General features: G+C 31.3%; 11 protein-coding genes, 1 long non-coding RNA gene, 3 other non-coding genes and 1 pseudogene across 18 annotated transcripts; 6 read left to right on the top strand and 10 right to left on the bottom strand.

The window, feature by feature from the left end:
* Positions 1 to 13115: 13115 nt before the first annotated feature.
* Positions 13116 to 13187, bottom strand: TRNAD-GUC (transfer RNA aspartic acid (anticodon GUC)). The gene has a single exon. It is a non-coding gene; the product is annotated as a tRNA-Asp (tRNA).
* A 426-nt stretch (positions 13188 to 13613) lies between these two features.
* Positions 13614 to 18512, bottom strand: LOC133783274 (dnaJ protein ERDJ2A-like). Its single transcript, XM_062222840.1, has 11 exons — positions 18350 to 18512; positions 17998 to 18243; positions 17794 to 17889; positions 17454 to 17574; positions 17250 to 17356; positions 16895 to 17112; positions 16627 to 16804; positions 16426 to 16545; positions 15867 to 15953; positions 15515 to 15625; positions 13614 to 14756 (listed from the first exon to the last, which is right to left on the bottom strand). Exons 2-11 carry the CDS (start codon positions 18181 to 18183, stop codon positions 13914 to 13916), a joined length of 2067 nt encoding a protein of 688 aa, XP_062078824.1. The 5' UTR covers positions 18184 to 18243; positions 18350 to 18512; the 3' UTR covers positions 13614 to 13913.
* An 8570-nt stretch (positions 18513 to 27082) lies between these two features.
* On the bottom strand, positions 27083 to 27154 carry TRNAD-GUC (transfer RNA aspartic acid (anticodon GUC)). Its single transcript has one exon. It is a non-coding gene; the product is annotated as a tRNA-Asp (tRNA).
* A 527-nt stretch (positions 27155 to 27681) lies between these two features.
* On the bottom strand, positions 27682 to 30910 carry LOC133783275 (two-pore potassium channel 1-like; annotated as a pseudogene).
* A 3415-nt stretch (positions 30911 to 34325) lies between these two features.
* On the bottom strand, positions 34326 to 36227 carry LOC133783276 (zinc transporter 11-like). The gene is made up of 2 exons (XM_062222841.1): positions 35683 to 36227; positions 34326 to 35020 (listed from the first exon to the last, which is right to left on the bottom strand). Exons 1-2 carry the CDS (start codon positions 36164 to 36166, stop codon positions 34482 to 34484), a joined length of 1023 nt encoding a protein of 340 aa, XP_062078825.1. The 5' UTR covers positions 36167 to 36227; the 3' UTR covers positions 34326 to 34481.
* A 4052-nt stretch (positions 36228 to 40279) lies between these two features.
* LOC133783278 (zinc transporter 11-like) lies at positions 40280 to 42108 on the bottom strand. The gene is made up of 2 exons (XM_062222843.1): positions 41560 to 42108; positions 40280 to 41103 (listed from the first exon to the last, which is right to left on the bottom strand). The coding sequence occupies exons 1-2, from the start codon at positions 42050 to 42052 to the stop codon at positions 40562 to 40564; spliced, it is 1035 nt and encodes a 344-aa protein (XP_062078827.1). The 5' UTR covers positions 42053 to 42108; the 3' UTR covers positions 40280 to 40561.
* A 4352-nt stretch (positions 42109 to 46460) lies between these two features.
* On the bottom strand, positions 46461 to 50454 carry LOC133783277 (mitochondrial import inner membrane translocase subunit TIM50). Its single transcript, XM_062222842.1, has 10 exons — positions 50057 to 50454; positions 49383 to 49474; positions 49021 to 49057; positions 48655 to 48716; positions 48452 to 48565; positions 48071 to 48175; positions 47876 to 47974; positions 47477 to 47633; positions 47268 to 47370; positions 46461 to 46872 (listed from the first exon to the last, which is right to left on the bottom strand). Exons 1-10 carry the CDS (start codon positions 50310 to 50312, stop codon positions 46827 to 46829), a joined length of 1071 nt encoding a protein of 356 aa, XP_062078826.1. The 5' UTR covers positions 50313 to 50454; the 3' UTR covers positions 46461 to 46826.
* Positions 50455 to 63424: 12970 nt separating this feature from the next.
* On the top strand, positions 63425 to 68416 carry LOC133783279 (dnaJ protein ERDJ2A-like). The gene is made up of 11 exons (XM_062222844.1): positions 63425 to 63579; positions 63728 to 63973; positions 64081 to 64176; positions 64415 to 64535; positions 64631 to 64737; positions 64875 to 65092; positions 65183 to 65360; positions 65442 to 65561; positions 66069 to 66155; positions 66398 to 66508; positions 67353 to 68416. The coding sequence occupies exons 2-11, from the start codon at positions 63788 to 63790 to the stop codon at positions 68193 to 68195; spliced, it is 2067 nt and encodes a 688-aa protein (XP_062078828.1). The 5' UTR covers positions 63425 to 63579; positions 63728 to 63787; the 3' UTR covers positions 68196 to 68416.
* A 530-nt stretch (positions 68417 to 68946) lies between these two features.
* TRNAD-GUC (transfer RNA aspartic acid (anticodon GUC)) lies at positions 68947 to 69018 on the top strand. The gene has a single exon. It is a non-coding gene; the product is annotated as a tRNA-Asp (tRNA).
* A 1649-nt stretch (positions 69019 to 70667) lies between these two features.
* Positions 70668 to 78607, bottom strand: LOC133783280 (uncharacterized). 2 transcript variants are annotated; one of them, XR_009870850.1, is made up of 5 exons: positions 78411 to 78607; positions 78108 to 78244; positions 77883 to 77962; positions 77548 to 77647; positions 70668 to 71147 (listed from the first exon to the last, which is right to left on the bottom strand). It is a non-coding gene; the product is annotated as an uncharacterized LOC133783280 (long non-coding RNA). The 2 variants fall into 2 exon arrangements; XR_009870849.1 differs by lacking the exon at positions 78108 to 78244 and having other exon boundaries at positions 70672 to 71147.
* Positions 78608 to 84776: 6169 nt separating this feature from the next.
* LOC133786061 (uncharacterized) lies at positions 84777 to 85124 on the top strand. The gene has a single exon (XM_062225276.1). The coding sequence runs from the start codon at positions 84777 to 84779 to the stop codon at positions 85122 to 85124; it is 348 nt and encodes a 115-aa protein (XP_062081260.1).
* A 10952-nt stretch (positions 85125 to 96076) lies between these two features.
* LOC133784501 (uncharacterized) lies at positions 96077 to 97115 on the top strand. The gene has a single exon (XM_062223821.1). It carries the CDS (start codon positions 96200 to 96202, stop codon positions 96926 to 96928), a length of 729 nt encoding a protein of 242 aa, XP_062079805.1. The 5' UTR covers positions 96077 to 96199; the 3' UTR covers positions 96929 to 97115.
* A 6273-nt stretch (positions 97116 to 103388) lies between these two features.
* LOC133786062 (meiotic recombination protein SPO11-1-like) lies at positions 103389 to 106811 on the bottom strand. The gene is made up of 15 exons (XM_062225277.1): positions 106727 to 106811; positions 106519 to 106618; positions 106304 to 106377; positions 106100 to 106201; positions 105835 to 105908; positions 105499 to 105515; positions 105073 to 105142; positions 104932 to 104968; positions 104720 to 104767; positions 104580 to 104638; positions 104475 to 104506; positions 104274 to 104379; positions 104047 to 104167; positions 103908 to 103971; positions 103389 to 103817 (listed from the first exon to the last, which is right to left on the bottom strand). The coding sequence occupies exons 1-15, from the start codon at positions 106809 to 106811 to the stop codon at positions 103691 to 103693; spliced, it is 1116 nt and encodes a 371-aa protein (XP_062081261.1). The 3' UTR covers positions 103389 to 103690.
* A 12840-nt stretch (positions 106812 to 119651) lies between these two features.
* LOC133783281 (two-pore potassium channel 1-like) lies at positions 119652 to 123408 on the top strand. Of its 3 annotated transcripts, none has more exons than XM_062222848.1 (3): positions 119652 to 119951; positions 120907 to 121864; positions 122730 to 122784. In XM_062222848.1, the coding sequence occupies exons 2-3, from the start codon at positions 120939 to 120941 to the stop codon at positions 122767 to 122769; spliced, it is 966 nt and encodes a 321-aa protein (XP_062078832.1). In that variant the 5' UTR covers positions 119652 to 119951; positions 120907 to 120938; the 3' UTR covers positions 122770 to 122784. The 3 variants fall into 3 exon arrangements, with proteins under 3 accessions (XP_062078832.1, XP_062078831.1, XP_062078830.1); XM_062222847.1 differs by lacking the exon at positions 122730 to 122784 and adding an exon at positions 123069 to 123408 and having other exon boundaries at positions 119658 to 119947; XM_062222846.1 differs by lacking the exon at positions 122730 to 122784 and adding an exon at positions 123069 to 123408 and having other exon boundaries at positions 119659 to 119951.
* A 1923-nt stretch (positions 123409 to 125331) lies between these two features.
* Positions 125332 to 127885, top strand: LOC133783282 (two-pore potassium channel 1-like). The gene is made up of 3 exons (XM_062222849.1): positions 125332 to 125518; positions 126104 to 127080; positions 127512 to 127885. The coding sequence occupies exons 2-3, from the start codon at positions 126176 to 126178 to the stop codon at positions 127684 to 127686; spliced, it is 1080 nt and encodes a 359-aa protein (XP_062078833.1). The 5' UTR covers positions 125332 to 125518; positions 126104 to 126175; the 3' UTR covers positions 127687 to 127885.
* A 9391-nt stretch (positions 127886 to 137276) lies between these two features.
* Positions 137277 to 137914, bottom strand: LOC133783283 (probable pectinesterase 15). The gene has a single exon (XM_062222850.1). It carries the CDS (start codon positions 137771 to 137773, stop codon positions 137411 to 137413), a length of 363 nt encoding a protein of 120 aa, XP_062078834.1. The 5' UTR covers positions 137774 to 137914; the 3' UTR covers positions 137277 to 137410.
* Positions 137915 to 144179: the final 6265 nt, after the last annotated feature.

Consider the following 144179-nt stretch of genomic DNA (forward strand, 5'->3'; position numbering starts at 1 on the left):
CCTTCGATTCTAACTCGATTCCCAAGCTTCCAAAGCCTATTCTTGATGCCAAATGAACCCAAAAACCATCCCAACACATCCCAAACATCACAAGCATGGGAACCCTAGCCAAAACTCCCAACAAAACCCATGAATTCACCCTAAACATTTCAGCTGCAAAACAAAACTAAAACAGAGCAAACCAGAGAAACTATGGTTAGAAACTTACCCAAAGCTTGGCTTACGAAGCTCTTCAATAGTGGAACACACTCCCAAACTCCCAGGGCTTGCTTCCCAAGCTAGAATCCTCAAAGTTGGCTCAAAAACCACAAAGAACAGAGAGAAAAAGAAGGTACGGGAGAACTCTCAAAGATACTCTGTTTTTCCATCACCTTTTTCAGCTAAATAAGATTATATCTATCCTAGGGGTGAAATGACCATTTTACCCCTAGGTCAATTAATACTTTCTAAAGGCTCCTAAGGGCATTTTTGGTACTTTCCTCCTAACTCGTTAATCATAATTAACGCTCTCCAATTCCCGTTATTCTCAATAATCTCAAACACCAATAATTCACATCCCGTTACCCCTTTACCTCCCGGTAACGCTCTAACCATCAAAATCACCCCGAGACTCAAACCAAGTCCCGACACTTAAACCCGCTATGATTAAACCGCTAATCAATAATCTACGATCGTCTCATGTCGAACAGCTCGAACAAACCCACATCATAATGTGGCCTCAACATATATCACCGACATGCATACAATTAGCATTATATTATAATATAATTCTCATAAACGTACATAAACACGTTTAACAGTATAATTAAGCAATTATGGCCCTCTCGGCCTACTAATCCAGCCGTTAACCACATTAGGGAATCCGGGGCATTACATTAAGTAAAATCTTAAATCCTCCATATTTATGAAAAGAAAATAAACAAAAAAAGTTCATATTCTACATTATTTTCTCAAGACATAATAACAAGACCGGTCTTGGGCTAAAACCAGCGAGTTAGGCTCATTCTTAGAATTTCAAATTAAAGTAAAAATTAGACCAAGTACCTATTTTAAATTGGTTGTTTAAATTTTATCCACTTTTTGCAACTCTTAATTTCATACCAAATATTTAATTTAATTTATCTATCATATCATTTTATAATGTTTTTTCTCAAGAGTTATTCACGCACCCAATTTGCTCCACATCACAACCCAACCCAATTGTTTATATATATATATATATATATTTGTTACTTCCTTATATATGTACACATAATTTTTATAGAACATGATATATATAGAACATTATCATAGATCATCTTAGCACTTTCTAGGTACATTTATATATATATATAATATCTCAAAACATAATTACTTACCGACAAATCAATACTTCATTAAACCCAAAAAAATTGAGTACTTTGAAGTTTTACAATGCACATGTTCCATTATATAAGAATTGAGAATTTGTTTAGGTAAGTAGTGGAATTTAGTGAGAGAAAGAGCTGAAAGAAGAAAATCCACCTATGGAGTTTGACAGAAGTAGATAACTATTGCTCCTTTAGTAAAGGACACCGAGTCATGACTTAGAATAAAGAGTGAGAGTGTTTTTCAGTAAGGGCAGTATGGGAAAGATAATTATAAAAATGGGTAGTATTAAACTAAATTATTTTAATGACTAATTTTAGTTAATTACTCTTAAAAATTGTTATTTTTCAAATTATCCCCAAATTAAAAGGGTGCATTTTTTAAAATATAATTATTTTTCAATACAGAAAGGCCTTCAATTTTTTAAATATACTATTTTGCATGTAATATTTTATAACAATATCACATTTTTTATTGGGCCCTACAAATAGTTTAATACATAGATTTATCCTTATATTTTGTACAATTTATATTGCCAACATTATTCTTGATGATTTGTTTATGTTTTATAATTGGTTGGTACAATATATTAAAATTCTGCATGCACTATTCTGTGATCCATGCACATATGGTGATTTATTTAGGGAAATTTGATAAATCATGCTTACATTAGCTTAATAATTAAAATTTGAACCAAAGTTAACCACCATATGATACAAATGCTTATCTTTCATTTAATACCAAAAATACCCCTCTCATAACAAAATCCCATACCTTTCCTCTCTAAAATCTTGCAAAAAAGATACACATGGGTAAGTAATTTTCTTTGATTCTTGTTGTTGTTGGTTGTTTTTATGATTTAGATTGCTGTTTAGATGTTGGATCTGTAGTTTGTTGGTATTTTTTGCTGTTTTTTGGGTGAAAATCGTGGTCTGTGAAAATCTGCGTTTTTTTGGGTTCCTTGAATTTTTTTCTAAATGCCCGATAGTGTCCGATATAGGCCCGATGCAGGGACGATAGTTGTTGGGTTTCAAGGTTAGTGATGAGGTCCGATGGCCACCCGATGCTTGCCCGATATGTTTTGGTTACCCGATGGTCATTAAGGTTCGATGGCTACCCGATGGTTGCCCGATATTTATTTCATTCTACAAACCCTTTAAGTACGATAATGGATCGATACTAGTCCGATGCATGCCCGATAGTTGTTATTAAGTTAATACAGACCTATTAGTACGATTGTACACGATGGTACCCGATAAGTGCCCGATGCTTGCCCAATAGTACGATGGTACACGATTTTACCCGATGGTACACGATAGTGATAAAAAAACTTAATAAAAACCGTACCTTTCGGCTTTTCCCCTGCCCATTTCCCGTTCCCTCCCAAATCCCAACTCTTCACTCCCACAAAACCATCGAGCAACATAAGTACTCACACCCGACGCTTCTCTCTCCCTCACCCACCATCACCCGACGCTGCTCTCTCCCTCACCCGACGGTCGGAAAAACCCCCACCGGAGACGTAGAAAAACCAAGCCCCAACCCCCACTGGAGACGAAGAAAAACCAAGCCCCAACCCCCACCGGAGACGAAGAAAAACCAAGCTCCAACCCCTCACCGGAGAAGAAAAACCGACACCCCATTGCGCAAAAATGTCTAGGGTATGTGTTTTTTTTAATCTCTTCTCCATTAAAAAATGTTATAGTATGTATTGTTGAATTTGACTGTGTTAAATCTGACTGTGTGACATCTGATAAACCGTAAAATTTTGAAAAAAATTTCTGGGTTTTTTTAGAGGTACGATAAGGTACGATAGTGGGTCGATATGGGTACGATAGTATTTGTGTTTCTCATAACTTCAGGTTGAAGATGAGTGTACGATAGGGGTACGATAGTGGTTCGATGGTGGTACGATAGGTTGTGTTTTCTGATAACTTGAGGTTGAAGATGGAGGTACGATAGAGTACGATGTTGGGTACGATGTGTGCCCGATAGTGGGAACAAATTGTTGTGTATGTTATAATACGATGGTGTACGATGTGAGGTACGATTGTGCACGATAATGTTATAGTTCCAGTTTTCCATTGGTGTCCGATATGGTGCGATAGATTCCGATAGTTGCTCGATAGTATATTGCAGAATATAAAATTTGATGTTTTTTTTTTGTTATTCTATTTAATTGGGTATTTATTTTTTTTATGCAGAACTTAAGACCTCCACAACTGATAGTTCCAGTAGAGGAACATTTTACGGGACGTATCACTTGGCGCGGCAGTTGGTACTTTCCAAAGATTAAAGCAAAATTTATACAGTGTGGTTTATTGGATAGGGTGAAGGAATCCCCTTTCAAACAGTTCTTCATGGCGTAACCATTAAATTTTTCTGGTGCCTTAGTCCATCAATTGTTGTTGCACAAATTCAGAGGGAAGAAGACTGACGAAGTCCAGTTTTATATTGGGAAAAAAAGATGTAGATTTAGCCAATTGGAGTTCGCTTTAGTTACTGGTTTAAATTTTGAGGCCGGACCGTCTGAAGCTGAGATTAAAGCGAAGACCACTTCGGATCGGTTGATTCTTGAGTACTTCAATGGTCATTCCCCAGTGAGCATAGGGCAACTGCGCAGAACTTTTGAGAGTTGTCAAATAGTTGATGATGTGTACAAGATGGGTTTGTGCTTATTAGTTGAGGGTGTTTTGAAAGGTCGTGAGGAGAAGTTGATGGTTTGGACTGACATGCTGAAGATGGTAGACGACGTTGACTTCTTTTTCCAGTACCCGTGGGGGAAGATATCATACCAGAAGTTGTTACAAACTTGTCAAAAAGACTTTGTTGAAATGAAGAAGCATTTACAGAAGAAGATTGAGAAAGGAAAGACTCAAAAGGAGGCCAAGTACTCTATTTATGGGTATGCTGCAGCATTGCAGTATTGGGCTTTTGAGTCCATCATTGAGTTGGGTCAGGATCATGCTGTGAGATTGGGCCAAGGCATACCAAGAATGATCAACTGGCAGAGCAAGGAGAAAGTAGAGATACACAAAGAGCAACTTATTAAGTTGTTTGCCAAAAAGGTGAGCTTTTACTTTACTTTTGAATGTTCTATATTTTTTTCTAGATATGCAATTTTATGGGTACTGCACGATAGGAATACGATAGAGTACGATTTGAGTACGATTATGGGGTTATTTTGTGGTTTTTTGTCAACTGTTTGAAAACTGACTAAGTGGTACGATTTGGTACGATGATGGTCCGATGGGGGTACGATATGTATTCTTTGTTAATGTAGTAGTAGTGGTACGATATTGGTACGATGTTGTACGATGATGGTACGATAGTTAGCAAGCAATTCTCACTTACGGGTACGATATTGTTATGTTATGGGTACGATATGGGTACGATAATTGCATGATATGGGTACGATATGGGTACGATTGGGGTACGATAGTTTACCATTTTTCACAGATGACAATTACTTATTTTTTATATTGTTTTACTTTCCAATCTAAATATGCATTGTTTTTTGTGGCAGTTGACAGTATACCCCTACCTGTGTGCCCGACCTGCTGAAGAACAGTATGTGAGGACCCTTACAGACAATGAAGCCCCATTGTATGTGGACATGGGGTTAGAGGAACTAGAGGTGGGTCCCGATGGACAGCCTACACAGGAAGCCTTACAGAGCCAGGCTGAAAAGCTTGCTGAAAAGTTAGCTGAGCAAGCAGAAGCAGCAAATATTTTTAAGGAGGTTCCACCAGCTCAACCTGAGGCACCTGAGGTTCCCCCATCAACACCTCATGCCAGCACCTCCTCCCAAGCTGAGCAACCAGGCTACGCTATGATTTTGGCCAGGTTGGAAAAGGTTGAAGGGCAACAAAGTGCCCTTATTAAAGGTCAGTCCGAGATCTTGGGTCAATTGCAGAAGCTTATGACAATGATGGAAGATCTTAGTAGGCCAGTTCCAGATCCACACCCTCAGTCCACTGAAGAAGGCCCTCAGTCTCCTGTAGATGAAGACATTCTCCCTAACGATTACAGACCTGATGATGTAGATGATCACATTTTTCGCACACCAGAGGATATGCAAATTACTGTAATCAGAGATACTGAAGATTCTGAAGTACAATTCTTAAACATAGCTCCACCAGCACCGGAGAAGAGGAGAGAAAGAAAGAGGCCTAGGTGGTTCGATGAGTACACTGCAATGAGGAAAAGGAATAAGAAATCGAAGACAGCAGTGAATGTGGATCCATTGAGGGTTGTTGATGGTAAATTACTTATGACCTTTCACAAGTGGTTGCTTGGCACCATTGGGAATACATATCCGAGGGAATGCTTCTCAGGGACACACGATGCTGCTTGGTTCCTGAAACTGCATACTCCGAGGACATGGCTTTCTGACTCTGTAAGTTTTCTATAACTTCATAATTAAATAATGTTGAAAATTTATTTAAATGTTTCTATATATAGTGGTACGATATGGGTACGATATGGTACGAATGTAGTACGATAATTATAAGTGTCAAATTATAAACTGTTTATATGTCAATGGTACGATGGTGGTACGACATTAGCACGATAGTAGTACGATATAATTTTTTAAGTAGTTACTATTACCATCATAATTTTAGAATTTGTAGTGGGACAATTTAGGTACGATGGTAGTACGATAATGTACGATGATGGTACGACAGTGGGACGCTAGTGGGTACGATGGTGTATAATACTAGTTTTTGCCATAAAGGTACGATGATGGTACGACATTAACACGATATTGGTACGATAGAAGGTTTTATTGTTACTATATTCATGTACGATTGGGGTACGATAATGGTACGATTGGGGTACGATAGTTACTATATTCATGTCTGATAGTTTTTTGTTTGTTTATTTTGGTACGATATTGTGGTTACTGACTTAATTTTCCTTTAATGTAGCATTTAGATGCAGCATTCCATCTCATGAGGAGGCGTCTAGAATTTTATCCTAACGTGTACCCTCAGAAATGTGTTGTTATGCCTACAATTTTTCCCGAATCATTGAAGGGTCGGTGGGACGCTTTTCCAGGTTCTGACTACTCTAGATTTAGTTGGGATGACAGTATATTGGACCTGGTTAGGGGTGATGCAGTCCAGTTCTTCCGAGTTGGCAGAACAAGGAGTTCATTTATTTTGCCCTCTTCTTGAAAGACCAAATGCATTGGGTAGCTGTAGAGGCAGACCTGAATGGGTGGATGCTCAACATCTTTGACTCCAGTATTGGATCAATTTCCGAAAACGATTTGATCAGCTTGATGGTTGACTGGTGTACCATTTTCCCGTCGGTCTTGCGACAGTCCGGTTTATTTGAGAACCATGACGTTATACTCGCGCCTCAGTTGACAGCATCAGAGAGTCAGGTCAGACCCTTCGATTGGAAACTCATTCCACGTGAATTCGTACCGCAAACAAAATCCAGGTGAACTTTATTAAATATCACATATTAATTATTATTTCTTAATTACAAAACTTTATTAAATTATTGTTTATTTTCTAATGCAGTGGCGATTGCGGATGTTACGTAATTGAGCATATTGAACATAAGCTTCTACAACTACCATTTGATAATGTAACTGACAATAATATGAAACTTTTTAGGCAAAGGTGGTGTGTAGACTTATTCTACCAAAACTTATGTTGAACGGTCTTAATTTTTTTGAATTGTATAATTTTTTTGATTGCTCTTTTTGTAATTACTACATTTTAATGTGCTTAATCTTTGCATCGTACTATCGTCGATCACTATCGTACTCTATCGTACCCTCACTTGCCTCACAAATTTCACGAACAATACTGAAACCATACCATCGTACCATTATCGGACCAATATCGTACATTATCGTACCCTAATGTCGTACATTAACTATCGTACTACATCGAGCAACGTCGTACCATATTGTAAGATACATTTAAATAATCCTACAACAAACAATATCGTGCATTGTCGTACCGGCATCGTGCACTATCGAACCAACACTGGATTATTACATATTTAAGAGTTTCATAATGGAGAAAAAAACAGAAAAAAACCTGCAAAATCCAGCACATAACAAATATTACTAGTTCAAGCAGAAATAAAACATAATAGGTCAACTAGAATACAAACAAAACAAGTTAACCTCGGTACTTGCAAGACGCTTTGTTGTGCCCTTTACCACCACACTTGCTACAACATCGTTGTATCACAACCTTGTCTCCATTAGAAGGATATTGATTTTTCCTAATTCGTCCGACCTTTTGCTTCTTCGGTCGGCCTACAGGTTTCTTCTCAATCGGTACTCCAACTTGGATGTTCTTAATGTCTTCAGGCAATTCCCAATCATCCTCATCACTAACTGGCATAATTGTCCCCTCATATGTGCTCTTCCAACTCTCTCTTGTGTAATATTGAGAGCACAATGCGTACATGCTAATATTTCGTTCTTGAGCAGCAGCACATGCATGTGGACAAGGAATCTTCATGATTTGGAATAGGCCGCAACTGCATTGTCGTGCCTCCAAATCAACTATACCACCGCTCTGAACTGTTCCTCCGGGGTGGACATTAAATGTATAAGGTCCAGCTCTGTCGACGCTTAAGAACCGAGATTTCTCAAATTGACATGACAAGTCCCCCTCCATAACTGGTGATAGAGTCGTGCTACACTTTTCAGCGTTTTCCTTTCGAGTAGCAAACCATGTTTGAATAGTAAACCTGATGAATTCAACAAAAGCAGTGATCGAGAAGGCTCTTGCGTCCTTAGTTTTGCTGTTGAAACTTTCAGCCCAATTACTTGTCATTACATTGTAATGGTCCCGTGGAAAGTACGCACGAACCCATCTTTCAAATCCAATGCCCTCAAGATATAGTGCAACTCGAACATCCATTGCTTTTATCTTTTCAAATTCTCTTTCAAAATCTGTCTTCTTATACGAGTATGCACAACTGTAAATATGATCCGTGAAGCAATCAGTCTTGAACTTGCTAGCCACGTTCATAATAATGTGGTGGTAGCATGCGCCATGGGGTGCATCAGGGAAGACAAGTTCCAAAGCATGAACAATGCTTTGATGCCTATCCGATACGAATGCTAAGTTCTCAACATCACCAATCGCTTGTTTCAACTTCCTCATGAAATAGGTCCAAGAGTCGTGGTTCTCACTGTCAACCATTGCGAAAGCAATCGGAAATATGTGGCTGTCTGAATCCAATGCCACGGCACACAACATTTGGCCACCATACCTAGTTTTCAAGAAGGACCCATCAATACATATAACAGGTCGACAAAACTTGAATCCCCGCCTACAAGCACCCAGAGAAAAAAAGCAATACTTGAAGCGACCCTCGTCTACCTTGAAATCAGTAATGGAATCGGGATTGTTCAACCGCAGCATGTGCAAGTACCCAGGTAACTTCGAATATGAAGCTTCAGGCGTACCCCTAACTATGTGGAGTGCTTTCTCTCTGCATCTCCAAGCCTTCTCATAACTCATTTCGATCCCGAAAGAATTCTTCATATCTTCTCTTATTTTGGAGGCTAAATAATCTGAACCGTTAACTGAGAATTTATCCTTGATCAGTTCGGCAACTACCAAAGGTGATGCTTGACGGTTATCTTTTTTTCGAACATCGAGGGAACATGTGTGTACATTTTCAAATGCTGTCACCTCGAACATGTTAGAAAGTTGCTTCTTCTTCCCTCTTAACCTCCACCCACAATCAGGATCCTTGCATGTAATATACCAAACATCAGTACCAGACTTCTTAACTATAAAGTCGAATCCCTTCTTCATTGCAAACAAGCCAGCAACCTTCTTTAAATGTTCCTTGTCTCTGAAAAACTTTCCTAAATGAATCTCCCCGCCCGATGTGCCACCCATAGATATATAGTGACTATTATCCTCAATGTCTTCTCTTGTAAACATCTGAGCTTTGAATTTACTATAATATGTCGAAGAAGAGAGTGGATCACTAAATTCTCTAGCATCATTTGTTCCGTCTGGACGACTACTACTAGTACCAGGTGTTTGGCGATCTTCTCTACGGGGTCTACTTCTACATGTTGTTTGCCTCGGTATTTGGTACGACAGTGGACTCAGGCTCAAAGCTTGAGAACGGACCTCTGTTTCTTGGTCGTCATTGCCCTCAAAATCATTTTCAGGGTCAGGACAATCAGGAAAATCATCATGAAATGGCATCTGTGCTACATGGTCAACTGTTGGTATGAAAGGGTTTGATTCAGGTATAGCAGTGGCTACCAGCACCTCCGAATTTGTTTCTAGAACATAAGTCCCAACCTCACTACGAGTATCCTTAACAGTACTTGGTGGAGGATTACGATCAACAATGATATTCTTCTCCACCAAAGTCACAAAAAGGGGAACAAATTCATCTGGCTTCTTCAAAAGCATTGACAAATATAAGCTTACACCCTTGTCATTCCTTATAAGTTCAGGCCGATACATTAACCCTTTCATGTACTTATAATTCACTTCTAATTTCAGGTCATACTGCACTTTGTCAACCTCCAGCTCTGAGTACAGAAGTTCAACAAGTTGTGAGTAAGTTATGTCCTTCTCCAACTCGAACGTTAAATTTTCGGCTCCATTAAAAACCCAATCTCTACCTTCACGCTCCCAAACACCATTATACATTAAGTACGCGAACAAAGTTGACCCTATCATGTACAAAGAAAAAAAATCAGTAAATGGCAACAAAATGTCGAAATTTAGTTCAAATGTTTGGGAATCGTACCAGTATCGGGCCATATCGGGCGGTATCGGGCAAAGTTTTATTTATGTTTTTTGATCACTTAAAACACTAATATCGGGCAAGTATCGGGTAACATCGAGTACCATCGTACTATTAGGTCAGCAGTAACTTAATAATAACTATCGGGCATATATCGGACTACTATCGATCCATTATCGTACTTAAAAGGATGTGTAGATTTAAAATAATAATCGGGGCAACCATCGGGTAGCCATCGTACCCTTATAACCATCGGGTAACCAAACTATCGGGCAACCATCGGGTTGCCATCGGACCTTCATCCCTAACCTTGAAACTCAACAACTATCGTGCCTGTATCGGGTCTCTATCGGACACTATCGGGCATTTAGAAAAAAACTCAGGGAACCCAAGAAAACGCAGATTTTCACATAACACGATTTTCACCCAAAAAAACAGCAAAAAATACCAACAAACTATAGATCCAACATATAAACAGCATTATGAATCATAAAAGCAACCAACAACAACAAGAATCAAAGAAAATCACTTACCCATTTAATATCTTCACTATGAGCAAAAATAACACAAAGCTTGGTGTTTCTCCTCAAACAATCCACAATGTCCGAATGTGTATCTTTCTTGCAAGATTTTAGTATAAAAATCTTGTGTGTAAAACGTATGGTGAAGAGAGAGTGAGAGAGAATGTATGGTGAAGAGAGGTATGGTGAAGAGAGGTAGAGAGGAAGAGGGAGAATAGAGAGGAAAGGTGTTATGAGAGGGGTATTTTTGGTATTAAATGAAAGATGAGCATTGATATCATATGGTGGTTAACTTTGGTTCAAATTTTAATTATTAAGCTAATGTAAGTATGATTAATCAAATTTCCTTTTATTTATCTATTTTAAATTTTAGTTATTTTTATAATTTATGTTGTTTTAATTTGCTATGTTCAATTGTCTATTAATATCCGAAATGTAAAAATATCAAAATTTAGGGCTAAATTATGGGCAAATAAAACTATTAAAATAGCTGTGCTATCACTTTATTGGTTTTGATAGTAAGATGACACATGGCAAAATCATATGTACATAAAATCAATTTTAAATCCAATATGTCTTTTTAATGATAATTTTTTTAGTTTACTTATAATTAAAACATTTTAAGTTTAATCATCATGTGCAACATTACTCCCTTTATCATGTGACTCTTTTTATATACAGATGGTTCTACAAATTAGTATTGAGTTTTTTTATTTTGGTTTTATATTCCTTTTTAACTTTATTATTTTTATTCCTATTTTACTTTACAATATTCTTTACATGATACCCTCAAAATTCAAACTTTTCTTTTAATATATACTTTTATGTAGGCACATCCTAAACCTTGTTTCTCTGATCAACAACAAACCATAAAAAAGCTTCAACATTTTCTTTTTCCTATTTTTGCCAAAAAAGAAATAATATTCCTTTTTTAACTCTTTTTATAATATAAAATAAAAAAAACACACACAATAATATCATCAAAGTGGTATTATCTAAATTTCCAATCAAGTTACTATTATTGTTGTCATTAAACTTTGTACACGGTATCAAAATCAAATATTTGTTAACTTAATTAATAAAAAATTAAAGCTAACTTTTTTTTGACAAAAAAAAAGTAAATAAATAACAATTAAAGCTAACTTGTATTAAATCTATATAATACAATACAAAGCAAGCAAAGATTAATTAAATTATTATATATGTGGCTATGGATAAGTTAAACACTTTTCTACATCAACTTTTGATCATTATTAAATGAAATCGCATATTTATAATATAATTTAGAATAATTTACATAAATAAATAAAAATAATACATGCTCAATTTTATCTTTGGACAATGACAAAACTCAATTAAAATTGGTGTGGCCATACGAAAGCTCCCATGGCAAAGTTTCTCTTGTGATGAAGAGAGGCTTTGAGAGTGAGACCATAGTCTTTGAAGAGCAAATCCAATCTCCATTCTTCCATGTTCTCATAATCTTCTTTATTGTAATTTGGATAGTGAAGAGGCAATTGGAACCCATTTGGGTATTCTTCTTTACTATTTGATATCACTTCTTCTCTCTTTCTCTTCTTCTTCTCTCCCATTACTTGTGTAAATGCATAATTCACAAACCACTTTATAAGTGGCATTTTTCTAAAGAAGAAGAAGAAGAAATAATGGATATTTTAGGATAAGGAAGAAATAATGCAAATATATTTATAGGGTTTAAATGTGTAATTTAATTTTGCATAAAAATATCTTTGTATCATGTGGTTGGGGGGTTTTAAATGCTGTTTGTTGTTAGTCGTTTTTATAGTTGAAATATAACTAGTTTGCATTAAATTAAGTAGGATATTTGGAGAGATATTTTTCTTTAGGAGAAACTGCAAAATTCTTTCCAATTATTGTACTTGTCTACTTTTACCTTTTATACCTTTTTGTATTGTAAAATTACCCTTTACAAAAAATACCATTTTCACACAAGAGTAAAATGTGTGTTTTTTGCAAGGTTAAAAAATAAAAACTAGACAAGTATATTAATTTAGAAAATAAATTTGCAATTTTTCCTTTCTTTATATGTATTATTACAAGTATAATTGAGTTGAGCACTTGAATCAAATAATTCCTTAGCCAAATTGATTCCATTCTTAAAGGTATATATTGTTGAAACATATACTAAGGTTATTACCACACAATCGCATATTAAAATTACTTAACTGATTCAAGTATTGTTCACTCATATTTCCCAGATTCAAAACCATTTTTGAGAATTTTTTTCTAAAATAAGGATAATTGAAAATGATAGTGGTATTTTTAGTTAAATAATTTTCAAAAAACTGTGCATATCTCTATAGAACCCCAAACTAAACGAAATGGTCCCAACCCAAATAATAAAGGCCCATTATGGGTAGAACGGGCCAGAACTGTGAAGAAGCCCAATAAATGTTACACAGCTAAGCCCACCAAGGCTTGAATAAAAAGGAAATTAAAAAATTTCGCCGTTGCCGGGGATCGAACCCGGGTCACCCGCGTGACAGGCGGGAATACTTACCACTATACTACAACGACTTTTTTGTTAACTAAAATTTGAAATTTTAATATAAATAAAAACTAAGTCTCTTATATACTCAATTTTATTATTATTATTTTGCTTTGATGAATGAAAATAGATTTATATATTGTATTTATTGTATTATTGACTTTGCTTATCATTATTTATATAAGTAGTTTTATGTTCTATTATTTAATTTTGTACATTCAAATAGTTGTATTAGTCATTTTTTATTACTATTTCAATATATTTCTTTTTCTTTTTTAAAAAAAAAGAGTAAACCGAATTCTTAATTTTTTTTAACAAAATTTTTAATCATTTTAGTATTTTTCTGCGAAAGTATGGCATTAAACTTGACCAAAATTAAGAAAAAAAAAATACACAGAACCAAGTCAGATGTTGGTGATATTGAGTTTATGCCTGAAAATCAAAGCACATAACAATTAACAAAGGGCTAGTTTTTTTTTTTTTAATTGTGTCTGAAGAACTATATGAGTAGTATTTTGGAGGGATTCATATGACTATTAGCAATATTAAATTTGTTTATTATAAACCAAATTCTTTCCCTTAAATTGAATATGCAAATTTACTCTAACCATCAAATATTTTTATTGCCGGCTTCGGCCTTCAAGTAGACCCCAAAATAAACTTTTTATCAGCACCTTAACTAGGAAAATTCTAGTGCTGTGGTGTGCGGCTGTTCATGTTCTTTTCTTTCTTTCACCAAATAAAAGCTGTGTTCATCACTCCTCGTCCGAGCCTGAACTTTCTGAGCTCGACCCTTCTTTATGGGCAGTTCCATTGGCAGCAGGGCCTTTCTTCTTCTTCGTATCTTTTTGTTGCTCATCAGCCTCATCTTCACTGTACTCGCTCTCGTAGTCATCATCGTACTCTTCCTCTTCATTTTCTTCTTCCTCTTCAATCCCGTCCTCTGTAATTGGTCCCTCTTCTGCTACAATACTACCCCTAGTGCCAGCCCGGGTGCGCCTCAAAACCTTCACCTTCAAGGCTGTCTTTCTATCACAACCGATCCAAGAATCGCACAAGCAATAGCAAGTCAAGTTATAATTCCCTTCAGCTGGTGCCTGCAACTTGCCCATTACCAGTCTCGACCCACCTTTCACTTTCCCAACTGCTTCTCTGACTGCAGCACTAGTCTCCCTAACATTTGCTCCTGAACCCTCCATTGTCTCCTCGATGGCCTTGGAAGCACCAGCGATTGCTGCAGCGTCATCCATGAAACTAACCTTCTGGGAAAACCATACGCTATTGGAGACAGTGTCGGCCAGCAAGAACCAGAAGTTTTCTTCCTTGTGAAATGGGAAGTAGGGCGCATGCGGAAGGGCACCAATCAGGCCATTAGCACGATTTTGAGATATCCAAGCTTGGATTGTGACAATGTCACCTTCCTGAATACCATCTTCACCTTCAGTCTCACAGTTCACTTCAACAGTTACAGAAGGCATCATTTCTAAAACCATTTCAACGTCTTGTACTTCTGCTGATGAGAAACCAGCAATTTGAGTAAGCAGCTCGGCACGCTCTTGCATGGTCATATCTTGAAGATCTTGGAATGTTCTCACCTTCTGCAAAATGAAGAAACAAAGATAATTTTCATTTTTACTTTTGAGCGCAGCGGAGCAAGTGATTGAAATCAAAACCAGTAATCATTTACAGCCATAAAGACTAAGCAATTCAATATGTTTATAAAATATGATATTTTACAAGCTTGTGTAAGTATTCATAAAATATGATTCCAAATCAAATTCTACAGGAAAAGAATAATGGCAATAAAAATAAGAATAATATATATAGATATATTTGCATATGAAACAAGATTGTATTAGTAAAAGATGATAGGGTATCATATTCATGTGTTACAGCCTGGGCAGTATAAAAGGCTGTTCGTTCTAAGACATTGTATAAAACATAAACAACACACCTTATAATACCAACTACAAATACCAGAAAAGTCTAACTCTAAGATTACAACTACAAATCACAATTCACATATAATCATTGAGAACGAACATGCCTTAAAATCTAACAATAAAAAATAAGATGAAGAAAATCAAATATCAAATTTTTTCTATTTCTTTTTTTCCTCAAGAAAAATGCATAAATAACATGTGCACAATTTGACAAATTAAGGTGCCTCCTAAATGGATGGAAATTCATATATGACATGAAATTTGGGATAAAGATAATGGCTTAATTTAGAAGAAATAGGGCACAAGGAGATAATATAACTCTTGCAAGTTTCTAGTTAAAACTTCAGAGACAACAATATAGCTCACAAACCACACCGAGAAAAGATCCCAGAAATTTAGTTATATTTAATTACCTTGCGAGATATTTTTTTTATGACAGCCTCGCTAAAATGTGGCAGCTGCAGGAATGGTGCAACTCCTTCGCTCGATCCTCCAGTAGACTTCCTTGCACTAAGGGGAACAGCCTGCATAACAGTTATTGTAGAAAATAGAGTTCAGAAATTAGCACAACTATTTAACTAAAAATAAATGAAAAAGAGCAAAAAAAACAAGTTTGAAAGCAACATCAACTGCAGCAAAACAAAAGCATCATGTCACCCACAACTAACATTACCATTTTTTAGGATGTAAAATAAAAGCTTCAACATATCCCAACTCTTTCCTTAAAAATAATAATCAAGCACTTAAAATTAAACTTTGCATAACCTGAATGATACACTGAGAAAGCTCAACTACTCCGATTGCAGGCCTTAGCCATCCATGCCCCTGAGCAGTGCGTGGTATGATTGCCATCTAGACAAGTTACAGATAAAATCAGTGGAATGACCTATAAAGATGAATCATGGTAGAAGGTAGACAAACCATGTAACAAGTAAAACAACAAAGAAAATTCACTGAAACTTGATGACAAGAGATGACATACGAGGACAGTCACAATAAAAAATCTTATAGAGAATATTCACTGCAATTAATACGCGACTTTGTAGATACTGTTTAGAAAACAAACAGTTACATTTGTGAAGTACAGGATTAAAAGCATGCTAGAATGAACTGAACATGAATTATGAATCTCCCAAATTTCACAACTTTCTATGTAAGTATAGTTCTAATAGGATACTGTTAAAAAGCTCAAGTTTAGGTATAGAACAAAAGAACCTCAATTGAGAATGTCAATTACAGTTGTAAAAGACTTCACTCTATTGTATGACAACGACAACAGATATAGAGATCAAAAAAGAAGACTGCCTAAAATTATAGAGATCACCTTCATTAACTCTTCAAGAAGGCGAGGTGCAAGTTCTAGCACATGTCTGAAATCAGCATTCAAAGATGGAGATAAAGAAGCTGATTCACGAGTCAGATGTGCTTGAATCAACAACTCCGTCTGAATTACAAAAGCACAAGATAATTGTCACTAAGGAGTATACTCTTGCATTGCTTTACCCAAAATCAGAAGATAAACTACCTTAACAAGAGCTGGGTGTTGCTTCCAAAACTTAGCCTGCTCTTGCTTGATGTTCTTCAGGTCCAAATTTAACTCACTTCGAACTGGCATAAAAAGCTTTTGAAGGGGCTCATTATCAGTTCTACGAACTGGAATTTCCATATATTCAGCAGCCTTTATGAATACATCCATAACTTTGCTGAATGATCAATAATCTCAAAGGGTTAGAAATAAATTGAAGCAAAGACTACTTATTCGTAATAAACAGGTTATCAAAGAAACTGAATACCTTGGAGCCAATGAAGGTTTCATGAAGTAATAATACGTAGACAATGTATGATGCATCACATAGTTGCCAGTATATTTTGATGATTGTGAAAGATATACAACTGCTATCACCAATGGCAAGAGAATACAAAGACCAACAATCCAGAGTAAAAGTATTCCACCAGAAGACCCATCTATGTCTAGCAGGAATTGTGGGAGAGCTATGCCCATTTGGAAACCCTGTTTGAAAAATGAAACATCATAACTTGCAAATACATGACTATGGTCAATATAGTTCATAGAATTTCACGCTACGTAGAAAACATCAAGAACATGTATGGAGCTACTTGCTTCCCATTCCAAGCATTGTACATTACCTGCCTGCCATCGGGATGGCCATATTTTTCATAGTTTTCTCGAGATGTGGGATCAGTCAGAGCCTGATAAGCTTTAGATATGTACTCCACAAAATATTTGTGAGCCTCTAGAAAATAAAAAAAAATGAAAGAGCATTAGAAAAAACACATTATTATCCATAAAGGCCACATATAGAAGCTGCAAAAACTAAAAACACCTTCAACCTGGATCTGGATTTTTATCTGGATGGTACTGAATAGAGAGTCTCCTATATGCCTTCTTTATATCTGAATCTGAAACCCCAGGTTCCAATCCAAGAATAGTGAATGGCTCAAAAACTTGAATCTGAAAATAGTCATTAAAATCTTCATATAAGGTTTTAACAAAAATGCTTCACCTGGCAAATAAATATGATCATTTGACATTCAACAATTATCAAGCTGAAAATTAAGATATTTCTAAACTATTACGAGTTTTACCTAGCAAAACTGAGCTTTTAACTTAAGACATTCAAATTAATATGTCACTATAAACTATTTGTTAAAATTCAGTCAAAATATCTACCTCATTGCTCATATTTTTAATGTAATAAATCAGCATAATCATAACAATCCAAAGCAGGAGTATAGTCAAGTTACTGCAAGTTGAGATGCTTGAGATCTGCAAAAATGAAATCAAACAAACCCTATAAAGTCAGATAATCTATAGAAAAAAAAACAATTGAAATTAGCAAATAATTACATAAATTCAAATAAGAAACCTCATCACCTTCTTGAATATGGACTTGCGGTACTTGCCTGAATGAGAGCATTCAGAACACTGGCAATGGATGGTCTTGGCTTTCTTAGAGGCAGCACGACACAACTTCAGTATCGTATAAGGCACCAAAGGCAACGCCATGATTGTTAATATAAATATGGGGAACAAAGCACTATTTTCCTCAGAGACCGCCATTGGTAACTTCTCCCCCAAAATAACTCAAATTTACACACTATGCAGGAGGAAGAAGCAACTCTGTAGAGAAGAAAGAAAGTCAGTGGATTGCCATGGCATATTAATCTCACCTTCATGCATTTGAAAAAAATAACAATTATGATCGAAATTTGGAATTGGGAATTACCTTGGTATTGAACTTCACCTTTGAGTTTGGATCTGACTCTTCAAAGGATTTACCAAATCTAAATTTGAAATCTGGGTTAAGAAGAAGAAGAAGAAGAAGAAGAAGAAAAAAAAAAGAACGAAGAAAATATCGGGAGAGTAGGAGAACAAGAAAAAGAAAAAGAATAGTAAAAAGAAATTGGATTTTTGTTCTGATTTAATTTCTTTAATAAATTAAAATTTTTATTTTAGAATTAGATGTTACAAATAAGATATTACAATATACTAAACTACATACTACATTGAACCCCAACACTGAAATTTCAAAGTCTCACATATCCCACCACTGAAAATACTTTAGCATAAAACCATGGGAAATGGAACCATTTTGTATAGGGAAATTTCACTATTTATGTCTAATAATGTCTAATATTACCAAAAAAAATCTCAACATTAATAATATTTTCAATTTAATGCTAAACATTCCTCTTATACCCAAAATACTCATCCAATTGTATCAAAAAATCACAAAACCTTCTCTTCCTCTCTCCTCCCTCTCTCTCTCACTCTCATTCTCACGAAATCATCCATAAAACCTACAGTTTTGTATAATTTTCTTGTCAAAATCATTGTTAGTCATCTCCATTGTCTCTGTGAAGTCGTTAATATCAAAGACAACATCTATTTTGAGGGTTTATGGAGGAGAAAAACCATGGGTAATAAGATTTTACATTTTATGTGTTGGATATTATTTGTTTACATTTTTTTTGGCTATTTTGAGCAAATCTAAGCCTATATTGGTGTATTTTTCGAGATTTTTTGAGAGATTCCGCGATTTGTGTTTTTCTGGGTTTTCTGCAACTTTTTTGCTCGATAGCAGCTCGATAACGGTTCGATATGAGCTCGATGGTATGTAGAAGAAGGTCTTGTAAGAGCTCGATGTGAGCTCGATTATAGCTCGATAGGTTTGGGTTTTAGTGCTCGATGGAAACTCGATAAGGGTTCTTCACAATATTTAAGCTCGATAGGAGCTCGATGGAGTTCGATGGAGGGTTTGGTTAGGTTTTATGTTCAGTTTTGAGAAATAGTAGTTCGATGCTAACTCGATAAGAGCTCGATGCTAACTCGATAAAGCTCGATGTTAGCTCGATGGAAACTTGATAAGTGTTCGATTGGACCCTACAATATTTGAGCTCGATAGGTTTAGGTTTTCTCGATATGTGCTCGATAGGGTTCGATGGAGGGTTTGGTTAGGTTTTATGTTCGGTTTTGAGAAATAGTAGTTCGATGCTAACTCAATAAAGCTCGATAATGTTCTTTTTTAATGTATTTATGAAAAAATGACAGTTTTCTTGACAATGTTAATGTTTTTTTTTCCAACACAGGCTCTATTGTCTACGTTTTTGTATTCTACAATGGTGTTTGGGAATTACAAGGGAATAAGTGGATTTTCAAGGACCCTCAATGCATGGTGATACCGATGGAGGATACTGTAACGTACTTGCAACTTCTTGACATATTGCACAAGGAACTTAAAGTTGATAAACAGATGTATGAGTTGAAATTGGAGGTTCCTTACACTTGCGGCGACCAACCGTTTACATCCATTCATGTTGAAAGTGATCTTGGTGTCCGTGCATTCTTAGGAGTAACATCTAAAGAAAGGTTGGCCTTGTGTGTCACTCCTGTTAAAAAGATTGTCAATGCAGACCCATATTCCACTCCCGGGCCTAAGGGCGCAGCTATTACTTTAGGATTTCCTATTGGTGACCTGAGGGACAACCAATATGAGTACAACCCTTATGTGAATGACGATCCAGTAGCTGAACACAATGAGGACTTATGAGACAATTCAATGGATGATGATCTATTAGCTGAACATTTGCAAGTAGAACAAGCACAAGAACAACCAATACATCATATTGCACGGACGAACCCACCAAGTCAAGGACGTCGAACACCTGGCACCAGCTCTAGTCGTCCTGGTGGAACAGAATATAACTATACAGGGAACATTTCAATATGTTCAACAGAAGATCACAGAAAATGGAGTGCTCCCATGTTTACAAAAGAAAATATCATGGCTTGTAGTCGTTCTGAATCACCCTCATCCGGTGTAGCGTTGGGGGAATTACATCTTGGGAAGACATTTGAGAACAAAATGGAATTGAAAACCAAAGCGGCTCTCTTTGCAATGAAGAATAATTTTGAGTTTATGGTTAAGAAGTCTGGCACTGATATGTTGTATATCACCTGCAAGGATCCTGATTGTGGTTGGAGAATAAGAGGGAAAAAAGCAGTGCGATCGGAGATGTTTGAGATCACTGTTTATAATAGTGTACATACTTTCTCACTAGAATTGCGACAAAAAGACTACCGTCAAGCAGCACCTTCTGTCATTGGGCACCTTATACTGTTTGGGATCTGGCTTCTTGAGAGGGTCCAGCACATGTGTAGCCTCCTCTGCTGGTGCAGCTGCATCAGTGCGATGTCTTTTCCTTGTGGGATCGGTATAGTCCTCAAACCAACCTGGCTTGCGTCTTTGGCGTCTAGCCCTCTGAAACTGAACCCCAGCAACATCCTCAGGGTTGACAATAACAACTCCCGGAGTCTCAGGATCAGGTGTCACAATGATGGTAGGAGGCGTCGTTGGATCATCAACATAGTCTAGCGGAATATCCAATGACTCTGAGTCTGAATCTTCATTGGATCCCCTCGGTTTCTCCTTAATAAATGTCAGGATCTGACTGACTACGTCCAAGATCACTGACTGGTTCTTCAGGAGGGTCTCCTATCGACCCTCAACTCTGTCCAACCGCTCAATCAAGTCGGCGAGCTCATGGGCTGAGGCTGAGGCTGAGGCTGGTGTTGGGGTTGGTGTTGGGGCTGATGTTGGGGCAGAGGCTAGGGCAATAGGAGGGGTGGGACCTGCAACCTCCTCCCCCGGGGCAGCATCAACAAATATCTTGGCTGCCTCGGCTGCCTGAGAAACTATCTCTGCGATTTTCTCAAAAGTTGCATCCTCCTCCTCACCAGTCTCCGAGGGATCCTGGTCAAGCCCAGGATAAAGGGGAATATCTCCCTCAGTCAAAGACAAGTAATAGTCTTTTTCTGCTGGCCGAGGCTTCAACATCGGAAGAACAATTAACTGCAAACAACATAAAACATTTGGTTAACTCAAATAATGATAAAAGATAAGCATATAGATAAAAAAAAAAAAAAAACATAACTTACATTCTTCTTCAATAATATCGGTGCGATGACGGACTTGGTGAAATCCTTGTTCCTCCGATGCGACCAACTAAGCATCCTCGAGAACATGTTTCCCGAGCTCACAACAAGCTCCACCGCAAGCTGTTGGATAGCCTCATATGCCCAGTACTGTAAGGCCGGGGCATAGCCATACATACTGTACTTGGACTCTTGCTGCACCTTGGCATCCTTCTTGGCATCATAGTTGGCCTTTTGCTTCACCATGTCATTCTTACAAGAATGCAATAGCCTCCTATAAGAGTACTTCCCCCATGGATAGCTGAAGAAGTACTCTACATTCTCAACAATTTTTAGAATATCTCGCCAAATGTGCAACTTGCCCTCAATGGCATTCAGAACCCCCTCAACAAACAGACATAGACCAAGCTTGTACACATCTTCCACAACTGTACAAGTCTTGAAAGCATGGTCCACCTGTGAGAGCTTTACTTTCTCAGCATCGTTGAAATACTCCTTTATCAACCGGTCGCTGAGATTACGCCCTTCCAACTCTTCTAGTGACGGGAAGGTACTGAAATCCAACCCCGTCACCAGGGCAAACTCTCCCATGCCGAATCTACAAGACTTCGACCCCAAGAAAAAATGCACCTCATCTTTGTTGTTGCTGGCGATTTTCCTCAGCAACAGTTGATGCACCAAGACTCCGGAGAAATTAAACTCCGAAGCCAAAAAGAACTGCTTGAAAGGGGATTCCTTAGCCCTTTCAAGCAGCCCGAGCTCCAAAAACCTGGTCTTAATGTGATTTAAAGTACTACTACCCCGATATGTCACTTGACCAGGAACGTGATCACTGAACGGAACAAGCAAATTAGGCATTTGTAACAACACATGAAAAAAATTTGGTAAGAAAACAGAATAAAAAAAAATCCATAAAAACACTGAAATAAGTTGTCATCGAGCTCTATTGAGCTATAATCGAGCTGCAACATACCCTATCGAGCAACTATCGAGAAACTATCGAGTTCCATTGAGCAATATCAACAACCTAAATCTATCGAGCCTATCGAGCTAAGCAAAATCTGCCTACATAAATAACCATCGAGCTACAGTCTAGTCTAATATCGAACCATTATCGAACCTATCGAGCCCTTGTTGTAATGGCCCGGATTCCATATTATGGTTTAATGGCTGGATTAGTAGGCCGGGAGGGCCATAACTGCTTAATTGTGTCATTAAGTGTGTTTATGCATGTCTATGAGAATTATATTATAATATGATGTTAAATGCATGCATGTGAGTCCACATTTGTTTACAGGGGTGTTTTGGTAATTTGGCCCGTTGAGGGTATAATTGAATATTTGTTTGCATGTTAATGATATGTTGAGAGACCACATTATAATGTGGATTGGTTCGAGTATTTCGACATGAGACGATCTTTAAACATGATTTATCGGTTTGGTCAGAACAGGTTTGAGCTCGGGGCTCGCGGTGAGTCTCGGGGTGATACTAATGGTTATAGCGTTACCGGGGATTTTAGGGTAACAGGATATGAATTATTGGTGTTTGAGGATATTGAGATTAGCGGGAATTGGGAAGCGTTAATTATGATTAACGGGATAAGCGGAAAGTACCAATTTTACCCTTGAAATGGTTTTAGAGGCTTTTGATGGCTTAAGGGTATTTTGGTCATTTAAAGGTGGATATATATGATTTAAGAGGTTGTTGGCTGTAGAAAGTTGTAGACTAAATCAGAACAAAAACAGAGATTTGCTTCTTCCTTTCCCATACACCATCTTTTTCACCATTCCTTTGAGGTTTTGAGTTCTAGGTGGGAATCCAAGCTAGGGAACTTAAAAGCTGGGTTGGTGGACTTGGTTCAGCTAGTGAGGGAAGTTCAAAACAGGTTTTAAGGTGAGTTTTGATCATTGAACTCAAGTTATGCTCTGTTTTTTTATCTTTAGTTTTCAGCTTTAACGTTCTTGATGGAAGTGGGAATCAAAGAGAGTTTTAGTGTTGGTTTGATTGAGATTTGGTGAGGGTGAGCTATGGGTGTTGTTTGGGGGTTTAATTGTGTGTTTGGAGGGGGATTGGAGATGGTTTGAAGGGCTGGTTTGAGAGGAAATGGCACAGGGGAAAAACTGGGTTTGTATGAGGGCGTGTTGCTGGTCTGGGCTGGGCGCCGCGACCCTTGGCGTCTGGCAGGGGAGAGCCCTCTCTGTTTCAGGGAGCGCCGCGGCGCAGCAGGGGAGGGTCGCGGCCCTTAAGGCCATTTTGACCAAAGTGATGTTTTTAGCTTGGGGATTCAAACCTTAGGCCTCGGGGTTGAACCTAGTACCCGGTTGGGTAGTATTTGATGTCTCGAAGGCTGGGATTTGGTTTGGGAACCTCCTGTTATCATTTTTGTTGATGAATCCTATATTTTGGTTATGACCAGGTGACCGTCAAAGAATTTAAAGGTTGATCGTTCTCAGGGGTCGTTCATATAATAATTCTCACTCGAACCAGAGGTAAGAAAACAGTGTATGAATACAGTTGCACCCTGTATAGGTATATGACATGCATGGTTTGATATTGAGGCATGTTGGTTGATATATGTGGACGTGGATTGCATATTAAATGCTAGTGAACGCTGATTACCTGTTTATGACACTGACTAATCAGGGACCGACTCTAAGGTCGAAGAACTTATAAGTGCTTGCCTGGTCTATGACCAGATGTTTATAGCCAAGGTATATGACCCCGGTGACCGTTTGTCACATGGCTAGGGGACGTTGTCCATAGCTTCGACTCTAGAGTCGAGAGGAAGGTTATGTTGGTGACCAATCACCATGTACCTGTCATGAGCAAACTTATGAAAGAACCACTCGTCAGTTGAGCCCTGGTGACCCTATCGTCACATGGCTAGAGGGAGCTGTGCTCAATATTGTGACTTTTGGCTATTGTCACCTATTTGTTTGGAGTGATAGTCCTGAATGGTTATTATGATCGTTGTTGATATTATATCATGCTTAATTGTGTTTTCTTGCTGGGCCTTGGCTCATGGGTGCTTTGTGGTGCAGGTAAAGGGAAAGAGAAGCTTAACCAACCCTGAGTGGAGAGCTTGGGCGATGTGGTGTACATATTGGGCCGCTTGACCTCCACGGTCAAGGAGTTCTCAGAGGGACTAGGGGTTTACCCTATTTTTGCCGCTTAGGCCGGTGAGGACTGTAAACTTGAAGCAGTAGCGACTCTTTTGTATTACAGACTACTTGTAAACATTTTGAAAGGCTCATGAGCAGTTTATTTACTTAATGAAATGTATCATTTCCTTTTTGCTGGTTTTCCACCTTAACCTGATAATAACACCTAGATCACGTTTTTAACCAAATGACTCAGGTAATGAGTCAAATTTCCGGTTCACGGTTCACCGTAACTGTTATGGGGTAGCCAGGGCGTTACACTTGTAATATAATACCACATATCCATCGAGCTTCTATCGAGCTCCTGTCGAGCCTATTATCGAACCATAATTGATCCTATCGAACTCTTGTTATATAATACCACATATCCATCAAGCTTCTATCGAGCTCCTATCGAGCCTACTATCGAACCATAATCGATCCTATCGAGTTAGTTTCATATATTGCCATAGATCTATCGAGTTCCTATCGAGCTCCTATCAATCCACCATCGAACTGTTCAAACTACCCTATCGAGCCACTGGTTCAAACCCAGAAAAAATTTCCCACAAAATCGGACAACCCATTCCACAAATCACAGATTCAACAACAATATAAAGCAAATATGGACTTGGGTTCAAGATTTTACCTTCGTTTTTAAACTTTTAAGGAAATATGCTCTGTGGGTCTCGGGTTTGATAGAAAAATGGGAGTTTGCAGTGGGTCTCGAGATCGACAGAGAAATGGGAGAAGGTGGGGGTTCGACGGAGAAGGTGGGGGCTCGACGGAGAAGCGGGCTTGACAGAGATGTGGGCTCGACGGAGATGGGGGCTCGACGGAGGTGGGGGTTCGATGGTTTTTGGGGGATTTTTGTGAGACTGAGAGAAATTGAGAGTGGATAGAGAGAGAAGACTGAAGTTGAATTTTTTGGGTGTGGAAAAATGAGAAGGGTATTTTGAGTATGAGGGAAAAGTTTAGCATCAATTTGAAAAAGTTAATAATGCTAAGATTTTTTTGTAATTGTACATATTAGTATGTATAAAAAGTGAAATTTCCCTTTGTATAAATGTATATAGTAAAAGAAATTTTAATAAGTTTTTTATAATAAGGTAAATTTCTTAAGTTAAATCGTTTTAAAATTAATTTTACAAATATTTTTATTATTACTCTATATATTAAAATCAATAAATAAGATTTTAAAATGATTTATATTTTTTTTTTTGTACTCTATATTTTGTCTCATTATTTGTTTGAACTTTGTGTTTTGATAAATTACTTTTTGAAACTTATGTGTTTGTGAAATGATTCAAATAGACCCCTAAATTCGATTTTGATGAAAAATAAATAAATATAACAACACATTTGTTAGACAGAATGATTGTATTTTTGTTATAAATTGTTAGTTTAGTGAATTATTTGTGATTTTAATTAAAAAAAATCATGACCAAAATCATATTTAAGGGTTTATTTGAAGTATTTTATAAAACATAGAGTTTAAAAATTACTTTGTCAAAATACAGAATCCAAACAGATAATAAAATAAACAGATAATCCAAAAATGTATAAATCCATTTTAAAATAAAGAATAAAGTCTGGTGCACTAACAGGTGGCTTGAAGATGGGGCTTGAAGTAGTGTAGTCTTGTTCGTTTGTCGTTTTTTCAATGCGGGGTTGTTTTCTTATTTGTCATTTTGTTTCGGGTAGGTAATCATTTGGTACTCAGTATTTTTGTAAAATATCGTTTTAGTATCTTGAGTTTACAATAAGACTCATTTAGTATCCTGTATTTTGAAATCGTATATATTTGGTACATGTATTTTGAAATCGTACATATTTGATACCCTAAACTTAAATTTAATTAATAAATTTTTACCAATTCAATCAAACTATTATCAATTATAAGAGTTCAAAATTCAATTTTAATTACTTAATTACATATAACTTATGATTTTTTGGTCATATTGATTAAATTTTATTTATCAAATCTGAATTTAGGGTACCAAATATGTCAAAATATACATAATTTTAAAATATATGGTATCATAAAAGCATTCTTAAAGGTATATATTGTTGAAATATATATTAAGGTTATTACCACACAATCTCATATTAAAATTACTTAACTGATTGAAGTATTGTTCACTCATATTTCCCATATTCAAAACCATTTTTGAGATTTTTTTTCTAAAATAACGTTAATTGAAATTTATAGTGGTATTTTTAGTTAAATAATTTTAAAAATATTGTGTATATCTCTATAGAACCCTTAAATAAATTTAAATAATAAAGGCCCATCATGGGTAGAACGGGCCAGAACTGTTAAGAAGCCCAATAAAAGTCACACAGCTAAGCCCACCAAGGTAAAAAAGAAATAAAAGAATATTCGCCGTCGCCGGGGATCGAACCCGGGTCACCCGCGTGACAGGCGGGAATACTTACCACTATACTACAACGACTTTTTTGTTAATCAAATTTGAAAGTGTTAATATAAATAAAAATTAAGTCTCTTATATAATAAATATTGTAAAATATTTAGGACAATATTTAATATTTTAAATAATAAATATTGTAAAATATTTTAATTTACATATAGTTTATGATTTTTATTTTAAAATTTATTTTTTAAATGAATGGATTTCCGTAGGATTTCCCACCCCAATAGGGAATTCCCCACCCCACCTCCCGACGGGGAACAAGCGGAGATGGGACAGAGACAGGGAACACTCCCCACCAATTCCCCGCCCCGTGTGCATTACTAGTCTCACAGTTCACTTCTTTCCACTGTTACAGACCATCTCAACTTCTGCTGATGAGAGAAACCAGCACTTTGAGTAAGCAGCTCGGCAGGATCTTCCATGGTCATATCTTGAAGAAGATCTTGGAATGTTCTCACCTTCTACAAAATCAAGAAACAAAGATCATTTCTATTTTTACTTTTACCTTGTCAGATATATATTTTTTTATGACAGTAAATGAAAAAGAGCAAAAAAACAAGTTTGAAAATATTGACTGCATGTTTAAAAATCAAACGGTTACATTTGTGAAGTACATTTTTATAAGTATGCTAGAATGAATTGAACATGAATTATGAATATCTACCAACTTTCACAACATTCTATGTAAGAATAGATCTTATAGTATGCTGTTAAAAAGCTAACGACTTCACAGTTTTGATGCACAAACTAAGTCCTTGTACAAGTGAAAAATCAAATCATATTAATCATCATTTGCGATCAGGTGGAGATGATTGAGCTAGATTTATATCAGAGATTGACAAGGTTCCTGATTGATCAACATCAAGATCATCAAATTCCTCCATTATTAGTGATACATCTTCTTGACTGATCTTCCCCATCTCTTTGAGCTTATATATCACAAATTATGCAGCCCTGTGGGGAAGATGAAACTAAAGTATCAGTTATATATCATAGAAATTAGAAAGAAAGAATTTATCATGGACCCAACTCGGATGAAATATTTAACTTAAAACTAATTGGTGCTAACAGGAGTGATCATTTCATATGTAAGAATATTGTGTTTCCTATATTGTTACCATGGAAGACTGTTTCTAATCCAATTGATCATCTTTGGACTTGAAAGTGCATACATAATTAATGATCTTAGACACGACAAAATCAAACGAACATGATATTTGAAGAAATCTCACAAGACCAGTCCCCAAGCGAGAGTTTAGAAGCCTGTGTACTCATTCTAATTTTATTTTTCTTTTGTAGATCTAAAACTTATAGATCGAGGTTGTCAATAGCAATGGCCGGAGGTATATATATTCGATTCTCTAAATCCTAAATTTTATGTAACAATCTATTTATTCCGCATTAAGATTGTTATGCATCTAGATTAATTTTTAATCTAACAATATAACAATATAGAGGTATTGCATTCCCCTATGATTTCTATGTGGTACTATTTCTAATAAGCTGTTAAAAAATGACACAAAATCAGCAGCTTACCCAACAATTCTATCATCATCAAGATCAGCAGCTCCTAAGTCTAGATTAGTCATCTGACGAGTAAGAACCCAATGAACCAAAGACCTTTGTCTGTTCTCAGTGTTGAGCTCAGCAATGTATAGGAAAAATTGAGCTAAGCAAATGGAACTTATCAATATCTAGAATATGGCAAACACACGCCCTCCTTTAATTGAGAAGCTCTTATCTCCATATCCCAAAGTTGTAATGGTAGAACACACTATAAAATGCATCCATTGATAGATTAAATTAATCTAGATGCATAACAATCCTAATGAGGAATAAACAGATTATTATAAAATTTAGATGATCGAATATATGTACAACAAGTCATTGTTATTAATAGTCTCGATCTACAACTCTAGATCTACAAAAGAAAAGCAGAGAAATTAGAATGAGTACACGGGCTTCCAAGCTCTTACTAACTCTTTTAGATGAAGTTACTCTATATATAAGTGAGATATTCCATCAGAGTCTCTGCCACAGATTGAACTATTATCTCAATCAGTTGGGATATGCAAAATCGGATAACAAACAAAATTGGGTAACAAATAATGTTAACCATAAATCATCAATTAGTTGTGACAAATTGATTTTATATACCATATAAATAAATATTCTAACATACACATACACCAGTCATAAGCACCAGAAGAGCTATAAACACCAGAATGCATTTGTATCTGGTTCTGTTAGTCTGAGCCTCCTTTAGAACCTCAGCATGATAAACTTTTCTTCTCATATTCAAGGCTTTCACAAGCAATGATTCTTGCTTCTCCACCAAGTAGTCTGCTGCTTTGCTTAGCGTCAAGCCAACTAGAGCCATTCCTGTGAAAACAAAGGCACAAGCAAGCAGCTTTGCAGCATTGCTGCTGGGCACCAAATCTCCATATCCAACTGTGGTCATTGTCACAATGCAGAAGTAAATAACATCAAGAACTCCATCAGTCTTTTTTCCTGTTTTTTTTTCCAAGTAGAAACACAGGAAAATTATCACTTTACAAAAACTTGGGGGTCCAATTCCAAACATGGAATTGGACCTTGGAATTGAGTCAGTTGTGCCTAGTTTATCTAAGGAAACAAATGTTGGACGCCACAACACGTGAAAACGTAATAATTTTATTGATACAAAAGTAATTACACCAAGACTTGATTACAATTCTTGACCACACACACTAAACACTCTAGCTTACACTCTTTGGAACACTTTTAGATGCACTTTGTGTACTCACTCTTTGACACCCTTCCAAGGGACCTAAGGTCACTATTTATATTACTCAACTTTAATATGCTAGAGAACTCTAGAAACTACTTGATAGTGGGTTGGACCCAAGGACTAGAAAAATCTAGCAAATCATATTTTTTCTGAACACTACAAACTTCTAGAATGCTCTATGACTTTTATGAAACTTAATTATATAATTCTAGATAATTAGTGTCTAGAAGCTTAGATGTGGTGGTGACTTTTCAACAAAATCCACCATAGGCGTGCCGATATCTTTTTCTCTTTTGAACATGTTTTCTTCTTGAATTGGGATTTGGATCATGTTGTTCTGGAAGTAAGGGTTCTCTTATTACACCATTACTAGCCATTTTTTATGATCCTGCAGATTAAAGATCAGTCCTGAAAAAAAAAAAACCTGTCTTGTTAGTATCTATGGACTCATTAGTTCAACTACTTTGATAGATCAAAACACTGCAACCCCAGATCTTTAGTCCTGCAATTCAATCACCAAGCATCTTTGTTTATGCAATTAACACATCAATTGAAAGCAGTTTCAACAAATAACAGGAAACAAAGATGCATCTTTTGATAAAAAAAGCATAATTAGAGTAGCTTCATATTTCAAATTCCAAATTCTCATCCTAATTATGTAAAAACTCATAACAAGAAAAACTAAAAAAGTGCTAGGAGAAAGGATATTCATTTCTTCATCACCATAAAAACCATCACAGTCATTCAAGAATATCCTATCTATTTTGGCTAAAAACTATTATATGGGTTTAAAAGATTGACTTTTAAAAAAAAAAAAAGTTGCAAACTTTAACTGAGCAATGAAACAATGAGAGTGAAAGAGAAAAACCCAGATTAAAAAAAAGGTTAATGAAGCTCTAAATCGATTTGCATTGAAGTAAAATCATACTAAAGCCAGAAAAAGAAAAGTTGCAGAATGTGAAAGAGTGAGAATAGTGAGTGTGGAAATTATTGCCTTGGCGTGAAGATTTGTCTGGATTGATTGCCCAAACTAACCACCAACTGTATTATTATAGGGAAATAGGCATGAAAAAACGACAATATTTATAGAATTAGACATTATTTATAAAACGACAATTAACACAAATACAGCCAAATAAGAGGTAATTGACAAACGACATTATTTTTGGGCAAAAATTATAGATCAAAAACGACAATTGACTAATAAACGACAAACTCCTTAAACCCAAAAGAAGAAAAGTAGCTATTATAATAGATAAAAAGATTTATTCCATTTAAATGTTTGTGTGAAGTTTTAGTAAAAGGTATAGTTTTTTAATTACGTGACTATAATTATCTATTATTGGAATGATTAATCCCATCAGCTTCTACTTACCATTATTCCAAAAATCTCTATAGAACTAATGTAACAAATCTGGCTAGTGATGAGAAACTAATAGTTTAAACTAGGGGTGTTCGTGGTGCGGTTGGTGCGGTTTTTTTCTAATTTTTTTAACCGTACCGCATATGCAGTTTGAACAATTTTCCAAATCATAACCCGCACCGCACCGCAAAAATACGGCGTGGTGCGGTGCGGTTTTGGCAGTTTATACCTATCACCAAATAATTTAACAATTAAATATTATAATTAAGAAAGATTCATAATAAATCTTATAACCATAGAGTGTTTAAAAAAATAATTAAATGTACAACAAACTAATAAACTTTAAACAAAACAATAAAAATATAACAAACTAATAATAAATAAAAAATGTAATATAAAAGTAAATATTATTTTAATTAAGGAGGAATATCTTTAGATTGAAGTAGAATATGTGTTGGTATTTTATGAAACATTATATTTTTATCTAGATATTGTGTATATTATATTATACTATATAAATATTTATGCATTAACTTTAAATGTAGTAAATTTGAAAAAAAATAATATAAAAAAGTTAAATATATATAATGATGCGGTGCGGTGTGGTTTTAACCGCATTTATAAAATTTAAAACCGCACCGCACCGCGCGGTTTGGCAAAAAATACAAACCGCAACCGCACCGCGAAGGATTCTAAACTGCAAATTACAGTGCAATGCGGTGCATGCAGTTTATGCGATGTGGGCAGTTTTATGAACACCCCCAATTTAAACTAATAATGACCAACTTTTTACATTCTTTTAGTATTTCGTTTGCTTTACCTTATCTTATCCTATTCTAATTGCTATTTTGTTAAGCACATATTTTCTTACATGAAATATGTTAAAATCATGATTGAGCTATTCTAATATTTTTATGGGACACATGTTATATCAGACACTATTACATATGAATCTCTCAACATTAAATTTTTAAGTAGATTTTATATTTGTATTTGATCTAGTACCTAATTGTTAGGACCACTTAGCATTAATGTTGTTATAAGTGGTTTAGATCTAGAGTAATGATATGTGGACTATAGCTATGCACCAAAATATTACGCTAATTGATGTGACAGTTTCATTTAATATTAATCAAATTTATTCAAAGCAGGATCTACTAGGGTATAATTGGTTCGTGGTTTGAAAATTGTAATTTTAAAAAGTGTGATTCTAAAATGAAAATCTAGATTTAATGTGTGAAAATGAGTTTCTGAAAATGCGATTGGTTCAATATATGTAAACTGTTTTTGAGTTTTAAAAAAGTAAATATGTGTTTGGTATAAAATCTGAAAATATAACATAAACAAAATATGTGATTGGTAGAGCTAAATTTGAAACCAATCTTCATTTAGTATTATTTTTTTTAACAATTGTTGTATAATGTCAAATTTTAGTTTGCACTCAATCCCTCATGTGAGTAAATCAAGGAGCAATACCAAGTTATGATCGTGATGTCATTGTTGGGGTCAACTACTCCATATGTCAAGAAGAAAGAAAACAACTGCTAAAGAGTTGAGGTAAAAAGAGAAGAAGAAAAAATACAGATCTTGGATAAAATGTTTAGGATCATGAGAAAACATCATTTTTACGTTTTTAGTTTTGCAAGCTAAAATTAGAATTTGAATTTGAATTTTGTTTTTAAAAATAAGCAACCAATCAAAAATTATTGTGGGTCCCACCTTATTTGAAATTTGCAAAATATAAAATCTGATTTGGATTGGATACCAATCAAGCCCTTATTTTTTCCACTGTTTTAAAAAATAGTGTCATGTTGTATAATATTTTAGTGTTTAATTTTAGTGCATATATCATTATTATTATTCTTAATTTATGGTTAGGGCTTCCTTGTCAACCTCTTAGTAAAAATTGATGAATTAGTGAAACTTTGGCAATGAGAAAGGAGACTCTTCCACTCCAAAGTTTCACTAATTAGTCTTGGATCATTTATATTGAATCATGCACACTTGATTTGCCTAGTGTTGTGTATTTTCCAAACTCTTAAACTTCAACAAATTTTGAAGTTTATGATAAAAGTTAAAAAGTCTTCTTATTAAGATTGATTGATGGTACATGTGTTATGCCCAAGTTGCCTAGTTGCCTTTAGTCTATTATCTCTGTTTTGCATTGAGATGAGTATTTTTTGGTTTTGATTAGTACTCAACCACAATGTAAAGTGGTGGGCTCACATTTCAACCATGACTATTCCTAAAGTTGAAAAATCTTATGAACAAATATATTTTAGAACAATCCTAATTAAGGAGCTAAAATGTCTTATTTTTTATAATATAGAAAAAAATAGTTAAATAGTTTTTCAATAAGTGATGTAAATTTATATTTTTTTTACCGAATAATATTTTTCTATATGTAGTGAAATATTATTCATCAAGTTATAAATGTTTTATTATTATTTTTATAAACTTTTATATATATGTGTGTGATACTATTATATTTAATTGTTTTATTTCTTAAAATTAATAAAATATTTTTTTAAATATAATATTTAAATGATGTAAAAAAAAATAGAGAAGCTGATGTATGGTATAATGTAAAAATTTGAGATAAATTATAAAAAAACATATTTTGGTGATGTATTTTGTTATACACTTTCTTTATAATATTTAGCTAAAACTCACAAAAACATATTCCATCAGCTCCTTTATACATATATTTATAATAGTTATGTACAAACTCCAATTAATTCATATCTACATTTACATATTATTTATATAATATTTTAATATTATTATTTTTCTCTATAAGCTTTCTTTCACCCATTTAGTATATATTTATTATTTATTTATTTTTTCAATTATTTTAATTAATAAAATATATTTAAATATATAATATTTAAATGATGTTGAGAAATATATAGAGAAGCTGATGTATGATATAATGTAATAAAACTTACAAATAAAATAGAAAAATGTGTGTTTTGGAGATGTATTTTAAAGGATAGAGTAGAGCCTCATTAAAAGTACTCTTAGGAGGAGAAACTTTAGACTAAGCATATACAACTTAATTATCTTACAAAAGAGATTTCTTTAGTATTATATCAAACACCAAATCTCCATTTACATCAAAATCCAAACAAAACCACCTAGTTGTATCATCTAATTAACTAAGTAATTAATTAACTAACCACAAACTTTTTAAGTATGCATCACATGAGAGAGTCTCAAGTGTCCCATATCATCACAATAGCAATGACCTCAACACCAAGCAACACTGACAAAGACTTGAAATGAGACTTGTCTGCAGCAACAGGCTTCTGGGGTATGTAGCCTTTGGCCAAAAGATGGTTAATTGAGACATAAATGAAAACCCCACAAGCCAATCCCATGGAAATGGCAAAGATCCAATCAGCCACTTTGCCTTGTGTAGTGGCATCGATGATGATTCCGATTCCAACTCCAATAGGGCTAGAAATGGCGAAGGCGAACGCATAGGCAGCGCACGACAGCAGCGGCCGGTTGGGGATCATCCGGAGTAGGGCTATTCCCATGGCTATGGCTGCAAATATTTTGTGCAATGAGATTGTCCACAAGGCTTTCCAAGCATCGGATTTGGTCTCGGCTACTCCAATGGCGATTCCTTCGAAGATGGAGTGGAAACATAAGGCTACAATTAGCAAAATACTGTCTCCTAGTGAACCTGCTACAACTCTTGTAGCTGGATTTGTATGATGGTTGTTACTTGTTCCATTCTCAATACTACCTGTAATAAAAAAAAAATTACAAGTGTAAATTAATTAGATTTCGAGGGTATGGGAAAAAGTACTTTACAAATAATTTTGAAAAATTATAAAATAAATATTCGAGAGACTGTTGAGTGCAGCTAAGAAAGTGTGAACTATGTTAAATAAACAAAGATACTTTCAAACTAATTATTAAAATAAGAGTTTATACTTTTTTGTATTCGTTATTTATCTTATTAGATAAATTATTTTTTAAATCTTATGTCATAATTCAAATAGAACCTTAAATTTGATTTTGTTCAAAATTTTCTTCATTGAAATCACATACTATTCACTAAACTATAAATAAAATTATTCTGCTAAAAAATGGGTTGATATATTTAATTTTTTATTCTTCGTATCAGTAACTATTTGAATACAAAGTATAGTTATAAATTTTTAAAACACAAGTCCATACAAAATCACATAAACCAGTCGCCCTTAAAATAGGTCAATATGCAAAGTGATTAAAAAACTATTTTGTCGATCACCCTTTTTGTCATAAAACACAAACTACAAAATCCCATTTTTGTTAAATTATCAAAACATCAAAACCCAAATGAACAAAATCCCATTTTCTCATCAACCAAACAGAAAACAAAACTCCAAGAAAAGTAACAAAGTCAGTCAAAGAAGCCCATACCTTCTTGGTGATGCTCTTTAGCAGGATCATCATTTTGCTTAGATAAAAAACGAGTAACGGCACACTCGGCAAACATAGTCAACAAATATCCAAAACAAGCGAGCATGAAGGCAAAGGGATATTTTTTCTCAGTCAAGTCCTGAAAAGTCTCGTTAGCATCGCTTAAGAAATGCATAAGAGCAGTGCCCAGAAAAACCCCTCCGGCGAACTGTGTGCCAAGAACCAGAAAACCCTCGTTCCATTTCAGAAAATAGGGAGACAAACCAGCTAGAAAGGTCCCAACAAAGATGAGAATCAAGCACCAAACTTTGACCAATATCAAAGGCCTTGAACGAAGATCAAGAGACCCTTTGGAGTCTTCTGTTGAGTCATGATGATCATCATCGCCGCCGTCGTCGTCGTCGTGGCCGCTGTGAGCCAGGGCCGTCGTGGTGAGGAGGATGAGGAGTAGAGAGAGGAGAAGAAGAGTGGCTAAGCGAGGCATTTTGGGAAATGGGGTCAGCTTAGTTAGCTGTATATGTATGTGTGGTTGATTTGCTTTTAAGGTTTTGGTTCGGTTCGGTTTGGTTTGGTTTGGGTTAAGAAGAAGAGTAGTACGAAAAAGACAAAAGTGGTCAATTTCTGTACTACAAAACTTTGAATATTCTAACTTTGGAATCATCTTAGCCATTGTTGTTGGGCGTGGCTTTGTACTATATATTCTTTCTTTTTTTTCAAGGAAAAAAGATTTACAGCAAATAAGATATTATTGGAAATATTTGTACTTGAAGACAGTAAAATTTTCTATAAATAAGGAATTTTGTTTTTAAATATTTGACTCAAATTTATAAAAATTAAATTTTAATTATTCTTACGTTCTTACCTTTCTCTTAGTTAGCTTTTGCGTGACTTTTCATACTATTTAATTATTGTAATGATTGGTGATCAATTTTTATTTAAATAAATATTCACGGTTCTTTACAATTTTCAACGAATAATTTAATTATTTGCAACATGAAATGATTAGTATTAATCATATTTTATAATATTTATTAAATTTAAATAAATAAAATTCGATATTAGATTATATTAATAATAGTATGTTAACTTTTTGTGTTGTTAGATAGTAATAGAATCCTTTAGAAATTCTCCTAAACTAAAGTAATATTTAGATGGAACAACTCAAAATGGAATAGAAATTTGATTTTTATATTTTGTAGAGGAATTACTTTTCCATTGAAATTATTTTTCACTTAATTAATAGAATTGAGTTTCCATTTAAAAATGGGTGGAATTGCCATTCATTTGAACATTTTGTTTTTGTAATTTTTTCCTCAAAGTTTGCAATGATTTTATTATTATTATTTTTATTTCTTTGAATAAATCTTATAAATGTGGAATAAATTTTTATCAAAAAATTGTAATATTATTTTAATATAATATATTAGTAACTTGTGAAAATATTATTAATTTTTATAACAAAAAAATCTAATTAATTTTTCTAAAAAATAATTTACTCATTTATCTAAAAAAAATATATATTATTTCATGATAGGGGTATATTTGTCAAAGTACAATTATCTTTTTTACTTTTATTAAAGATATATATATTAATCCTCATTTTTTCCCATTTCAAAACCTATTCCTATTCCATTCAATTTGATTCCATTGCACCAAACATCACCTAAATTAGAAGAAAATAAGTTGAATACAAATTAACAATTTTTTTCTTACCAAGGAAATACATGAAAATAGGGATAGAGTAGGATACTATTATCCCAAAATTTTCAATTAGATTGAGTTACCTCAAATTAGGGAGATTATTTAGGTTGTTGGATTAATTTTTGTAATATATTTTTTTAATTTGATTAAAAAATTACATTATAAAAATTATCAAATCTTATCCTATCCAATTCTACCATCAAAACGAGGAAGGTAAGAGAAACATCATTTTAGGTGCTCGATGCAAAGAAGTTTTTGAGTCGAGTCTTAAAGATAAGAAGTGCTTAGAGTGAGTCTCGAGGGCGATGAGTATTCTAGGGAAATTCAGGATCCCACACTCGAGCTCAATCAAAGGAGCGTCTAACTGAAAGAAAGAAACGAACAAAAAGAACTTGACTACCACAATGCATTATGGATTTAGAATGTGAAATATTAATAAATGTTGATTGATTCAACTTACAAAATAAGAATAATTTTAGAATATGTATTAATAAGAAAGTGAAAGATCAAAGATGATTCCAATCCAACATTCATATTAGACGCGTCTTTGGATTATTTTTCTTATTCTCTTTTCTGCCATGAAAGTGATGCCTCTTCACTTTCACATTTACAAGTTGAGATGAGATGAGATAGAGTTGATCTCACATGTCACAAGTCACAACTAGTCCAAGTCAAACCAAATATAAATTAATATATAATTTAATAAAATTAAATAAAATAATACAAAAATTGAATCACTCTTTTGGATTTGGAATAGGGAAGTTGGGTTTTTTTTGCCTTTGTCTTCAAGTTTTGTTTAAGATTTATTCAGGGATTCTATTTATATTTTATTTTTAGAAGGTCTTTTAATGTTTAGTATTATTAAAATCTTTTGATAAATTAATAATAAAATCTCCAAACATATTATGAAATTAAGGAGATTAAAGAAATAATATCACGTATTTATTAGTTAGACATGAATTAAAATATCATAATTAACTAGAACATTCTAAATCTAAACTAAACCCCTTCACTCGTATATAATTCCTTGCATATCTAGCATGATTTTTTCTTCTTCTTTTATAAATGTTGTTGTTTTTATTTATTTATTTATTTATTATTATTATTATTATTATTATGAGAGAGGGGAAAGTGTACATGAAAAAACGAAAATAATTATAAAAAATACTTTATCTATAAAAATAAGAATCTAAACCTATAATGTGTGAAGTTTTGGTAAAAGGTAAACTTTTTCATTAAAAATTGCTTTTGGACTTCCTAATCTTATGATTTATATGTATATCCATTATTCACGGCAATTAACCTATAACGTGTGAAGCTTTTGTAAAAGGTAGAAATTTTCATTCAAAAGTATTGTTATTATGTATTTCCTAGTCTTTGATTTATATGCATATCCACTATTCATGGGTGTTTGGTACGGGGTAATAAAGTGAATGTGAGAATGTGAATCTAAAACACTTCTCATGTTTGGTTCAATTTTTTTAGGAGGTAAAGTTAATAATTTTTGTAGACCCCACATAAAGGGAATCATTTTATACACTTGAGTTTAATATTAACTCTATGCTAAGTTTATTTATACTTTCCAATATGACTCAACCACTCAAAACAAACATCTCATTACTATTGATGGTTAACAATAGAATGTTAAAAAGTTTTAAACAAAGGGAACTTATATTTGGGTGTCTTGAAAATATCACAAAGTGCCCTTAGGTGATCTTCATTTTTCAAATCTATTGTCCATTTTATAAAATTTAAATAATAAAAAATAAAGAGGAGATTTGTAGATCCTGTTCTTGTTCTTCCCCTTCACACAAGGTTGGTTATGGAGTCATAAAATATCATATTTAGAAAGTGGACATATGATACTATTACTTAAATTTATACATATATAATATGAATAATTCTTAAGTAGTTCCTCTAAAAATGGACTACCGATGCACCCATTCGTATTTTCAGTACCTAGATAGTTATAGTATAATACATTAAGCATTCCATCAGTTTTTTAATTTTTTTTAATAATTTACAATATGAAAATGAAGATTCAAATATTGTGTTGCACGCTCGTATAAAATAAGATGCAAACTTGCAACATAAATGTTTATAGTATATTAAATTATTCAAAATTTCATATTGGTAGTATGTGTAATGTAACTATAATGCATACAATTATATAATAAAAAAAATTAAAATTTGAACTATAATACAAATGAGTAAAGAGGTAGTCCTCTTTTAGAATCACAAGGGAGAATTTCTCTGTAATTGTGATATTGTGAGGTGTCTATTCTACATGTTGATTGTTATGGCCTAGTCAATTGTAGTTATATGCATTTTTCTATGTTTTCTAGTGTTATAGTCAAGTCAACCACTACTCAACTATACAGCTTGGCTTAGGGATCAAGAGTAGACAATTTACTTTTTTTTTTAGAAAAAAAAAATCAATACTTTATATCATAGCAAATAATTTTTAAAAGAAAAATTGGCATGAAAAGAAACCCAATTGGGTAACCACATTTAATTTCAAAGAAAACTACTACTCAACCACTATTTTTTTTTTTTTTTTGTATTTGAAGAATAAGCATCTTTGTTCAAAGTTTACAGAAAAAGACTTGCCAAAACATATTCATGTTCATAACACAATGATCCCGGAGTGACAGATCATGATTAATTGAAAGAAATTTCCTTCATTGTTGGCAAAAATTTCTGATTTCCATCTAATCAAAAGAGAAAGTCAAAGGGTTAACAATAATGATGTAAATGGGGCAGGTCGGCGCCGTCCCGTTAAATGACAGCCCCAATCAGCTAAGTTTATGCTCTGACCCGGTCCGTTAAGACATTTGATGCGATCATGTCAGACCTGCTCCGGATGTGATGGAGCTGGTCAGTGTCATTTCAATGGTGCAGTAGTAAAAAGAATTATTATGGATTCAAAATTTTGTTACTGAATTGCCTCCTCAAAGGCAACAACATACATATCTTGGCTTGACAACTTATATAAAACTGTCTTCACTCTCCATATTATCTTATTAAAAAAATAGATTCCTTTGGTATTATAAAGTGGCACTAAGAGTAAGAATTCAAACACCAAAAACCCTACTTTACAACATCAAAAAATAGACCCCATTGAAACACCCATCAAAAATTTAATTGGATCATCTCTTTAGGGTATCATATGAGAGTTTCAAGTGTCCCAAATCATCACAACAGCAATGACCCCAACACCAAGCAACACAGCCAAAAACTTGAGATGAGACTTGTCAACACCAACAGGCTTATGGGGTGTGTAGCCTTTGGCTAAAAGATGGTTAATTGAGACATAAATGAAAACCCCACAAGCCAATCCCATTGAAATGGCAAAGATCCAATCAGCCACATTGCCTTGTGTAGTGGCATCGATGATGATTCCGATTCCAACGCCAACAGGGCTGGAAATGGCGAAGGCGAACGCATAGGCTGCGCACGACAGCAGAGGCCGGTTGGGGATCATCCGGAGCAGAGCAATTCCCATGGCTATGGCTGCAAATATTTTGTGTAATGAGATTGTCCACAAGGCTTTCCAAGCATCTGATTTGGTCTCAGCTACTCCAATGGCGATTCCTTCGAAGATGGAGTGGAAACATAAGGCTACAATTAGTAAAACACTGTCCCCTATTGAATCTACTGATGCAACACTTGTTGCTGGATTTGTATGATGGTTGTTCTTCGTTCCATGCTCAACACTACCTGTATTGAAACATAATTAGAGGTGATTTTGTGAATAATTAGTGAAAATTAGGCTTTAAAAGTATCTTTTTCAATAATTTTATACAAAATAGTGTTTCAAATAAGTAATCAAAGATAATAGAAAGTTGGAGAGAGTGTCAAGTGTATCCACTAAAGTATAGGATCTGTTAATAAGGTACTTTCTAAAGAACTATTAAAATAAAGTCAATATGCAAAGGATTTAAAAAAAATAAAACTAAAAATAAAACTAGCAAAATCCCATTTTCTCATTGGCATAAATTGTCAAAATAAAACTAAAAAGAGACTTAAGAAAAGATTATTTTGCAAGAACCCCTTTTGTTAAATACCCCCATTAACTAAAACCCAAATAATTAACAAAATCCCATTTTTCTCATCAACCAAACAGAAAACGAATCTCCAAGAATAAGAGTAACAAAGTCAATTAAGAAGCCATACCTTGTTGTTGATACTCTTTAGAATCATCACGATGATCATTTTGGTTAGAAAACACATGAGAAACGACACAATCCGCAAGCATAGTCAACAAATAGCCAAAACAAGCAAGCATGAAGGCAAAGGGATATTTTTTCTCGGTCAAGTCCTCAAAAGTCTCATTAGCATCGCTTAAGAAATGCATAAGAGCAGTGCCCAGGAAAACCCCTCCGGCGAACTGTGTGCCAAGAACCAGAAAACCCTCGTTCCATTTCAGAAAATAGGGAGACAAACCAGCAAGAAAGGTCCCAACAAAGATGAGAATCAAGCACCAAACTTTGACCAAAATCAAAGGCCTTGAACGAAGATCAAGAGACCCTTTGGAGTCTTCTGTTGAGTCGTGATCGTCATCGCCGCCGCCGCCGTCGTCGTCGTGGTGGCCGCTGTGAGCCAGGGCCGTCGTGGTGAGGAGGATGAGGAGTAGAGAGAGGAGAAGAAGAGTGGCTGAACGAGGCATTTTGGGAAATGGGGTCAGATCAGTTAGCTGTATATGAGTGGTTGGTTTGGTTTGGTGTGGAAGAAGAGTAGTACGAACGAAAGAGACAAAATGGTCAATTTCTGTACTACAAAACTTTGATTAGCCATTGTTGTGCGTGGCTTTGTACTACACATTCTTTTCTTTCATTTTTGGAAATTGTGAAAAAACAAAATTTACAGCAAATAAGATATTATTGGAAATATTTGCGGTTCAAAACAGTAAAAAAAATTCTATAAATAAGGGATTTTTTACGAACAAATATGACTCAAATTCGTAGAAATTAATTTTACTTATTTTGGCGGTCTATACATATAATGGAGAATTATTTTACAGGATTTCATTTAAGTTTTACTTTTGATGTTTTTTAGTATTTTTGATTCGTGAATAACTTTCAGTGTTATTTTTTTTTATGATCGTATTTATTGTAGTTGTTTAGAGCATCCTGCAAATTTTCAGAAAATTCTGAATAGTTTATATTACCGAAAACTAGGTTCAAACATATTATATTAGTCACGCGTGTAACAACATGTTTGAACCTAGTTTTTGGTACTATAAACTATTCGAAATTTTCTAAAAATTTGTAACATGCCCTCAATAACTACAATATATACGGTCATAAAAAAAATGACGTCGAAAACTATTCACGGGTCTAGAATACTAAGAGTCTCACCAATAAAACTTAAAGTGAAGTGAGAATTATCCGGCATATAATTACATTTTATATTCACTATTGTTTACGATTTTGCACTGTGAGACCAAACTAATTTATAAAAAATGTAGTTAAAAATAATTTAATTTTAATAAGGATGTGTTGATATAGGCTAGTTATTATTTACCGATTTGATAATAATTTTAAATAATAAATTATTGTTTACAATAATTTGGGATAAATATAATTTTAAGATAATATAACTTGTATTTTTTAATTGTTAGATAATATTCTTAAGAAGATTATAATTTATTACAAAGTAAAATTATTTTATATTTATAATTAACAGGACTTAAAAAATTATAGTTTAGTAGGTCACTGAGGTTTTAGTATATTTATATGAGCTTTGCTGTAATACCAACCTAATATCACCTTATTGTTGGAATTTAGTATGGAATTCTATATATTACATATTATATTTTAAAATAAAATATATAAAATTGAATGCTAAATTATACCAATAATAATTTAAACACCACTTTTTCCCATTAGCAATTTATAATCTATATTGATGTAAAATCATTTGTTATCGCTAGAAATGGAGCATCTGCAATAAAGTATTAAAAATGTGGTACATTATTATATTTATCACATTTTAACAAAAATATTAGCATATGCTAAAAATTGTATCAAATTTAGCATAAAATATAACATTGGTCAAATTTGGTCCAGCATTAAATGTCATTTTTTTTATTTACTATATAGTCATTAGTTAACAATTAGTGACTAACCATATTACATTTTTTATTCGTTTTTTTTATAATAAAAAATAGAAAAAATTATATATTATCAATAAATATTAAATGACTTTTTTTTTGTTAATTTTTATCATATGAATTAGAACACAATTATAAATATTGAGTAAACTCTTTTTTTTTATCAAATTTACATAGATGGTCAAAGAGCTATATGAGAGACACTTGATCTCACACTTCACAAGTGACAACAACTACTCCAAGTCCAAGTTCCAACCAAACATAAATATACAATATAATTAAATCAAAATAAAATAAAATAATACAAAAAGTGTTTCACACTTTGGAATTGGAATAGGGAAGTTGGGTCTTTTTGTTGCCTTTGCCTTCAAGTTTGGTTTAAGATTTATTATTGGCCAAACAAACAACCATCTAACTCTAAGTCTTCTTTTAGTGTACATTTTTTAAAAATGAGAGAGTGGACTAGAGGAAAAGTATACATGAAATAAACGACAATAATTATACAAACGACAATCAATCAATAATGTGTGAAGCTTTTGTAAAAGGTAGAAATTTTTATTCAAAATTGTGGATTTATATGTATATTCACTATTGATGATTAAAAAAAGATAGTTATAAAGTTTTAAACAAAGCTGTTGTGAAATAACACCAAGAGTGACAGATGTAACAATTCTGAAAAAATATTCAAGAACTAACATAGCAACAATAAAACGAATTAAAACAATAAAAGTCTAAAAGAAGAGTGACACATGATAATTTATATTGGTTCAGCAAAGAAATTTTTGCCTACATCTTCTAGTTTGAGCACAAACTCGAGCCATTTCTACTATGATCAAGAACAATTACTGAGAAATACAGATTAGTCTTCTAGAGCATCTTACTCAACTCACAAGTCTCTCTCATTCTCTCTACAATTATTTGTAATTTGAAGAAATTGTCAAAAAAAATCAACTCATGACAACTGCATAGATGAATTGGCTGACTTGTACCATGCAAACTTTCTAATGGGCCACTTAGAGCATTCGCAATGCAAGCAACTTTGTGTGTTGCCAAAAGTATATAAATTAATATAAAATATTATTAATTTTTCAAAAACAGAATAGGCAACGTTGCCTTATAGTAGTGTTAGAAATCTATCTAACAAACAGATTGATCTATATAAATGATGGTCAAACAAATCAAATATTTGGTTAAGAACAGAAACGAAAATCAATTAAGTAAGAATATATAAACAGAGGAACAATGAAAGAACAACACAGAAGTTATCCTGGTTCCGGTCTTAGAGATCAATATGATCCCTGGCCATACTCCAGCTGAGCTTCATCAACTCGAATCCAATAATCAGAATCTGAACTTGTACAAAACATACTCGACAGAAACTCTCAAGCTCATAGCACTCAGAACAAAAGAACAGTCTCAGTTCTTCAACCAAACCCCGAGTACACCCTCAGCCCTTAATCTCAAAGAACTGAATAACTCTCTCTAACAAGCTTTCCTAATCTCTGTCTCTCTCTAACTCTTGAATTGATTACAAGTCTTGAACAAAAGGAGCTGAAGCTATTTATAGACTATAGCTGAAGCAAGAAATGTTATAACAGATTTAACCAACTAAATGCTTTTGGTCAGTGAGGTAGTTAAAACCGTTGATTTTAAAGAGGATCAATCACCACAAGTAGCAACTTCTCTAACCACAACAAATAAAAATCTCACTTGATAATGCCATGTTGGTATTTTATCTGACAAATATGATCAAGCCACTTCTGTGGCTACAAGCGTTATGGATGTTCTTAGAGCATCAGCAGTGCAAGCAACTTTGTGTGTTGCCAAAAGTAAATAAATTAGTATAAAATATTATTAATTTTTCAAAAACAGAATAGGCAACGTTGCCTTATAGTAGCAACTTCTCTAGCCACAACAAATAAAAATCTCACTTGACAATGCCATGTTGGCATTTTATCTGACAAATATGGTCAAGTCACTTCTGTGGCTACAAGCGTTGTGGACGCTCTTAGAGCATCAATAGTGCAAGCAACTTTGTGTGTTGCCAAAAGTACATAAATTAGTATAAAATATTATTAATTTTTCAAAAACAGAATAGGCAACGTTGTTTTACAGTAGCAACTTCTCTAGCCACAACAAATAAAAATCTCACTTGACAATGCCATGTTGGCATTTTATCTGACAAATATGGTGAAGCCACTTCTGTGGCTACAAGCGTTGTGGATGCTCTTAAATGACATAGTAGGTTTGGAGAAGTAATTCCACAAAAGGAAAACTTTTTGGTGTCTTGAAAATATCATAAAGTGCCTTTATGGGATTTTCATTTTTTAAATCTATTATCCTTTTTATAATTTAAAAAAAATTGAAAGAAATTGAAATAATTAAAAAATAGAGAAGAGATTTGTAGATCTCCTTCTTCCTTTTCATAAAGTTGTTTATGGAGTCATAAAACATATATAGAAAGTTGACAAATGATATTATTTTATATATATATATAAGTAGGATAATTCTTTTATAGAGTTTCACTTTAAATTCAATCGGTGAAGCTCTTCACTGTTCTCGATTAGTTGTTTAGAGCATTTTAGAAAATTTCAAAAAATTCGGAATAGTTTACCGTAATGAAAATTAGGTTTAAACATGTTTTCCACGCGCATAAAAAAAAATTACTTATGCATGCAACATGTTTGAACCTAGTTTTCAGTACTGTAAATTATTCAAAACTTTATAAAAATCACGTCGATGCTCTAAATAGCTACAATATACACGGTCATAAAAAAAAAATCACTTCAAAAACTGTTCAAAAGTCGAGAACACTCACCAGTACAATTTAAATTGAAACCCTTATAGGAGAATTTTCGTATAAATGTATGTATGAGTCATAGTAACTGAGTAGCCCTTGCCTAAGATTGAGGATAGTATATTGTAAGGTATGGGTACATAGCAATAATAAGTCTCATGAGAGTTGCCAAAACATATTCATATTCATAACACAATGATCCGAGAGTGGCATAGAATGATTTGAAAGAAATTTCCTTCATTGTTAGCAAAAATTTCTGATTTCCATCTAAAACAAAAGAGAAAGTGAAAGGGGTAACAACCACCCCAAATGAGAGAAATTACAAATTCTCATGGTCAGTGTCATTTCAATGATGCAGTAGTAAAAAGAATTATTATCGATTCAAAATTTTGTTATCTTATCTTTGGCTTGACAACTTATATAAATACCGCCTTCACTCCCCACATCTCATACACCCCAGAAGGAAGAAACTGTGTAGTTGAGCTTCAGAGGTTGCTTTTTCTTTCTTACATAACTGAGCTGAGACTTCTCTCAACGTCTCCACAACCGTCCTTGTTGCTTCTTTTCTTGCACCCGCCTATAAAAAAGAAAAGAAAAAACTTCGGTGTCAACAAAATTATGAACACGCAGAAAATTATACAATTTCTTTCCTCCTGATCTTCTTTTGTCGCAAAATTGGACACCACAAAGTTGTTACAATACTATTTTCTGATAAAGTACGGATATATAGCTCCCGAATCGGAAATGAAATAACAATCATCACAATGAAAGCAGAAGTGTTATTATAATTAATTTTATAAAACAGAAACAAAAAACTACAGCAATTGTTGTATAGGTAAAGGACTCCTCCTGGATAAAGCACAAGTGTTAGTAATTACAAGTTAAATATTTTTTCAAAGAAAGATTAAGCAGTGTTAACTTCTTTAGCCGCTTAAGTTTTAAACACATCATAAGATTCGTAACTATAATTACCTTTGATGCTCTTTAGATCGTCGAATGAATTCCTCTGGAATATCATGGCCTTCGTAAGATGCTAACACTTTTCTTATATCAGCTGGAGGATTCCGGGCAACAACTGGATAAAACTCATTATGAGGATGCATCATTGACTGTACTCAAATATAGCAATTTGGATAATAAGTCACTTTGTTCTACCTATCTTTGAAATTATATGTACTCACATTCAAGAAATGGTATAAAGTCCAGAAGAGCTGTGTCATCATTTTCAAGCTTAAACGGCTTTATTACAGCACCATTCTCAGGCTGAAGGCTATTTTCTCGGGCATGGGCGCTCAGATAGATAACCTTTCCAGGATCCCTGTTAAGTTTTGACAGGTCCTATAAAAGAAAACTAAAACTTATAACCCACACTTTTCCTTTTAATTTAATTTTCAGTAACTGAACACAATTCTTGCTTTGTAAATCAAATACTAGCAACATGCATTCTCCTTCACAAACATATAATTTTGAAAGAATAATATGTACATGCTGAAAGAAAGATTTTTAATGAAGGAATATAAGAAAATCAAGCACCAAGAAAACTTTATGTAGAACAATACAGGTTAGCAACCACGACATACTCGGTAATGTGTTCCATTCTGATACTTAGTAGCAGCCTTTCCTAGCCTATATCGCACACAATGCTTGGTATCCAATCTCTCCATGACAGGATCTACATACTGCACTTGCCAAGACAATTCAATATAATGTTGGTGAGTATTAACATTAAAAAAAAAAACATAAATCAAGCATAGGACGTAAATATTTTAAATTACCATATTTGCATAGTCGGAATACACAACAATTTCGAAATATTGAGCTAGATGTTCCAAGAAAGCATCAACTCCAGGTCTTTTTATTGTCTGCCAGCCCTTTTCTCTCTTCACATGCCAAGACAGAAACAAAGTTGTCAGCAATTCCAAAAAAAAAAAAAATTAAAAAAAAAAACATATCAAGTAAAAGAATGAAACTAGGGCCAAAAATTTAAGACGACTTGACTACAGAGAGCAAACATTGCTTCAAAAATAACAATAGTGCATGTGAAGAAACCTATTTACTAAAACAGAACTTGTAAGTCATATTATCCAGTCTTGCTGGTCTGGAAGTTCACAACTTTATATTATAGTATTATCACTAATTTGCATTCCTAGCCTTACCGTCCAATAAGAGTAAAGTAGTGTTTCTTGAAGATCCAGAACCAGTGTAAAGACATGTTGTTCCGAGGGATGCAAGTCTGGAAGAAGCTTTTCTGCATATGGTTCAGTGTAACCCTACAATGCAACAAAGAAATTGGGGTAAACAAACAAAAATAGTGTAAAATGAAAAAAGAACATGAGGATCATGGATGAAAGGGACCTACTTGAACTTGTTCTTCAATCATTTTCCTTGTGTCCAAGTAAAGTTCAGATGCTTTAGCGGGCACTGAATATTAGAAACAAAAAAAATCAGAAAATAAAAATACTGAAAAATGTATGAACTAAACTAACTTAGGTAGTTAGCTTGTATTTTAATACTAAATAGGAACAATATTAGGGTTCTGCTAATGCTGGCTTCATGAGGTAATGCACCCTAAATTGATTCTGCCAATGCTGACTTCATGAGGTAATGCACCCTAAATTGATGTGTCACTAAAGAATGAGACATTAAGAATTCATTCCATAAGAATTGCAGTTTTCGTGCACTAAATGGCAAGTATAACTATTGGGACATAGTGTAGTGTACCCACCAGTCATTGCAGAAGTGTAGAGCAAATTCTTGAATTTCTGCAAAAGATATTGTTATGAAAAATGTTAAGGATAGCGTCCTTACAGATTATAAAAGGTGAAAATGACCAGACAGCACATCGAAAGTATTAAGGAAACACAAGATCATAATAAGCAGACCAATGAACAAAATAACACATCTTGTATCACAAACAAACTACTAAAGACATTCTTACCGAGCACAATAGTGCAAAAATCCTAAACTACGGATAAAGACAATTTCTTTTTGGAAATTAAGTCATTAATTTTTTCCAAAAAAAAAAAACACAAGTTTCACATAGCCATAACAACCTCACTCCCACACACAGCACCAAAGCAAACTTACATCAAAAGAAGAGGCATTGTCTGGTAAGTTGTTACGCAGAGGTGCAGCTCGGATGGACTTTGTCTTTTCCTCTATTTCATCCAAAGAGTAGGCTGCACAACAAAAATAAAAATTTCACCTTTCACACTCTTGCTTCCACCGAAAAATGAATAATCAATCATTATCAACATTGTAGCCAATGAGGTAGATGCCTTCATCTTAACACCAAATTTAACTAGGTCCAGAGAGCACATATTTCACAATTTAAAACCAAAATAAGTTGCATGATACATTCATAGAAAAATTAAACCATTCAAATACAATTAATCAAAACACAGACAACATAAAATTCCATTAAAAAAACAGTGTAGTCAATAAAGCAAAAGCCTAAGTTTTTACCATCCTTAGACCAAATTTGATCAAGTAAAATCAACCAAATTCGAATCCAACAATTCAGTGTATATGTATACTCAAAAGAAAATTCAAGCAACCCACATATCATATAAAGCAAAGATAGCCAATATTAAAATTCATAATCAACAGAGTAGCCAACACAATAAATACCTAAGCTTTGATCTTCCACTACACTAAATTTCATCAGTTAAAAGAAACCCAAATCTCAAAATTTAAAACCAAATTCGAATCATTCAAAAAAATCACTTTCTTTTCAATCTAATCAATGGAGAGTCCCATACCGTATGAAACGTAACCGGTGGCGGCAGTAGCTCCGGTAATAGCTCCGACGAGAGAATACTTGAGAAAGTTCCAGGACTTGCTACTGGAGGCGCTAGAAGAATCCGGAGCACAGGGGGGTTGATCGGGGGCGAGAGCTTGGGCGGCGATGAGTGGCTCCTTGGGGGGATTAGAGGCAAACTCGGAGCTGAAGAGGCGTTGATTGCGCTTCGATATCAAATTGGTGAGACGAGAACGGAGTAATACGGAGGAAGACATTGCTGGCGATTTTGTCAGAGGTTTTTGTCCTCTGTAGTCCGTCACCCCTTAATGGGTTTGGGGTTGAAGTAGGGTTTTGCAGAGAATGGAGAAGAGAATCAATTAGGGCCTGTTTGGTTGCGACTACTTCTATTTTGATGGCTTCCTATATTAAGGTATATTAAGGTATGTTTGGATGTCCATTTATGATGATCTTGTTTCCTGTTTCGACGCCCCCCTTTTCTTTATTTTTTTTTTTAAAGAAAAAAACCTCTTTTATTACAACAATTTTTTTTCAAAAAACAATATATAGTTTTAATTTTTATAATATTTGATGGGTTTGTACTTTTTGAACCATGTGTTATTTTTATTACTTATTTGGCTTCGATATTTTGACAAATTATTTTTTGAAGTTTATATTTTATAAAATTGTTCAAATACACATTTAAACTCAATTTTGAATGATTTCGTTTTATTTTAAATTGTTAGTTTTGTGAATTATATGTAATTTTAGCTCCGAAAATTTTGACCAAAGTCGAGTTTAGGGTTCTATTTGAACCATTTTACAAAACATAATTTCCAAAAAGTCATTTGTCAAAACACAAAATCCAAACAAGTAATTAGACAAAATACAAAATCCAAAAAAATATAAACCATATTTTTATTATTTTATATAATTCTTTTTTAGATAAACTTTTATATTATTAATCGGTGAAATCATAATACAACAGACATGAGTGGAGGAGTCTCCTCCGACTAAATACAATTAGCGGTGTTTGGTACGAGAGTTTAGTTTGGTGGGAACAGAAATGTCAAATCTAACTCATGTTTGGTAAATTTATTTTAATGACTTGGGAATTTGTGTTTCTAATTGAGTCTTATTTTTTAGCTTGATTTGAGAGTAATCTTAACTCTTTTAAACACGAATTTCATACTCTCTTAATCTAAACGCTCTCTAACTCTACTCTCACAACCTCAAACTTTTTACCATACACTAATCTTAAAATCCACCTAAACAAAAAATTTGGCTAGTATATGCGCCGTTAGCAGATTGGTAAACATGTGAGATAAATAAGTTTTTTTTTAATAAAAGATAAAGATCTTTAGTTTTAATATTGAATATAAGCCGATTATATGTATTAAAACTATACCAAATACATATCTTATAATTAATAAAATACATATGTATACTAAAACTAGTAAAAAAATAAAAAAATAAAAGAGATATATATTATTTTTAATATAAACAAACCTTACTAGATATAAATTTATTTTATTTCGTTATGCTTTTAAACTATATATTTTGGCTAAAAGGAAGGAATCAAAATAGTAAGTATTTACCAGATTCACCAGGAGAGGATGTCACCTCGGTAGACTTGGCAGTGGGCTTGGATATATTGGAGAATATTCTTAGAGCATCTCCAACCCATTACCTCATATATGTATTGCACCAACATCAAAACTAAGAAATCTTAGCACCATATTTTTTTTTTCATTCTAACCACAACACCAAAAATTACACCAAAAAATATATTATTTATTATTATATTAGTTTTTAATGGAATATTCTTTTTATTATTATATTATTTTATCATTTATTTATTTAATTAATCAATTAAGTAAAAATGTCATTATTAATTACATGAAACTTATTTCATAAATATTAAAACTTGAAAATTATAATAACACATTACATTTTCCTATTTAAATATTACACTACTAAAATAAAATACATTCAATTAACCCTAAAACATAACACACCCTTGAAATATTAATTAAATTAAACTAATTTTCCGATACTATATTCGAAGTATGTCTTAGTTTGTCTTGTGTTATATATATATATATATTGTTTTCCATTTTATGTTTGGTGTATTTGATTTTAATATTAGAATGTAAGTTTGTAATATTTTAATTATCTTTTGTATATTTAATCAATTTCAATGTTAATTTTATTTTCTTATAGTGTAGAGTAAGAATTTTCACACAAATTAAAATAAATTATATAAAAAATTAATTATGAAATATTTGAAATTTTATTTAAAAAAATTAAATTATATGTGTATTTATAATTTAAAAAACCCAACATAAAATATAGACCCAAATAATACTCATATGTTTATATATATAAGATATAAATATATTTATATTTAAAAAAAAAAAAAATTGTCGTGTGAACAGTGCACGTCATATATGCTGTGTCACTATTGACACACGGCTAAATGTTGTTAGTGATCGTGTTTGGTTGGAGGCATTTCAGCACAATAACCCCATATATATATATATGGGGTAATCCCGTCTGGTAGGAGATACTCTTAATGATAGGGACAAGAATCTTATTGTTAGTATCCTGCTGAGCTCTACTGCAGAAACTGACCATTGGTCTTGGCAGAAGAAAAAATCAGGATGTTACACAATCAAAAGTGGCTATAGATTTCAGAAGAGTTGAAGAAACATAGCAATATGGAGGACAACTTTGGTTTTTGGAAGAAACTATGGAACTTAAAGATACCTCCTAAAGTGAAAAATTTGTTATGGCGGGCTGCGTCTGGCTGCCTTCCAACGAATATGCAATTGAGAATTAAATTTGTCCAGGTGTCTCTGCCGTTTGTCCTCAGTGTCATTAGGGAGTTGAAAAAATCTCCCATAGCCTGGTGAGTTGTTCTTTTCCTCAGGCTTGTTGGATAAAAGTGTGTTTTGCAGATGTTTGTGGTATAGAGGGGTCGTTTGCTGCTTGGCTTAATGCTACTTTTTTGCATAAAAGCTTGGAGGAAATAGAAGTAACGTCTTTGCTTTATTGGGCTTTGTGGAAGGCGAGGAATGAGTTGGTGTGGCAAGGTTAGGGTCAGTCAGTGGAGGCAGTTGTTGTGTTGGTTAATGTGAGTCTTGATCAATGGAAGAAAACTTAAGAAATAAGTTGTTTTTCAAAATTGACTTCAATCGTCTGTGGTGATGGGGATGATTTTTGTACTAAACCTTCGGCAAATTCAATCAAGATCAAGGTTGATGCAATTATATTTGAGGACAACAATAGATATGGTGTAGGGTGGGTGGCTCATGATGATGAAGGGCAGCTTATTTTAGCAAAGTCTCATGGCTTTCGAGGTATGGTTCAACCTAAAGTGGCAGAGGTTATAGGCATCAAGGAGGCTCTGAGTTGGCCCAAAACTCAACAGCAGCAGAATGTGACATTGGAGACAGATTGCCTCATTGTAGTACAAGCCATTAGGAGTTCGATACAGATGGTTTCCTCTTTTGGTCTTCTTGTTGCTGATTACAAAGTTTTGTTGTCTAGTTTGAATGATGTTTGTTTAGTTTTTGTTAAATGGTCTGTGAATCAAGCAACTCACTTTCTAGTTAGAGCTTATTGTTTTATTTCTGATCGTAGTTATAGGGAGTATGATGCTCCCTCTTAACTCTTGAATGTTTTGATTTCAGATCGTTAAAGTTAATGAAGTTTTATATTGATTAAAAAAAATTATATTTTATTTTTAAAAGTCCTTATAATTCTTTTTTATGTGAAATTTCAAAGTTTTCACTCAAACAAGCTTATATTTATTCTTAATTTTTTTTATAATCACATCATACACCTTAATTTGGACTAATAATTAACTAAAAGTGTAATTTTTATTTTGTTGGAAAATAAAAGATTGCATCACTATTATGACTGAAAAGAAATTTGTTACAAAAAAAAGTGAAGGGATTTATTCCATTCAAATAAGCTTATAATCTAACCTAGAAGTATGTTAATTGTGATCCACACGAGAAATAAATATATTTGAAAATATGGGAAACAATTTGTGAAGGAAAAAAAATGAGTACCATCTTGGCAAATAACATAAAAATAAGAATCAACTATTGTATTTTTTATGGTTTTTTCTTTTATGAAACTACAAAAGAGTAAGAAAATGGCACTTAAGTTCCACAAATTGTGTTAAATACAATAGAGCAATGTAATGGTGCACTTTATTCTTTATTTATTTATTAAAAAAAAGATTGGAAAATATCAGTATGGCTCCTATATTTTTTTCGAATATACGATTTGCTCCTGTATTTTGGTAAATGATAATTCAGACCTTGTGTTTTATAAAATGGATCAAAATAGTAATTTATACCAAATTTTGGTCAAAAAAATTTCAAATATAATCTTTTATTCTCAGCTTCTCGACCACTTTCTTCATTTCTCTGAACTCATCGCATCACTAACGATCCGATAATTGATTTTATAATTAAAAATATTTTGACCAGAATCAGGTCTAGGGTATTATTTTGATCTAGTTTGTAAAACATATAATCTGAATTGTCATTTAACAAATACAGTGTTCGTTCACGTATTCAGAAAAATACTAGGGCAAAAATAGTATTTTTCCAAAAAAAAATTGATTCCATAGATGAAGAGGCAACATTCTTAATTAACCAATGAGGATTACAATCATTAATTCACATCAACGCAGACTTATCTCACGTATAATTGTATCTCAAATTCAATGCTTTGTCAAAGAAATTGACTACTAGATTTCCTGAATAGAAATTCAAGTGACATAGATTGCAAACAGACCTCCAAATATTGTGATAAAGTGACAAAACCACTATACCATCAAAGAGAGGTATAAACAACACCATTCTTAAAATAGTCCACAACTTATTAACAAAATGATAAATAAAAAAACAACCCTGCATTGAAAAAATGACCCACGAACAAGACTACACTACTTCAAGTCCCATCTAATGCTACTTGTTAGTGCACCAGACTTTATTCTTTATTTTAAAACGGATTTATATATTTTTAGATCATCTGTTTTGTTTAATTATTTGTTTGGACTCTGTATTCTAATAAATTAATTTTTAGACTTTGTATTTTATAAAATAATTCAAATAAACCCTTAAATTCGACTTTGGTAACAATTTTTTTTTAACTAAAATCACAAATTATTTACTAAACTAACAACTTAGAACAAAAACACAATTATTCTGCCTAACAAATGTATTGTTATATTCAATTTTTTTTTTATCAAAATCAGATTTAGGAGTCTATTTGAATCTTTTTTAAAAAAACATAAGATTCAAAAAATAATTTATCAAAACACAAGGTCCAAGTAGATAATGAGACAAAATATTGTGTATAAAAATGTATAAACCATTTTAAAATATCATTTATTGATTTTAATATATAGATTAATAATCAAAATATTTTTAAAATTATAAAATTAATTTTAAAACGATTAAATTTGAGAAATTTACCTTATTTAAAAAATTATTAAAATTTCTTTTACTATATACATTCTCACCTGCAATGTTAGTAGTTGATGTCCCCTTCTATGGTGTTATTGTTCCCATTCCTTGTGAGTTGTTCAACACTCCTTTCTTAGGCTCATGCTAAAGTATCTCTATTGGTAGGTTGTGTTTGACTTGGGATATTGTAATGAAAATCATTGGGGTTCATCATAGGATATTATGTATTACATTGTAATATCTCTTATTTGTAACATCTAATTTTAAAAAAAAAAATCTTAATTTACTAAAGAAATTAAAGAGATATTAGCGGCGACAATACTCAATTTTATTCAAAAGTTACACTTTAATACCCAATTTTTTTTTGCGGTAATAATACATAAATCTATAATTTTGGTGCAACTGTTAGTACTCACCGTTAACTATCCGTTAAGTATCCACTTGACACATTTTTATTAGTCTAATGGTGGCGATAATACCCAAATCTTTTCAAAAGTTACACTTTAGTACTTTTTTTTTTTGCGGTAATACCTAAATCCACAATTTTGGTGCAACCGTTAGTGGTCACCTTAATTGCCAGTTAAGTATCCACGTGATACATATGGATTTTGGGATGATTTTAGACTAAATTATTTAAATTCTTTAAAGGGATATTGGCTGCGATAATACCTAATTTTTTTCAAAAGTTGCACTTTAATACCAAAATATTTTTTTTGGCGCTAATAATACCTAAATTTATATTTTTGGTGCATCCGTTAGTACTCACTATTAACTGCCCATTAAGTATCCACATGTCACATTTTTATTAGCTAATTGGCGGCAATAATACCCAAATTTAGGGGTATTCATTAGATCACATCCAATGGATTTAAGTCCATCCGATCCAATCCAATTATCCTTTGAATGTTTGATTTTTACAACCGATCAAATCCAATTAAATTGAGTCAACCAATCCGATCTGATCCAATGGATAGTTGGATTGGATCGGTTCCATTCATTGGATGCATCCCCTAGTTATTTATTGGATCGAATCGGATCCATCCAATCATTTAGAGTCTTTTTAAATCTAATTTTCATGTATGTTTCAATTATAAAACATACAAATTACTCATCCAAAGGAAAACACTATTTAGTTCTAATAATTTAAAAACATACAACACAAATTCATCTAAATTATAAGCATATTTGTAATTGGATGATTATTGGATTGATTCGGTCGGTTTTTATTGGTTGTTGGACCTCCATCCAACAACCGATCGAATCAATTTGGATTTTAAAAAATTACATCTGATCTGATCCAATAGTAATTGGATATCCAAATATTGGCGGTTGGTTGTAATTGGATCGGTCGATTGTAATTGAATTGGATATATTCTGCACACCCTTACCCAAATCTTTTGAAAAGTTACACTTTAGTACCCAAATTTTTTTATGCGGTAATACCTAAATCTACAATTTAAAAGTTATTTAAAACTAATTAATAATATAGAGTTTGGGATGATTTTGAGTTTCAATTTTAATTTGGGTTGTTTCGAATTTGCAAATTTTAGTTTTTAATAATTTTTTAGATATTTTAAAATTTAAAATATTTTTTTATAGTATTTAAAGAATTTAGGGATATTGGTCACGATAATACCCAAATCATTTATAAAGTTACACTTTAATGCCTAAATTTACGAGTATAAAAATATGTCAGGTGGATACTTAACAGGAAGTTACGATGAGTATTAACGGTTGCACCAAAATTATAAATTTAGGTATTATTACCGCAAAAATAAAAAATTGGTTATTAAAGTGTAACATTTGAATTTTTTTGGGTATTATCGCCGTCAATATCTATTATTTAAATATTAGGAAAACTATTTTAAATTTTAAAGGTGGATACTTAACAGGAAGTTACAATGAGTATTAACGGTTGCACCAAAATTATAAATTTAGGTATTATTACCGCAAAAAAAAATTGGTTATTAAAGTGTAACATTTGAATTTTTTTGGGTATTATCGCCGTCAATATCTATTATTTAAATATTAGGAAAACTATTTTAAATTTTAAAAAATCTAAAAGATTATTAAAAACTAATGAGTTTATACTTTTTTGGACCATGTGTTTTGTCTCATTATCTGTTTGGACTCTATGTTTTAACAAATTACTTTTTGGACCCTATGTTTTGTAAAATGGTTAAAATAGAATCCTAAATCCGATTTTGGTCAATGATTTATCAACTAAAATCACGAATAATTTACCAAACTAATAGTTCAGAACAAAAATAAAATCATTATACTTAAAAATTGTGTTGTTATATTCAATTTTTTCTTCATCAAAATTGAGTTTTGGGTTCTATTTTAACCATTTTACAAAACTTAGGGTCCAAAAAGTAATTTATCAAAACACAAGATCCAAACAGGTAATGGGACAAAACACAGGATCCAAAAATGTATAAATCCAAAACTAATTAATAATATGAATTTTGGGATGATTTTGAGTTTCAATTTTAATTTAGGTTGTTTAGAATTTGCAAATTTTAATTTCATTAATTAGTTTCTAAGAATCTTTAAATTATTTTAAATTTAAAATGATTTTTATAGTATTTTAAAAATTTAGGGACGTTCTAGGTGGTAATACCTAAATCATTTATAAAGTTACACTTTAATACTTAAACTAGAAAATATAACCGCGCTCCGCGCAGTCTTTTGTAATTATTAAAACATATATATTTTAAAATATTTTTTGGGAGACTGTGGGGTGGTGATTCATTTTGACCATACTTGTACAACATGTTCTTTATATAGACACGTGAAGACATCTTGACCATAATTTTTTATTTCATGATGGTGTTCACTGTTATTGTATAGCGAACCTCCTGTAGATTTTTGAAAAATTCTGACAAATTTTAAAGTACTGAAAACAAAGTTCAAAAAGCTTATTGTACATTTACTTTTATTTATTATTATTATACGCTTTGCGTAGTTCTTTTTATAAAAGTCTAAATTATGTATAAGAAAATTTATATTTTGTGTAAGATTTATTTTGGCCAATTACCTGTTTGAAGTCTTTATTTTTAAAAATTAACTTTTAGATCTTGTGTTTTGTCAAAAGAATAAAAATTGGAATTGATAGATTGATTATTTGAACAATGTATTTTTGCTCATTACCCGTTTTTGACCCTATATTTTTTAAAATGAACCTTTGGGCCATGTATTTATTTAAAATGTTCAAACTTCTTATAAAAATTAAATTATATATTTATATAATTTTTGTTTCCTGTAAGGGTTCACACTATTTTGAACCTTGTATTTTAGTCGATCACCCATTATAACTTTTATTTTTACAAATTAACTTGTAGATCTCAAGTTTTGTCAAAATATTAAAATAGAAATAGATAAATCTATTATTTGAACACTATATTTTGGTCGATTACTCATTTTGATTGTTTATTTTTAAAAATTAACCTGTGGATCATATATTTATTCAAAATGTTAAAAATTATTTATAAAAAGTAAATTATATAAATATATATAATTTATGTTTTCTATAAGGGTTCACACCATTTTGAACATTGTATTTTAGTTGTTTACTCATTTTGACCATTAATTTTTTTAAAAAAAATTAACTTGTGGACCTTGTGTTTTGTCAAAAATTAAAAAATAGGAATGTAAAGAAAGATTATTTGAACCACATATAATTTGGTTGATTACCTGTTTGAATATTTTATTGTTAAAAGTTAACATTTGGATTCTGTATTTTGTCAAAAAGTTAAAATATATTATTATTATTATTATATGTAGATATTTTTATCTATTATAATTTTTATTAAAATAAAAATAAGAAAAAAGAGAACAGACAAAATAGATAAAAAAATTCATTAATAAATTAATAGCTATAAATTAAAAAAGTAATATAAAATATGAGAAAAAAATATTGTTTACTTATATTTATAATTTAATTAAATAGTTGTTGTAATGAAATGTCTAATCAAATTTAAATTCAAAATATACATCGTTGAAATAAATCAAATTCAAATTAAATTATACATGTTGTTAATATATATTTTTGTAAAACTATTACATTTAAATTAAAAAAAACATAAATAATTTAAATAAACATTTATTATTTTTGTTGTTGTGCATTATTTTATTTTTAGTAATATTATTTTTCATTCATAATGTGTTCCTTATTTCTAAAAAGAATTTTTCGTGTTTCACATCAACCTCCGCATCTTTTGTTGCTGCAGGAATGTCCACTAAAATTACAATCTATAAAATATTTATTTATTATAGTGAAAACAAATCACAAATCCAAAGAATGCCATTAGTAATATCTTATTTTCACAAGCTTAGTAAAATATCAAATAAGAGAAAAATACAATTATAAATATTGATGATTGATGATAATAATTATAATATTTTGTAAAACTATTCACTTTTGAATAAAAAATATAATTATAATATAATCAGAAAAATAGAAAGAGTTATTTGAAGAGATTTTAGAGTGCTACATAATATCCTTGAAGCTCTTTTTTAATTAATTTTTTTAGTATTTTTCAATAAATAAATAGTTAAGATATTTAACTAAATAAATTTTTAATCAAATTAATATGTATATATATTGATATTTTCAATTGTTAAGATATTTTAGAAAATAGAAAATGAATAAAAAAATTAGATTAAATGAGAAAATAGAAAGAGTGATTTGAAGAGATTTTAGAGTGCCACATAATATCCTTGAAGCTCTCATTTATATATATACTAGAAAATATAACTGCGCTCCGCGCAGTCTTTTGTAATTATTAAAACATATATATTTTAAAATATTTCTTGGGAGACTGTGGGGTGGTGATTCATTTTGACCATACTCGTACAGCATGTTCTTTATATAGACACGTGAAGACATCTTGACCATAATTTTTTATTTCATGATAATGTTCACTGTTATTGTATAACAAACCTCCTGTAGATTTTTGAAAAATTCTGACAAATTTTAAAGTACTGAAAACAAAGTTAAAAAAACTTGTTGTACATTTACTTTTATTTATTATTATTATACGCTTTGCATAGTTTTTTTTTTATAAAAAGTCTAAATTATGTATAAGAAAATTTATATTTTGTGTAAGATTTATTTTGACGAATTACCTGTTTGAAGTCTTTATTTTTAAAAATTAACTTTTAGATCTCGTGTTTTGTCAAAATAATAAAAATTGGAATTGATAGATTGATTATTTGAACACTGTATTTTTGCTCATTACCCGTTTTGACCCTATGTTTTTTAAAATGAACCTTTGGACCATGTATTTATTTAAAATGTTCAAACTTCTTATGAAAATTAAATTATATATTTATATAATTTTTATTTTCTGTAAGGGTTCACACTATTTTGAACCTTGTATTTTAGTCGATCACCCATTAGAACTTTTATTTTTACAAATTAACTTGTAAACCTCAAGTTTTGTCAAAATATTAAAATAGAAATAGATAAATCTATTATTTGAACACTATATTTTAGCCCATTACTCATTTTGATTGTTTATTTTTAAAAATTAACCTATGGATCATATATTTATTCAAAAGGTTAAAAATTATTTATAAAAAATAAATTATATAAATATATATAATTTATGTTTTCTATAAGCGTTCACACAATTTTGAACCTTGTATTTTAGTTGTTTACCAATTTTGACCATTAATTTTTTTAAATTAACTTGTGGACCTTGTGTTTTGTCAAAAATTAACAAACAAGAATGTAAAGATAGATTATTTGAACCACGTATAATTTGGTTGATTACCCGTTTGAATATTTTATTGTTAAAAGTTAACATTTGGATCCTGTATTTTGTCAAAAAGTTAAAATATAAATAGATAGATTTTATTATTATTATTATTATATGTAGATATTTTTATCTATTATAATTTTTATTAAAATAAAAATGAGAAAAAAGAGAACAGACAAAATAGATAAAAAAAATTCCTTAATAAATTAATAGCTATAAATTAAAAAAGTAATATAAAAAATGAGAAAAAAATATTGTTTCCTTATATTTATAATTTAATTAAATAGTTGTTGTAATGAAATATCTAATCAAATTTAAATTTAAAATATACATCGTTGAAATAAATCAAATTTAAATTAAATTATACATGTTGTTAATATATATTATTGTAAAACTATTACATTTAAATTAAAAAAAACATAAATAATTTAAATAAACATTTATTATTTTTGTTGTTGTGCATTATTTTATTTTTAGTAATATTATTTTTCATTCATAATGTGTTCCTTATTTCTAAAAAGAATTTTTCGTGTTTCACATCAACCTCCGCATCTTTTGTTGTTGTGGGAATGTCCACTAAAATTACAATCTATAAAATATTTATTTATTATAGTGAAAACAAATCACAAATCCAAAGAATGCCATTAGTAATATTTTATTTTCACAAGCTTAGTAAAATATCAAATAAGAGAAAAATACAATTATAAATATTGATGATTGATGATAATAATTATAATATTTTGTAAAACTATTCACTTTTGAATAAAAAACATAATTATAATATAATCAGAAAATTAGATATATAGAGAACCGAAAACTATTATGTAATTTTTAATTAATTTTTTTCAATGATTAAGTAGTTAAGATATTTAAGTAAAGTAAATTTTTAATTAAATTAATATGTATATATATATTAATATTTTTAATTGTTAAGATATTTTAGAAAATAAAAAATGAATAAAAATTAGATTAAATGAGAAAATAGAAAGAGTGTTTTGAATAAATTTTAGAGTCTCACATAATCTCATCGAAACTCTAATTTATATATATATATAGATAGATATAGATATAAAGATATAGATTTAATATTTACTGAATTACATAGCGAAAAGAAAAATTGAAAAATTTGGTACGTGAGTTATTTAAAATTCATATATACAGTGTAAATCGATATACTCAGAATTTACTTTCTTTAGTGAAAATAATAATAATTAGAATTTTAAATAAAAATGACAGCATCAAGCGATTCAACACCCGATAATAAATTTTAATTCTCATTAATATTCAGGTATTATATGTTCTTACCAATATCGAGGTAGTTCTCTTTCTAAGGAAGAGAACTGCCTACAAAAGCAACATATTATTTTGTAACGGCATACTTTTATGGGTTAAAACTGAAAAAATTAATAAAATATTAAAGAAAATAAAAAATTAGATACTTTAGATTGTAAAAAGTTAATTATAAAATGATATAATAATATAATAAAATCTAATTGTGATAACTGTTTAGTTAAACCATATGTGACCATTCTCATTGATATCTCTTTCATGCTATTATTATTGGATAACTACTGTTACGTATAACTATATTAGAATCAATGTATTTATAAGTATGTGTATTAATTTGGTTAATTCTGTTACATTTGTTGAAGTGTTAATGTACGTATATATGTATGTATATTTTTTTTTTTTGGACACAATATAAAATTCTCACAAAATAGTAAAAATAGATTGTAAATAAATTTAAACTAAATAAGTAGTTAAGATATTTAAACTAAATCAATTTTTAATTAAATTAATATATATATATTGATATTTTCAATTGTTAAGATATTTTAGAAAATAGAAAATGAATAAAAAAATTAGATTAAATGAGAAAATAGAAAGAGTGATTTGAAGAGATTTTAGAGTGCCACATAATATTCTTAAAGCTCTCCTTTATATATATATAGATATATAGATTTACGAGTTTAATAACTAAATTTACAACAAAAATTATAAAATTATGTATTATTATAAAAAAAAATTGGGTGTTAAAGTGTAATATTTTTATTTTTTGGTATTATCGTATATAAAGAAATTAAACTAGAACAAAAATCCAAATTTAATAAAACACACAAAAAAAAAAAATTCTCAATTAGACTATTTTTTTTCCTTTTCTTTTTCTTGTTCTCCTACTCTCCCGATATATTCTTCTTTCTTTTTTTTTTCTTCTTCTTCTTCTTCTTCTTAACCCAGATTTCAAATTTAGATTTGGTAAATCCTTCGAAGAACCAGATCCAAACTCAAAGGTGAAATTCAATACCAAGATAATTCCCAATTCCAAATTTCGATTATTGATGAATTGTACTGTATTTTTATAATTGTTATTTTTTTCAAATGCATGAAGGTGAGATTAATCTGCCATGGCAATCCACTGACTTTCTTTCTTCTCTACAGAGTTGCTTCTTCCTCCTGCATAGTGTGTAAATTTGAGTTATTTTGGGGGAGAAGCTACCAATGGCGGTCTCTGAGGAAAATAGTGCTTTGTTCCCCATATTTATATTAACAATCATGGCGTTGCCTTTGGTGCCTTATACGATACTGAAGTTGTGTAGAGCTGCCTCTAAGAAAACCAAGACCATCCATTGCCAGTGTTCTGAATGCTCTCATTCAGGCAAGTACCGCAAGTCCATATTCAAGAAGGTGATGAGGTTTCTTATTTGAATTTATGTAATTATTTGCCAATTTCATTTGTTTTCTTTCTATAAATTATCTAAAGTTATAGGGTTTGTTTGATTTCATTTTTGCAGATCTCAAGCATCTCAACTTGCAGTAACTTGACTATACTCCTGCTTTGGATTGTTATGATTATGCTGATTTATTACATAAAAAATATGAGCAATGAGGTAGATATTTTGACTGAATTTGAACAAATAGTTTATAGTGACATATTAGTTTGAATGTCTTAAGTTAACAGCTCAGTTTTGCTTTGCTAGATTTAGCACTGATGGTAAAACTCATAATAGTTTAGAAATATTCTAATTTTCAGCTTGATAATTGTTGAATGTCAAATGATCATATTTATCTGCCATGTGAAGCATGTTTGTTGAAACCTTATATTAAGATTTTAATGACTATTTTCAGATTCAAGTTTTTGAGCCATTCACTATTCTTGGATTGGAACCTGGGGTTTCAGATTCAGATATAAAGAAGGCATATAGGAGACTCTCTATTCAGTACCATCCAGATAAAAATCCAGATCCAGGTTGAAGGTGTTTTTAGTTTTTGCAGCTTCTAATGTGGCCTTTATGGGTAATATGTGTGTTTTTTCTAATGCTCTTTCATTTTTTTATTTTCTAGAGGCTCACAAATATTTTGTGGAGTACATATCTAAAGCTTATCAGGCTCTGACTGATCCAACATCTCGAGAAAACTATGAAAAATATGGCCATCCAGATGGCAGACAGGTAATGTACAATTCTTGGAATGAGTAGTAGCAAGTAGCTCCATACTTGTCCTTGATGTTTCAATGTAGTGTGAAATTCTGTGAACTATATTGACCACTGTTGCTTTTGCAAATTATGTTGTTTTATTTTTCAAACAGGGTTTTCAAATGGGCATAGCTCTCCCACAATTTTTGCTAGACATAGATGGGTCTTCTGGTGGAATACTTTTACTCTGGATCGTTGGTCTTTGTATTCTCTTGCCGTTGGTGATAGCAGTTGTATATCTTTCACAATCATCAAAATATACTGGCAACTATGTGATGCATCATACATTGTCTACGTATTATTACTTCATGAAACCTTCCTTGGCTCCAAGGTATTCAGTTTCTTAGATAACCTGTTTTTTACGAATGGGTAGTCTTTGTTCTTATTATTTTCTAATCCTTTGAAATTATTGATCATTCAGCAAAGTTATGGATGTCTTCATAAAGGCTGCTGAATATATGGAAATTCCAGTTCGTAGAACTGATAATGAGCCCCTTCAGAAGCTTTTTATGCTAGTTCGAAGTGAGTTAAATTTGGACCTGAAGAACATCAAGCAAGAGCAGGCTAAGTTTTGGAAGCAACACCCAGCTCTTGTTAAGGTAGTTTGTCTTCTGATTTTGGGTAAAGCAATGCAAGAGTATACTCCTTAGTGACAATTATCTTGTGCTTTTGTAATGCAGACGGAGTTGTTGATTCAAGCACATCTGACTCGTGAATCAGCTTCTTTATCTCCATCTTTGAATGCTGATTTCAGACATTTGCTAGAACTTGCACCTCGCCTTCTTGAAGAGTTAATGAAGGTGATCTCCATAATTTTATGCAGTCTTCTTTTTTATCTCTATATCTGTTGTCGTTGTCATACAATAGAGTGAAGTCTTTTACGACTGTAATTGACATTCTCAATTGAGGTCCTTTTCTTCTATACCTAAACTTGAGCTTTTTAACAGTATCCTATTAGAACTATACTTACATAGAAAGTTGTGAAACTTGGTAGATTCATAATTTATGTTCAGTTCATTCTAGCATGCTTTTAATCCTGTACTTCACAAATGTAACTGTTTGTTTTCTAAACAGTATCTACAAAGTCGCGTATTAATTGCAGTGAATATTCTCTATAAGATTTTTTATTGTGACTGTCCTCGTATGTCATCTCTTGTCAGCTTTCTTTTGGTCATGGTTATTCATCAAGTTTCAGTGAATTTTCTTTGTTGTTTGGATGTTGTTTTACTTGTTACATGGTTTGTCTACCTTCTACCATGATTCATCTTTATAGGTCATTCCACTGATTTTATCTGTAACTTGTCTAGATGGCAATCATACCACGCACTGCTCAGGGGCATGGATGGCTAAGGCCTGCAATCGGAGTAGTTGAGCTTTCTCAGTGTATCATTCAGGTTATGCAAAGTTTAATTTTAAGTGCTTGATTATTATTTTTAAGGAAAGAGTTGGGATATGTTGAAGCTTTTATTTTACATCCTAAAAATTGGTAATGTTAGTTGTCGGTGACATGATGCTTTTGTTTTGCTGCAGTTGATGTTGCTTTCAAACTTGTTTTTTTTTGCTCTTTTTCATTTATTTTTAGTTAAATAGTTGTGCTAATTTCTGAACTCTATTTTCTACAATAACTGTTATGCAGGCTGTTCCTCTTAGTGCAAGGAAGTCTACTGGAGGATCGAGCGAAGGAGTTGCACCATTCCTGCAGCTGCCACATTTTAGTGAGGCTGTCATAAAAAAAATATCTCGCAAGGTAATTAAATAAAACTAAATTTCAGGGATCTTTTCTCGGTGTGGTTTGTGAGCTATATTGTTGTCTCTGAAGTTTTAACTAGAAACTTGCAAGAGTTATATTATCTCCTCGTGGCCTATTTCTTCTAAATTAAGCCATTATCTTTATCCCAAATTTCATGTCATATATGAATTTCCACCCATTTAAGAGGCGCCTTAATTTGTCAAATTGTGCACATGTTATTTATGCATTTTACTCGAGGAAAAAAAAAGAATAGAAAAAATTTGATATTTGATTTTCTTCATCTTATTTTTTATTGTTAGATTTTAAGGCATATTCGTTCTCAATGATTATTTGTGAATTGGGATTTGTAGTTGTAATCTTAGAGAGTTAGAGTTTCTGGTATTTGTAGTTGGTATTATAAGGTGTTTTGTTTATGTTTTATACAATGTCTTAGAACGAACAGCCTTTTATACTGCCCAGGCTGTAACACATGAATATGATACCCTATCATCTTTTACTAATACAATCTTGTTTCATATGCAAATATATATATATATTATTCTTATTTTTATTGCCATTATTCTTTTCCTGTAGAATTTGATTTGGAATCATATTTTATGAAAACTTACACAAGCTTGTAAAATATCCGATTCTTCTCCTTGAAAATGGTTTTTTTTCCCAAAAAAAGTTATAAACATATTGAATATTGAATTGCTTAGTCTTTACTCTTTATGGCTGTAAATGATTACTGGTTTTGATTTCAATCACTTGCTCCACTGTGTTCAAAAGTAAAAATGAAAATTATCTTTGTTTTTCTTCTTTTGATCTTTGTTTAAACACTACTTGTTTCTTCATTTTACAGAAGGTGAGAACATTCCAAGATCTTCAAGATATGACCATGCAAGAGCGTGTCGAGCTGCTTACTCAAATTGCTGGTTTCTCATCAGCAGAAGTACAAGATGTTGAAATGGTTTTAGAAATGATGCCTTCTGTAACTGTGGAAGTGAACTGTGAGACTGAAGGTGAAGATGGTATTCAGGAAGGTGACATTGTCACAATCCAAGCTTGGATATCTCAAAATCGTGCTAATGGCCTGATTGGTGCCCTTCCACATGCGCCCTACTTCCCATTTCACAAGGAAGAAAACTTCTGGTTTTTGCTGGCCGACACTGTCTCCAATAGCGTATGGTTTTCCCAGAAGGTTAGTTTCATGGATGAAGCTGCAGCAATCGCTGGTGCTTCCAAGGCCATCGAGGAGACAATGGAGGGTTCAGGAGCAAATGTTAGGGAGACTAGTGCTGCAGTCAGAGAAGCAGTTGAGAAAGTGAAAGGTGGGTCGAGACTGGTAATGGGCAAGTTACAGGCACCGGCTGAAGGGAATTATAACTTGACTTGCTATTGCTTGTGCGATTCTTGGATCGGTTGTGATAGAAAGACAGCCTTGAAGGTGAAGGTTTTGAGGCGCACCCGGGCTGGCACTAGGGGTAGTATTGTAGCAGAAGAGGGGCCAATTACAGAGGACGGGATTGAAGAGGAAGAAGAAAATGAAGAGGAAGAGTACGATGATGACTACGAGAGCGAGTACAGTGAAGATGAGGCTGATGAGCAACAAAAAGATACGAAGAAGAAGAAAGGCCCTGCTGCCAATGGAACTGCCCATAAAGAAGGGTCCAGCTCGGAAAGTTCAGGCTCGGACGAGGAGTGATGAACACAGCTTTTATTTGGTGAAAGAAAGAAAAGAACATGAACAGCAGCACACCACAGCACTTGAATTTTCCTAGTTAAGGTACTGATAAAAAGTTTATTTTGGGGTCTGCTTGAAAGCCGAAGCCAGCAAGAAAAATATTTGATGGTTAGAGTAAATTTGCATATTCAATTTAAGGGAAAGAATTTGGTTTATAATAAACAAATTTAATATTGCTAATAGTCATATGAATCCCACCAAAATACTACTCATATAGTTCTTCAGACATTTAAAAAAAAAAACTAGCCCTTTGTTAATTGTTATGTGCTTTGATTTCCACTTTCAGGCACAAACTCAATATCACTAACATCTGACTTGGTTCTGTGTATTTTTCGTTTCTTAATTTTGTTCAAGTTTATTGCCATACGTTCGCAGAAAAATACTACAACGATTAAAAAATTTGTTAAAAAAAATTAAGAAATCGGTTTACTCTTTTTCTTTTTTTTTTAAAAAAAATAAGAAAAGAAATATATTGAAATAGTAATAAAAAATGACTAATTCAACTATTTGAATGTACAAAATTAAATAATAGAACATAAAACTACTAATATAAATAATGATTAGCAAAGTCAATAATGCAATAAATATAATATATAAATGTATTTTCATTCATAAAAGCAAAATAATAATAATAATAAAATCCATAAAATTGAGTATATAAGAGGCTTAGTATTTATTTATATAAAAACTTGCAAGCCCTTTTAACAAAATAGTCGTTGTAATATAGTGGTAAGTATTCCCGCCTGTCACGCGGGTGACCCGGGTTCGATCCCCGGCAACGGCGAAATTTATTAATTTCATTTTTATTTAAGCCTTGGTGGGCTTTTATTGGGCTTCTAAACAGTTCTGGCCCGTTCTACTCATAATGGGCCTTTATTATTCGGGTTGGGACCGTTTCGTTTATTTAAGGGTTCTGTTCTATAGATATATGGACAATATTTTGAAAAGGATAAATTTCAATCTTCACGGTAATATTAAAAATATATCGTTTTACGGTAAAATTTGTTCTTGCTTGCCGAATAACACATCTGCTCTTAAATTTTATTTGCTGTCAATTCCAATACTCAAACTAATATATTATCTATATGTAAATAGATGTCTATATATATATTTATATAATACATGTAACTTAATAATTTTTATTTGCTAACCTGCTATTTATAAACTGTAAAATAAATAAATATATATTTATACATATTTTTTGTATGTTAATAATAATAATTATAAATTAATTTATTTTACTTGTAAATATTTAAAATGAATATAATTATTGATATTAAATAAATATTTATGCTTATATAAATTATTATATATTAAAAAAATATAATTATCTTTATTAGTAGTTACAATTTAAAATATATATATATATGATACTTGTTTAATGTAATTTAATATTTTTGTATATATTAGTTACAAAAATAAAATTGTATCTTTTAGTTACAAACTTAGTTTTATATATTTTTGTTACAAATATGTTGACTTAATTCACAACTTATTTTTATAAATATTAAAATTAGTTATGTAAATCTTTGTTACAAAAATAAAAAAAATAGCAAATAATTATTTTATAAATGTTGTTAACAAAAATATAAAACTTGTTTACAAATTTGTAAAACTTTGTTATATATTTGTAAATGTTGTTTACAAAAATATTTTTTTTTTACGAATCTCAAACACATGTTTACGAATTTGTAACAACTGTTAACAAAAGAAATTGTATTTAACTGCCACTCCGTATTTACACTTTTGCCCCTCCGTGTTTTTCATAAAAATTCCGTATTTTTGTAGGCTACCGTATTTTTCATATATTTTTCTAATGTTAATGTACTTTTGTGAATTTCCCTTTTGAAAATTATTTAACTAAAAATACCACTACCATTTTCAATTGAGGAAATTACACAAAATATGAGATTTTTTTTATAAACTTTGAAAAATATAGCAATTATTTTTTTAAAAGTTTTTTATGACATATTTTTTTATTTACATTTTTATGAAAGTTTTTTTCCATATATTTGTAAAATTTTATTTGTAGACCATATTTTATCTTTTATATTTTTTTTAGTACTTATTTTTTATTAATTTGAGATTATTTTTTATAATTTTAATTTATTTGTGTTAATTTTTATCATTTATATTTTAATGTCACGTCATAATTAACCATCAAGTACTTATTATAGCACTAAGATATATATATACAATGCTCGAATAATAATTAACGCTATCATATATTGGAAATTTGGGTGACATGTTATTACGTGTAGTGATAATACATAATTAACTATATGTTTAATTAATTAATTACTTTATAAACAATTTTGCTTATTATAACCCCAAAAACATATCACGTAAATTCATCAGGATATTTTTGTTTTGCCTTTTTTTTTTTTAAGAATGGTATAATTTTAATTTATTTGTGTTAATTTTTATCATTTATATTTGATATAATATTTTACCACCAAATATCTAGATAAGGACTAGCAACTTATAACCCAAGACTGAAGGCATTGCACAAGGCGAAGGTCTCAGGACCACAAAAAAAAAAGATAATTTGAAACTCTTGACAAATCAAAAGAAAGAAAAGACTAGACATTTGTTCGAGAAGAAGAAGAAGTACTTGTAGAGGAAAGGATTTAAGATCATCGCCATGTGGAATGCAATGCTGCAGCAGTGGCGTTACCAACAAAGTTGTCTTGAATTTCTTGAGGCAGCAGCCGGTATTTTATGCCAAGTTCTTCAAATATTCTCTTCAATTCTAATACTAGATCGGATCTTCGGCTGCTCTTGTCCCGATAGTTCTGAAAATTTATGGTATGAGTGACGTACAGAGCTATTGTCATCTTGTTCAAATCTTGAATATCCTTAACCACCACACTATGACTAGGACGCCAGTGCTGAGGTTTTCTCTCCAGATACCTTAGGCATTCAAAGATTCAATTTCAATATTTTTTCAGTGGAAAATGGTATGTTATGTTTGTTGTTTTAGCTATTTAATCAAGTGGTATGCTATTCCTATTTCTGTTCATAGCGATTATGATAGAACAAGTTGTCCATTTTTTTTAATGATGTGTGGTAACCGGTTACAACTATAAAAATCAGTTTTATTATTTGAGAGGTGTTGTAGTAACTGATTACAACTATAAAAATAATTTTTATTTTTTTAAGTAATGTACCATTATCAAAATATCAATTGAATTGTAATCGGTTACTTAGTGAGATTTGGAAGAAAAAAAAATTATATGAAAAAAATAAACTAAATTGATGGTGAAGGTAACTGGTTACAACTAGGTCTGAAAAAAAATGAAAAAAATCAGAGACAATTGGGATGGTAACCGGTTACTTAGCGAGACTTGGAAAAAATAAGATTCAAACAAAAAATCTAAACTAATCATAATCGTAACTGGTTATAGTGAGGTTTGAAAAAAAAAAAATCTAAAAAAAATAACCAATTGCTATGGTACCTTGTTGCTTCGTCAGGTGTGAAAACAAAATCAAATCTAAACAAAAGAATCTAAATTAATCGCTATTGTAACTGGTTACACCTAGGTCTAAAAAAAATATGATATGAATAAAATGAATCAGGCGTCATGGTACCTGGTTACTTAAACAGATTTGGAAAAAAAAAACCCAGAAAAATCAAAAGTTTTTTTTGATCAAGAAGAATGAGGACTTCATTAATCAACAGAACAAAACCAATCTACAAACTCCAAATCTCCTAAAAAGGAGACTCCACCAAACTGGACACACTACTTACCAAAGTAATCTCATCAAAAAATTTCTCTCAAGCCTATTCAAGTTCCTATTCACAGCAGTATGTAATCTATACTTAACTAAAGATTTGATATCATTTACAATATGAGAAATTGACCTGGAACAACCTTCAAACATGCACCTGTTCCTATTAAGCCAAATACAATAGTTGACAGCTGCCAGAACAGCTACACTGATACAGTGCAATAAACCAGCCATCTTCAGGTTCAGCTAATTAACCCAACCACTGAAATCTTTCGGCCAAGCAACAAAGCCTAACCACTCAAAAATCTGGTCAACAATTCGAGAAGACAAACTGCATCTGTAAAACAGATGTTCATGCGTTTCAGGACTAACACCACAGACAGGGCAACCCAAAGTGTCCAAGTCGATATGAAATCTACCCAAATTATCTCTAGTAAGAAGCTGGGAGTTCACCACTTGCCACAGCAGGAAGCGATGCTTAGGGACATTCAAAGAGTTCCAAATAGCTTTATAATAGAGACAAACCTGCGACTGAGGTAATAAACTGTTGTAGAGAGCAGCAGATCTGAATTTTCCCGAACAACCAGCAGCTTCAACATCTGATTTAGTGAACCAACGTCTCAAATAACAGAGCTTGCGCCAGTACCAGCTCGTATCTGGTTTAAGCTCATATGACCAGAAAGGGGTATCTTTAAGATAGATTGTGTTGATCCACTTGACCCACAGCAGGTCACTCTTACCAGAAATGGCCCAGATAAACTTAGCAAGGATAGCTCGGTTCCAATTAACCCCATTCTTGAAGCCAAGACCCCCATAAGGCTTCGGGAGACATACCTTATCCCAAGAGGCAACATGAACTTTACTTCTAGTACCATTAGTACCCCATAAAAAACCTCTACAAATTTTCTCTACCTCTTTGGTCACACTGTGAGGCAGCACAAAGATGCTCATCCAGTAGTTGCGAAGTCCAAAAAACACAGAGTGAATCAGTTGGATCCTTCCAGCAAAGGATAAGTGCCGACTAGCCCACGAATGCAGTCTTTGATTAATTTTCTTGATAATAATGCCACAGTCTTCAACTCTCCATTTAGTAGGCCTAAGAGGCACTCCCAAATATTTGAAAGGGAAATCTCCTTCTGTGAGATGAAAGTCTAAAAGAATAGTACTCTTCTCAGTAGATTTAACACCACCAAAGAAGACCTGCGATTTGTCCTTACTGACAATAAGCCCTGTAGAGTTACTGAACTCGTCTAAAACTTCTTTAATAACTAACAGAGACTGCCTAGTACCTTTGCTAAAAAGAATTAAATCATCTGCAAAGCAGAGATTAATGAGATTTAATCCCTTACACATAGGATGATACCTGAATAATGAGTGAGTAGCAGCCAGCTGAAGTCTTCTAGTCAGGTATTCCATGATAAGGACAAAGAGTAACGGGGATAACAGGTCACCTTGTCTTAATCCTTTCTCACCTTTGAAGCTGCCTTTCACCCTCCCATTCATAGAAAGAGAGTAAGTTGTGGACCGAACACAAACCATCATCCTTTGGACAAATTTACCAGGAAAATTGAAAGCTATGAGCAGAGCTTCAAGAAAATCCCAGCTGACTGTATCATAAGCCTTGCTTATGTCAATTTTGATGGTGCATCTAGGAGAAACTATCTTTCTCTGGTAATTTTTCAAAAGATCTTGCAACATCATCACATTGTGAGCTAAGGATCTACCCTTTATGAATGCTCCTTGGTTTTGGTTGACCAAAGAAGGAAGCACTTCCGCAAGTCTCAAACACATTAATTTGGAAATGCATTTGTAAACTGTGGAACAACACGCAATGGGACGGTAATCAATAGCTCTCGAGGGGTTATCCTTCTTAGGAATAAGAGATAACATCGTGGCATGAAACTCAAAAGGCATATTCCCTGTGTTGAAGAAATCCAAAATGGCACTGCAAAATTCAGCTCCTAAAACAGGCCACATAGTTTTGAAAAAACCCGAACCATACCCATCTGGCCCTGGGGATTTTTCATTAGGAATACTGAACAGAACGCGTTTGATTTCCTTGTTAGAAAACAGTTTAAGAATAGAAATTTGCTGTTCCAAGTTAAGTTTAGCACCCTTTTCCATACACTCACAGTTTAGGCTCAAAGTAGCGGTACTTCTGCTCCCCATATAACCACGAAAATAGTTTAAAAAGTGATCAACAACTTCAGTAAACTTATCATTAACTACACCCTGGTCAGTAACAAATGTAGCAATCTTGTTCTGCACCTTTCTTTTCTTCAGGTAAGCATGAAAAAAATCAAAAGTTTTGTTTGCTTGTTTTTTTATTTCTTGTACTTGCATTCTGAATAAATTTTGTAAACCTATCGATACATTTTTTGAGCAAATGTTCTAGTTCTATTTCTTTAAATAATTAATAAACACATAAATATTTATGTTAGAACCTTATTTGATGAACGTTTGGCTGCTAACATAACCTTTTAAAATCTTCATATATCTTTCAAAAAGGTACATCCATCTTAAATATACTGGTCCACACAATCTCACTTCTCTCACCAAATGAACTGTTAGGTGAACCATAATATCAAAAAAAGAAGGTGGAAAGAATTGCTCAAACAAGCACAAAGTGTATATGATTTCTGATTCAAGTTTGTCCAACTTAGGAACATCTACCACTTTACAACAAAGAGATTTAAAGAACAAGCATAATCTTGTGATGGCATTCCGAACCTTTTTAGGTAAGACAGAACGAGCATAAATGAGTTTCTCAGCATCCTCTAATTTAGATTGAAATTTCACTGGATCAAAATTGGATTCAAATTGTGCGTCACCTATCATTTCTGCAATGTCATCTCTCTCATCATCATTCACATAATCACAATTATTCTTCTTAGATGGAGATTCTCTACTAAATGTGAATTTTTCTCCATGCATAAACCACATCTTATAACTTTTATCTATTCTATACTTAAATAAGTGACCCTTTATCTCAGTAATTTTCATTCTTTGAACATTACCACACTTAATACAAGGGCAACAAATTTTATTAGGATCTTTAGCATTTCTTGTGCAAAACTCCAAGAAATGCTCAACTCCATCCTTATATTTCACTGATAATCTATCCGTTGACATCCATTCTTTATCGATTGCCATTATTTTGTCTAAAAACGTACACACAAAAAAATCTATTTTCAGAATTATGTTCAATTAAATAATCTAAAAAAAATTCAAAATATAAGAAACTTATTTTCTTCCAATAAAGAAATTCAGAAGTAAGTTCAACAATAAAAAATTTGAAAAGAAGAGCCACCATTAGTAAAATTCATGAATAATGTTTATGAAGGCCTCTTATTTGTTGTAATCCCTGAAATTGACATAAGCAATTAGTTCTGTCTCTTCAATGCCATTTATTGCTGTGTTGAAAAATTGTAGTTATGGGTCAGATGTACTGGTGTTTATTTGGAGTTTAAAGTAGATATTTAGATAGTGGTTATGTAGTGAGATTTTAGATCTAAATGTTTCTGTAGGTAATTAAAAAGTCTAGGCAAAGAGAAAATCTAAAGCTGCTTCATTGTTGTTGCTAAATAGAATAAATTTGCCTTAGTATGGTTTGTTGCTGCCATTTTTAATTTTATGTTTTACAATTTAACTTGTTGCTATGCTTCACATTTAGATTAATTATATTAGTTTTTGTTATTATATATTATGTGATTTTAGTTAATGATAATTGTTAATGCATTTATAATAATAGCATTAATCAAATAAACAACAAATAATAATTAAAATTAAAAAAATGTGCTTTAATGTAATTATCTATGTGAGTATATAAGTATATTACAATTTATATTTTACAATAATATATATATATATATATACTATCTTATCTAATCATCCTGTTACAAAAGTGGTCAAGAAAAACCAGAGTGGTTTGATTCGAATTACATTCTGCAGATGGTCAGAATAGAGATTGAGAGAGAGAGAGAGAGGAAAGAAATACTTAAAAAAGGATCTGTTTTTATATTTATATTTATCTAATAACTTATTGCTGATATTTTACCAATGATTATTAATCCATTATTCTTACATGACCAAACGACATGTAATATAAGTATGCTTTACACCTGTAAATAATGATAATAATAATATAATAAACCGTTTAACATATGTATTAATCAATTCAATATAATATACCAGAAGTCATAGTCTCATGATTAATCATAATAAATAATACACTACTAGAATTTCTCCAATATGTGACTACTTATTATCTAAATTAATTAAGATTAGTGAGACAAAAAAGTTCAACCTTACTTTCTGACCACTGCCACACATTGAGAAAACACGTGTTTAGTAATTTGAAATTGAATGCAGTAGCATAGTGTAGCAGTTAAATATTCTCTTCACTTAGATTTGTATTTGGATCAACAAAGTCTAGCAGAGAAAGTGAATTTTTACAATACAAAAAGTCTTATGCGCGTGTTAGTTATGTTCTTGATTTGATTACTTTATCACCGAGTTACTCTACCCTGCTTGAATTTGGTCTATGATTAGTTGAAGAACAAAATAAGAGACCAAGATGTAAAGACAACAATGGCTCCATCTTCTCAACTTGTTCTTCTTCCCTTGCTCTTTTTTCTATTAGCAAACCAAGTTCTTCCTCAAACCAGTAATGGCAGAGTGAGCTTAGGAGCTTATGATTAGTTGTGTTGTTTAATGTCGTTTAATTATATTAATCAAGCTGGATCATCAAAACTTGAAGTCATCACGCTATTAATCTTGTTTTCTTCTATGCGTACATATATATAATATCCCTTTCCTTGGAGTACAAGACCGTAGTTGTAGTAATATTAGAGCATTTGATTGATGACTAAAGTTAAATTATGCCAATTTGAAATAAATAGATAGTATTTATTTCAGTTATTCAGACGAGGAGTAAGTATGAATTGAAAATGAGGGCGTCAAGTTTTTTAATCAATTAAAATTTTATGTAAAAATGATGAATTCATATTCTTCTTATATAGGCTTGACTAGCATCAGAAATAGAGAAATATGAGGATGTCACTCGGGTTTATGATGCTGAGTAAACTTAGAATGAGGAATTGATTAGGACTACTTGAAAGCTTGAAGTAGTCAAAATATATGACTACTTGAGCTCTATTTGAATATAAATGAAAGTGAAACGTTAATCTTTCATAACCTAAATCATTCATACTATTTTTTATGATTTAAAACGGACAGCACTTCTCTTATATTTGTAACATAACCATCTGTCAATATCAATTCAAATAATTCAATTAATTCAAACAACAAACAATTTTTCTTCCTTATATCTCCCCCAGCACGCAATTATATATATATGACAGAACCTACTTCACTAAGACATGCAAGTTCTCAACCTTCCGTTATCACCGCAGCACACAATTATAATCCCAGAACCTACTTCACTATGGATGGATATTTAAGATATTCAAACTCCTCTAACATACACTTGTATAATTTTAAAAAGAATAAAAGAATATACGTCTGAATATGTTTAAACAATATGAATCTAAATTAATAAGTTTTAACCATTAAAACATACCTGAAATGATCTATTTGAATTTTACATTGCTTTCTGAAGCAAAAATCTAAGCTCAAAACTTTAGATGACTGGTGTGACCGTCATGTTTGAGATGGAGCACCTGAGAATGTTCCCAAACTCAAAATTAATACCCGATGATACATATATATATATGTTTGACTTGACAAAAATCTTTCCAGACCGAAATTGCATGGACCAAACATAAGCGCATAAGCTGCCACGTACCCAATTTAAAGATGTATAATATAAGATTAATCATGCAAGGAAACTCTTTATTTGAACAACCATGAAATTCACTCTCCAGAAAAAATAAACCATTAAATTTACTGTTATACTTTTTCCCCAGTGTGATGGTTATGCTGATGTAACTTCCATTTTCTGAACAAGAAGTCAAACCTATTGGGAGTTCCGTAAGCTGAGAGAAAGAAAATATCTATTAATTCCAAGCCAAAATTTTCCCTTAATAAAAGAAAAGGCTAAAAAAAATATATTATGGAAACGAAATATTTACGGGAGGGATTAAAAAGTTGAGAAATTGATAGGAAGGGAATATGGTGGACCTGGACCACACTACGAAAAAATATGAGCTCAGAATTGTTTGTATCATTATTTTAAGGTGAAGCTAGGAAACCCACTATCGAGTTATTCAAATATAGAGAGTGGTCTTCAGATGAACCTCACGAAGATACCAGACAAACTGTAAAGAAAAAGGTAAATCTAAAAAATAGTGAAATCATCATCAGCAAATCTAAATAATGGGTTGTTTGATTTATATTTAACATGGCCCCGTAGAAACACAGAGGCATAAAAAAAATACAGAAGAGCTTAGTACATGGGTAATGCAGAGGTGAATAAATGGGTACCTTGCAGAGGAGACACGGCTGGTTGTTTACCGTCAGCGGCGTCGGCGACGTCAGAGGTGGCTGAACGTTGGCTGGAACGTTGAAGAGAGATGAATGTTGGCTGGAACGTTGAAGAGAGATGAACGGCTTGCTAGAAGAAAGAAAGAGGAAGAGGGAAAAAGAAAGAGAGGGAAAAGAGGGAAAAAGAGTGTGGGGGGAAACTAAAAAGTTTAGAGTGAGAAGTTTTTTTAAGGGGCAATGTCTATACTTATAAGCTGTCGTTATTGCCTCTAATAGCGACAACTTATAGGTGTCGGCATTGCCCTTAAAAAAAATCAGTTTACCAACAACGACACTTTTTAATTGTTGGCATTGCTCCAATACGTTTTTATAAAAAAATTATTTAAACATATATATATTAATAAAAAAATCATAATTAATAAATTTATACATTAATTTTTTTACAATATATTTTCAATTAATAAAACAATTATTTTTTAACTAATACAAATTTTATAAATGTGTTAAAGAATAATATAGTTAATTTAATTTATAAATATGTTAAAGAATAAGAAATTTAAATTTTGATATAAAAATTATTATAAATACAGAAGCTAATAATATAAAAAATTTATCAACAAAAAAAATCTAGTTTTAAAAGTTTTTAATAAATACATAAATTTTATAAATATATATTTACATAATATAGTTTATTTTTAAAATTATACTATTCATTAATTTTTTTACAATATTTTTCCAATTAATAAAACAACTATTTTTTAACTAATACAACTTTTGTAAATGTGTTAAAGAATAATATAGTTAATTTTATAAATATGTTAAAGAATAATAAATTTAAAATTTGATATAAAAATTATTATAAATACAAAAGTTAATATGAAAAATTTAGAAACAAAAAAAAATATAGTTTTAAAAATTTCTAATAAATACATATATAATTTTTATAAATATATATTTACATAATTTACTTTATTTTTAAAATTATACTATTCATTAATTTTTTAATAATATTTTTCCAATTAATAAAACAACTCTACTTTAACTAATACACATTTTATAAATATATTAAAGAATAATATTGTTAATAATATAGTTAATTTTATAAATATGTTACAGAATAATAAATTTTAATTTTAATATAAAAATTATTATAAATACAAAAGTTAATAATATGAACAATTTAGAAACAAAAAAAAAATCTAGTTTTAAAAGTTTTTTTGTAAATACATAATTTTAATAAATACATATTTACATAATTTAGTTTATTTTTAAAATTTTATTATTCATTAATTATAATTTTTTATTTGAATTTTGGTGACATTTTATGACTGTCGGCATTGAACTTTTATTAACTGTCGGCGTTGGGGTCAATAGCGACACCTTTTAACTGTCGGCATTGATCTCGAATTAACTGTCGGCGTTGGGGTCAATAGCGACACATTTTAATTGTCGGCATTGGTCTCGAATTAACTGTCGGCGTTGGGGTCAATAGTGACACATTTTAACTGTCGGCATTGGTCTCGAATTAACTGTCGGCGTTGGGGTCAATAACGACAGTCAAAAGCAACGGTGACAGTTATTAGCTGTTGGCGTTGGTCTCTATGCCTACAGTTTTTAACTGTCGGTGTAGAGTCCCGCTAAGCAATTACGACAGTCAACAGAGTTGACTGTCGTGGTTGGGTGTCGGGAAAGCCCAGTTTTGTAGTAGTGTAAACCTATATCCAATTGATCTAAACATCACATGGAAGAACCTTTTGAGAACTTTTGTCCTTTTCAACCAAAAAAAACTAAGCAGCTAACCTAAGCTTTCATATGTTAAAACTACCATAAAATATTCAACTACCTAGCTTCTTATACTACCCTAGTCTACACTAAATAATAGCAGTCAATTTTTCTTAAGTACATTTCTTAAATCAAATCAAATATGAAGTCAAGTACCTGGTTACTTAAATAGATTTAGAAAGAAAAAAAACCCAGAAAAATCAAATATAAAGTCAAGTACCTGGTTACTTAAACAGATTTAGAAAAAAAACCCAGAAAAAACAAATATGAAGTTCAAAATCAGATGTGCAAAAGAAGAAAAAGAATAAAACTAGATTTGAAGAAAGAAAAAGAAGAATAAGAAAGACCGAATAAGAAGAAGAAGAAGAAGAATAAGAAGAAAGAAAGAAGAAGAAGAAGAAGAAGAAGAAAAAGAAGAAAGAAAGAAAGAAGAAGAAGAAAAGCCAGTTTGTCGTTGTCATCGTCGTCGTAGTCGGAGGCAGCGGCAGAGGTAGCATCGCCGGAAGAAATCTGAGATGGACACTGAATTGGGGAGGAGAAAGAAAGAAATGAGAAGAGAGAGATCATGAGGAGAGAAGAGAAAATAAGAGAATTAAGTTTATGGTAATTTATTTACCATATTTTAAACATTTATTTCCAAAACTTACCATATTTTGTACAATTATTTTTTTTCCCATAAATTTAGAAACTATATATATTTTTCTCATATTTATGTAAACTTCTCTTTTCAATTAACATTATTTTAGAAAAAGATTCTCAAAAATGGTTTTGAACCTAGGAAATATGAGTGAACAATACTTTAATATGAGATTGTGTGGTAATAACCTTAATATATATTTCAACAATATATACCTTTAAGAGTGGAATCAATTTGGTTAAGGAATTATTTGATTCAATTACTCAACTCAATTATACTTGTATAAAGATTGTTAATAATACATATAAAGAAAGGAAAAATTGCAAGTTTCTTTTCTAAATTAATATACTTGTCTAGTTTTTATTTTTTAACCTTGCAAAAAACACACATTTTACTCTTGTGTGAAAATGATATTTTTTGTAAAGGGTAATTTTACAATACAAAAAGGTATAAAAGGTAAAAGTAAACAAGTACAATAATTGGAAAGAATTTTGCAATTTCTCCTAAAGAAAAATATCTCTCCAAATATCCTACTTAATTTAATGCAAACTAGTTATATTTCAACTATAAAAACGACTAACAACAAACAGCATTTAAAACCCCCCAACCAACATGATACAAAGATATTTTTATGCAGAATTAAATTACACATTTAAACCCTATAAATATATTTGCATTATTTCTTCCTTATCCTAAAATATCCATTATTTCTTCTTCTTCTTTAGAAAAATGCCACTTATAAAGTGGTTTGTGAATTATGCATGGGAAATTTGATAAATCATGCTTAAATTAGCGTAATAATTAAAATTTGAACCAAAGTTAACCACCATATGATATCAATGCTCATCTTTCATTTAATACCAAAAATACCCCTCTCATAACACCTTTCCTCTCTATTCTCCCTCTTCCTCTCTACCTCTCTTCACCATACATTCTCTCTCACTCTCTCTTCACCATACGTTTTACACACAAGATTTTTATACGAAAATCTTGCAAGAAAGATACACATTCGGACATTGTGGATTGTTTGAGGAGAAACACCAAGCTTTGTGTTATTTTTGCTCATAGTGAAGAGATTAAATGGGTAAGTGATTTTCTTTGATTCTTGTTGTTGTTGGTTGCTTTTATGATTCATAATGCTGTTTAGATGTTGGATCTATAGTTTGTTGGTATTTTTTGCTGTTTTTTTGGGTGAAAATCGTGTTATGTGAAAATCTACGTTTTCTTGGGTTCCCTGAGTTTTTTCTAAATGCCCGATAGTGTCCGATAGAGGCCCGATACAGGCACGATAGTTGTTGAGTTTCAAGGTTAGGGATGAAGGTCCGATGGCAACCCGATGGTTGCCCGATAGTTTGGTTACCCGATGGTTATAAAGGTGCGATGGCTACCCGATGGTTGCCCGATTATTATTTTAAATCTATACACCCTTTTAAGTACGATAATGGATCGATAGTAGTCCGATATATGCCCGATTGTTATTATTAAGTTACTGCGGACCTAATAGTACGATGGTACACGATGTTACCCAATACTTGCCCGATATTAGTGTTTTAAGTGATCAAAAACATAAATAAAACTTTGCCCGATACCGCCCGATATGGGCCGATACTGGTACGATGCCAAAACATTTGAACTAAATTTCGACATTTTGTTGCCATTTACTGAAAAAAAAAATTTCTTTGTACATGATAGGGTCAACTTTGTTCGCGTACTTAATGTATAATGTTGTTTGGGAGCGTGAAGGTAGAGATTGAGTTTTTAATGGAGCCGAAAATTTAACGTTCGAGTTGGAGAAGGACATAACTTACTCACAACTTGTTGAACTTTTGTACTCAGAGCTGGAGGTTCACAAAGTGCAGTATGACCTGAAATTATAAGTGAATTATAAGTACATGAAAGGGTTAATGTATCGGCCTGAACTTATAAGGAATGACAAGGGTGTAAGCTTATATTTGTCAATGCTTTTGAAGAAGCCAGATGAATTTGTTCCCCTTTTTGTGACTTTGGTGGAGAAGAATATCATTGTTGATCGTAATCCTCCACCAAGTACTATTGAGGATACTCGTAGTGAGGTTGGGACTTATGTTCCAGAAACAAATCTGGAGGTGCTAGTAGCCACTGCTGTACCTGAATAGAACCCTTTCATACCGACAGTTGATCATGTAGCACAAATGCCATTTCATGATGATTTTCCTGATTGTCCTGACCATGAAAATGATTTTGAGGGCAATGACGATTTTCTTGATTATCCCGAACCTGATGTTGATTTTGATTGCAATGAAGATGTAAGAGACAACCAAGAAACAGAGGTCCGTTCTCAAGCTTTGAGCCTGAGTCCACTGTCGTACCAAATATCGAGGCAAACAACATGTAGAAGTAGACCCCGTAGAGAAGATCGCCAAACACCTGGTACTAGTAGTAGTCGTCCAGACGAAACAAATGATGCTAGATAATTTAGTGATCCACTCTCTTCTTCGACATATTATAGTAAATTCAAAGCTCAGATGTTTACAAGAGAAGACATTAAGGATAATAGTCACTATATATCTATGGGTGGCACATCGGGCGGGGAGATTCATTTAGGAAAGTTTTTCAGAGACAAGGAACATTTAAAGAAGGTTGCTGGCTTGTTTGCAATGAAGAAGGGATTCGACTTTATAGTTAAGAAGTCTGGTACTGATGTTTGGTACATTACATGCAAGGATCCTGATTGTGGGTGGAGGTTAAGAGGGAAGAAGAAGCAACTTTCTAACATGTTCGAGGTGACAGCATTTGAAAATGTACACACATGTTCCCTCGATGTTCGAAAAAAAGATAACCGTCAAGCATCACCTTTGGTAGTTGCCGAACTGATTAAGGATAAATTCTCAGTTAACGGTTCAGATTATTTAGCCTCCAAAATAAGAGAAGATATGAAGAATTATTTCGGGATCGAAATGAGTTATGAGAAGACTTGGAGATGCAGAGAGAAAGCACTCCACATAGTTAGGGGTACGCCTGAAGCTTCATATTCGAAGTTACCTGGGTACTTGCACATGCTGCAGTTGAACAATCCCGATTCCATTACTGATTTCAAGGTAGACGAGGGTCGCTTCAAGTATTGCTTTTTTTCTCTGGGTGCTTGTAGGCGGGGATTCAAGTTTTGTCGACCTGTTATATGTATTGATGGGTCCTTCTTGAAAACTAGGTATGGTGGCCAAATCTTGTGTGCCGTGGCATTGGATTCAGACAGCCACATATTTTCGATTGCTTTCGCAATAGTTGACAGTGAGAACCACGACTCTTGGACCTATTTCATGAGGAAGTTGAAACAAGCGATTGGTGATGTTGAGAACTTAGCATTCGTATCGGATAGGCATCAAAGCATTGTTCATGCTTTGGAACTTGTCTTCCCTGATGCACCCCATGGCGCATGCTACCACCACATCATTATGAACGTAGCTAGCAAGTTCAAGACTGATTGCTTCACGGATCATATTTACAGTTGTGCATACTCGTATAAGAAGACAGATTTTGAAAGAGAATTTGAGAAGATAAAAGAAATGGATGTTCGAGTTGCACTATATCTTGAGGGCATTGGATTTGAAAGATGGGTTCGTGCGTACTTTCCAGGGGACCGTTACAATGTAATGACAAGTAATTGGGCTGAAAGTTTCAACAGCAAAACTAAGGACGCAAGAGCCTTCCCGATCACTGCTTTTGTTGAATTCATCAGGTTTACTATTCAAACATGGTTTGCTACTCGAAAGGAAAACGCTGAAAAGTGTAGCACGACTCTATCACCAGTTATGGAGGGGGACTTGTCATGTCAATTTGAGAAATCTCGGTTCTTAAGCGTCGACAGAGCTGGACCTTATACATTTAATGTCCACCCCGGAGGAATAGTTCAGAGCGGTGGTATAGTTGATTTGGAGGCACGAACATGCAGTTGCGGCTTATTCCAAATCATGAAGATTCCTTGTCCACATGCATGTGCTGCTGCTCAAGAACGAAATATTAGCATGTACGCATTGTGCTCTGAATATTACACAAGAGAGAATTGGAAGAGCACATATGAGGGGACAATTATGCCAGTTGGTGTTGAGGATGATTGGGAATTTCCTGAAGACATTAAGAACATCCAAGTTGGAGTACCGATTGAGAAGAAACCTGTAGGCCGACCAAAGAAGCAAAAGGTCGGACGAATTAGGAAAAATCGATATCCTTCAAATGGAGACAAAGTTGTGATACAACGATGTTGTAGCAAGTGTGGTGGTAAAGGGCACAACAAAGAGTCTAGCAAGTACCGAGGTTAAATTGTTTTGTTTGTATTCTAGTTGACTTATTATGTTTTATTTCTGCTTGAACTAGTAATATTTGTTATGTGCTGGATTTTGCAGGTTTTTTTCTATTTTTTTCTCCATTATGAAACTCTTAAATATTGAAATAATCCAGTGTTGGTTCGATAGTGCACGATGCCGGTACGACAATGCACGATATTGTTTGTTGTATGATTATTTAAATGTATCTTACAATATGGTACGACGTTGCTCGATGTAGTACGATAGTTAATGTATGACATTAGGGTACGATAATGTACGATATTGGTCCGATAATGGTACGATGGTATGGTTTCAGTACAGTTTCGTGAAATTTGTGAGGCATGTGAGGGTACGATAGAGTACGACAGTGATCGACGATAGTACGATGCAAAGATTAAGCACATTAAAATGTAGTAATTACAAAAAGAGCAATCAAAAAAATTATACAATACAAAAAAATTAAGACCATTCAACATAAGTTTTGGTAGAATAAGTCTACACACCACCTTTGCCAAAAAAGTTTCATATTATTGTCAGTTACATTATCAAATGGTAGTTGTAGAAGCTACCCAATGCAATTGGTCTTTCAAGAAGAGGGCAAAATAAATGAACTCCTTGTTCTGCCAACTCGGTAGGAACTGGACTGCATCACCCCTAACCAGGTCCAATATACTGTCATCCCAACTAAATCTAGAGTAGTCAGAACCTGGAAAAGCGTCCCACCGAGCCTTCAATGATTCGGGAAAAATTGTAGGCATAACAACACATTTCTGAGGGTACACGTTAGGATAAAATTCTAGACGCCTCCTCATGAGATGGAATGCTGCATCTAAATGCTACATTAAAGGAAAATTAAGTAAGTAACCACATTATCGTACCAAAATAAATAAACAAAAAATTATCAGACATGAATATAATACCTATCGTACCCCAATCGTACCATAATCGTACCCCAATCGTACATGAATATAGTAACAAAATAACAACAATAAAACATTCTATCGTACCCATATCGTGCTAATGTCGTACCATCATCGTACATTTATGGCAAAAACTAGTATTATACAACATCGTACCCACTAGCGTCCCACTGTCGTACCATCATCGTACATTATCGCACGACCATCGTACCTATATCGTCCCACTACAAATTCTAAAATCACGATGGTAATAGTAACTACTTAACGAATTATATCGTACCCCTATCGTGCTAATGTCGTACCACAATCGTACCATTGGCATATAAACAGTTTATAATTTGACACTTATAATTATCGTACTACCATCGTACACCAATCGTACCTATATCGCACCACTACATATAGAAACATTTAAATAAATTTTCAACATTATTTAATTATGAAGTTATAGAAAACTTACAGAGTCAGAAAGCCATGTCCTCGGAGTATGTAGTTTCAGGAACCAAGCAGCATCGTGTGTCCCTGAGAAGCATTCCCTCGGATATTTATTCCCAATGGTGCCAAGCAACCACTTGTGAAAGGTCATAAGTAATTTACCATCAATAACCCTCAATGGATCCACATTCACTTCTGTCTTCGATTTCTTATTCCTTTTCCTCATTGCAGTGTACTCATCGAACCACCTAGGCCTCTTTCTTTCTCTCCTCTTCTCCGGTGCTGGTGGAGCTATGTTTAAGAATTGTACTTCAGAATCTTCAGTATCTCCGATTATAGTAATTTGCATATCCTCTGGTGTGCGAAAAATGTGATCATCTACATCATCAGGTCTGTAATCGTTAGGGAGAATGTCTTCATCTACAGGAGACTGAGGGCCTTCTTCAGTGGACTGAGGGTGTGGATCTGGAACTGGCCTACTAAGATCTTCCATCATTGTCATCAGCTTCTGCAATTGACCCAAGATCTCGGACTGACCTTTAATAACGGCACTTTGTTGCCCTTCAACCTTTTCCAACCTGGCCAAAATCATAGAGTAGCCTGGTTGCTCAGCTTGGGAGGAGGTGCTGACATGAGGTGTTGATGGGGGAACCTCAGGTGCCTCAGGTTGAGCTGGTGGAACCTCCTTAAAAATATTTGCTGCTTCTGCTTGCTCAGCTAACTTTTCAGCAAGCTTTTCAGCTTGGCTCTGTAAGGCTTCCTGTGTAGGCTGTCCATCGGGACCCACCTCTAGTTCCTCTAACCCCATGTCCACATACAATGGGGCTTCATTGTCTGTAAGGGTCCTCACATACTGTTCTTCAGCAGGTCGGGCACACAGGTAGGGGTATACTGTCAACTGCCACAAAAAACAATGCATATTTAGATTGGAAAGCAAAACAATATAAAAAATAAGTAATTGTCATCGGTGAAAAATGGTACACTATCGTACCCCAATCGTACAATATCGTACACATATCATGCAATTATCGTACCCATATCGTACCCATAACATAACAATATCGTACCCGTAAGTGAGAATTACTTGCTAACTATCGTACCATCATCGTACAACATCGTACCAACATCATACCTCTACAACTACATCAATAAATAATGCATATCGTACCCCCATCGGACCATCATCGTACCAAATCGTACCCCTTAGCCAGTTTTCAACCAGTTGGCAAAAAACCCCATAATCGTACTCAAATCGTACCCTATCGTATTCCTATCGTGCAGTACCCATAAAATTGCATATCTAGAAAAAAATATAGAACATTCAAAAGTAAAGTAAAAGCTCACATTTTTGGCAAACAACTTAATAAGTTGCTCTTTGTGTATCTCTACTTTCTCCTTGCTCTGCCAGTTGATCATTCTTGGAATGCCTTGGCCCAATCTCACAGCATAATTCTGGCCCAACTCAATGATGGACTCAAAAGCCCAATACTGCAATGCTGCAGCATACCCATAAATAGAGTACTTGGCCTCCTTCTGAGTCTTTCCTTTCTCAATCTTCTTCTGTAAATGCTTCTTCATTTCAACAAAGTCTTTTTGACAAGTTTGTAACAACTTCTGGTATGATATCTTCCCCCACGGGTACTGGAAAAAGAAGTCAACGTCGTCTACCATCTTCAGCATGTCAGTCCAAACCATTAACTTCTCCTCATGACCTTTCAAAACACCCTCAACTAATAAGCACAAACCCATCTTGTACACATCATCAACTATTTGACAACTCTCAAAAGTTCTGCGCAGTTGCCCTATGCTCACTGGGGAATGACCATTGAAGTACTCAAGAATTAACCGATCCGAAGTGGTCTTCGCTTTAATCTCAGCTTCAGACGGTCCGGCCTCAAAATTTAAACCAGTAACTAAAGCGAACTCCAATTGGCTAAATCTACATCTTTTTTTCCCAATGTAAAACTCGACTTCGTCAGTCTTCTCCCCTCTGAATTTGTTCAACAACAGCTGATGGACTAAGGCACCAGAAAAATTTAATGGTTCCGCCATGAAGAACTGTTTGAAAGGGGATTCCTTCACCCTATCCAATAAACCACACTGTATAAATTTTGCTTTAATCTTTGGAAAGTACCAACTGCCGCGCCAAGTGATACGTCCCATAAAATGTTCCTCTACTGGAACTATCAGTTGTGGAGGTCTTAAGTTCTGCATAAAACAAATAAATACCCAATTAAATAGAATAACAAAAAAAAACATCAAATTTTATATTCTGCAATATACTATCGAGCAACTATCGGACACTATCGCACCATATCGGACACCAATGAAAAACTGGAACTATAACATTATCGTGCACAATCATACCTCACATCGTACACCATCGGATTATAACAACACAACCATTTGTTCCCACTATCGGGCACACATCGTACCCAACATCGTACCCTATCGTACCTCCATCGTCAACCTCAAGTTATCAGAAAACACAAACCTATCGTACCAACGTCGAACCACTATCGTACCCCTATCGTACACTCATCTTCAACCTGAAGTTATGAGAAACACAAATACTATCGTACCCCTATCGACCCACTATTGTACCATATCGTACCTCTAAAAACCCAGAAATTTTTTTCAAAATTTTACGGTTTATCAGATTTCACACAGTCAGATTTCACACAGTCAAATTCAACAATACATACTATAACATTTTCCAATGGAAAAGAAATTGAAAAAAACACATACCCTAGACATTTTTGCGTAATGGGGTGTGGGTTTTTCTTCTCCGGTGAGGCTTGGTTTTTCTTCTTCTCCGGTGGGGGTTGGGGCTTGGTTTTTCTTCGTCTCCGGTGGGGGTTTTTCCGACAGTCGGGTGAGGGAGAGAGAATCGTCGGGTGAGGGTGGGTGACGGAGAGAGAGGCGTCGGGTGAGAGTAGTTATGTTGCTCGATGGTTTTGTGGGAGTGAAGAGTTTTGGGAGGGAACGGGAAATGGGCAGGGGAAAAGCCGAAAGGTACGGTTTTTTTTTAAGTTTTTTATCACTATCGTGTACCATCGTACTATCGGGCAAGCATCGGGCACTTATCGGGTACCATCGTGTACAATCGTACTAATAGGTACGCATTAACTTTATAACAACTATCGGGTATATATCGAACTACTATCGATCCATTATCGTACTTAAAAAGGGTGTGTAGATTGAAAATAATAATCGGGCAACCATCGGGTAGCCATCGAACCTTAATGACCATCGAGTAACCAAAAATATCGGGCAAGCATCGGGTGGCCATCGGACATCATCCCTAACCTTGAAACTCAACAACTATCGTTCCTGTATCGGGCCTCTATCGGACACTATCGGGCATTTAGAAAAAAACTCAAGGAACCCAAAAAAACGCAGATTTTCACAGACCACGATTTTCACCCAAAAAACAGCAAAAAATACCAACAAACTACAGATCCAACATCTAAACAGCATTCTAAATCATAAAAACAACCAACAACAACAAGAATCAAAGAAAATCACTTACCCATGTGTATCTTTCTTGCAAGATTTTAGAGAGGAAAGGTATGAGATTTTGTTATGAAAGGGGTATTTTTGGTATTAAATGAAAGATGAGCATTTGTATCATATGGTGGTTAACTTTGGTTCAAATTTTAATTATTAAGCTAATATAAGCATGATTTATCAAATTTCCCTTATGCATTTACACAAGTAATGGGAGAGAAGAAGAGGAAGAGAGAAGAAGTGATATCAAATAAAAAAGAAAAAATACCCAAATGGGTTCCAATTGCCTCTTCACTATCCAAATTACAATAAAGAAGATTATGAGAAAATGGAAGAATGGAGATTGGATTTGCTCTTCAAAGACTATGGTCTCACTCTCAAAGGCTCTCTTCATCACAAGAGAAACTTTGCCATGGGAGCTTTCTTATGGCCACACCAATTTTAATTGAGTTTTGTCATTTCCAAAGATAAAAGAAAAAAAGAAAATTGAGCATGTATTATTTTTATTTATTTATGTAAATTATTCTAAATTATATTATAAATATGTGATTTCATTTAATAATGACCAAAAGTTGATGTAGAAAAGTGTTTAACTTATCCATAGCCACATATACAATAATTTAATTATTCTTTGCTTGCTTTGTATTGTATTATATAGATTTAATACAAGTTAGCTTTAATTGTTATTTATTTACTTTTTTTTTGTCAAAAAAAAGTTAGCTTTAATTTTTTATTAATTAAGTTAACAAATATTTGATTTTGATACCGTGTACAAAGTTTAATGACAACAATAATAGTAACTTGATTGGAAATTTAGATAATACCACTTTGATGATATTATTATTATTATTTTGTGTGTGTGTTTTTATTTTATATTATAAAAAAGAGTTAAAAAGGAATATTATTTCTTTTTTTTTTGGCAAAAATAGGAAAAATAAAATGTTGAAGCTTTTTTATGGTTAGTTGTTGATCAGAGAAACAAAGTTTAGGATGTGCCCACATAAAAGTATATATTAAAAGAAATGTTTGAATTTTGAGGGTATCTGGTAAAGAATATTATAAAGTAAAATAGGAATAAAAATAATAAAGTAAAAAGACAAAGGAAAATCAAAATACTAAAATGACAAACAATCTCTAGAACCATCCATAAAAATAATAAAAAGAGTTACTGGGCAATGGGAGTCTTGTTGCAAATGATGATTAAACTTGAAAGGTTTTATTATAATAAGTAAACTATAAAACATTATCATAAAAAAGACATATTGGATTTAAAGTTGATTCTATGTACATTTTGATTTTGCCATGTGTCATCGTATTATGAAAACAATTAAAGTGATAGCACAACTATTTTACTTGTCCATAATTTAGCCCTAGAATTTGATATTTTTACGAATTATAGAAATCAATAGACAATTGAACCTTCCACATTATCCATTTCAAAAAAAAAAAAAAAATACAATAAATCATAAAAATAACTAAAATTTAAAATAAACAAATTACCGAATGTACATGGATCACAGAATAGTAGAGGTTGAATTTTAATATATTAGGTAAAATGTATATTTGTTTAGTTTTATTTAAACAAAATTATTAAATATATTTATTAAGTTTTATGATTGTCATATAAATTTTAAATAAATAAATAATATTATATATAAAATAATGATATACATATATTAAAAGAAAAATTAAACCTAAACATTGGTTATGGTTTTTTTTTAAAAATAAATATATGATAACATTATAAATCATAAATTGCATTACTTAATGTATAAAATATTCATGAAATTATTCAAATCACACATTTATAATCGGAGAATAAACTTGTTTATTCTTGATAAAAGATAAATATTATTATAATTTCTTATGTAATTACACAATCATACTATTTGTACACATACGACACACACATATATATATAATATATTTATAATATTTGTTGTTATTTAATATGAATGCATATATTTAGTTAAGTTACATTAAGTAATTAAAAAAACATATTTTATTTATAAGTATAAATAATAAAATTTTTAATAAAAATTAAGATTATATATTATTATAATAATGATATTTTATAATATTTGAATTTATATTAATATAATTAATAAATATATATTTTTAATAACTTTTAAATGTATATTCTGTAAAATATTTTTAATATTCGGTTAAAGTTAACAAAAAAATAACTTAAAACCAAAAATAAAAATAAATTATTAAAACAAAAAATTTATGTTATCTACACACTTTTTATATAGAAGAGATGTAACAAAACGCAGATCCACATGATGTCTAAAGTGGGCAGTTGCTCACACTGAATTTAAAAAAAAAAAAAATAATATTTATATAATTTAGTCCTTTTTGTGTAAATTTTGACATTTATGCCCTCTAAATTTTACAATTCAGTTATTTTTATGTAAATTTTGACATTTTTGTCTTCTAAATTTTACAATTTACTACTTTTTATATATTTTAATATTTTTGCCGCTTATAAACATTTCTTAAAATTTTCGCTCAGTGTGAACATAATTTTTGGTTCGCCACTCAATGTAACATAACCAATTACAAAACATTGGATATTAATTCAAATTGTACAAAATATAAGGATAAATCTAAATGGCTTTACAAAGCTTATTCCATCCTTTTTTTTTTAAAAAAAACACAAACTCAAAAGCATTGTGATTATTAAAAAAAAAAATCCTCAAATCATTGTGGATAATTTTTATTCCAAACTAGCTAAACTAAAAAATAAAACATAAAAATGATTGACTCTTGCAATACTCAACAAGTGGATTAGCATAAGAGTATGAAGATGAAGGAGTTGTGTTACATGCTTGAGACTCTTGAACAATAGATCACAACGAATTGAGCTTATCTGACCAAATCCATGAAAGTTAGCATCAAAATTTTCATAGCATGGAGCAAGACGGCCTATTTTTGTTCGGCAATCCTCAGAAGGCGGTGGCGATGATGGCGGCAATGGTGGGAATGGCGGCAACGGCAGGTGAGAGCAGAATTGGAAGGCTTAAGCAAACCAGCCGGAAGGTACAATGGTGTCACAATTGGAGGAGGTAATGTCATCTATGGCTTTACAACAAGAGGAGCTTATTGGTACCTTTAAGAACATCATGTTCATGATCTCTAGGGCACATGGTTGGTAACGGGTGATGTCAATCATGTTACAACTCTTAATGCCCTCTAATGAGGCCATGGCCAAAAAGAACAGTAAAGTGATTTAGAAGGAGAATAATGTGCATTGTAAGAAGCATGATGTTTTATCTCAAAACTAATTAGTGATGAGTGGAGTAACTAATGCTCTTATATATTGTTGAATGTACCCACACACTATTCACGTGGGATATTTTTCTCTAATAGTGCTAAGTGTGTTTGTGAAACTCTTTTCATCTTTTAAAGATTGGTTTATGAAACTGTGATACTTTGGTTTGGCTAACAATGATTTATATAGAAAGAGTCGTTTTGAGATTTGAAAAGGCTTGAATTTGATGAAAATTTTGAAAAATAAATTGTGTAACATCTTTTCTATAACCCTCCGTGAATGTAATATGTTTCATGCTTTGTGTCCGTTGAGGAAAATGAGTTATTAGAAATGAAGTGGTTTTTGCATTTTTTTATGAGATTTTATACACGTTTTTTCAAGTACAGTAAAACATTTATATAATATTAGATTTGTGACCAAACTAATTTTATTCTAATTGAGAGGTTATAATTGAATAGTTGTATTGGTACAAAAAATTTTTAAATACCCATAAGTATCAACTTTAACAACAATAACAATAACACTCCCTAATAACTATTACATATTTAAAAGTAACTTAAGTAATTTAAATGTAGAATAAATCCTTAATTTTCTCATTTGTGTACAAATAAATGACATAATTTATATTTGTTTGACTATATATATAATTATTACTATATAGAGGTATACTTTCTTAATGCGGGACTTAAAAAACGTATATAGGTTATTCTTATTTATAACTGGACCAAATTGAGACCAATTTTTTTTATAATAAAATAAATATTATTATATAGAAGTTTTACTGTAGCATACATATAGAGGTAGACCATCTCCTTATAAAAAAATTGAAATTTATAATAATTAATAAATCATGGATTAATACCTTTTTGGACCTTGTGTTTTGTCCTATTACCTGTTTAGATCCTGTGTTTTGACAAATTACTTTTTGAACCCTATGTTTTGCAAAATGGTTAAAATAGAACATTAAACTCAATTTTGATGAAGAAAAAATTGAATATAACAACACAGTTTTTAAGCAGAATGATTTTATTTTTGTTCTGAATTGTTAGTTTAGTAAATTATTTGTGATTTTAGTTGAGAAAACATTGACCAAAATCGGGTTTAGGGTTCTATTTTTAACCATTTTACAAAATATAGGGTCCAAACATGTAATTGGATAAAACACAATATCCAAAAAAGTATTAATTTGACTTATATTATATTTTAAGATAAATTTAACACAATTTTTAGTATGCGTCAAATTTGGTACACTATTTAGAACATTATTATTATTAGAGTAGCATTTTTTTTTTAAATGTGCAAAAATATTTAATGCACTACTTTTTTTCCCAAAACCATATAATGCCTATGACTAAATTTAAAATTATTTTCCCTATGGGGCTATTAAGTAGTCAATTTTATGGTTTGGATTTTTCCACATGGAATGGTTAATATAAATTAGTCGGCTACCTCTGTATAACCACAACCAATTATATGATAACACAAGAAACCATTACTAAGTCCAACACCATTGTATGCCTACTATGTATAAATAATTTAACTTGTGGGGAAATATATAGTGTTTGACAAAAATACATGGTTTTGCATAAATTTTTATTTAGTTCAATGGAAAAGTCTTTACTTTATGAAACAATAATATTAAAGACACATGCTTTTATACACAAAATCTACACTTACACATATGGCATACTTTCAACCATCCATAAAAATTGTATGATATATAGGGTTTATACATTTTTAGACCCTGAGTTTTGTTTCATTATCTGTTTGGACTTTGCGTTTTGACAAATTATTTTTTTGATCTTGTGTTTTTTAAAATAGTTCAAATAGACCCCTAAACCCGATTTTGATAAAAGTTTTTTGAACTAAAATCACAAATAATTCATCAACTAACAACTCAGAACAAAAATACAGTTATTCTACCTAAGAATTGTGTTGTTATACTCAATTTTTTGTTCATCAAAATCAGGTTTAGATGTCTATTTAAACTATTTTAGAAAACACAGGATCCAAAAAATAATTTGTTAAAACACAAGGTCCAATCAAATAATGATGCAAAACATTATTCTCAAAAGGTATAAACCCTAATATATATGAAGGAGGCAGCAAAATTTTATAAAAGGGACAAAATAATGAATAAAAGATTTAATGGGGGCAAAAATAAAGATTTTATTGAAAATTATTTATTTTTATAGGAGCTAAAATACAAATAACAAAAACTTTACTTGTAAAGATATGTATTTTTTAAAGGGGTCACAGCTCAACACTTAAAAAGAACATAAATCCCAATTATGAGATCTTAAGGCCAAATTATGGAAGATATGTATATGTATAGTGAAACTATACTATAAAGTCTATTATTATTGGTCAATTATGGGACTCTTCTTTACTACCCTTTAAAGTCCCTCTTCTTTTTAAGCAATGTTTTAAGAAAATGCCACGTGTCAATACATCCAAAGCAAAGGGTAGAACAATATCCTCAAATTGATAACACACATTAAAATAACTATTACCTAATAAGTTGACAGCTACAAAGTATAACATAGTCAATAAGGCAATGCCTTACTACTTCTCTTAAAATGGGCAAACTTGACTTTATCACAAAGAATCTTAAAGCCCACTACGTGTATCAATGGAACACCATTTAAGTTAAGCTACTCTTTTCTCTTTATTTTTTTATTAATATTTACGTATATTATTGGATGTTGGTCAAGGATAGTTTGGTAAAAACAACCAAACCCAACACACTTCATTATCTTTCAATTTGGAGTACTATATATATAGGTGAAGCTCTTCATATAGTTTAATACATATGAGCCAATAAATCATATGCTCAACAACCCTTCAAAGCTGTCTTAAAACTCTCTTCTTTCATACCCTTTTTTCTTCATAAATAAGAGATAATTGGTTAGTGTACTCTTTCTTTCTTCATGAAAATGGAGAAAAATAGTGCTAATAAGAGCCAAAACATGCATAGCTTGACTAAGTTAACAGATGCTCAGTCTCTGAAGATAGTGCTAATCTCAGTCTCACTCTTCTCTTTTTTCTTTTCTCACTCATCTTTACTCTCTTTTCTTCATTCTCTCAACTTCTATATTTCAACATTTCCTTACCAACTTTTCACCCACAACATTGATAAAAATTGCATATTCCTCATATGCAATGGACTCTTGGTTTTCCTAGCAAAGTATTCTGGTTTGATCAGAACTCTGTCCTTGTCTAATAATCCTCAAGATGACCAATCTGATTTATTGTCAATGTCACCAACAAAAGAACTACTAGTCTTGGAGAATAAGGATGAAGCTGAGGTTATTGAAAGTAGTACTATTGAATCAAGTCATGATGATGAAAATGTTGTCATCAAAGAAGAGGAGGAAACAGTCTTGGAAGAAGATCGTAAAGAACATGAACAAGAAAGCGAATACGCCGTTTTGAATCAAAAAGAAGAAGAAAAAGAAGAGGAAGAAGAAACTTCACTAGTACATGTTCATCAAGAAGAAGAAGAAGAAGAAGAACATACTTGGTCAGAAGATGAAGAAGAAGATGTGGGAAATGGAAAGCTTAGCACAGAAGAACTAAACAAGAAGTTTGATGAATTTATCAGAAGAATGAAGGCAGAGTTAAAGATTGAAGCACAGCAACAGTTGATTATGGTTTAAGTTATACATTGTTCAATGTAAAAGTAGTGTAAGAGTAAGAGTAGGTAGTCCAGTCTTTGTCTCATAGTTATGATGTTTTTATGAGCAAAAGGAATCCTTTCTTCTATACTTCTCCTTGTTTTGATGAGTAAATTAGTTGTGTATAAGTATAACCTCTTATTATAGAATATTATCTTTTTATCTTTTCTTCTTCTTCTTCTTTTACACCTTTTGGGATCTGGTTTTTGTTATGTTTATATATATATAATCATGCATGTTTGTTTATAAATCAAAGGTCATCTTTGTTGTAGAAAAAGCTGTAATATTCATCCATGATGATGATGATGAAGTTGTTCAGAAAAACTCACATCAAAATGATTTTTATGATAACAATTGGTGTCCGTACAGTTCATGATAACAGCAAAATAGTAACTAGAAAGAGGTTAGTTGATTTAAAAATCTGACTCTGATATAAGTCAACCAATCAGAAATTACTTATAGATGTATATATATGTTTATATACATGTGTAAACTTAAATAGAGAGTAATCAATGATCGTAACATGGAAATAATAAGGAGGCCCATATATGAAAATGATGCTTAAAATGGATCCAAATATGGTAGATGGACCTACAAGTGTGCTTAGGACAAAAACTCATCATAACTTCATTTGTTTGGTATATGGAGCAAAAAATTCTATATTAAAATGGCCAACTTTGAAACTATTTAAGAATGAAAAATTAATATATTTTAATTCTAAAATCATATAACAAAAGTGCATGTGGGAGACTGGCATGTACATATAAGTTAATTCATGGCTATATAATTATGTCAAAGAAAAATCATCCAATTTAGATATCCAATAACAAGCATATATTTTTCTTATATAAACTAGATCAATTTAATTTAATGAGTAAAATTAAGTCACATATTAAAATTAGAAATAAAATTGTTTAATTTAAATATCACTAGTAGATCAATCTAACTGTATTTTCACACTATATCTCAATTGAATTTTATATAAATTATCCAAATACACTCCTATATGTATAAATATAGGTATATTCACATTAAGGATGGCAAAATGGGGCGGCGGGGCGGGGCGGGGCCCGACCCGACGGGGCATCTTTGCCCCGGTAAAAACGGGGCGGAATTCGGGGCGGGGCAGCGCCCCGCCCCGCCCCGCTATGAATTTAAGCGGGGCGGGGCAGCCCCGACCCGCTAGGAATTTAAACGGGGCGGGGCCGCCCCACCTCAATTTTTTTTTTTTTAATCTCTATCTCAATTCTCTCATGCTACTTATATACATAGTACGGAAAATTGACATTTTATATGTGGTTTAGAATATTTTTAATTCTATATAGACTAGAAAGAATTATAAATATTGAAAAATATGTTTTATATAATTCATCATTATTCTTGTATTTATTTTGTAAATGTTAAAATAAAAAAATAAAATATAATATTTGATGGTGTAGTTGATACCAAGTATAAAATATAAAGATTACAATAAAAAATAATATTTAGGCTTGGGGAAAATTCTAAAATTATAATTTAATGTTTCTAAAAAAAAAAAAAAAAAGTTAAATGGGGCGGGGCGGGGCAAAATTTTCGCGGGGCGGGGCAGACCCGCCCCATTTACATTCCTAATTCACATCCATATATTGTGAGGACAAATATGATGTAATAGATGTAACAAGAGTTTCACTTGTTTCACCAAAAAACAACAATGAAATGCAGAAAAATATTGCTATTTGTCACTTTAAGGTGTCCAACACCACATGAAGTGGTAGCCTATGATTAGTTAGCGATATTATATAACACTTATTAAATTCAAATGTGTGGAACTTGATATTGGATTGCACCAATACCAGTATATCACATTTTTGTGGTGCTGGGAATCAGTGGTGCCCCTTAACAATTCTGAATGTACCTTCTTGTGGTGTTGGAAATCAGTAGTGCCCCTTAACAATTCCGAATGCAGAAAAACCAGTGAATCATTTATGATCGAGACTTTTATTTTCTTTAATTTGGAATAATAAAACCGACAAATTTTATTTATGTGATCATGGATGGAATCATTTTCCACTAGGGGGAAAGTTACTTTGCTCTAGAGTGGTCTAAAGCTTAAACTCTATTATTTTGCATTGAACCACTGTGATTATTAATTGGGAGTGAAGTAAATATCTTTTATATATAATATTTTTATATATATATATATATATATCTATATCTACTATTGTTGAAAAACAAAGTATAGAAACTTTGGTTTTGTCTACTGAAAAGGACTGAAATATTGTAGTGTTCTCATAGTTAGTACTACTGTATATATAGTAAAATGAGTGCACCCTAGCTTTACACCCATGTGGTTGGAAGATCATAAGCTTTCGTTTTCACTTTCTCTTCATATGGATTCACATCAAATGTAAGATTCTCCTCAAACTGAAAAATCACTCTCAATGTTAAGTAGAGACTTGTTTGATTCTCTTCCTGTCTACATAGCTTGGTACCCACCAAACCAATTAGCTTATTATTGAGCTAATAATAGCACCAAATGCAGCCTACCATTGATATTCACTCAAACATTCTAAATCGTTAAAGAAACTTTCTAAATCGAGTGAATGTGTTTAGGGACCAAAACAATTATCTATAAAATCGAGCTCTCAAGTCATGGTTATACTTTACTTTTTTTTTTCTTGATGATCAATCGAAACCTTAATGTTTGGACCATTGAATGATTCAGTCGATAATGGATCAACACAATTAAAAAATTACATCCAGCATCATTCTACGATGTCAGTCAATAATCTTGTTCGACACCCTTTAAAGGTGGGGACTAAAAACGTCAGTTAATAAAGAACGCCTAAAACCTATTTTATGGCGTTAGGACTTTTCGCTGACACCACTTTTTTGTAGTAATGTGATTACATTCTCCTGCTCATTCAATACGTTTAATTTAAATTCTTTAACTTATTCTTTCTTGACCCTTAAAAAAAATAAAACTTATTCTTATTGGTTGTTCTCTAATAATAAGACATGTTTAGAAAGTAAGATTGGATTAAATATACTAATAGCTTTATATATATTTATAGTTTAAATAAATTAATATATTTTAAATTCAAATAATGTAAAATAAATAATAATGTGACATGATAAGTCGATTCACATGACAACGACTTACCATGTCAGCAAGGTAGGTCGATCCATACAGAATTGACCTACCATGGGTCGTCGGTTTTATAGAAATCGACCTACTATGTCTTCTTCAAGTATGGGAGGTCGGTTCCCGCACAACCGACCTCTCATGCTTACCTTGACATATATGATAGGTCAATTCTGTGTAAATCGATATATGAACATGTGTTAAGTCGGTTTAAGCAAAATTGACCTCTCATAGTCGATGGCTGATGTCCAAATTGTAGTAGTGGTGATTTTATTATAAAATTAAAGATTAAGAAAATTATTCTAACAACCTATTTAATTCATCTATATAAAATAACAGTCTCATAAAAAAACTTGGATAATTTCATCATGTCCAATCACACATCTTTATGTATTTCAAAAGTTAAGAAAACAAATTTCAACTTAATTTGTATCAAACTTATTTTCTCATTCTTTCTTCCATGTTCTTTACTATATTTCTTAATCCAATAATCTTATAAGATTCAGTCCTACTTTCTAATTAGACATGATCTTATGTATTACAATTAAATGTATATATAATTCCAAGTTTATTCTTAATGTCTTCAAGTGGAAGAAAGCATGGGGAAGTAGAGTATTGAACCACAGACAAAATATTAAAGTAAACATGTATAATATTTATAAAGATGAGATCAAAGAACAAGAACTTTCAAGAAAAAACATTAGGGTGTGCACGTGGCAAAGAGAATGATTGAGGTTTTTTTTTGTTAATAAAATCATTATGAATCGAATGATTGTAGCCTTGAGACCGATAAGCAAAGCAGCTAACATGATTCATTTTTGGATTCAAATAATGTAATTTTTGCAATCAATCGGGAAGTGAGGTCTCTATATATATATTTGTATATATATATATATGCATTCTATGGTTAGCCAATTAAGAATAATGAAATAAAATGTACATTAGTGGTACGAACATTAAAGCATTAAAAAGACTTGAGCTTTTCAATAATTTGGTTTGGACCCCATATGGTATACAAATACAACAGATCTTGGAGGTTTTTCCTATATGATTTGAGTGATCAATATATGAATAAATAATCAATACATTGTAAACAAGAAAAATACAAACACCAATATCTCGATGAGCATTTTATGAGACCAAAAATCTGCCACCTCCATAAAATAAAAGATCTCCAATCACATATATGTTCTGGTATCCAACCAGACAATCACTAATGTTTTTATTAATTACACCATGAGTTTGATTAGGACTATTCAAGTGTGGTTTCTTCTAGGAACTTGCTTGTTATTTTATTGATAAACCAAAAGATAGATAAGATATTACATGGGCATTGATAATGATAATTCATAGACATATACATTATGAGTTCTTCATATATTTATATGGGGTTTGGTGCAAAATGACTCTTAATAATGTGTGAAAGTAAGTAAATGGCTATATGTTATTAATTTTGTAGTAAAATAACCTAATCACATTTTTAATATTACATATTACCAAATATGTCATTTATCAAATTAAATCACTATTTTGTTTTAAATATTTTAATATTATGGTATATGTAATTAATTTTATTTAATTAGTTTTTATTTTGAAGTTATTTTGATTTTTTCGTTTTTTATGGGTTGTTGAATGATATACCATACCACAAAATATATATACTGAGTTGAAAAATAATATACCAACAAAATTTACAAAATTATTACTAAAAAATGTATATAATATGCTAACAAAATTATATAATACCATTAAAATGTATATACTATGATACAAAATTATATACTATCATTATATATAATAAGATAGAAACTAAATATCATAAAAAAAATTGATAAATCATACCACAAAAAACATATACACTAGTTAAAAAATAATATACCAACAACTCATAAAAAAACTTAAAAAATCAATATAACGTTAAAATAAAAATTAATTAAACAAAACTAATATACATATATCACTATATTAAAGTCATACGCTCCTAAATAAATTATAGAAAATAGCAATTTAGGTAATCAACAATGTAAAAGAATCATGTTTTTACAATTTTAAAAATAATGACATTAGCTTCTTGATGCTATTGTTTTGAGTCATTTAGAATAATTTCTCATATTTACATGCTTATGTATTAATTTTCTTTTCATTTTGCCACTTTTTCCACCCAAAGCTGTTTTATAAATCAAACAAGCTTTTTTTTTTTTTATCAATTGGGTATTCCTTATTATCAACCACAGAAAGTTTTTTATGATAATTATGAGATTTCCTTGTCCGATAATTGACCTTATGATGAAGAGACCAAGTCAATTTCCAGTAAAGTTTTAATAATTGTATGTACAGTATCTATTTATGTAAATAACTCTTGATTCAGCGTAGGAAGCATACACTTAAAAAAGGGATTACTTTGAGCCAAGATTAGTGGAGGTACACTACCAATTTTACCACATTTTTGGAATCTATACTATGCTAGGGAAAGGTATGTTTCGATGAATAATAATAATGAAAGAGCTCCACGGAAGAAAATCATTTCTCTTTTTTCATCACTTGACCTTTTTATGTGTCATTTGCTTAAAGTTTAAGGATAATATTGATAAAATATTTCTTTTATTGTCTAATGAATTATCCAGAAAGAAATTGTTTGTTCATTTTATAGCTCATGGATCATGATAGTACTTACATAAAATTCGAAAAATCGAAACTAATCACGCCAAAAATAAAATAAAATATCTTCGTGTCTCATCATTCATTGATTTTATATTTTTTTTTCAATTTCAGTTTTCAAAAAATTCAATCTTAACTAAACCGAAATCGACCATAATAAATATATTCAACTACTTCACATATCTTTAATTTTACATGGGATAAGATATGTTAAAGTTTGTCACTAAGCTAATGTTTACTTGAGTATTTATTAGTCAATTTTTTTTACCACTTTTTTACAAAACTGAAACTGACCACTAATTTCAGTTTCAGTTCTGCCTAATCATGGCATTATTCTATTTGTAACGTCTTATCTTTTCATTTCATACAGTCACTCTTACAAATATGATGAAGAAAAAAAAATCCATGAATTAGTTTCACTAAATTACCTTTAGAACATAAACACAAAATTTCGTTTATTCTCTCTTAGCCAACTATTGCTGTTTCCATCTAATGTGAGAAGCTAATAAATATTAACAGATGAACATAAAATAAAAACATGAAAAGAACTAAATAATAAAATCCACATATTAGATTCTAGGGTCAAACGTGGTTGACGCACATCCACCATCCAAACGTTAGCAATGGATGGCTGAGATGAGTCAAAGACTACACAAAGTCCATTTCATCAAAATTTAGCAATAATGAAGATAAAAATCCAGAATGTTTTATTTTCGATTTTCTCTCATTTTTCAAATCGAAGGATAATTACACTATTACAGTGATCATTTCCCAATACTGTTTTTTTTAATACTAACAAATCCCCCAAACTCGATTTTAACATGTTCCAAGTTCAAAATTGAAAAACCTTGCCTAACCTATATTAATTGCTAAGTAGACAACATGCAAGAGCCGCTTGCAGACAGCCCATCAACTAAACTATTTAGGCTCTTACTTAACAAATACATAGAATTTTCAAAAGATTAGATGTAGAACTCACCTTGAATTTTGGATGGTATGTACTCCTCTGATAAGAAGGACAATGCACGCACAGATAATGCTTCTATCTCAAACTTCACTCCTCTTTGCAGCATCACCTCTAGCTCCAGTCTTTCAAGTTAAAAGAAAGAAACTATTGTACATTATAACAATCATAGCCAGCTAAAAAAGGTTCGCATCAGAAAGCACAGAGAGTTTTACCTCCATTGCGGCACCTCTCTTCGTAGGTAGCATCTGTGTAACATGGCTTCAGTTTTCCTTTTGTCTGGAAATGACATAACTCATTGGTTAAGATCACAACTGGAAGAAAGGCATTCATGAAAGACCATTGCATTCTCACCTTCTGCTGTCAAAGGAAGAAAGCATTGGTTTGGAATACAATACTTGTCAGAATCTGAAGGAAAAACTCCGAGCCATTTTATCTCTGGGACCCTTAAATTTTTTGCATCGTATGCCATTTGCTTAAATAACAGAAGAGTGAGTTTAGATTGGCTAGAAACTAAGTACAAGGCACAAGCAAGCATTGAAAATAGAGAACAATAAGATAGTCCAGTAAAGATGCCTAACCATCGAACCAAATCGATATGTAGACAGAATGTCAAAACCATAAGGATCACAATCTACCAAGCAATATGCCGGGAGATGCAGAGTATCAATAAGCAGACGCAAAAACCTGGTCAATGTTTTTGCAGCTTAGGAGAAATTAATAGAGCTGAAAGTACAAAGATATTCATCTTATGTTATTTACAAAAATAATGGAATTTGTACCTTCTCGTAGGAATATCAGGATAACCTCGTCCCTGTAACGAAAATTAAAAGGTAATGACAGCATATCTAAAACCAGTTTAAGACTCATATGACAGGCACTCTTACCGTGATAACAATGCAACGGTTTTTGCTGCAGAATTGGTCATTTGCCAATCGTTGGAACACTAGGTCAAAATCAAACAATACATGTTTTAGTTGATTGAAATGCATCTAGTCATGCACGCAACATGGATGACCAAAGGTACCTGATTCTTTCTCCACAACAAGAATGCATTGGGCAACACTAACTACATCTGCAAGATAGAGTAAAGGAAAATTCTATCTATTTGAGCAAATTTATAATAAGATACATCCAAGAATTAAGAGTTTACACTGGCAAAGAATACATTGTCAAATACAGCTTCTAGACATTGAACTAAGTTATAATCTTAATCATGTTTCTTAAGGGTCTGGATACCTTTAACTTCTTCAACGTGAACAGGAATTGGGTGAGCCTGAAAGTAAAGCAAAGGCAGAGAGGGAACTCAAATACAGAGGAAAGAATAAGATACATTCCAGAGCATATATATATATATATATATATATCCTCCATTCTTACCATGCTTGGCCTATTTATGCAATCAAATATCTTTTGAGATTCTGAGAACCTTAGCCATCCCATCACCAACCTATAACAAGAATGAGAGCTAGTTAAAGATTGATGGTTAACTACACCTAATGCATGTCAATTGTGATAACAAATTAACTGAGGAAAAGATACATTATTATTTCTTCTACGATTAGTTTCACTCCAAGAAAGTGAAAAGTGAAAACATTAGATATATGGTAACAATTTGGGGGTGGGGTGGGGGATAACGTAATGAGTAAAATTATTATTCATGCGATCTTGATTACAATGCATTCTAATGGCTACATTGAAGGTAATTAACATGAGAAGAAACATCAGATAACAGACCAAGAATTTGCATGTCCAAATATGAAAATGAAGGTAAACTTATGTCATGACCTGAGCGCAGGTGCATACCCATTTCCCACAGAAACCTGAAAAATGATGGAACGTGAAGCATCTCAGGAGCTGAATGTAGCATAAAAACCAGTTCATGCATTCAGCCTAAAAAGTGTCGCTGAAACTACTTTTGAATTACTGAAAATTGCAATGCTCCTTTTGATATACTAACCATATGGAAATCTAAAACAAATGAGAGGCGTAGTGTGTAAAAACAACACCTTAACTTGAAGAACAAGGTTCAAGAATTGTGAAAAAGGGATTAAACAAGAAAGAACAAATAATTATCCTGATTAATAAAATGTATGCAAAGAGAAAGGGATTGAACCCAAAAACTTGATGAAGCCTACCCACCACATTTAAATTGTGTCTACTGCACCGCATAAGGATGCATATGTCATTGATTGCCCGGTCTACAACTGACTGGTCTGTATTGCAAAAATAAGCATTGAGCATTACCTCGAGAGCCCAATGAACATCAATTGGAAACAGTAATCAACATCTTCCAAAAGGACAACTTCATTCAAAAGAGAGAATTTTGCTTCACATGAGATAGCAAGAATACATTTATAACCAACATCTGAACTGAAAAACTCAAGAAATTTCAAGAAAAACTCACCTGAAAATACAGCTGGGTGCATGTAATATATATCTCTTTTGGAACCATGTTTATTTTCTTGCAAAATTTTCTGCACGATCAACAGAACCCTCAGCAGAACATCTGAAAGAGGACCAAGCAAAGCAGATGCCAATCATCAAATATAATATATACACTCAATTCAAAGCCTAAAAGCATCAAATCACATAATTAAACACAACCCACCAATTCTATGCACGTGGTTTTCCCTCTTAAATGTAAGAATTTCCCTCCCATTGGGAAAATCAGAGCTACAGCAACTGCATTCGACAACATTAACACTCCATAACTAACAAAAACCACAAAATCAACTGAATTATTCAAATATGGAGAAAAAGAAGAAAAAAATGTTCATTAACCCTAATTTGGTAACTGAAACATTAGAGAGGAAAGAATTGAACCAGATAGAATCGGAATTCGTGCAGTAGCTACTGAACCGATCGATGGAAATGACAGGAGAGCGTCCTTTGCAGAGATCTTTAATTACAGCTCGAGTAAACTCTGGAGATGACAAAGAAAATGAAACATATACATATATAATTTGGTAAAAGAGAATGAATTGAATGAATTAAATCATGGGTGGTTCGAAGTCGAAGCTGAACGAATGACCTTTGATCTTCTTCTTCACCAAATCGCCTGGTTCTGGTTGTGAGCTTAGTCTCCGATACTTTCCCTCCAAAAAATTTCCCTCCATTTTTGGGTTTGAATTTCACAGCCCCACCAAAGCTCCTTGCAAATGGTTTTCAGAGATACGACGTCGTTTTATGGATTAAATATTCAAAGAGATACGACGTCGTTTTATTAATTATATCGTCAAAAAAAAAGTTAGAAAAAAATTGCGACCTACTGGATTCGAACCAGCGACCTAAAAATAAATATTTATATATATAAACTATGAATTTATTATCTTAAATTACTTATTTATTTTTAAATTTTTACAAATAACTACTATATTACAAGTTTCTTACATAAATTTATTGTGTGAAGTATTTTTTGATTATGTGAGAATTCATTATTTTTGTTTAATTAATAATATTGAGTCATCTTCTGTTAATATATATGTATGAAATATTTTTTTATGAATAAACTACAATAATTTTTTATTTATTGTAAAGACTTTTAATTTCAGTGAAATTCATACATAATAATAATAATTTTGTTATCATACAATATAAAGTTTGATGGAGAAAACAAGCTAACACTAAATTATTTGATTAAGTTTTGTCGAAGTATATAATGATAGGAAATTTGTGGCATAACTCTTAGTCTGCTGTACTTTTTGTACTTAAATGTTTAAGTAATTTTGTTGGTGACATAACTTTTACTGTTAATATTTTGGTGCGTTCGTCACTGTCTGGTCATTATCTGTGTTCTAGGGATACATTGGCGCACCAGAATGGATAAAAAATTAAATAGAGTTTCGGAGCATAACTCTTTATATAGTTATATTTATTGCATTTAAATGCTTAAGTAATTTTTTTGACAGTATAACACATTTAATTATTTCAGAAAATGAACTAATTTTATTTTATTTTAAATTGAAAAATATTAAATTTAAAATAAATAATTTCAATTTTTGAAATATTTAGCAGAATTGTTTCAATTTCTGAAATAATAAAAAGAAGTGATTTTTTTATATATATAACTATGATTGACCACCTTTAATATATATAGGTTTTTTTTTCTTGAGCTTTTGCTTAAAATGTGAAAATAAGAATTAAAATTTTTAAATGATTATTTGAGGGAAAAGTACCAAAATTATTACTGATGTAACACTTAAGTGCCCGAGTTATTATTTTGGCGGGGAAAATATATTTCGTTCATGTTTTAGTGCAGTTTAGTACAACCGTCAATGATACATAGGCATAAGTACTCAATTAAATAGATATTTACAGTGAAAGTGCCCAATTTAAAAGATGTTTGTGGCGAAAGTACCTAATTTAAGAGATATTTGCGGTGAAAGTATCAGAGTTATAAATGAATTTCACACTATGTAGGTAGACTTAATGACGAAAAAAAACAACTACACTAACCTGCACCAAAACATGGACAAAATGTACTTTCGCTGCCAAAAAAATAACTTAGATACTTAAGTGCTACAAACACAATAATTTAGATATTTTCTCCTCAAATATCCCAATTTTAAAATATGTAAACTTTTTATTTTTTAAAGAAATTAAATTTCCATAAAACCCTAGTAACATTTTTGTCCTTTTCTCCCTATTCATATTTTGATCTCTAGTCTCTTTTTTTCTCTCTTCAAAACATGCTCTCTCTCTCCATCTTTTACTTTCCTCTGTTTTTTTTTTCTTTTTTTGTTATCCTTACTTCTCAACACTGAGGGGCTAGCAGAGAGTAGATAGTTTCTCTCACTTCTCCATCTCTTAATTTGATAGGAATGGCAGTGACATATACTCACAATTATTTTATTAGAGAAACCATTTGTGATTTTTTACTCAAAAAAATTAGGTTTAAACATGTTGTTTTCTACTCATATAAAAAAATTAGTTACGTGTGCAACAACCTACTTTGAATCTAGTTTTTGGCACTATAAATTATTCGAAATTTTCTAAAAATTTGCAAGATACTCTAAATAACTACAATATACACGGTTATAAAAAAAATCGCGTCAAAAACTGTTCACGTGTCGGAAATACACAAGAGCCCCACTAGTAAGGCTATTTTTGAAGCCCCTATAGTAAATTTTCCCTATATATAATATAGTTGGCACCAATTTAAACATTTTCTTAGTTAGTAGACATCGTCAACAAGCACACATGAAACTACATGAGCATTATGGAGGCTTCCCTTCATTTTTTTTATTTACAACCTTCTTACAAATTTAGCTTTTTTTAAAAAAAAAAATGCACTTTTATGTTTGGTAGAGGGAAAAAAAAAGGAAAAAAAAGTTTGAGAGAAGAAAAAAAATATATATGTTTGGTCTACCAATTTTTCTCTTTAATTTTGGAGTGAAAGGTGAGGAGAAAACTTTTATAATCCACACTTAACTTGAAATTAACTATTTACCCTTATTTTTAATTAAAAATAATTCATATAAAATTATGAAATTATAATTTTACTTTTATCCCTATTTTTCATATTTCCTCTCAACCAAACAACAAAAGAGAAATATATTTTCTTTCCTTGGTTATTTTTCTTTCCTTTCAATCAAACATAAACTAAAAATAGTTTTGTCTTCCTTATTAATCAAAAGTACATTAAGAGAAATGTCCATACAAATGGTAGTGTTCTTAATGAAATTCTCCATATAATTAAGTTTGTATATAGTCTTTTGGTGAAGTTGGTAAAAAAATTAACAATAATAGAACTAGTATTGGAAAATAATATATTTTTTGTGGAAGATAAAATGAATTTTTTTTTTTTTTTCTAAAAAAAGTGGGGACCATAGGATCTAATCCAATTACTTGTGATTATAAAAATACCTCTTAGATGGTGTATTGTCTTTCTCTTTGTTGGGAAGTTTAATGAATGAAAGTGAGTTAGAAAGAAAAAGAGTTTAATGAATGATGAGTGTGGATGCACAGGATAATAACTTTGTTATGTGTTGTTTGGCACTAGGATGAGAGTGATAAAAATGGATTAAATTTTTAAATATAAAAAATACTATATTACCTATTATAAAATATATATTATTTATTTTAATAATATTTATATATTTTGTTTTTGTATTGTTCTCTCATCCTTCTTCAAAAATAATAAAAAAATAAATCATTTTGAAATACAGAGATCTTATTCATCTTTCTTCATTTACACAATCAAATTTTATCAATGACGGAGCTAGAAGAAACCAACTAGGGGTGACTATGATCCACTACATGTTTTTCTTCTTAAATTTTAATTTTAAAAAAATATATAATTTAGTGTAAATATGGATGCTACTTAATTTGTTATATAATGTATGATTTATTAAACTAATTATTTTTCTTATAATTAACTTATTGCTGAGAAATAGAGGTTGATATTGTTTTCATACTTAATAGGGTTCGGTTTATACATTTTTAGATCATGTGTTTTGTCTCATTACTTATTTAGACCATGTGTCTTGACAAATTATTTTTTGAACTTTGTATTTTATAAAATGGTTCAAATAGAACCCTAAACATGATTTTGGTCAAAGTTTTTTAAATTAAAATCACAAATAATTTAACAAACTAACAATTTAAAACAAAAACATAATTATTTTGCCTAACAACTGTTCATTTTTTTCTTCATCAAAATTAGGTTTAGGAGTCTATTGAATAATTTTACAAAATATATGGTCCAAAAAGTAATTTGTCAAAACACAATATCCAAACAGATAATGTGACAAAACACAGAGTCCAAAAAACTATAAACCCAACTTAAAATTGAGAATTTGATAGCCCAACACTTGCACTACAACAAAAATCAGGTATACCGGCGGAACTATTACCGGCGGAGTCAATCCGCCGGTAATAATACTATCTTTACCGGCGGAAAACTGAATCCGCCGGTATTAATCATGTTTTTTAATTTTGTTTTTATTTTTTAAATTATTTAATTATTACCGGCAGAAAATCGATTATTACCGGCGGACAATCCGCCGGCAATAATCAAATTTCATTCACGCGGTCAACCTGCCGCCCAATTTAATTTTCACTTATTACCGGCGGATTATTGCCGGCGGGCTCCGCCGGTAATAATAATAAAAATATTACCGTTAAATACTATTACCGGCGGAACTATTATTGCCGGCGGACTTCCGCCGGCAATAATATTCTATATATTCTGGCCATCCGTCTCCTTCGGCTCCGTTCGTCCGAGTGCCAAAAAATCTCAGAAATCTCTCAAAAAAACTCTCATTTGCCTCCGTTCGTCCGAGTCAATATCCACCATTTTCAAAAGTTTTTTGGATTGTATTCAACATTATTTCATCACATCTGTCTGGGTATGTAGTTATATATTTTTTATTGTAATCTATTATATTTTTCTGATGTTGTTTGAGTTATATTTTTGAGTTGAGTTATATTTTTCTTCTAATATCATGTATATCTTTTCATATTTGTTTTGGCTGATTGTATTTTTAATCAAATACATATATAATAAAAAGTTTGGGTTAATATTTGGTTATGAACAATTTTCTTAATTATATATAGTGAATTTAAATATTCCATTAACTTACAACTAATATATATATATGTTCATATTTCAGAGCTTCATTGGGAGTACTGAATCTTGCTATTGTTTGACTACAGGTAAGTAATTTTGTATTTCATACATTTTTATTTTGTTTATTTAGTTTTAAAGTATATGAAAATATTGTTAGATATTAGGACATGGATAATTTTTTATTATTGTTAAATTATTATTATAATGTTAGAATGTTATAATGTATTTTTGTTATAGTTTAATTAAAATTATTTTAATATTATGAAGTTTAGATTTTAATAAATTTGTTATTAATAAATTGTTATTATTAAAAAAATAGTTTAATGGTACATAAATAAAATATTAATAAATAATATAATAAATATTAAATTATAGAAAAAAGTTATTTTAATAACTTAGAAAGGAATTGATATGAGAATAATAAAAATTAAATAATTAAAAATGTATTTATTAAAAAGTAAGTATTAAATAATATATGTAAACAATTATTAAGTAATTATATAAAAGAGTAGTTATATAATTAATTAAATAAAAATAATTTCAATTAATTACATATTAATTATTCAGCTTTTAAAATAGTTATAATTAAATATGTGGAATAAATAAATAAATAAATAAATGATTAATTTTTTTATTATTAATTAAATGAATATTAAATAAATAAATAATTAAGTATTAATTAAATAAATAAATTTTTAGTAAATGAAAAATTAGATAATAGATAATTAATTAATTAAATAAATAAATAATTAATTAATTAAGTATAAATTAAATAATTAGTAAACATTAGATAATAATAAGTTATTTAATTTACGGAAAAATTATATAATAGATAACTAATTAAATAAATAAATAATTAATTAATTAAGTATAAATTAAATAATTAGGAAATATTTAAATTAATAATATGATAAATAAATAATTAAATGAATATTAAATAAATAAATAATTAAGTATTAATTAAATAATTTATTTTAAATAAAGGAAAAATTAGATAATAGATAAATAATTAAATAATTAATTAATTAATTTAATTATAATTAAATAATAATTAATTAAATAATTAGGAAATATTTAAATTAATAATATGATAAATAAATAATTAAATGAATATTAAATAAATAAATAATTAAGTATTAATTAAATAATTTATTTTAAATAAAGGAAAAATTAGATAATAGATAAATAATTAAATAAATAAATAATTAATTAATTATAATTAATTTAGTAATTAATTAATTTAATTATAATTAATTAAATAATTGGAAAGATTTAAATTAATAATATGATAAATAAATAATTAAATGAATATTAATAAATAAATAATTAAGTATTAATTAAATAATTTATTTTAAATAAAGGAAAAATTAGATAATAGATAAATAATTAAATAAATAAATAATTAATTAATTAATTTAGTAATTAATTAATTTAATTATTATTAATTAAGTATAAATTAAATAATTAGTAAACATTAGATAATAATAATTTATTTAAATAAAGGAAAAATTAGATAATAATTAACTAATTAATTAAATAATTAGGAAAGATTTAAATTAATAATATGATAAATAAATAATTAAATGAATATTAATAAATAAATAATTAAGTATTAATTAAATAATTTATTTTAAATAAAGGAAAAATTAGATAATAGATAAATAATTAAATAAATAAATAAATAATTAATTAATTTAGTATTATCCTTTGATTCGTCCACAGCCTCGACCATATTATCCTTCGCCGCCAGCACCACAGTCTCATGAAGGTCTGAGTCGAAGCATGAATATTGAAGATTTAATAAATGAACATTTTGATGAAGACAATAATAATTAGTTTAGGTTTTATTATTTACTATTAAATTTAAGTGTATGTTTTTTTTTTTTGAAAAGATAATTTTAGTATTTTAAAGTTGTATTTTTAATTTGGTTATTAATATAAATAATATTGATTTTATTTTTAAATTTTTTTAATTATAAGTTTAGTTACTTAATATTAATTATATATAATTTATAAAAATTAATTATTTTTTTAAAATATATTTTATTATTACCGGCGGAGACCGCCGGTATTAATGGGTCAGACGTGAATTCTGACCAAATTATTGCCGGCGAGATCCGCCGGTAATGATCCGCCGGTAATAATATTATTACCGGCGGGAGGCTAGTTCCGCCGGTAATAATGACTTTTACCGACCGGTTTTTACCGGCGGATTATTGCCGGCGGCAACCGCCGGTAATACTTTTACCGGCGGGTTTCTTGACTATTGCCGGCGGTTTTCTCCGCCGGTAATGGCTTGTTTTCTTGTAGTGTTGCTAGATGTTGTAACCTCTTTATGACACTAATATAAATTGATTTGAGAATATTCTTGTGAATATTGTGTTCCATAAGTCTAAATTTATTTTCACTCTTAAAAATAAAAAAAGATCAACTTCGTATTATTCTCATACATTATATTATTATAGTGAAAAGACTACAAATTGACATGGAAGCTTTTGTATTATTCTCATTGGAATGGCACCTTCGAATGTCATTTTTAGCTTATTTCATTTTCAAAGTTTATTTTCTTTGATTGCATATAAAAAACTATATCTGAATTTCAATGCATAATAAATTTTGAATAATATTGCTTCAAGATGAGTTATATTTACACGACTAGAAATTATATAAAAGTACATTTTATTTTTAGAATATTTCTCTGACATATTTATTATTTTAATTTAATTTATGATAATTTTAAGTACATACTTTTTTTTATTTATTTATAAAAATAATTTTCATCCCATTTGAAATAATATTACAAGCTGAGTTGGCATAAAATAAGTAGCTATTTAACAGAGATAGATTAACTACTTGTTAGAAAAATGTTACAAAACCTAATAGTAATTGGACAACTAGGTGATGCAACTATTCCTCTTTGGCACCACACAAGGTAATTCTGTAAAATATTGCACGTGACCTGTTTTTTTATGTTTGTTTTTTCAATTTAAGTTTTATTTATTTTATTTTATTGGAGTGGAAGCTTTCGAATGTCTTCTCAACGTGGTTTAGTTTCTTTTCAAAATTTGTCTTTAATTAACCAGACATTAAATTCATTATTTTTTTTTTTTCAGAAACAAACTTATTAAACTATAACAAAATAGGCATTTAATGGCTATATGGATGAGACATTGTAAACATTTAATATCTCCTTTTAGGGGAGACGTTATTGCAGGAGTCATTTAAAGTGGTCCTATGACGTCTCCCAGGGGGAGACGTTGGATGTCTACAAAGTTTCCACATGGGAGACGTTGTAGGTACCTATGACGCCTCCCATGGGAAGACTTTGTAGACATTCAATGACTAATATAACGAGACATCATTAGTTTTTGTATTTTTTTTTTAAATTAAATAATTATTTTCAGTATATTAATTAATATAATAATTAATTAATATAATTAAATATATTAATTAAAAAATCTAAATTATATACAAATTTTAATTTTAAATTTTCATTAATAAAACCGAAATGTGTATCTAATATGTTTTTGCTAGCTAAATATACAAAATTTTAATATTTGTTGTTAAATATACAAAATTAACGAATATTACAGTAGCTAGCTAGACATATAGTAAGATAGAAAAAATAAACAATAAAACCTATTTTTTGGGACGATGACTTTAAACTATCGGCACCATATCGTTCGCCCGTTGTTGTCGCATTTCATTAATCTGTGCTGGTGTATATGTCAGAGTGTTCAGCTACAAAAAATATAAAGTACAATATATTATTTAATTTTTATTATTTGATTATATCTACTTTAATAATAAATAAACCGTAAACTTTTTATAAATTTATATATGTACATACCTCTTTCTTCAAGTAACGTCTATGTATATCCATATCTTTTCCTATGTATATGAAAAATTAAACAATAAAACTATATAAACATACGAAAAATTGGCCAGCATTTCCCTTATATTAGTAACCTAAATATCTGTCAATCTAATCAAATAAGCACAACACAATACAAATATAATAATAGAATACATAATTCTAAACAAGATCGAGCAGCATTTCCCCTATAATAGTGATCTAACCATCTGTGAACAATAAGCCAAACAAATCAAACAACACATTATAAGTTTCTTCCTTATAGCTTCGCAGCACATAAACATATTTTCCAGAACCTACTTCACTAAAACACACAATTCTCAACCTTCTGTTATCACTGCAACACACAATTTTAATCTCAGAACCTACTTCACTATGGATGAATATTTAAGATATTCAAACTCTTCTAACAAAAGTTTAATAATACTAAAACAAGAAATAGAGATAATGTAATTACCTCTTGCAATTAATAGTCCTTACTAGCAAATTTACTTCACTTTTGCAATGCGCGCACTATGTTATTAATTAAATAATAAGAGATTAGTAAATCAATAAAAAAAATATATAACTGTATATAAATAACCTACTTAGATGTTAATAAAGATTACAAATATATATATATATAATTTTCTAATTAAATAATAATATAAATTAAAAAAAAATTATAAACATATTAACTTGAATTATTATTTAGTGTGTAAAATTAATTTTATTTTTATTTTAGACAAAGTTATTAAATACATTTTAGCAAAACATATTTACATATATATACTTAACAAACATTAAAAATATATAATTTTCGGAATAAATAGTAAATAAAAATTTATAAATAATAAATAATGTGGTAACATGTTAAAATTAAACAATGTAATATCTCAAATATACATAAAAAATAATTTTCATACTTTAAACTAATATTTCTAATAAAACCCACAAAAACTATAAAAAAAAATAAGCACAAAAATAAAATTTTCAACCATTATAACTACAATACATTGTTTAATCTTGAAATCATACCTCAAATATGCTTTAAATCCACTTTGATGAGCCAAAAATCACCCAAAACCGCAACTATCATAAACCCTAAAATCTCAATATCAATCCCTTAATATTTAGAGAAAATAAGCATAAAAATTATCCTAACTATTATACAACACTTAGAAATGATAAAATCATACCTCAAATGGAATTTTATGTCCTAAAATTGGCCAAAATCGTCAAAGAGAACCCAAAAAATCGCCTGAAAACGCCTCCTCTCCGCCTCTCTGTTTCGTGCGTATGCTCTCAGGGAAGAAGAAGAAAAATGGCTAAGTAATATAGTAGGGGAGACTTTTAACGTCTCCCTTGGGAAGACGTGCCTAGCCTCTAACGTCTCCCCTTGGGAGACGTCCGATGTGGCACGTCTTCCCAGGGGAGATGTTAGAGGCTAGGCACGTTTTCCCAGGGGTGACATTAAAAGTCTTCCCTTATTTATATTCGGCTCAATTTCTGATATTTAAAAAAAATAAAAAATTATATCATATTTTTAAGTATAACGTCTCTCACCACTTTTGATGACTTACCTAGCTAGTCATCAACAAAAACTTTGAATGACTTACACCTCTAGACTTTAAATATCACTGAATATTTTTAATGACCTACACCATTGGTGTAAGTCATTATAGAGAGTCATTAAATGTCAATTTTGTTGTAGTATTAACAAAGAGAACAAAGTTTGACTACTTCAAAAAGAAACACATAAACTCCATTTTGCTGATGAGTGTTCATAACATCACAAAAGATAGCATCAAAAACAGAAAAAAGAGTCCAATCGGGGCAATGAAAGCCTGTCACAGTATGGCAAAGCACTTGACAATCACTGAAAATAAAGGCACCTTCCAATTGTTCCTGCTTGCACACCTCGATAGCGTGCCAAGCAGCTCTGGCTTCAGCTTCAAGTAGCGACTTTGCCCAAAACTTTTCCAAACCAACAAAAGAAATTTGGTTTGAGTCATCCACACATATAATAGCTACATCAACAAACCCATTATTCTAGGCAGCATGAGTATATCACTTAATTCTACCAGGTCGAGGCAAAGTCCACCGGATGCTGGCCATCTCCTTGTTCTGATCCAACACGTGAATGTGTCGTCCAACTCACAACCGCCAATCTTTTCCAGCCAACGATTAACTGCCCCTTCAGGGAAAGGTGCGACACATCTTTCTTAGTATAGTAAACCTCATTCTTGACATTCCACATGCAATACATATGTTAATTATCGGTTAACGGCGTCAGTCAACTGTATTGATTGACTCATTTAACTGACACAAAATGAGTATTTTGGTGTAGAGCATAAACACTACAGCAAAAGCTGGAAACTCACAAACATCAACATTATTAGCGAAAATAACCATAGGATAATTCAGAAACCAACTCATTATCTCAAACTCGGAGGAAAGATTAAGGGTGTCATTTCTAATGCTCCATTTACTCCCAAACCAGTGCACCTTCATGATACACAACACATGGTAGGAGTACCATTGAAAATTCGATTCATTCTTTCACCCAAAGGCAGCACATCTGCAGCCACCCGCCATAGGAAAACCTTAATGAGCTCATGAAGCAATGCATTATCAGTATAATCAAATTAAATTACCATCAACATTCTTAAAAAAAATTGTATAAGAAATTAGCTAAATCACATATTTTTTTCATCCAATTATTTTAAATTTATTTCAGTTTTAAATGAAAAAAAGAAAAGAAAAGATAAAATATTATGTGAAATGTACAATTTTATCATAAAGTTTACATATGAATAGAAACTAAGATTAAAACAACACAATAATAATAATTATAATTGAGACGCAAATGTTCAATACAAAATATAATTTATCTAATCATTGTTACTAAAATGACAATTTTCAAAATTTTAAAGTATATTATATTTTCAAAATTTTAACAAAGATCTTATACATAAGTCTAATATACTCCAACCAACTCATGCCAAAAACTATCTCCACCATTTATTCAAATTACTCCATCACATTATTACTTTTATAATTGTGAAATTATTATATTACTCTTAAATTATTGATATAAAATTTGTGTTGAATAATAAACCAATAATTTTACATTCATTTTCTTTGTGTTTATAATTTTTTTAATTAATGGGTCCCACTCAAAAAAATTTCCACCCACTTTTATTTCCTTCTCATTTTCTTTCCTACCAAACATTAAATTTTTCATTTTATTTTCTCCTCTTTTATAAACTCTTTCCTCCCTCCTTTCTCAGGGTTAGGTTAATTCTACAATAAAGCATGATTTTAAAATCTCACTATATTTTAGATAAATGATCAAGATTTGACTATAAATGGTGTAAAACCCTTTATTTCTTTCTCATTTTCTTTCCTACCAAACATTTCATTTTTCATCTTCTATACTCTCTTTCCTCTCTCCTTTCTCAAGCTTGGGGTAATTCTTCTTCCATAGATCATGGTTTTAAAATCCACTATTTTAGATAAATGATCAAGATTTTACTTTACTAGTAAGCATATAATATATGAGAAATGCTAAGAGTAACACTGGTGCCTAACACCACAAGCAAGTGACATAATACTATTTGTACAATCTAATATCAAGTCGACTCGCTTCTTTCAAATCGTTTTTCATTATTGAGAAAAAGTAATGAAGATAAAATACGAGCTTGTTTTATAGCAATAGTAATTATGTCACTCCATTCACTGGTCTAGATAATATATTTCCCTGTTCACTAATAAATCGACTAATTAAACTCATGTTTCTATAATCAATTCGATCCCCCGATTGTATCGAGGGCAAACGCCTACGAAAAGATCGCTTGGATTTAAAAAATATTCACTTGAATTTATCCATGATTATTTTATTCCTTATCTCAAAAATATTAATTATCGGATCCTACACATTTGAATTTAATACTTATTATATTATCACTTGGGAATTTACTCATTTGGTACCCTATGTTTTTGCAAAGTATCATTTTGGTACTATCTGTTTTCAATAATGCTCATATGATACATTATATTTTAAAATTATACATATTTGATACCATAGACTCAGATTTGATAAATAAAATTTTGTCAATATGATCAAACTCTCATTAGTTATATATAATTAAATAATAAAATTTAAAGTTGGAACTTACATAATTGACAGCAGTTTGATTAAATTAGTAAAATTTTATTAATTAAATTTGAGTTTATGGTACCAAATATGTACGATTTTAAAATACAGGATACCATATGAGCATTATTGAAAACAGAGAGTACTAAAATGATACTTTGCAAAAACACATGGTACCAAATAGTTACCTACCCTTGTTACTTTCACAATTTTGTACCACCCCCATCATATTCCTTTCACACTTCAATGGCACAATTATTACATAAAAAAAAATCAATATATTAGTAGAGCCTAGTAGATGTGTGGTGGTGGTGAATATTTGAACCAAAGGCATAGGCGTGTATATTTACATTCACACATTCACATTGGCTATGGAGTTAGGTGGGAACCACATTTTGCTTTCTTCAGCCTTGTTTTTGTCATGGCTGACTGCTCTGCCATCATGCCATGTGCTTTATGTCAAAATTGGCTTTCTTTCCTATACTCCATACCTTATAATAACAAACAAATTTATGAATAGTAGATCTAAGTATCATTTATAACATTTTTTTAATCTACATATAAAAACAGCTTGATATCATTTTTTATTCTCTCTCGACCAATTATCGATTTTCCCGGAAAGTTTTTCTGCCTCATTTTCTCCAAGACTGCAGTCACTCATCTTTGACTAGTAAGTAAGTTTCTCACTTCTCAACATTCTATGTGACTCTGCATTGATTTTGGATTTAGTAGAATTTTACTCACTGCAATATTTGTTTGAAAGATTAATCAATTGTTTTTCTTAGCTGGGTTTTTCTTGTTCACACTTGAAGTTTCCATTTTTCTGTTTTTTTTAATATAAATGTCAGTTTATAATTCAGTGGGTTTTTCTTGTTCACATTCATGGTTTCATTGGCTACTGAAAGTTTCCATTTTTCTGTTTTTTTTGACATAAATTTCGAAATATAATAAATCAAACTTAGATATTTCATATTCTATAACTTTGCTTTTTTGGATTTAGCAGAATTTTACTGGATCCAAGTGGTAAATCAAGTGCTTTTTTTTAGCTGGGTTTTTCTTATTCACATTCATGGTTTCATTGGATACTTGAAGTTTGCATTTTTTTTTATTTATAAATGTCAAAATATAATGTATAACACTTATAGATATTTCAGTTAATCTCTTAAACCCATATCAACTTCTTTATTTTCTTTTAAAAACAAGCCCAAAAAGAAAAGGAAATCCTTGGGTGACTTTGCTGTTTTTCTTTGGAAATGTTGACATAAATATTGGTTTTTTTTTTTTTGAGACATATGGGTTTGTTTGTGAAGTGTTTCTTTGAAACTTTGTTGGTTTAGTATGAAGAAACATGGACTCAAACTGACTTAAATCTTCACTTATGACCTAAACTTTAGTATGGAAAAAAAAATCAGGTTTTGTTATAAAAAAATGGAACTTTAGTTGGCAAACACTTGTTCCAAACCACAATCAAGAACCAAAATTGTTTCCAAAAATATCTGATCTTTTTTTTTTAAAATAAAAAAGGCAAACTTTCTTTCCAATTTTTTCTTGAATCTATGACTTGGTAATGTTTTGATCAAAGTAATGATTTTTCCAACACTTACTCCAACTGGTTTGACTCCTTAATAGGATTGATCTTCATAGCCAAGACCATAAAAAAAATGTCTAGTAAAAAAGGAGTAAGTAAACACTTGTTTCCAGAGCTAGCTGATCTTCCAAAAACCAAGAATGTTCCAAGAAGAACGAGATTTCGACGCTGCAAAAGTGCGCCAAACACAGAAGACTTTGTTCCAATTGAAAAGCTTGTCTCAACAAGTTCTTCTTCTAATGACTCATCAAATAATCCATTCTCAACCAAATCCCTTTTGAGCAACATACGCCCAAGTTTTAGGAAAGTGATCATATTCTTGTTGTTCTACTTTGGACTAGGCACAACATGCTTCTACTTATTCAGAGACCAACTCAAGGGAAAGAAAACAAATGGGGTTCTTGATGCAATCTATTTTTGCATAGTCACAATGACCACAGTTGGCTATGGTGACATAGTCCCCAACAGCAAAGCCTCGAAGCTACTCGCTTGCGTCTTTGTCTTCACCGGCATGGCTCTAGTTTGCTTGACTCTAAGCAAGGCTGCAAATTACCTTGTTGAGAAGCAAGAGTTGTTGGTTGTGAAAGCCTTGAATAAGAGCAAAAATACCAACCAACTTCAAGCCATAGAAGAGGCTAAGAATAACAGAACAAAGTACAAGTGCATTATGATCTCTGTAGTTCTTTTGGTGCTTATGACTATTGGAGTAATCTTTCTCACAAGTGTTGAGAATTTGGACTTTGTGGATGCATTTTATTGTGTGTGTTGTACTGTGACAACTTTGGGGTATGGAGATGTGAGCTTCTCAACTCAAGGTGGGCGAGTTTTCGCAATCTTTTGGATTATGATAAGCACCATTTGCTTAGCTCAGTTTTTTCTTTATATTGCTGAGCTTAACACTGAGCTCAGACAAAGGGAATTGGTGGATATGGTTCTTAATCGTCCCATGACTAATATTGATTTGGAAGCTGCTGATCTTGATGATGATGGCTCTGTTGGGTAAGTTAAACATCTTTGAGTCCGTGTTTAGTTTCATTTTTCTAGCTGTCTTTCTTTCTATCTAGACATATACCATTTTACTTGTCCCTTATATATTGACTAAAAATATGAATGTTTGGTTATGTTAATGGCTGGAAAAGTTTTTCATTTAAAACCACTTCTATCTAAAAAAAATATATGGAATTTCTCATGTAGGAGCTTCACTAGCCCTACCGGTAAGACTCTCAGTGTTCTAGACATTTGAACAGTTTTTAACGTGATTTTTTTTATGACTGTATATATTATAGTTATTTAGAGCATCGATACAATTTTTAGAAAATTTTGAATAGTTTACATACTGAAAACTAGGTTCAAACATGTTGTTGCACACGTGACTAATTTTTTGTTTTGCGTGTGGAAATCAACATGTTCGAACCTAGTTTTCGGTACTGTAAATTATTCGGAATTTTCTGAAAATTTGCAGGATGCTCTAAACAACTACAATATACACAGTCATAAAAAAAATTGTGCTGAAAACTGTTCACGAGTTGAGAACACTGAAGAACCCTATTGGTAGGGCTTAAAGTGAAGCTCCTATAGGAGAATTGTTCAAAAATATATATATATATATATATCATTTTACTTCATATGGTCACACTAATATTTATGTGTTTTTATAAATAAGTATCATTAGAAAGTGTTTTGGTAATGATATTATGTTCAAAATCACTTTTGTCTAAATTTGTTATCTCTAAACTATCTCACTTGTATTATTGTTATTTCAATTATTTATGTACAACTTGTAACTAGTTATGTAAAGGTGGTAATAAAATGATATACTTATAGGTCATATATAATTGAGATTTAACTCTGTTCTTCCACACAGGGCTGCAGAGTTTATCATATATGGTGTAAAACACCAATAAAAATCACATATATCATAATGATACATCATCTTAATTTTTATTATTAACCATTATTATTAAGTAACTAGTTACACATAGTAAAGTGGTATAATTATCAGTTTTTTATATAACAGAGATTTTACACCCTTTTTCTTATGATGATAAGGTGTAAACCATGAATAACAATCACCTGTATCAGACTGATGTATCACTTTGTTTCAATTATAAATAATTATTTTTGAGTAACTAGTAGTAACTGCTAGTTACTGAAGTGATATATAACTGATATTTTAGTATGTTCATCTTCTTGTTCCACACAGGGCTGCAGAGTTCATCATATACAAGCTTAAAGAAATGGGGAAAGTGAGTTCAGAAGATTTATCACTTATTATGGTGGAATTTAATAGCCTTGATATTGATCAATCTGGAACTTTGTCACATTCTGACATAACTCTGGCTCAGTTATCTCCACCATCTAGTTGTACACCTAAAAAATAATTATAATGCCCCACATCATTAATTAGGGTTTCCACTTTTTTCCATTGTAACATTAAAGTGAGACACAGACTTTGCTGAGGTGCTTAATAGCAACCATGGAAGTTTATATACATAAATATTGTTATTTAAGTCATATTAAGAAAAAATATCAACTTATCTTATCTTATCTTATAAAAGGAATGCCAATGTTTGAATCAAGCATACATATATAGTCATTTGTAGGGTCACTCTTTATTATTTTTTGACTTGTAAAGATGGTCCAAATTTAAGACTTCAACAAAAATGAGAGGAATAATGATAAAGATATTCAAAAGATATCAAATATCTTATTATTATGTTTTAATTGGATATTTTTAGATATTCATTAATTTAAATAATTTCTTAATTAGTACAGAAATAGAATTTTTACTGTAATCTATATATGAATTAATGTTTTAATGAGAAGACTAAACCATAATTATTCAATTCTCCTAGTCTTATAAATCTATTTTGGTATCATAAGTATCTTTCTTGAGAAACCTCCAACATTGCTCCTTCTATTCTTTCACTTATACTAATCATTTTTTCACTATTTTTTTAATCTTTTCTTTAATTATGGCCACCACATATAATACATTTACCAAATCTAATCCTAGAAACAATTATTCATCACAATCTTTTTTTGTCTTACACTATCAACCGAGATAGTCGTCATCGTCCTCAACTATTCCTTGGTCACCGCTAAAGCTGTAAATGTGGGTCGGCCTGGCCCACATTTTCGTGCCTCCAAAAAATTCAGGCCGGGCCCGTATTCCAATTCGTGCCGGGTTGGGGCGGCCCATATTTGAAATAGTAAGCCTAGCACGACCCATGGGCCCGGCCCACTTTTATTATTACCAAAAAAATGTGAAGATGGAGAATTAAACCCTCTGCCTTTTCTTTAAGAATCAATGGACTCACCACCAATTCAAATACATTTCTTCGTGTAAATTATAGTTTTAGATATTTTTATATATTTTTTAACAATACTTTACCAAAAATTATATCAAAGATAATTATTAGAATTTGAATACTTACTAATAAATGCTAAAAAATTTAACTCACAAATCTTAAAATAAATTAATATAATTATAAAAATATAAACATTGAAAAAAATAATAGACTTTTATTATCATTTTAATTTATAGATAATTGAGAAATAAAAACTTATTATCATTATTAATATCAAAATATCGTGTTTTTTTATCGTGTCGTGCTTTCGGACTAGTTTGTTCGTGCTTTCGTGTCGTGCCTTCGGACTTGTCATGTCGTGCCTTTGGACTTGTCGTGTCGTACCGTGTCAATTTTTAATTCGTGTTGTGTTTGGCTCAAGCCCATATTTTTTTTCGTGTCGTGTCGTGCTCGTGCTGGTTTCGTACCGTGTTAGAAAGTCTGACCCGTATTTCCAACTCTAGTCAAGGTCATTAGTGTAATAAGTCATTAGTGTAATAACCGGAGTCATGTTGCCAACGAATGTCTTATTTTTTACCATCAAGAATCTTATTTGCCTCCTCAAAATACTCATTCTTAATTTGGGGCATTTAGAATATTTTTATTTGACAATTTAAGATCTCCATCATATTTTAAATTCAAAATATATACATTCCATTTTGATATGTACCAATAAAAAAATGACACAATCAAGTGTTGTTTAACAAGACTCATTTATTATATTTTTTCATTAAAAAAATTGATCTTTTCTATTACTTAGCATTTGTCGACAATATTGTACTATAACATGTCAACATGATTAGGAGCTATATAGCATAACAAATGCTGTCATGGCCGACCATTTTGACACGTGGCACCGAATGAAATTGCTTTGTTTGCCCAACTCATGACTTTTTACCTTTAAATAATAATAATAATATAGAAAAAAGTCTTATTATAGATTAGTTGGCACTATATTATTGGTTAAGATATCTTATAATATTTATTAAATTCAATTAAATAAAAATTTATATTAAATTTTAACAACAGATAACCGATATTGGATTACAATACTACAGTTGTAACTCCTTAGTTAGTTGTGGTGTTGGCAGCATTAGGGCCGCTTAACAATTCTCATATACAAAATTTCCATTTATTATTGGAGCAACATATCTCAAAAAGTAAAACTAACTAGATAGATATGATATGAGTTTTGGATCTTTCTGGTTCAATTCTGGATTTTTCCTGGAACCTTTCTCTGTTCTGGTTTTTCCATTCCTTATTCAGACTATTATACACTATAGGTTCAAATCAGCTTTGACTTGTAAGTACTTCACTCACTCACTCACTCTTTCACACTCTGCAACTTTTCTTTTTCTGGATTTAATATGATTTTACTTCAATGCAAATCGATTATTTAATCTGGGTATTTCACTTTCACTCTCATGGTTTCATTGCCCAGTTAAAGTTTGCAACTTTTCTTTCTAATTATAATAAATTTTAGTTATTTCAGTTAATATTTTATCTTCTTCTTCTTTAAAGGAATAAAAAGGGCTTTTGGCCAAAATAAAAAGGAGATTCTTGGATGGCTATGATGGTTTTAATGGGGATGTTGATCTATACCCTCTTTGGTATATAATTTTGAAAAATGGGTTTCTGAAGAAATGAATATTCTGTTAGTTTTTATATGATTAGGATGAGAATTTGGAACGTGGTGGTTTTGGATGGGTAGACATGGAAATTAAATCACAACTTGGGCTCAAAATGACATAGATCTTGAATTATGAAACTAATATTTGGTGGGCATTATGCTTTTGTTGTCAAAACATGGCAATTTGACTCCAATTTTTTGTTGAATCTGCTTTCAATTGATGTGTTAATTGCATAAGTAAATATGATTGAAATGCAGGGCTAAAGATCTGGGGCTGCAGTGATTTGATCAATCAAAGTAGTTGAACTGAAGACTCCATAGATCACCAAAATGGCTATTAATGGTGTAAGAGAACCCTTACTTCCAGAACAAGTTGATCCTAATCCCCAATCAAGGAGGAAAGATGCTCCAAAGAGAAAGAGATTTCGGCGCTGTAAAAGCGCGCCTATGGTGGATTTTGTTCCCTTGGATAAACTAGGCACAGATGATTCAATTCCAAGGCCTAATTCCATGTTTGGGATTGGACCCCCAAGTTTTTGTAAAGTGATCATCTTCCTGTGCTTCTACTTAGGTGTGGGAACGATATTCTTCTATGCGGTGAGGAACCAGCTCGATGGAAAAAAGACTGATGGAGTTCTTGATGCTATCTATTTCTGCATTGTGACAATGACTACCGTCGGATATGGAGATTTGGTGCCTAGCAGCAATGCTACAAAGCTGCTTGCTTGTGCCTTTGTTTTCACAGGAATGGCTCTAGTTGGCTTGACCCTAAGCAAAGCAGCAGACTACTTGGTGGAGAAGCAAGAATCATTGCTTGTGAAAGCCTTGAATATGAGAAGAAAAGTTGATCATGCTGAGGTTCTGAAAGAGGCTCAGACTAACAGAGCCAGATCCAAATGCATTCTGGTGTTTATAGCTCTTCTGGTGCTTATGACTGGTGGAACAGTTTTTCTAATTACTGTTGAGAAATTGGACCCTGTGGATGCATTTTATTGTGTGTGTTCTACCATTACCACTTTGGGATATGGAGATAAGAGCTTCTCAACCAAAGGAGGGCGTGTTTTCGCAATATTCTGGATATTGATAAGTACCATTTGCTTAGCTCAGTTTTTCCTATATATTGCTGAGCTAAACACTGAGAACAGACAAAGGGATTTGGTTCATTGGGTTCTTACTCGTCGGATGACTAATGTAGACTTAGAAGCTGCTGATCTTGATGATGATGGAATTGTTGGGTAAGTAAGCTGCTGATATTGTGCCACTTTTGAACAACTTATTACAAATAGTCACATAGAAACTGTAGTGGAATACAATACCTTTATATATGACATTTTCAGATCAGTCTTGTGGGGTTTTTCGAATATCACATTTGGTTTGTCTAAGGTCATTGATTATGTCTACACTTTCAAATCCAAAGATGAGAGAGTATATTAGAAATTGCCTTGCATGGAAAAAAAAATTCACATAAGAAATAATCACCCTAATTAGCACCAGTTATTCTTAAGTTCAATATGGCATGTCTCATTCTAAATAAATATTATTGGTTGAGAAAACTGCCATGAAGCTGTGTAATATTTTGGTTCTGATTTTGAGTGCTTCATGATAAGGTCTTTCTTTCTAAATTCTATTATATATAACTGATACTTTAGTTTCATCTTCCTCACAGGGCTGCAGAATTTGTGATATATAAGCTCAAAGAGATGGGGAAGATCAGTCATGAAGATGTATCACAAATATTGGAGGAGTTTGATGATCTTGATGTTGATCAATCAGGAACTTTGTCAGTCTGTGATATAAATCTAGCACAATCCTCTCCACCTCATCAGAAAAATATTGATTAACATGATTTGATCTTTCACTTGTACAGCAATGTGTGCAGAAAATGAGGTGAAGACTTAGTTTATGTACTATTAAAGTCTGAAAATATCTATTGGAGTTTCTTATATAAAGTAAATATTATCTGAGGAAAAGCCAATGTATAACATGTTTCAGTGTAACATGGTGACAATTGTTTTGTGAAATCAAAGCTTTTTGAGTTTAGATTTATAATTAGTTTGCAGCACCATTGCCAACTAGTTATATCAGTTAGTCTTTTTAAGCTGAGATTGTGCTGAGTTGGATTGGCTTATAAACCTAAACAAATGCACCATTTAGTTAGACCAACTTGCTTTCTTAATCTTAATTAGTAGATATACTAATGTTTACTAAGTTTTTCGAAAACTAGAATTACGAAAGATAAGAGAGCAAAAAGAAATGATTTAAAGATAATCACACAAGGGTTTTTACGTGGTTGGGGTGTTAAAGAGTTTTAGTCCACGAGTTTATTGTATTAGAGCTTAGAGAGTTTTAGCAATGGAGTTTTCTGCAAGTTTGAGCAGGGTAATTGCTTACTTGAGAAAATTTTCTGCTCAAGCTTGCAGAAAACTCCATTGCTAAAACTCTGTAAGTTCTAATACAATGGACTTATGTACTAAGGTTCTTTAACGCTCCAACCACGTAAAAATCCTTATGTGATTATCTTTAAATCATTTCTTTTTGCTCTCTTATCTTTCGTAATTCTAGTTTCCAAAAAACTTGGTAAACAGCTACTATTGTCTATTTTCTTATATTAATATGATTTATATTATCATCATATTAAACCACATATAATTCTATAAAATGATTTATCAGCAAAAGAATGATACAAATCTTTATTCAATAATATTAGGTGGTCAAAATGAACCCACTACAACTGGACTATTAGGTACTAGACGAAAGCAAACTGGTAACCACAACAGGGGTTACCTCCCACCAGTAGTATTACATTACAAGCAGAAAAATTCATATCAAATATGGTAACAACTTTCTCATTCCGATCAGAACAAAGCTTCTGACTTAGCCACCGCCGTGCACAGCTCTGCTCTTCGAAGTAGAGATTGAGCAAGAGATTCAGCTTCCAGGGCAGATGAAGCTTGAGTTGAGCAACTTCCATTTACTGGTCCAAATGAAATCATGAGTAGTGTGAGGAGCAATTAATCTAAGTAAAATCAGAGAAGTAGGCTGAGGAAGGAGTTTGTTTCTACTGATCATGTTATAATAATGCATTGAACAGTTGAAATAGTCACATCAGAAAGTACCTCATGGAAGTTGCAAACAGGAACTTTCTCAGTGGCTCCCTTGCCTGGAGAGCAATCATTATCAGCTGGAACATTGGCTACATGAACAATACCTCTGCAGAGAAGAAGATCCCTGGATTGAACTTATTCATCCACCTGTAAAAGCCTTGGTCTACCCAGGTGCCCCTTTGAAGTTGTTATATTTTCATATCATCTCTCTCTTTTTTTGTTATTATTATTATTACTTAAATGGGTTTTTTAGTTGTTAATTATGATGGTGATTTCTGTATATTCATGAACAGAAATGCTTTCTACAGCTTAAAATAATATTGCAGAGTGGTTTCAATCTCTCTCTTTATTATTGACTGTAGGTCCCTTGTTCTTTTTTTACAATTGCTTTATACTCTTAAAGGGTGAAAAGAAGTGCAGTGTGCTTTGTAATGTCCCAATTTACTTAACAAGGCTTAAGGCCTTAATTAGGGGCCAAGATGTCAAATTATAGAAAATTATGTATTTATTTGATATATATGTGTGTCATTATATGATTATGTGAGTTATAGTATAATATGACTAGATATGCATATTTAGGTGTATTAAATATGCATGAGGGCCCGTTTCTTATTAGAGTGGCAATTTTCGTAATTTGGCTCGTTACGGGTATATTTGGAATATATGTGCATATATGCGATATATGTGTCAGACCACATTATTATGTGGGTATATTTGGGTTACTCGACACGAGGCGATCCTAGGAAGCAAGTTAGCGAGAAAGTTATAACGAGACTAAATACATGTAATATCCAACATTTTCATAATACATTTATTTATTATAAATAAGAGTTTTAATACATAAAATGTACAAGTTTACAAATTTAAGAAATAGTAATGGAAAAATAGTGTTTAAAATATGATTTTATGTTTTTAATGAGATTAAAGAGAGAGCAACTTGAGTAGTCAAGTATTGGACCCAAATGTCATATAATTTTAATTGGAGATTTTTATAAAATTAAGAAAATTTTGCTAAAGGGTTTATTTGAAAAGAATTTTTGTATTTTGGGTTCAAGTGTAATTTAAAAAAAATAAATAAAAAATAATAATAAATAAAAAGAAAAGGCTTCAGCCTTTCTTTTTACCCGAGCCTCTCTCTCTCTCTCCTCAGAAAAAAATTTATTCTCTCTCTCTCTCTCTCTCGCGTGCATGTGTCTGCCCGACTACCGAACATCCACCGGCAGTCACCGTTTATAGCCACGCGCCGGACCGTTGGATTCAGAGGCCTCCGAACTATCGACCACGCGGGAATCTAAAGCTCACTCGCTGATTAAAAACCTTAACTGGTCGATTTAAGTTCGGCCACCCCGCGACTTCAAAGTTGCGATTCGGCCACCTCGGACATCCGTTTGCCGATCCGTCACCACCATCGTGTTCCTCGTGTTGTGGGCTTCAAAACCCAATAACTTGTTTCTACATCTACCATAGTTGGGTGGTGGGCCCACCACGATCCACCGTAGACCGACGGTCAAAACTTAGTGTTCGAGATTCCGAAGTACGTTTTGAGTCTCAGAAAATCATCGTTTGACTTGTTGTGGAACCCGATCATTGTGGTATAATTTCTTTGACCTATATATTGTGATTTAATTGTGATTGATTAGAGTAATTATTATTATGTGTATTTATAGTATATAATTATATATTATTGATATATGGAATATTTTTCTGTAATTATATTGGCTGTCTGGGATTATATGTATTTTTTATACAGGTTTTGATTTTGGGATTGTCCACTTTATAGCCGTTGTGCTGTCCAATTTTCTAGAAAATATTAAATATTAAATAAATTATAAAAATACATATTTAATTGATTTTCCATTAATATGGAAATTATTATGATTAATTAATTTTAATTATTATTGTTATTGTTTTGTTAAGTAAATCAAGAATACAGTTCATATATATATATGTGAAAAGTGTGATTTATAGTAAACCTATTATTTAACCATTATTATTGTATATTAATATTTTTGTTAATATTTGAATATTAAAATAATATCAAATATTAGTTTCTTACAGTTATTGATATTTGTAAGACCAGTGAATTTTGGAGAAAGTATATTTATTATATCACTGGAATTGATATTATGACTAATTAATAATAATATAAACATTTATATTTATATTATTATCATTATATTGATTATTACAATTTTATGTTAAAAATATGATTTCTTTTATAAAATGACTATTTGAATATATACATTCATATACGTATTGTTATTGAAGTATTTTGTTATTAATATTGAAATAAGTTTATTTATAGACGATAATTATTATTGTTGTTGGGATTATTATTATTATTATCATAAGAGTACATTATCTTATGAGCAATGTTTAAAACATGGTTTTATATGAAGAGTTATTTGCATTACGTTGATAATAATTATTATTATCATTTATATAGTTTCTGATATTGTTAATATACACTATCAATAGTGTATATTTACGATTTTGATAGAATTTAATAAATGATGTGTCTTGAATAGGATTTGTATGAATTTGATTGATTGACTCTTGGTGAGCAGTTTTAAAATAAGCTAAGGACCTAAGGTAAGTAAATCTCACCTTTTGTGCTTAAGTGTAAGATGCATGACTACATTGATTGTGTATATCTGATGAGTTAAGTATGGGATGATGATGATGCATATGATAAGTATGTGAAGAATGGTTACATGAATATCATAATGGTGTTGTGTGATATGTAATTGATGGATTTCGTGATGTGTGAAAGATGTCTTACTTGGTTAAAATTGATATGAATTATGTGCAAGTGTGTATTCTTATATTGATGAATATGTGGATTATTTTTATTTTCATGATTTTGTTATATGTTATGATATATGAAGCGTTTAAGTTTTTAGGCTGGAAACCTTAGACCTGAGCCATAGCTCTACGTTAAGGTATAACAACGCCACCAAACCAAAGCTTAATGTATTATGACTAAAAATGTTTTGAGTTATATGAGATGTGATGCAATGCCTTCATTAAATACCATCAAACATGAATCATGAATATGAACATTGGCATTTCAGCATCTACATGTATGCATGGCATGTATAGTTATGTGATACATTATTATGTGATATGAGACCATGCATATGTATATGAGAAAAGTTATGAAATGCCTTGAAAAAGTCTTATGTAAAGTTGAACATTTTAATGACACAAGGCTTAAGCAAGGTGATAATAAGATGTTAAAAAGGGTGCCACTGTTTTGATGAAGCAATTAAGTAAGTTCAGTAAAGAAGACGGAGGTCTATAAGGCTTATAGTGGCTGCCCACTGGTATGGGCTAGGTCAGAGTTGACTATTCAGATATGTGTGCCATGTTTCCGTCTTTGTCCTCCATATGTATAATAAGTATGGCAGCTATGGCAACGATGAAATAAGTGTTATGATGAGCCTAGCTGCGATGATGGCTAGCCGGAGGAGAACCCATGGGAATCTATATGATATGTGTAACAAGCCCTGCAGGCATTGGCCGAATCAAACATTGTGCACAAGTGATATTGGGCCCATAAAAATGTGAAACTAAAAGAAAGAGCATAAAAGTAAAGTTTGAAAGTGCATGAGCAATAAATGAAATGCATAAGTATATAAGTCAGCATATTAGTATATGTGCACTACAAACTCACGACATTTATGTGTATGTGTATGCATGAGATTTGCTTACTGAGCGTTAGCTCATTATGTTATTTTCCAACATTTTTCCAGGTGTGGCTTTAGCTGTTGAGCAACTTGTGAAGCACGGACTCATTAGCAATGCAATAATGGTTTAGAGTTTTCATATGGCTACATTAAATTTAAAGTATTCATAAGTGTAATAATTTCTACTAATAAGTTTATATAAAAGTTTTAATTTTTTTTGTATTTTTTCGTATCATTTTATTTAATTCTTTTGGTCAAGTGCCTAACATATTCGTAAACCCTAGAATTACGAGTATGTGGCGGACGTACCCTACCTTAGGGTCGTTACAATACCCGACTCGGGGTGAGTTAAGGGGTATTTTGGGTATCTAGTACATTACTAGGCTAACGGGTAACGGGAATAAATATTTGATGATATATTTGGAGTTGGTGATATTATGAAGGAATTTTGGGGGTTTTGACCATTTTGCCATCGGGGACGTTTTTGGTACCCCAAACCTCGTGATTTACTTAAGGTTACTTAGAGTCTAAGTAAACCTCACAAACACCCAAACAGAAGAAAAACTCGTTCAACACTCTCTCTCTCTCGTTCACACACTCACTCAAATTCCTTGGGAATTCTTGCGATCTAGGAGGAATCGAGGCAAGCCTAGGCTAGGGATTGCTTGGGGAGAAGCTTAGAGGGTGTTTGACACCTTAACTAAAAGACTGTTTTTTGTTTTTAAAAGCTAAAAACTGTTTTTTGAAAACAAGTTGAGGTGTTTGGCGTTGTTTTCAAAAAACAGTTTTTAAAAACAAAGTTATAAAAAACAGAAAATTTTGAGAACATCAAAAAGTTGTTTTCTATTGTTCTCAAATTTTTTTGTCTATCTTTTTTTTTATCACATCACTTTTTTAATTATTATTATTTAACATCATTTATTGTCACATCATTTTCTCTGTCATTAGTTTCTCTTTCTTCACTTCCTCTCACATCATTTTCTCTCTCCCCATTTCCTCTCTCATCACTTTCTCTTTACTCACTTCTCTCTCTCCACTTTCTTTCTCATCACATTCTCTCTCATTTTTTCTTGGATCAATTTCTCTATTCTCAATTTCTATTTCTTCAAATTTTCTCTCCTTACTTTCTCACTTCTTATTTTTCATCATTTTTTTTCAAATTATTTTATCTCATTATTTATTACCAACTTTTAAAATATTTTTCTCTTTGCAAATATATTTGTTAATTTTTTATTTAAAATTAAAAAAAAAATAAAACTAAAAAATTGTTTTTAGAAAACATTAACCAAACACCTATTGTTTTTTTAAAACTACAAAAACAGTTTTCTGTTCTCAATTCTGAGAACACAACTTTGAAAACAAAAAACTGAAAACAATGCCAAACAGGCTCTTAGCATCACTTGGGGCAACTGAGGTAACGATTTCCAGCCTTGAATCCCTTTTTTTTTCACCTAGTTTTTAGCTAAGTTTTGGAGTAGAAACTCAACTCTGAATTTTGGGATTTGATGAGATTTTGGCCAAGTTTAGGCTTTGGTTTTGTGTGTGTTTGAGGTGCTGAGTTGATTGAGAACTTTACCTTGAGGATTTAGCTATGTTTTGATAAGTTTTTGGTGGGTTTTCGCTTGAAGAAAACGGGGAAAATTCTTAGTTTTCATGGTGAGTCGTGAACCTGTTCTTGGGGCGCCACGACTCTCATGAACGAGAAGGAGAGGGAGGTGTCGAACCTCCATTTGAGCCGCGACACCAGTAGTGGAGCATCGTGGTGCGTGTCGAAACAGAAGAGTCTTGGGTTCTCTGACTTGAGGCGGGTTGTGACTCTTTTGTTTTGAGTCGCAATGCTTGAAGGGTTTTTGAGCCCTGGGAGGGTTTTGAGTGCGGGAACTCAAACCTAAGGGCTCGGGATTGATCCTACGACCCGGTTTAGTAGAATTCGACGTCCCGGGGCTAGGACTTACTCCGGAAGCCTTTATTCGCTCGTTTTGACAAGATTCTCTATTGGTTGTGACTAGGTTATTGCTAGGGGCTCGGAACTGGGATCGTGTTCGAGGGTCATTCTTAATATACATTGCACTTGGACCTAAGGTAAGAAAACTGCACCCAATACATGATATATGTGATTAGGGCTTGGCCCGGTTGTTGATTATAACTATGAATAGGGTTCGGCCCCTGAGAATGAACGTGATTTAGGTTATGCTTGAATACTCTGTGTCAAGATAATTATTTAATGAATGTTTGCCTTGTTTGCATGGGTAGGGCTCAGCCCCGTTAAGGAACATAGTTATTATTGTGTTTATGTTTGATTGGTTAAGATACCATGATTTATATGTATGCGTACTTGTATTGTTTGAAGTATGCTTATCTGGATCTGTATTTATTTATTTGGTTATCTGAATGTCTTAAAGCCTTAACTTATTAGTAGATGGCGACAATAGCGCGTTGCGCGCTGGTCAAGAGGCTTAGGCCCAATCAGAGACGTACTATTACGTTGGTCGACCCTATGGTCGTTGGATAACAAAGAGCTTGGCTAACTCTATGACTAGTTACTCAGAGCTAAGAGCAAGAGCCCCAGGTTACTCTATGGTCACATAGCTAGGGCATAGGACCCCGGGTTAACTCTATGGTCATCTATTCAGGGCAGCGGACCCCAGAATGATCAAATGATCATATATTTGTAATTTTATGCATGCATGAATAGGTTATTACTATTGTGCATGCTAGATATGTAGTTGGAATATGAATTTACTGTCAATGCACATGTTTAAATTTTCTTGGTGAGCTTTGGATCACAGGTGTTGTGTGGTGCAGGTAAGGGGAAAAGAAAGCTAGATCAACCATGAGTTGAGAGCTTCAGCGGTCGCGTGTACATATGCAGCTACTCGTCCACCACGACCGAGAATAGCTTAGAGGAACTAGAGTTGTATCCCTTATTTTGCTGCATAAGTCGACTGGTTGTAACTTTTAATTTGTATATACCCTTATAAATGCTTATGTGTAATATTTTGGAATCTCATGTATGTTTTAAACTTTTAAATGAAAAGTCAACTTTCCTTTGACCAAAACTTTTAACTCTAACCCTTGACATTAACCTTAGTCATACGTTTATAACTCTAACCCTTGACATAGTCATACGTTTATAACCAGCTCAAATGTATGTATTTTTCGAAGGCCAAAAAATGTCATATTTACAGCTCAATCCATGAAAATTTGTATCAAATCATAAATTGATATTTATATATAAAGACATAAAAATCGATACTTTTGCAAATCTTCCCTAAAAAGGACATACTCAAAATGTCTTCTTGTAAAACTGAGATTGAAATAATTTATTGAGTTGGATTGGGTTTATAAACCCAAATATAAGCCATCTCAAATTTGAAAGTGGACACACAAAATGAAATAATTGGGATTTCCATGTGGGCCCAACACCTACTAGATAATGATGGCCTCTTTTGAAGTCCATTATAGCCACGAGTTATTAAAGCAGGGCTCATAATCCACTGGATACGCTGCTAACTGGGCCCACAAACGGTTTCGTTTCGTTAACAAGTCAATCACATCAAAGCCCACCTTTGGGCCCACATATGTTAATGCACTAAACGTACAAAAACCAATAATGTACTATTTACTCTCATAATTAATGTGAATACTCAAATCACATTTATTTATTTTTTGAGAACTGTTTACCCTATGGTGTGATACAGAAAGACATTAGGGTACAAATCAAAATGTACCATTTTTGTTTATTTCAAACTTCAAAAGGGTCTATATTATATTCCAATTCCAGCTCATAATTGGTACTTGCTTAGACTTCAATGCATTATTTTAATTTACCTTCATAACATTTTCTGTTTTTTTTTTCACTAAGTGAGATTAGAAAAGATAAAACAATGGTCTAAGTTGGTGTATTTGTCCTAGGAGTCTATTCAAACCAAAAGCTAATTTAGGGCTTACGTGGAAAATTGTACGAAAAAATTGTAATTATGCTATAATTAGTGACAAAGTTGGGGTGTTTTTTATGATAAGTTAACTTTGAAAATATGGTCAAATTACTTTTTTATTTATTTTTATAGCAAAATCCAAAGCTCTTAAAAGAATATTATTGTGAAATGATCTACTCATGTCATTTCAAAAAAAGAAAACTTTCAAAACTTGTAAAAGTAATTTTTTTAATACAATTAAAGTATATAAATCTACCACTTATTAAGACTAATTTCTCACCAACTCTCCTAAATTTCCAATTTAGCTCAACACAAGAGTCAATTTTTTCAAAAAATTTCATAATACAAGGGTTTTTTTAATAATATATAATTGAGAAAATCAAAATCAAAATCAAAACAACTTTCCAACATTAAAAAAAAAGAATTGTAACATAAATTTAAATGTTTTTTTTTTGCTAAAATACCAAAATTTTAGCTCATTGGATTGCTTACGTAAGGATTACACTACTCTAGTCTAGCTAAGCTAAGCTAGGCTCGACCACAGACGATCACTCACTCACTCACGTACACTCACTCAAGTAGTGGTGCGCACTACGCACACTGCGTAAACTAACCCTGATTAGTATAACTGTAACATTATTAAAATAAATAAAGGAATTAAAATTAAAAAAAAAAATTAACGAAAAAAAAAACTCAAATATTATTCTTCCCAAGATATACAGTAAAGAAAAAAAAGCGTTATGTCAAACTACAAAGGAAGAAAATCTCAAAGAAAAAAAAAAGGAGTTACAGTGATTTTGGATGAGCTTACTATGGCTCTGGTTCTGGAACTATCTACTCGGCCTTGGAGGAGCTTTCTACGGCGTGTTCATCGAGTGGCTTGATTGGCTGTTCAACCTCATCGTGGTGGTTGTTGTGGTTGTGGTGATGGTGGTGGTGGTGGAGGTCGGGTTGTCCGGCGACGTAATCGAGGAGACCTTCGCCGGTTTTATCGGCGGCGGCGGGAGGTAAGGAGGTTTTAGCGAAGACGAGTACGGCGATGAGGAAGAGAGCGGTGGAGAGGAGAAGTGGCCAGAAGTAAGCTAAAATGGTGAGGAATTTGGGGGCGACGAGGATCAGCGTAGTGATTACGAAGCAGAGAACGAGCGTTATCAGGATGTGGAACTTGAATCTCATCAACTTTTCCTGGATCTCCATTATCAGTGAAGAAAGAAAAGAAGAGAAAAGAGACGAAGCTTTGGTTGTTTGGTTGGAGAGAAAATCGGTTCGGATTTTGTATGTGAAAAAGGAAAATGGGAAAGAAAAAGTAGTAAGCGAAGTCTCTCTCTCTCTCTCTCTCTCTCTCTTACTCTTTTCTGAGTCTCTGTGCAGAGATTCTCTGGAGAGTGTTTAGTGGTTTTTTGCTAATTGAGCCTTTGTTTTTTTTGGGTTTTAGTTTTACTTTTTTAACCTTCTGTGATCGGTGGTTTGTTTTTCACTGTTGACTGAAATTACCAAAATGCCCATGGCTTTCGTGTATTTTTTTTTAGTGTTATTAGGTTTGCTAATTTATAAGAGTTTATAACTTTTTTAGATCATATTTTTGGTCACATTATTTTTTTGGATCTTGTATTTTGACGAATTATTTTTTGGATTCTGTGTTTTAAAATAGTTCAAATAGACTCCTAAAATCACAAATATTTTTGAACTAAAATCACAAATAATTCATCAAACTAACAACTCAGACCAAAAATACAGTCATTCTGTCTATGGATTGTGTTGTTATATTCAATTTTTTGTTCATCAAAATTAGGTTTACAAAACACAGGGTCCAAAAAATAATTTGTAAAAAAATAATATCCAAACAAGTAATGAGTCAAAACACAAGGTCTAAAAATGTATAAACCTAATTGACAATTTGGGTTATTTTGTACACTTTATTATCTTTTGGTTTTTTCTTCATTAGGCTGTTTTTAATTATTTTTTTTTCAATGGTTTTGTTTTACTTTGTGATTTTGTCAATATGTGTCTGATGGTTTTTGTGTTCATTAGTTTATGGTATTTTAAGGGAATCCAACAACAAATAATGAAAAAAAAAATTATTTTTTTAAAAGTTCCATAGAAAAATATAGCTAAAATTATATTTTAATAACAATATAGTATATACCATTACTTACATATAATTTTTTTTTCTTTCATTTTCTTTAAATTTAGTGTGTTAATCGTTTTTTTTTATCTCTAGTTTTAGTAAAAAATAATATGTATAGATAAGCTTACTTAAAAAAATAAAAGAAGAATGAAAGAGTGAATAGATTCGAAAAGATTTATGTCAAATTTAGTTTTTTTTTTTTTTTTTTTTTTGGATATTATTATAAAATATTGGGATGTGAATATCATGTCCTTATATTAAGTAATATATGTTCATGATTGGAGAAAAAAATATAGGATTGGATTATTAAAAAACAAAATCAATGTATTTTGATTATAAGTTTGAAAGTATATTGAAATAAAAAATTAACCAATCCACCTAAAATCGGTTGAAAAAATTGTGTAACATCTCTATTTTTTTCATAGTTTTTTTTTCAAAAAAATATCAACTTATTCATTTTTTTTAATTGCTTTTGCTCATAATTTTGTAAACGATAGCCTCTTCTTATATAATTGCGGTGAAAATATAATTCCACTAATAAAATTTACAAGTACTTTTAGCATTATTGATTTTTACTTTCTTGTTATTTTTGTTAATTATAAAAAAAAAAAAAGAGAAACACACAAAAAATCATAGTGAAGTGAGATTTTCAAAATAAACCAATCTTAAATGTCTTTTTTTTAAAATATATATTTTTGCCGTAATATAGAGGCATTTTATTTGATGATGTAGTTTTGTAAAGTTTTATCTATTTCAAGAAAAAATTGTCTTGTTTACAAAATTTGAAATACGAATAAGTGCAATGATTTATTTTATGTATTTTTGCCAATAATATATAGAAACAAAACTAGTAGAAAGAACAAACTCATTGAAAAAAATAAAATAAAATAAAATCAAGGACCATTATTAACTCAAGCAAAAAAAGGGTAAAAAAGTAATTTTGAATAAAAAGAGATACGACGACTCACATATATCTGTCGTTTCAGTAAACTTTGTCGTATGCATGAAATTTCAAAATGCGCCTGATTTAGCTTTAACCAAAGTTTTTGTTTGTTTATGGGGCAAGATAAGATGTATCACATGAAGCGGTAATCCGAGGCCGAAAAAGTTATTCCAATTAAGAATAATTATATTCCAAAAACCCACTTTATTTTTTTTTAATATTTCAACATTTTAATTTAAATAATAGATTTAGCATATTATGGGTACATTATTTTTTTATGGTTATTATATACATCTTATTGTTCTCCTCTCCTTTTTCGGTTCTCATTATTTTATTATATGTCATAAACACTCATTTTGGCTTATTCAAACATATATTCGTTGAAATCTATATATATTTGTTGATAGATGGTTATATAAGTTTTAATTGTTATATTTTTATTTAATAACTGTGATCAATTTGGTATTTCATTAAAAATATTTAATAATAAGTTATGATAGCTTAATATTTGAAATTAGTTACCACTTGTTGGCATAATTAGTGGTCACTTTAGAATTTGTAACCTAATAGCATCTCTAATAAACTAATAAAGGGGATTACTTGATAAATATCCAGTTTTAGGATTAGTTAACTAAAATTAGCTATTAAATAATTTTAGTTAAATTTTACCCATTATTATAATGATATTTCTCATAGTTCATTTGCTTATACACATATAATTTAGTTATGACTGAAAGGTATAATTGGTAGATTCAAATAAATATTGGGTATAAAATTAATTTTTTTAAAAAGTGGCTAAAAATTAAATGGCATCTCTAAAACTGGACACTCAGTGTAATTTGTACCTAAAACTAACTAATATAGAGTGTTATAAAAGTGATGCATAATTAATTTTTTAGCCCATTTTCAACAAATGTAACTCCAATAGTGGTCTAAAATGTGTGCACATGCTAAAAGTTGTGTCAAATTTGACACAAAATAAAGCACGGGTAAAATTTGGCCCACAATAAATATCGCATTTTTTAAGTACTCCTTTGTCACTCATTAATACAATTTAGTAATTGAAAAATATTTTTAATTTTTAATTTATCTTTTAATAAAAAAATTAATTGTTTTGTATATTTTCAATATGCATTTTCAGGTTTATTGACTCTTTTTAGCTAGTTTACACTTTATCTAATAGAGTACAAATGCAGAAAGTAGGTCAAATATTGTATTTACACATATTTTAGGTCAAATTTGGAACAAAATATGCACCATCCATTGAAGATGGTCTAAGGTAAAAGGTTCGAACCAAACCCTTGTTCATACTTGGTGGTGTTTTTGGTTCTCAAAGTTAGTGGTAAAGCTCACATCCTCATTCATTATTAAGAGGTTCGACACTTTTTTTTTTTTTTTTTTCAAGATTGAATTAAACGTTATCTGTATTAAAAATTATCATCAAACTTAAAAGTTACGCAGTTGCCAAAAGTATTTTCTCAAAAGAATTATATTAGGTTGGGACTTCTTATAAATATTGTAAAGTAAATTGATTGATACTAAAGTGTATTCAATCACTGATTTTAACATGTGATAAACTCAAAAAGAACACTAGTATATAATATATTATTTTATTTTTTGTAATTGATTATTATAGAAACGCAATCATGAAAAATTCTTATATATAATGTGACTTTGAAGCAAGACAAATTGTAGAAAGTTTTTGGAGAATCAATTATAACATTGACAAATTATCTATTTAGGCTTTGAAAAGATAAATTCATAACTATTATTATTCATTTGACACACCAACAACTCAAATTAGTTGATTTTTTATTTTTTATTTTTTACTTGGGTTCATTAGCCTCAAGTGTTAAATGTTATATGTACTAGGAACAAACTTTAGTTCATTTTCAATAATTGAACAAAAAAAGAAGTTAATTCTTATAGCTCATTTTTTTTAAGAAGTAGAAAAAACCCTAAAAGATCATTCAATTATGAGAGCAGTCAACTCAATGCATGTTTCATGCATTACAAAAAAGACATGCCATGTGGAGAAAGAGCAGAAGAAAATAATAATAATAATTTGTTTTACATAAATAAATTATTTTAAATATATTTGTAAAATATTTCAAAATGCAAAAAAAATAATTTTAAGTAGGCAAAGAAATACTTTTATTATCTTATTAAAATTAATTTGACAAAAAACTTAAAGAGAAATTTTATTTACTCCTTATAAATATAAAAACATCTCTTTAAATATAAAAAGTGAATTCTTAAGAAAAACACAAATAAGTAAGTAAAATAATATCCTTAATAAATATAAGAATGGTCTAAATTTTTAAACAATTATCCGTAGAAGGCATCTATTAAAAGTTCAAATAGTAATGTAAATAAAAGGTAACTTATTTTAAAAAAGTAGATCCTAAACTTTTCATTGGAAAATGGAAGGAAGTTCAATAAAATTTCAAAATGATTAAAATTCTTTTAGCAATATACAACACATGCAAATGACATATTTGGACTATGAGTATTAGTAGATAATAACAATAATAATAATGATAACAGAAAATTCTATATTTTTTCTAAATACGTAGTCAGTCTTAGCATTTCATTAAATGATAATTCAAACTATATGTTTTACAAAATGAATCAAAATAACATCCTAAATTCAATTTTTATGAGAATATTTTCAAATATATTCTTTTATTATCAACTCCTTAATCACATTCTCCCTTCCATTAACCTATCATATCGCCAATGACAAAAAAATTATCTCTTAATTAATTTTTTTTTATTAAAATTGGGTTTATAATATTATTTTGATCTATTCTGTAAAAGTCAAATTTTGAATTATCATTTAACAAAACAGAAAAACCGATCACGTATTTAGAGAAAATACAAAGACCAAAATAGTATTTTCCCTCACCGTCACATTTAGTAATCTTTGTCGAAGGTATTGTTCATTTGTTCCTTTATCGACTGTCTATAATCTTGTTAACAACTACAAGCCTACCACTACAAACAAAGTGTTTAATTTTGTATGTTGGTTGATCGCCCTTTCGGAAAATCATTTATCATTTTGGCTTATTCATAAGCTAAGTAGTGGACTTGTTCCTGTTTTTTTTTTAATGAAACTTCTTAGATTACACTTAAAAAAAAAAAAAAGAATTGAGGGTAGTGGTCATCTTAATATGTGGGCCAAATTGGTCAAATAGGGACATAACCCCACTCTTAATCTTTTCTGTATTATATATTTAACCTTAAGTTGATTCTTAATATATATATTTAGAAAAAATATAATTTTGATATAATTTTTTATGAAATAATTACATCTCCCATCGTAATATAAAAAAAAATCATTTTATTCGGTATATTTAATAAATTACAAAAATACAAAAGCTCCAACCGTCTTTGAATTCAGGCATAGGTTTTCCCCAACCATTTTTTTTTACCTTTGTTTTAATAATAAAAGTAATAATAATTATAGTACTACCTTCAATAAAATAAAATAAAGGAGATTAATTTATTTTTATTTAAAATAAATATATTTATTAATATTAAAATTAATATTTATACAATTACTCAAAAAATAAATAAATATTTATACAAGTTACAATATGTTGTTAATTAAAATTAATATTAATAACTATATGTTACAATATACAGTTAAAGATAATCACAATATTATTATTCATTATAAAAATATTATATATATTTTTTAAATCATAGCTAGTCAAATCTCAACACTCAATGTTAAACCAAAATCATAATCCAATCCAAGTTTCAAGTTTTGTTACAAAAATATATTTAAAGTTAAAAAATTAGTTTTGTAAATCTTTGTAATAATCATGTTGAATAAATTTATAAATATTTATGTAAATATGAGTTACAAAAATAAACTTTTTAGTTGTGAAATTAGTTTTGTAAATTGTTGTTACAAAAATGTAAAATTTGTTTAAAAAAAATATTGTATTTCACCACTATATTCAATAAAGTGTTTTATAAATAATAAATATCTTAAATTTATATTTTTAAGTTGTATAGCATTAATATGATGGTTCATGTAATTTTTGGTACAATATTGTAACAATGTGGAAAAATATAATATTTTTATGTATATTTTGTTTATGATTTCTTAACTATAAAATATTTTCGTAAATGTTAGTTACAAAAATATCTTTTTTAGTTGTAAAACTAAATTTGTAAACCATTGGTACAAAAATAAAAAAATTTAGTTACAAATTTGTTTGTAAGTTTTATCTACAAAAAAAAAAAGTCTACAATTCTATAACTGATTTTGTAAATATTATTTACAAATATGTAACAGATATTTACAAGTTTGACACATATATTTACTAGTTTGTAAACGTTGATCATAAAAAATTGTATTTTACAGCTTTTATTTATGATTTTACCACTCTATATTTACACTTTTGTTATTCTGTGTTTTTATCCAAAAATTCCGTATTTTTGTAATGTACCGTATTTTTCAGATTTTATTTTTATTTTTAGTACATTTTTGTAGATTTCCATTTTTTATTATACTATAC

This window comes from Humulus lupulus, chromosome 6, assembly GCF_963169125.1.
Source record: "Humulus lupulus chromosome 6, drHumLupu1.1, whole genome shotgun sequence".
NCBI classification, from domain to species: domain Eukaryota; kingdom Viridiplantae; phylum Streptophyta; class Magnoliopsida; order Rosales; family Cannabaceae; genus Humulus; species Humulus lupulus.

Coding starts and splice junctions, on each gene's coding strand:
- LOC133783274 (XM_062222840.1), bottom strand. CDS start 18,183: ATGGCGGTCTCTGAGGAAAATAGTGCTTTGTTCCCCATATTTATATTA. Junction 17,357..17,453: donor AGATAAAAATCCAGATCCAG/GTTGAAGGTGTT, acceptor TTTATTTTCTAG/AGGCTCACAAATATTTTGTG. Junction 16,546..16,626: donor AACACCCAGCTCTTGTTAAG/GTAGTTTATCTT, acceptor TTTGTAATTCAG/ACGGAGTTGTTGATTCAAGC.
- LOC133783276 (XM_062222841.1), bottom strand. CDS start 36,166: ATGCCTCGCTTAGCCACTCTTCTTCTCCTCTCTCTACTCCTCATCCTC. Junction 35,021..35,682: donor TAAAGAGCATCACCAAGAAG/GTATGGGCTTCT, acceptor TTTTTATTACAG/GTAGTATTGAGAATGGAACA.
- LOC133783278 (XM_062222843.1), bottom strand. CDS start 42,052: ATGCCTCGTTCAGCCACTCTTCTTCTCCTCTCTCTACTCCTCATCCTC. Junction 41,104..41,559: donor TAAAGAGTATCAACAACAAG/GTATGGCTTCTT, acceptor GTTTCAATACAG/GTAGTGTTGAGCATGGAACG.
- LOC133783277 (XM_062222842.1), bottom strand. CDS start 50,312: ATGTCTTCCTCCGTATTACTCCGTTCTCGTCTCACCAATTTGATATCG. Junction 48,176..48,451: donor TACTTTACTCTTATTGGACG/GTAAGGCTAGGA, acceptor TGGCATGTGAAG/AGAGAAAAGGGCTGGCAGAC. Junction 47,634..47,875: donor AGAATGGAACACATTACCGA/GTATGTCGTGGT, acceptor TTTCTTTTATAG/GACCTGTCAAAACTTAACAG.
- LOC133783279 (XM_062222844.1), top strand. CDS start 63,788: ATGGCGGTCTCTGAGGAAAATAGTGCTTTGTTCCCCATATTTATATTA. Junction 64,738..64,874: donor GCCATCCAGATGGCAGACAG/GTAATGTACAAT, acceptor TTTTTCAAACAG/GGTTTTCAAATGGGCATAGC. Junction 66,156..66,397: donor TTTCTCAGTGTATCATTCAG/GTTATGCAAAGT, acceptor ACTGTTATGCAG/GCTGTTCCTCTTAGTGCAAG.
- LOC133786061 (XM_062225276.1), top strand. CDS start 84,777: ATGAAGATTCCTTGTCCACATGCATGTGCTGCTGCTCAAGAACGAAAT.
- LOC133784501 (XM_062223821.1), top strand. CDS start 96,200: ATGAAAATGGAGAAAAATAGTGCTAATAAGAGCCAAAACATGCATAGC.
- LOC133786062 (XM_062225277.1), bottom strand. CDS start 106,811: ATGGAGGGAAATTTTTTGGAGGGAAAGTATCGGAGACTAAGCTCACAA. Junction 104,768..104,931: donor TCACGTTGAAGAAGTTAAAG/GTATCCAGACCC, acceptor TCTATCTTGCAG/ATGTAGTTAGTGTTGCCCAA. Junction 104,639..104,719: donor TGTTGTGGAGAAAGAATCAG/GTACCTTTGGTC, acceptor ATTTTGACCTAG/TGTTCCAACGATTGGCAAAT.
- LOC133783281 (XM_062222847.1), top strand. CDS start 120,939: ATGTCTAGTAAAAAAGGAGTAAGTAAACACTTGTTTCCAGAGCTAGCT. Junction 121,865..123,068: donor GATGATGATGGCTCTGTTGG/GTAAGTTAAACA, acceptor TGTTCCACACAG/GGCTGCAGAGTTCATCATAT.
- LOC133783282 (XM_062222849.1), top strand. CDS start 126,176: ATGGCTATTAATGGTGTAAGAGAACCCTTACTTCCAGAACAAGTTGAT. Junction 127,081..127,511: donor GATGATGATGGAATTGTTGG/GTAAGTAAGCTG, acceptor TCTTCCTCACAG/GGCTGCAGAATTTGTGATAT.
- LOC133783283 (XM_062222850.1), bottom strand. CDS start 137,773: ATGGAGATCCAGGAAAAGTTGATGAGATTCAAGTTCCACATCCTGATA.